Source organism: Blennius ocellaris, assembly GCF_963422515.1.
Source record: "Blennius ocellaris genome assembly, chromosome: 10".
NCBI lineage: Eukaryota > Metazoa > Chordata > Actinopteri > Blenniiformes > Blenniidae > Blennius > Blennius ocellaris.
The window spans coordinates 12,265,299-12,408,556 of record NC_137659.1 but is presented as its reverse complement, the minus strand read 5'-3'; the positions used below and the strand labels follow the sequence as shown (position 1 = coordinate 12,408,556).

Below are 143,258 nucleotides of genomic sequence, written 5' to 3'. Positions count from 1 at the left end.
GGGCCGAGTGAAGCCTCCTGAATTTTCACCTAAATCGCGAGGAACACAAATAATCAACTGATGGTATATAATAAAGAAAAAGTCTTGATGCCGGAAACTGAATTTTCTATGTTTAAGCAGCAATATCAGCTCTAAGCTAAGCTTCAGATTCGTCCCACAATCAGTTACTGGATTTTCTGGATATCTTTTTTGTCGATGTTTGGCTGTTCATACGACTGACATGTCAAGTAAATATGAAGCTGAAAACAGAAAAACAGAAACACATCAGAATTGTTCAAAGTATAATGAAAAAAACGTATGTGAGACCGTAGAAAAGCAGAGAAATAGTTACTGTGATGAGGAAAACAAAAGAGACTATTCTAAAACACAGAACTCGGGGCAGAATTTCACAGATGGTTTTCTAACAGCACATGTGGACTTAGGCTTAGCAACAATAAAATACAACAAATGTTACAGCAGATGGATGTGTTAATGGAGGAAGATATTAAAAAAAATGTCAAGTCATTACAGCACATTAATCAGAATTTGGAAAAAAAAATCTGTATGAGGATCAACACAGAAAATATCTTATAAAATCTGCAATTAAAGGTGTGGTGAGCCATCTGAGGATTGACTCTCACCACATTAGCCACATTAGCAGTAACATGTTTGCTAAAAGCAAACAGTGCAAATGATTTTCGACTTAGTAAATCACATTGTGATCTGAAACACATGCCTGATATTCCATATTCATAAAGGGAACATGCACTAAGTCAATAGTGTGTGTTATTTTGCACGTCTCTCTGCCACAGAGAGCCCTGTTCATAGACTAACTCCCACATGTGTGCACAAGATATCACATTTAGACCTGTTTTTATATATCAGGCCCTCAACCGAATGTAGATTTTAGTGTGTGTGCCTGTGTTGAAGATAAATGAGTGACTAAAAATAATTTCTATTATTTGTCATCTTATCACAGTCTAATCAGTCAAAGCTTGCATATATGCATGCAGCAGTAATATCACTGCAGATGCAATTAGAAAAGACACTATTCTGAATTTAGTAATTATGTTGACATTACTGAGAAGCTGAGCATCCGCTTTTGATAATGTTTCTAAATTGATGATGTGACTCTCTAATTCTTCATCCTCTCCACTCCACTTTTATCCTCCCAACTTGTCGAGGAAAAGCCCTCCTGTGTATGCTGCTTTATAAGGTCCTCACCTTGCTATCGTGCATAGAGATGACCCATTTTGGGATTCAGGCCATGCAAGTGAAACGAAGCTGAACTCAGGAACCTCTGTTTAAAAAGTTATTGTAAAAGTTTCAGTTTGGACCCTTGGTACTTGTTGTTTTTTGTTGATATAATGAGAGTACTGCAGGATACTGCAATGTTATGACTCAACAAAACAATTTAGCTTTCACCCTTGAATGACAGACAACTAAATAATTTCCAAAGCTGTCAGGAGGTTTGGCATTAATGAAGTCAGAAAAAAAATTCCATCTGAGCATGACGACACTGGTGTAACTTGATAATACATATATTTTCTTTTTTTCAGCTTTGAGCTTAATGTAAGGCCCACTAGTTTTGATACAACTTTTCTAAATGAAGAAATACCTTTCAGTCAGCTCAATTCCCCCCACATCAAAGTTGGATGAAGACTATGGATCAGTGGATTGATGAAGAAAATCACAACATAAATTTCACCTAGATTCATTTGAACTTGTGCACCATGTAGAATTTTGATTTCTTGTCTGATCCAGGTCTCTATGCAGCCCAATCCCCGAAACCTAAGCTTTTCTATCGAGACGACAAGAGAGGCACCGGGCCGGACAGCTCCTGCCAATTTCTATCATTATTAAACATTTAAAGGCCGTTTACTCTGAATTACTTTTTTATTTTTTAATCATGCTCTGAATCACACATCTCCTCAACAGCAGTGGCTCATGGAGACCAACCGTCATTCATTTTCTTTACTCAAACTTTCTGAAGAGGTTTACGTAGAACGTTTTTCACATAACATTCATAGCAGGATTTATGAAACTTTTAATTATAAAAACATTGAGAAACAGTTACTTTACGACTGCTGAATATTTCATGACATAAAGTAATTTAAGAAAATGCGAAAATGATCTTAACGATACTGTGTATAGTGTATAATATGTTTGTCATCCACTTAATGAACAATTAATAAAAGCTTAAAAAGAAAATGAATAAAATAGTGTCTTAAAGAATAGTCATATCTTAACTGAAATTATTAATATTTAAAAGTGTTGCGAATGTCATTTTGGGGATAAATGACAACACTGGAGTCAACTTGAATCCGATAATTACCTCATTTGTGAAAATGTTGAATGGCTACTAACTTTATGAAACCCACAACCCAAAGTGGCTGGTGAGAAAAAAAGAAAAAGTTCATGCCGATGCCTGTGTGGAAATGTAAGGAGCCACCAGCTTTCTTAACTGCAGTAGAAAACAGAGGGTTTTCTCATGGTGATTACTAAAAGTTAATGCTTTCACCTTGTTCATCTCATAGCATTAGTGTTTTTTTTTTTTAGGGTTCTGTCAATGATGCTCAAGATATTTTTAAGGTCAGTTGATGGAGGGCCTTGAAAATCGATGTGAGGTGGGTAAATTTCCCCTGGGTGGCGTGGTCCAAGTGCTGCTCATCGGGTAAGTAACAACCACAGGGCCCAAATGAATACCGCAGAATTACTCTGAGAAAATGAGAGCCCCCTTCAGCACGGCCTAGTGCGAACCAGTAATGACTACACAGAGGGAAAGAGTGAAGCGCTCCCACATCTCTGGCCGGTGGGGGATTCAAGCAATGAAGGTGAAAGTGATGCTGCGCGAGTCAAATGAAGGTCGGGGAAAGTAAACTCCAAATATTTCAAATGAGAGCTGAGAGTGTTTTTTCAAGAAAATGGTCATTGTCCACCAACCTCCTGCTTGCTTTATACACCATCAGCCACACACACACACACACACACACACACACACACACACACACACACTTACCTTTTTCTTTGATTGACTCCCTCGCCCCTCTCTTGTTCTCCCTCCCTTCCTTCCTGTCCTGTCCAGTCTGTACTGGATAAATGAAAGCCCATCAAGAAGATATCAAGATAAACATAAAAGTAGTCTGAGGTTGACAAGAAAATAAGAGTCATCCATCAAATGGCCTGGCTACTTACACAACATGTCAGAGGAACCCTTGGGTTCTCCAAGCACTGCCCGGCTCGCTTTAATTCAGGACACTGAACCGGATCAGCACATCACAGAGCCTGGCAACAAGCCTGAGGAAGAAGAAGAAGAAGAAGAAAAAAGTGATGTTTATCGTTTACCCTGCTCTGATGACCAGTTCAACCTTCGGAACGATGAAGCACCTTTTCACAGAGATAGAAAAGGAGAAAGTCCTCATCTTCATATCAGACTTGAGGAATCTGCACCATTCTTCTTTCTCCAGGTTTCCCCTGACACTCCTTGACGTCAGAGGTTCCAGGTTTCCTGTAAAACACCACTGGTGAATAAAAAGTGGCCGGCCGTGTCATTTGTTGTCGATTTGTTTGTCACAGATAAGACGGTGTTTATACAGTTTTGTCCTCTTTGTTCATGTACACCATCGCCCTGATGAATACAACATGAATGAAGCCTCGTCTGCATCTTAATCTCACTTCTTTTCTTTTTTTTTTTACCAGTTATAAATCATTTGTTGTGCTCTGTGAAGCAACCATGGATGTCACATCATTTCAACATTGTTCAGAAGAAACACCTATGGCGACTGCACATGGGGAAAAAAAAAAAAGATACAAAGACAGACAATTACACACACAATTTTCACAAATCAATTCAAGGGCAATGACACAAATCAATTAGGAAATTAATGGTGTCACATATTAGCTCCAGCTACCTGAGAATTCAGCCTGATATGAGAAGGTTATTAACAGTGGGATGACTTTGCCTCGAGCGTTCCAAAGACCCACTTTATGAATCATTTCCTCCAAGTCAATATCTCGTTATAATGAAGTGTTGAAGCTGCATCTGTGGACAACGGAATGCACCGCATGCCTGCAGTAACCAGACAAGCAGTGCAGCTTTCATTGTGCTATTTTGTATGGGAAGAAAAACATTAGTAAAATGTAGATTCATTTCCATTCTGTTAACAGTTGTTGGAAAAATAAATTATATCTTGCTTTGAACTAAAAATATTTCCAAATTAATTACTCAAGTCATACACTTATGTAAATATGAAGTCAGTTATCATGAAGAATTGTTCATATCTTTCCTGCGTGGAATACAATTACAGAAATAGGTGTAAAAGAATGCCACTGCATTTTGTCTCAGTAATTTGTCATCAAATCAACCAGAGATGATCAACTTCATCAACAGAACATGGACGGTCGGTTTTTCTAATTAACACGCTGACGCTGGATGCAACTTGAAGTCTCAGCCTGATGTTTCCTCACAAATAATAGTAATAATAATAATAATAATAACCATCCCAAGACGCTAGAGTTAATTTGCTGGCGTGTGTGTCTCCGAATGCGCCAAGTCAGAAGGAGCTTTATTAAGTATGTGCATGTTTTAACCAGGGGAGTGACTCAGCAGATAGCGAGTGTCCCTGTACAGAAACCTTAGGCTGCTCGAAGATAAGGTCAGATGAAAGATGGAATGCATTGTGGGTTATTTTTGTGGGCACTTAAATCTATTCTTTATGCAGGGGTGGAAGAAATATTCCGCTATTAGTCGGCTACTTGAGGAAAAGTACAAAAAACACTAAATATATTTGAGGTATTCAAAAGTGAAACTATTCTTTATGCAGCTGATTATATCAGTGGTTTCTATGAAACACTGGGGAAGCAACTTCTTCATGCTGTTCCACGAGGGGTAGAGATACATTTAAACACTATATATCGCTGAGTAACTTATTCTGTAACTCTTGATGTTATTTAATTGGTATTATGCATGTGAGATATTGATTTTTCTGGATGCATATGTAGGTTTTGGGAAATAAGAAGAGATTGAATGAGCGTTAGGTATTTAACTGTCACAAGTTTAATAAACCAGCTCTGGATAAGAGTTGTGAACATTTCTCGAAAACCGTCAAGTGAGGTCATGTCTGTTTTTTTTCTTTTTCACAACATGGTTGAATTGTCTAAGTGCAAGACGTCTTCTGCCAGGAGATCAAGTGGAACAAGCAGCAACAACCACTGATTAAAATGGTAGCCGCTTTGCATTTGCATTCAAATACCTTAGTAGTCACACACAACATGTGCACATTTCTGATGATATTGTAATATTTTGAAAGTCGTGACCGATGGAATACATCGTGATTCACTTAAGTAAATGAGGAAAAAATAACCATTTGAGAAATGCAGGGTCATTCGTCAGTGAACTGAGATCACAGAAAATTCCCTTGGAATATAAGAAGTTTTGTATGGTGCAATATCAATGTGTTTATTTTATTTATTTATCTATTTTACGGCATCAAGCCTTTGTTTCTTTCTGAATTCCAGGTTGCTTCTATATTTCATGTGATTTGCATGTTTTCTTTAATATTTTCCATTTGAATGTACTTCAATATACATCATTTTGAACAGCTAACCCACATTGATGCATACGTTCATCTTTACTAACTTTAGGCAGAGTTTCAGAGTTAATTCGCTGCTCCAAAGCAAGTTTGTGACTTTATGTCCATCTTTATTGAACCTCTGACTTAGATGGTCAGACACATTACCGGTCACCGGTCAACACTGTGGTTTATCAAGTTCCAACAGGATCGTCTTGAGTCTGGATTACAACTAATTCCTCTAATGAAACTCTGTGCAAGAGATTTATTTCTTTACCTCTGACACCCGTTCATGGTTTTGTTCTTAGTCCGTTTATAAGAAGTGCAACCAAAGGCCAGTTGTACAGCTTATGGTTGCAAATCCTGTGACAGGCAGGCCGGGATAATAAGGCCAAATAAAAAAAGGAGACAGAGCATGACATCGTGACTTTCTGGCAGTGGACAAAAGGGAGAATCTTGGCAGAGACACACAGCTCCACTTCAACCTCCACTCTGTACAAGCCTCCATCGAAAAGTGCTCATCTTGTCTGTCAAACTCATTTACACTTGAAGTTATATTAAGTAACACCCAGATCATAATGGAGCTGCAATGCCAGCAATCCGTCACATGACGATAACCTGGCTTGTTGCCAAAAAGAAGAAGAAGCAGCTTTACACAGGGTTTCATGGTCGAGCACATGCTTGAGTATAGCTCAGCTCATTTTAGTCGAGCGATCCTTAAACTACACCATGATAATACAGAAACACACAGTAAGGCCCCATAGCACCATTCATCACTGCCAGGTTGTAGGCCACAACCCATTAGTTAGGAGCCGCTCGCCCTTCCACACCAACACCCGCTACTGAGAACAACACAAGCAGTGGGTTATAGTAGTCAAACTGGTGCACAGGAGGGTACACGACCTGCAAATGATGGTCTAAAGGGGCAAAGGTAAAGCACTATGAAGAAGAAAGAAAGAAAAAGTTCATAAATCCCCATCCCAATAGAAACTGGCCTGTTGTACCCTAAAGCATTTGACCATATCTGCCAGGGGGAAACAATTGATTATTACTTGTGCAACGTGTTCACAGTGTAATTAAGTGTCCAACATAATTAGTTAAGAGGCAAGTTAGAATTAATCAGGGCCAATAAATTAACCCTTCCCTCATTTGTGTCTGTTCACTGCAAAAGAGATTTTGGCAAGTAAGCCCATCCAGGCAGCCAAGCAAGTGAAAGCTTGCTTCCAGTAGGCTTCTCTATCTATTTTGCTGTCGAGGTGGGAAAAGGCAGTGCAGAAGGAATGAAGATATATGGCTTTTATTAGTTGTTGTGATTTGAGGTAATACATCAAAAAAGTGTGCCACTTTGAATAAAGAGAGGCCAAAGGTGCTATTGTGCAATTATAGCAATCATTAAATGAGGTGGAAGCCTCTTTCTTTTCTTTTTTTCATCATGTGTGAGCGGTGATCCAAGTGTCACCCTGAAGGGGGGGTTGCGTAAAAAAAGAAACATTCAGCACTCTTCTTTTTCTTTTTAATAAATATCCATTCATGCTTGGGGTTTTTTTTCTCTCTTTTTGCAAAAATTAATTATCTCCAGGAAAATGAGTGGAAAAGCATACCTGCGACTACAACGTTGTGTTGGGGTCGTCTCGTCTGTCTGCAGAAGCAATCTTGAGGTTCGTCAGCTGAAACAGCGCTGATTAAAACAAACCCATCCAATTATAATGAGCAAAAGAAACTGATTTGCAGACAGTCTCCTGCACTCCTGCTCACACTTGCGTTCAACTGCAGTGAAGTGAAGCACACATGAACATTAAGACGATGTAAATGTGAGCTCTCGTACAAACACCACTAATGTAATGACAGTGTTTCCGTACCAGCAGAAATACATGGAGAGCAGGCGATTGTCCATGACACATTGCTTACCAGCTAATAAACCCAAAGATCAATCATCAGTAGAAGAATGTATCCCGGTCATATTACTGCAAATGGCGGGCAGGTGCTCATTGACAACTTAAATTATGTAACTGAAGTAAGAAAAAGCATGTGTGCATCCGTACATTAGTGTGCATGCTGCGTTTATTTTTATGCGTGGCTATAAAACAGCGGCTCGTGTGTAATGCAATTTACGTCACCAGGTTATAATTCAAGACAAATGGTCCTTTTAGGGCTGAAGCTCCTCGCGCGTGCGTGCCAGCCTTCATCATCTACAGTGTCAGTCAGGACCAACAAAATGTCTATATTAATCTCAATCTTGGAGGTGATACTTTGGTAACCTTACTATTTTTGAAGAAACGACTTTTTGGAATGGAAACATGTGGTCTCATTCATGCACCTTCACATTTTCACCTCACCAGACAAGGCGGCCAAGGATATGTCACTTCACATTGCAGCTTTTGCCAGGATGAAGGAAGAGAGCTCCACCTTTGGAAAACAACTAAAAAAAAAAAAAAAAACACTGTATTGTACAGGAGTATGTTTCTTTTTAAGGAAAGGAAGGATTGAAAATTCCAAAACACCCCTGTCAAAACAATTGGCAGGGTTTCTACAGTTTATCTCAAAGAAAATACTGCCTTCAGTGAGACGGGAATGAGGATCAGCGTAAACAGGGTGAATTATTTTCACAGATGTACAATGACATTGTCACGTGGTCCAAGCACCTGTTACACATGGAGCAGAAAAACACATTAGTCAATAATTACTTTGACAGATCTTTGCCTAAACTAGCCTGATAAAAGCTCTGTGTGAATTAAGGGACAGGGCACAGAATGCAACATGTCACTGTGATTGGTTGTAAGTGGCTCCGGACTCAATATGGAATGATTACAACACAAGAAATCTGAGATGCTGACATGCATGCTTTTATCAGCGTGCTGGTTGTTTCTCCATATCAAAATGCTGCTGTAATTCCACCTTCAGAGCTTGATTCTACATGGGTTTGGTTTTACACTTCAGACTGGATTTTGCTTGCTGTTAAGAAAAGGAAAGACTTATTCATAGCATTTTATATGATATAGGATTATTGTTGCTCCCCTTCATGGCAATATGTTCCAATTCTTTTGGTCAATTGCCAAAATCAATACTGTACACTACACATACTTCTTCCTACTATTTATAGAAGAAAATCCAGTCTTTAACCTAATTGGAATTCACACATATACCATTTGTCATTATAATGGCACAGTGATGAAAACAGATGTGTAACACAATTAAAATAAGTGTGCGCTTGTGGTACATCGGGGGAAATTAGATCTATTTCAACAGGCCAAGTACTAGTGTTATTAAAGGTTTTCTTTACAAGCCAATTAAATCAGCAAAACTGTTTTTTTTATACTGTAATATCTGATATTCTATTATGTATGATGTAAAGTCAATATCAGATACACAGAACTGCACATCACATTTGATTTTTTATTTACTTATTTACTTATTTATTTACCATTGTGAGGTTGAATCAAACCATGGAGATGTAAAGTTTAGACTTTATAGTAGAAACCCAACATTTTCCCCTTGAGCTGCACTTTTTGACAGCAGGGAGAAAAAAATAAACTCTTTAAACCTCCAAGTAACTTTCCTGCTGTGACCAGTTGGGAAATGCAGAGGGAGCGGAACAGTTCAGAGAAACAATAAACATGGGCCAGGTGGGGTAGGTGTAAGGGAAGAAACTTTCAGCTCCAGAGTTTGAGATACCTGCAGGGAGCAAAGAGAGGGAGAGAGGAAGAAACTACAGGAGGAAGAAGACTCAAAAGTTAACGACTAGCAATAATGGCATATGAATGCATGGAGAGTGTAGTGGAGGAGAGTGTAGTAGAGACTCAGTGCATCATTTGAGGTCCCCCGGCAGGCTGTAGGCCTGCAGCAGCATCACTGAGGAACAGTTCAGAGTCTACTGAGGCAGTGTTAATGATAAGCTTTATCAAAAAGGAAAGCATTAAGCCTAATCTTAAAAGAAGAGAATGTGTCTCCTGAGCCCAAACTGGGAACTGATCCCACCAGAGAGAGAGGCTGAAATCTGACGGCTTTGGCTCCCGTTGCACTTGTGGAGAGTTGTGGAGACAGAAAGTACAAGTAATCCTGCACTCTGAGAGGAAAGTGTTCAATGGATTATATTGTACTCCAATGTATTTTACAAAAAGCCAATGAGTAAAAAAAAAATAACGCGAGAGAAATGTGATCTCTCCTACTTGTTGTTGTCAATACTCTCTGTGGAGATCAGCTGGAGGCTTTTCAAAGAGTTATTTGGACATTATAAGACCATTGAGAGGAGAAGAACACTGACTAAAAGTGTAGAAACAAATAGCTTCTGGTTCTTTCAGGCAATGTCAGCTTCAGCAGAGGCTTTGTTCTTAAAGACTCCAGTTCCCTAAACTCTTGTTTACAGAAGGATAAGCACCGCTTCAATCCTAAACTAACTGTGACAGGGATAATAAAGACGTCCCACCATCACAGACAATAACAGTTTATCCACTGACACATAGCCCACCTGAAAAGTTTATAAAAGCTGTCTCTGCAGTTTATTGCACTGTTTTGTTGCTGCCTCTTTCTGTTAACATCAGATCATATATTTGTTTTCTTTAAGGACTGATGGCATTTGATTACATAGTATCTTCCCCAAGCAAGATGATTTATGTCCCATCTATTTTGTCACAGTGACACTACAACAACACAACTGTGTGCATTAAGACAACCCTATTTGAGGATGACATTCATTAACAATTGCTCTGACTTTTCTACCTATATTCAAGTAACTCCGCCCATTTGTAAAGAATCAGCTACTCTTTGTTTTAGTAACTTGCCCCAAAATTACTTCACAACATCCTACATTACCACAATCTGGATTATAAATGCATGTAGGTTGCCAATTATTGAGAGCAAGTATGACGCTGATACTCTGATCAGTGGTGGTCCACCTGATTAATAACTTAAGCTCAGTTCACTCAGGAGATTAGTTACATCACATACATAATACCATGATTGCATAAGAAGTTGAACTGTGCAAGGCTTCAACCTATTATTCCTTTGAGGCAACCTTTTTTTTTGCTCATTATCGTCAAATTTATCATCCCTTATAATTGTTTAGAGCTGCTCTACCTCTGACATGTTCCTATCAACAAATAACTTTTGTACAGTTTAAATGTATCGACATGACATAGACAACACACAACTGAGTCAAGCACAAGTAAGATTGTCTTCCATGGCAGCCGTGGACAGGATTAGCTATAATGAAGACCTGTAGGGACATATGAGAGAGGTATGCAGAGGAGCTCGCTCCTCACGGTGATGCCCTTTTTATTTATTCAGCAACCGGGGCGACGAGGCTTAGATGAGCCGTATTTCTCCACGGGAGGGGATATGAAGACGCTGCTTAACACTGTCGTCCTTTCACCGATCTGCAATCCCAACACCTCGCCATGGATTTTCTCTGGTTGCTCTCAATTTGTGTTTTCATATATGTATAAATATATATCACAACACACCGCACAAGAAAATGCAGCTGTCCACATATTGAAGACATCTAATATGGTCCCCGTTTCCCATCTGTTGTTATCGAATGAACACATGAAGCACAAAGACTCAACATCTGTCAGCAGGAGATGATGGGATCCTGAGTAAGTGCAGCAATTGAGCCACTCGACCATTTTTTATGCAACGCGTGTGCCTTGTGAGGCCGTATGGTAGATTTAGAACAGCATCCATCCCAAGTTTACCTTGAGTTCCTGATCCTTTTTTTTTTCATCACCTGACATGAATACAGAAGGAAAAACAGGCTCATGGTTGCTGGGGCAGATGTATGTTATCTTTCCCCTCAATGGCCTTTCAGCTGGTTGGGACATTGATGTTTCCTTCGTGTTATTGAATGGATTATGGAGGTCATATATTGCCGTGAAAAAGAAACCTCTATTCAGCTGTTTTCAGACACCTTCCGTTCAGCTCGCACCCTTGAATGTGATGAAGTGGACACCAGAGAAAGATTTGCAAAAGGAGATAATGGAGGAAGAAAACATCAACACAAAGGACTATCACCACCTTCTATGTCACTGGTTTAACACATGTGGTTCTGTTCCAGAGGATCATGAGCTCAGAAGAAAGTTGATACTTAATTTCGAGGAGCATTCAGCCATTTTTAAGAATACGAACCTCATTTGATTATTTGTATATTGCTTCAACAATCTCACCCGTTTCAGCCTGAATTACTCCTACAGAAAATACATCTTCTTTTTTCAAGTTTTGTTCTTTTTGTTCTGCTATCATTATCTCTGTTTCTGCCTAATAGGCTGAGAGACTTGCGTTTAAAGCACCTCAACATGGTTTGATGGCGCTGACAAGGGAAAGAATTGATGCAACGTGGCAGCAAGTGTCCAACACTAATTTTATACTTGCGATACACAAACCATAAATCCTGTCTAGAGAAGCAAGCGATATGCTGGCTCTGCTTCTCTGTGTATTGTGCAAGCAAGACACAGATTCAGCAAGATTTTTATTTAGCAGGGTTTAGAGAAAAAAAAAAAAAAAGCTTTTAAACCACTCACAGTTTATTGATAAAACGTCCACATGGAGGACCAGAATAGCAGGTCAATCTGTTGTCTGTCTTCTGCAGACGCAACAAATAAAACCTGTGTGCCCTCCACCTTACCGGGGTTTGTTGTTGTTGTTGTTGTTGTTGTTGTTTTCTAATTCACAGATGCTTCATTTGGTCCAGTCATGTGGACGCTGGTCGGCCAAGCAGCCCAGGAGCTCCGGAGAAGAGCTCCGCACTGTGATAAGTGTTCTGCTGTTTTGCCGAGTGTTCCTCGTAATCAAACTGTCTCCATCAAACAGTTGTTGTGCAAGCCTATAATTTTGCATCAAGACTGAATGCTAATCCAGTTTGCTCTAAATAAGAGTGCACAAACATACACACCTCACCACAGATGATAAGGAATGTGTTCATAGCAGAAGCTATCTTAGCAGGAAATATTTAGCCACATTTTGGGCCGTCCACACTGGGAGAGGCACAGCCTCTTAACACCGGGGGCACCGTCCCACAAATTCCCCCCAGCCGGGCAGACCAGCGAATTCCACCACATACGTAGGGGACTAGCTAGGTCCCCAGGATGGAGAAACCCACGGGATGGCACCACCAGTGTAGCGACCCCTAAGAGGAACCACTGGAGATAAAAAAAATGTACAAACCTAATGAATGTAGAAAATTAGATAATGGCTAAAGTAGATAAACAAATAAATAAATAAATAAATAAATATATATATGCCCTCCACTAAATAAATCGATATATAAAATCAATTTATTTATCTACTTTAGCTTCTAACTTATATATATAGTTTTTTACGTTTTTGTTAAAAACCTCCATCTCAACAAAAACCTCAACATTTATGACCTTGATTCAGGCACACCAGACTGTAGATCACCGTCTAATTTAAAACCAAAATGAACCTGTTGTGCCAGCAGGGCTAATGATTCTTGCATTTGAATGCAGTGCATCATCAATACCGAGTACACAACCTTTTGGCTCGCAAAGCTTTGCTCACTGCCAAGTGTTTACTGTATATTAAAGATAGAGCCAATCTCAACACTTTTTTTTTTTATTTATCCAAGAATTAAACTTCTCTGTTACAAACAAGGAGAGAGAAAGAAAGAGGTGAAGAAGCAGTGTAATCAGGTTGACCATCTATGAACACTGTTGAATGTTGGCGACTACATCACAGGTCAAGATGGAGAGGGAAAGGCCCCTTCCCTCTGTTCACCCAGTTGTAAACAAACATGGCAGCCCCGTAGTGGTATGACTCTTGGTCTGTGTTCTCGTTTTATTGTCCATATCAGTAGTTTTATAGTGGAGACTCACCCCATATAGCATCCGGTGCGTCATCAGTCCATGCAGATGTCCGGTGCTCTCCATATTCTTCATGTTTATGGTCTATTGTTCTCTGCACACACATCTGTGTAGTTTCATTACATTCATTGCTGCACCATAAACGCACTCCTTTTTTTAACGGATTAGATGTTGTCATGTGAAACGTTGTCATGTAAACGGGGCCTAACTTGGGAGAAAAAGGCGTGATGCAGCGAAGCTACTCAAAACCATGATGTACAATCAAAATACTCCATCTTCTGACTGAGCGACACACAGATTTGACTTTAATTTATGGTGATCTTTCATTCAAGATTACATTGGACTGCCCCAAATGCCTCAGCTAAAGCAAGCATGTGGAACATTTATGGGTGGCTGTAGCATTTCAATCATCTTGATGATGCTGGAAATCAACCAAGGCGTAAAATGGGTGGAAATATACTGATTGGAACACTAAAGTGTGCATTTCATTGATATTTATGTATGTACCAACATGAAGACTTCAAGGAGAAATCCTCTTCACATCTTTGGACATTTTCCTTTTCCTTTTTCTGAATATTGTTGAATAAAAGTAAAACTAAGAAAAGAAAACACTGCTCAGCTCAACATCTCATGGCTGTGATTTCACATGACTTGCATGAGAGGTGTACTGCCTCTTACATACCTATGTAAGAGCCGCAATACATGTGTTGAGCCTCTTTAAGAAGGATTCATTTATGTTTCTCCCACAGTAAAACCTTGGAGCCCTATTAACTGTATTAAAGCTGTGCATCTGTTTGAAGCCACTTCGTTTGCCAAGCAAACTATGCCAAAATTGCCATTGGCCTCTGAAGGCTAATTGATCTGATCTAATGATACTTCAAGCTGTCTGAGGAGCCGTTTCTTTGTATCAAGCATTAACATTTTAAGTCCAGCCGTAGGCTGCAGCGTTGTGGCATTTTCATCTCCTATTATTGTGCTACTGCTGAGGAGTGTCAGCTCTAGGCTTTAAAAAAAAAAAGAAAAAAAAGAGTTTGAGAGCAGTCTCCAGGAATAAAATGTTGGCATTGGATGTTTCTGCAATACCCGGGTGCATTAAACAGAAACTGTTTACTAGTGACCCATAATAATTACAAGAGGAACAATGCAGACAAACAAACATTATCTTCATTGTTGTTACCGTGATGATAGTATGTCAGTCTACTTAGGAGATGAATCATACATGCTGTTACATGTTTAACGTGTTTGGACCCCTTTGAAAATGGGTACATCCTATTAAACAAGGTCCCGATAGCAGCACACATTGCAATTTAGTTGAGTTTGCTGGTACATACTCTACCATACATCTTTTCTGCAGACTCGGTCGTTAACCAAACCTCTTGGCCCCCACAGTTTATTGGGCCTCACCGGCTATTGAATGGCTATTAAAGCTTTAATACATCCTGTATTGACTCTACTCAGATTACAGCAAAGTATGCGAGGACAGGGTTCAAATGCTCCAACGTTGTAGGGACATCCTGTGCAGAGGGCAGTCCATGTCGGCAATTATTTAAAACGACCTTCTTGTAACACCACACTTAAAGGTTAGCAAAATGCCACATATCTGCACTATAATGCTCCAACCTCCCCTTGAGAAAGAGGACCACACAGAAACATTGCCTGGCACTTGAATTATTACCTCTCTGCTGCATGTAGAAATGCACACACGCATGTTTCCCTCCTGATTTATCTCTAATGCTTGACCATTGGTGCGTTCATTAATTACCAGTTTTGGCAATATTCTGACTTCTGAATGGAAATAAATCCAGCTGAATGTAATTGAAATTCTCCAATGAGAGAGAGTGGGAAATATCAGAGTTGGATGAAGCAAATTGGACATCACTCAATGGAACCATAAATGTTGATAGTTTTCCTTTATGACGTCTTCACTGATGAACCAACGTAATCACAGCTAGCTGGACATTATTAGCCGAGTGTAAAAATTTGAATGGGTGAAGACAATGGTATTTGACAATTATCCTCACACGTCGGACAGTTCTTGCTCTCAGACAAATGCAACCAATTATTAGGGTAACTGTCTGGAGAGCTCAGCTCCGTGAATAAACTCTATTGTCAGATTAGATTGGATTGCTACTGAGACTAACACAATATATTTAACACAATGTTTAGAATAATTCCAAAGGAGTTGAAAAGTACTTCAGGTGAAATGATTAAAATATTTTCTTTTGACTGTTTTACATGAAATGAATTGCCGAAAAAGGTCGATTGCCGAAAAACATGCATTTATAATACCTCGTTAACTGCACTTGATATTAACCCATTAAAGTGCACAGAGAAACATACTGTATGCAATTCAAAGATTTCCGGAAGTGATCATCCTGAGGGCCGCGAGGATTGTTATATCTCTGCTACGAACACCCCATCAAATACTCGTACAAAAAGCTCAAAGAGCAAAGGAGCTGTTAAGACAATTAGGACAACCATGGCCCTGCTCAAACTTGTGAGTAAAATATGTTCTGGTCAGTCAGTGACATTGGCAGCTGCATTTGGCTGCTCCAGTAACTTCCTTAATAGTCATAGTTTGTACATTTCCATGGGCTGCCTGCCTAAAGAAGGCCAGGCTGCCAAACCTCCAGAGTGTATGAGGTGCTTATAGGTGTGATTCATATCCAAACCATCCTCACACGCAACCATCACTGGCCTCATGAGCATCACTGGTCAGACCTGCATTCATTCAGTCTCCTTCTTTTCCTTCCAACAGATTTGCAGATCTGTGTTAAAAGTCCGAAAGCACCAGAAATAAGCATTCCTCCAAAAAAAACGGCTGATATGTCCTGTTTATTAGTGTATTTATATCTCCCAGTTAGGAATTTTTACTACGCAGTCTTGCCTGAGGACAAATATTAAGAAGAATGTCTAAATAGTTCTGTATTCATTGTGGTTTCATTTTGTGGTTTCAGCTCTAATTTCCCTTCTGGATTCGTGGCAGACAGTAATTTGCTTATAGATATGTGTTTGAATGGATCAAAGCGACAAACCGGGAGAGCGCTTCAAAGAGCCATCAGTGGGTCTGACAGCACTACCTTGTGGTGATACTGTGTACTTACACTTTCGTTGTGGAAACGAGACCTTCACACATATCACTGCACTTCATACCATATTAAGATAAATAGGCAGAAACACATGCGAATTCTTTGTTGTTGTTGTTGTTGTGTGACAATCAATGCTACTCTAACTTCCCGGGTTCCTTTGTGGCAGATCTCAACTCATCCAAAGATGTCTTGCCTAAACTATGTGATTGTGGTCTGGCAACAGATTCACTCTGAGCCATTTATTTTGTTGTTGTTTTATTTTAGGGCCAAATGTCATCAACTCTTGAAAATAAAGAATAACCAGATTTCTTTTTGTATTCTGTGCACAGGTGATTCAAAAAAGAAGAGCCATCAATGTGGAAATAGACTGATTTCAGAGGCCCCCTGGAAGCATAGATTAGTCAGGAAAATAAATGAAACCAAACAAAAGAAGCATGTCGGCTCTTGCAGGAAGGCAATTCAAACTCCAGTGCTTTTGAGGTGGTATGTAGTCACAGGGACAATGGGCTGTGATTTCAATATTTCATGTGAACATTTTTTGTTTGTAAATGACAAATATCGGATGTAACAGACTACAGATATCACTTTTGGCTGAGTTATACTCCAGTGTAGGGTCACATGATATTATATAAGCTCGCTGTAATATTATTGCTTCATGTCTATTTTTTTTTTCTTTTTATCACAATAGACTGCCCCCCCCCCCCCCCCTCAAGTGCCAACAATGGCCCCCAGAGAACAGAGGTCATGGACATCCCATCCATGTTTGTGATCACCAATGTACACATCCAGCAGGCTCACAGGAGCGCTGGCATTTGTCAGGCGTTAAAATCTGCAGCCACCTGATGAATGAAAGGCTGAAGAGGGCTGAAGGTCTTTGGTCTGGCTCCAAAAAAAAACACTGCAGTGAAAATGCACCACAATGATCACCTGCTAACTTTTTCACTGCGCTGTCTGCTGCTGTTAGAGTTTTTCTCCAGCTTTCTTTCCCCTGGAAACAGCAACTGACACGGGTCGAACCGGCAAAAGTGATTGAAACGTGGAAAGTACGAGTCTGAAAACCTACAACAGTGAGTTTGTGAGATCATATCTGTGAAGTCATTGAACTTTTATTAAATTAATGAAGTTGATTTTATGTTTTATGTTGATCACACAGTGGTGTAATGGTTAACACACTCACTTGTCTCCAGTGTTTCCCATATTACAAAAAAAACACACATTTCAGGTTAAATTTAGTCGCAATTGTTCCCAAAAACTTCAATATTGATAGTTATTATTATTATGAATAATAATAATTTATGACTTTTGGATGAACATACAGACATGTTTACAAATCATGGAGCCAGACACATGTAACACTCAGCATATTGAGTAACCTCAACCCGAACCCCATTGTCCACAGTGAGAAGCCACATCTGACACAGAGAAACACATTAGGGTTCCTCTACTCCTCAAGGTCAGTGCAGCTATGCCAAAGTCTGATTGAATACATGTGCTCTTTTCATCAGTAAATCAGAGAAAAGGCCGAAGGCAGGAATTATATAAACCCTATCTTTCAACTTTCAACAGAAAATGAGCACAGGAGGGAAACTTTTAGAGGCTGATTGCACCAAAAAAGAAAGAGAAAAAAAGTTCTTTGGGTCTGTAATAATGGCACGATTCTTCTCAAAGATCTTAACAAGACCATGGGGCTTAAGTGATCACAGAAGGATTTTTCATGAGAGTCATTGTAGAATTCTCTGTTAAAAAACAGAGGCAATATGTTCTCTAGACCCTCAGAGGGCATCTGATATCAAATCAGAGATTACCGTCAACGTGCTGCGATCAATCCACAGGTATTTAAATTTTTCATACAGAAACAGTAAATAGGCATGCGGTTCGCACTAAAGCACCTTTTAGGTTCATTTAGAGGGTGCTGAAAACACAATCTCTCCACAAGCCTCAGTGACACTCTAAATGATGTCAGCCTGAAAAAGCGCTGGGCATCAGCGCTCTCATCCATCAAAAGTTCCTCAAAGTCAACCAAAGCGAGCCCCTCACGCCCCAACCACCCCTCCTGCTCGCATCAGTTTTGATGGGAGATTGGTCACTTCATTGCAGCCTCTCTGCCTGTGATGATGGCAGAGGTATGGAGTCAGTGGTGTCCAGGGGTGTAAATGGTCAGTGGAAAGGTGGGGTGGACGACAAGGACAGAGAAACAGTGTGCAGGTGATGGGACCAAGTTTGAGGAGAAATTAAGGGCTGCGCTAAGACGAGTGGGGGTAAAGGTGGGGTGGAGAGGGAGCAGGGCTAATTGACGAGTGGAGGGGAGGAGCGGTGGATGGAGAAACGGGGCTAATGGCTGAGCCCACAGCTGGTTCACTCGGATCACCCATAAATAAATGTGTGACAGCGATAAATATAGTATGACGGGTAATCAGCACAGTTACCCAAGTCCTCCAAGGACGGCGCTGGTGAAAGGGGATGGAGGGCAGCGCGACTGCCCAATGTCTCACACACTCACTGACTGATGAGCTGCTGATTGAAGTCCAGTGAACAAGGAGACATCACAAAGATCCCCGGGGGAGAACATGCTGGGAAGGTGAGCATGGATGAAGATGACCTTCAACCTGCGCCGTGTGAAGCGAACACCGGACAATCGAAGGCAGTCGCAATGGGATCTATCAATCACCTGGACTGGAGATATACTGGGTATATAAGGCTGGAGTTATCGAGGCTATCATGCGTCAACATTTAATATAAAGTGCAATGTTTCAAAGCCGCCTCTTGGGTCCAGAGGACAATAACTTGTCAAGAGTGTCTTTGACAGAATTTCAAATTCCTGCTGAGGCTGGAAAATAATTCATCCTTCTCATAAAGAGTGACATGGCAGGTCACTAAACACTGTTTAACACAAGTGAGAACAAGAATTGAAAAGACAGCGCATCTTTTCGTCTCGTCAGGTTCTTTGGCATAAACGGGGGAAAAAAAGTAATTTTAAAACTTTTTCTCCATCTTCTGATCACACAGTTTATGTTACAACGGTTCATTTCCTGCAGGGAGTAAAATGCAGTGAGCTGAATAAAGAGAGATGATTATGCACAATCAGTTGAAGTGTCTGCAGGAGAGGATGCAGCTGGAGCGAAGTCTCTTTAAGATTAACATTTCAACTTGACTTTCAATGTAAACTTCATGTTTGGTCACAAAGCCACACCCGTCATTCTCTGTCCCACCCAGCCCAACTCTAAAAATCTGGGATAAGAACTCTGAGGAGTAAACTTTATCTGATTTTGCACTTCTGAGTCATGACAGGTGTCAACATGCCAAGTGGATCGTGTGCTGCCAGGAGCCCCCAGAGATTCGGAGGGCCGCTAAGAGATGCCAGACCAGGTGGGATAGGAAGAAGGAAAAAAAAAAATATATCCCTCAATCATATATACCTGCTTTTGTGAAGTTCAGGCTGTGGAGAGTTGGAGCCTGAAAATGAGTGAAGACACTGGGACAGGCTAGCAGCAAACAAAAAACAAAGAGTCGCTCATCTGATAATGACTCATGCACACGAAGAACATGCAAACTACACATAAGAAGGGCTCGGCCATCCTGGAACCGATATGTTCTTATTGAGAGTACAGACTGCAAAACACTACATAAATGCTAAATTCCAGCTTCATGGTGCTTTAACTATGTCATCATAGACCACGACAGAAAATCTGTCTTTATATATTCAAACGCAGAAACTCAAGTGTAGAAGGGTGGAGAATTTTGGTGGTCATCAGCACTTGGGAGCAAAGTTGGATTTCCAGCCTTCATACGTCATAGTTCTGCACACCTGAGCACACAGGTGCTCAGGTGTACACATGTGCGTGTCATTCCAGTGGTTTCAGGGTGAAATGTGCCATGAAGAGAAATCAAATGAATAATTTAGAGTGACTCAGATGCATATACTGGAGAAGCTATGCAAACGAACTGCTGCAAACACTTTGAAAAAAGTGAGAAAAGTGAGAGTTTACAGTGGTCACAGAAATGTTTTGCCATGTAAAGATTAATGAAGGCATTAAACAGCCTTTAATCTCACAAGTCAGACCAATCTCCCTCTCCAGTAGTCACCATGCTAAATTATTATTAATGAAATGATGCAACAGAGAGGCATGTTGCAGGTTTGTAATGAGAGCAAAGGGCTGGATTGTTTCCATGTGCAAAATCCTCAATGCTCCGATAATGAACAGCATAGGGCGGCAAATGAAGGAGCTGAACAGAGAATATATTTAGTTGTCTTGCTGCACATTGTTGGCTTTGTTGCAGATGCTTTATTTCACTATGGCAAAATGGTAATAAAAGAGATCGAGCAGTCATTTTGCATGCACAACAAGCCGCTTGGGGGGGCATAAAAGAAGATCCATTGGTTTCAAGTTTTAAAGATGAACCCAACTGCTGAAAAAGTATATATATACATGTGCTTCCCATTAGATGTAGAGCTTTAAACTTCTTCAAACTATCTCCAATGTTATTGACGCCCCTCCCCCTTATATATAGAAAAAGGTAATCCGCACTCATTCCTCCAGCTCATCAAAATTACCCAACAAACCAAATAGTTTCATCACATCGATTAATAGACCCTGCTCAACCGTGGTCCAAGTGTTTCTGAAGTGCGGCATGGTGATGTCACATTTTTATAAGAAGAGAAACCTCTTAGTGCAGGAGCTTGAAATTTGAAGGATGTGATTACTGTATAGTCACCAATCGAGATCTTCAAAAGACATTCAAGCAATCATCTCCAGTCTGATGGGAGAGCTGCTTAAGACGTTCAATAAACTAAAAAAAATTTATATTTAAATCGGAGTGTCACCGGACAGAGATGTTGGGACAGCTCGACTTAACCATCTTTTCCAAAACAGTTATTCTGCTAAATAATCCATGGATAAATGATTTGAGGTTATAAAAGTCATTGCAAGGAAAACCTTCAACATAGTAAGTAGCCTGTATGTCATTAGGAGGTATAGTGGAACGTATAGAGGTATATGTTCACAAAAGAACTCGCAGTGAAACAATACACCTATTTTCTGAGAATAAAGAAATTGCAGTTAACTCAAACTATGAACAAATAAAGGAAAACGAAATGAAGACCGGTGAAGGTGACAAATGAACTGTGACAAGAGCTGGAGTTTTTAAAAGGGGCATCAACTATTTTGGCATTTAGAATTCATTTATCAGAGCCGTTTGAACAAAGTGTGTACAATAATAAACTCAAAACGCTTGATCTACTTAGATCCAGCAGCAACTGACGACTGATAAAACTGAAAAGCAGTAACATAAAAGCACAAGCTCAGGGTTGGAAGTAACTTTGTCCTTTGTCCCCATCTTGTGGCCAAAAAGAAGCATGTCAATTTCTCTCGGTTCATTTTTGGACATTTCGGTTCATAAAAATGTAATGATTAAACTTCACAATCAGTGTAAAGGTCAAGCAGAAAATGTGGTATAATATTTTATTCACATATTTCATGGAATACAAAGCCCCCAAACCAGTTCCCAACCCACCCCATTCCCCCAAAAAAGTGTGCACATCAGTTCTGGTGAAAACTATTCAAGGTCAACTAAAAGAACAGCTGAGACCAAATTAAAAAGAAAAAAAAAAAAAAAGGATTTTATATTAAGTGTTAGAGTGAATGACTGCAGCTCCTTGTGATGTCTGTAGAAAAAGTATCTCCTCTCATCACGAGGAAGCCTTTAAAAACAAAAGGAAAGTAGCCAAACCTGGCGAGTCGGATGAAGAACGGGCTGCAGCCACGACAGCGGAACAAAAACCAAAGACAAGTTTCCTTGTAGAAAAAAATAAATTTCTTTCTTTCAAATTTTTCCCGCACAACTACAAGGACATAATCAATCATGTGCAACAATAATTTAGCTTTATGCGACTGCGAGTACAGCCACTTCTATTCTTTTACACAATCTCTTGCTAAAGCTGCAAAAAAAGAGGAATGAAATATTCACCCAATTGGATTTGGGGAAGAAACAAAACATTAATATCAACAACAAAAAAAGAGACAAACAGCAGAAGAAATAAAACAAATGCCAGGGCTACAAGTGATTATATCTCAGATGTACTAGCAGCCAATCTAGGTCCAATATTGTAGGATTTTAGTTTTCAAATGGCTTGGGGATTTACCAAGTGCTCTTGACAAAACTAGCCAGAACTTTCCCAGTGAATCTGCACGACTGCAACCAAAACGCAGATTCCCGCCGACAGGGGGGAAATGACTGAAGCACAATTAAGGATTTTCAGAGAATTCCAGCTGGAGGTCTTTTCTTTTTTTTAATCTCATGAACATGAAAAAGACCAACCAGCCTCAAGACACGATGGGATGGTAAAACCACTGACAAGTATAGTGAGTAAAAAATAACAGTAACATCACTACCATTCAATCCACAGATTTCAATGCATGAAAAAAAAAAGTCCCATTTCATTAGTTTGGTGGCGTGATTGCGCATGTTGATGCCTCCGCCACCCAAAAAAAAAAAAAAAAACTGTCACAATATTGAGATGGATTGAGCTTACTGTGAATCTTCCTGCTCGCTACACATCAAATCACACCAGAGAAATGAGTTAAACCCAACACGATACAAACAATCCCAGGTTCACGGTCCAAGAAGGCTTCTCTGAGTGCATTTGGTGAAAGCGTCCGCCCTGATGAACTGTCGGATTGACATCTCACTTAGCGAAAACCAGTTGTGAGGTGGACACTGGAAAATAAATTCATAAAAGAAAACCATGAAAACAAACAAAAAAAAAAAGCGTGTTCAGGATGACGCTTCACCTTGTCAGTTGCTCTTACAGCAAGAACAAACAGGCCGCAGCAGCTTGTCGTCTGTGTCTTTCTCCGTTTCCCTCCATGTTTCTAATCCACCGTCCCAACTTCCCCTTTCCCGGGGTCAGGTCCTCATACCATATAGGAGTTCTGGTTCTTCAGCTTGTCCAGCTCTTTGCTCTGCTGCCTCAGAAACAAGATCCTGCAGACAAGGTACAACATGAACGCATGTCCACTCGTGTGTTTCATGAACACGATCGTGCCGCAAAATGTAGCCATTTGCCTCACCTCTGCTCCCTCAGTGTGGCTTGAATTTCACAAACGCGGACCAGGGAGCGAAGGTTTTTCATCTCTGTGCAGATCTCAGACATGTACAAACTGCCCATGTTGTGGATGTCCTCATGTAACCGAGCAGCCTGGAACGACAGCGCCAGTGTTCAGTGATGTTAGCTCAATCGAACCTCACTCACCTCAGATGTTCATCTTAAAAAAAAAACGGAGGTTTAACTTGTATTGCAAAGTCCCCCTTTTATTGATCGCCCAGAAATCTGTGGTTCTGGTGCTGAACAGCATTCCAAAATATTGCGTACCCTTTCTGGTGCTGTGGTGATGAATTGCACTCACAGGAGTGAGAGCCTCATGAATAATAAGAAGCAGCAGCTCTTCTACGTCTACCGTAGACGCCAAGTATCACTGGTGCTTTCAAACTTGCCGTTTTGAGGTCGACACTGCCGAGTATATGGACGGAGGACGGTGCAGTAACGTAGCTGGGATTCGCAACTATTATAACTGCACAACTGTGAGAAGATCTTCTCGTCCAATGAGCTATGGTACTGTGGCTTGTTTTGGGAACAAATTACACCTCATCAAACGTGAAGGAATATACCAACAACCATTGTCACAGAAACCATCATCAAGTCAGAAGAGCAGCAATGTAGACGATGCACTGTGGGGGAAACGTGGCGCCCTTGTGTTGTCGTGCTCAGCGGTGTGGCATTCACACGAGACCAGCACAAGTAGGTGTGAATGTACAAACTACAGAGTATCAAACTTTTCAACAGTGCAAGATCCCTTCCAACAGCAGCTTTTATACTCCATCGTTTCACACCTGGCTTCCCCTGTGTCTTTGCACATATCCACGACAGTTTCATGCGTTTTTGACCGATGAGCCTTAGTGATATTCAATGCTGAGCATTTTTTAGTGCTCAAAAGAATAAACAAACTTTTATTAGAATTCATACTTTCAGGCAGATCCTGTTAAATAGTCATCTCATAGTGTACTCAAGATTGCTCTGTAATGTGGAGGACCGTACCTGTTTCTCAGTGTTCTCTGAAGGCCATCCTTGGATATGTCTGATGAGGCTTTCATCAAAATGAGCTGCAAGGGTGGGAGTAAAAGAGCCGGGGTCGTCGGCCTGGGTTTGGCTGCTGCTGGAGGCTGGGACGAGGGGCAATGCAGCGCTGCATCTGTTTGATCCCATGCTCAGAAGCTCCTGGCTGCTGGAACAAACACAACTGTGTATTTACTGTGCAAACAAAAACCTGGCGTAGATGCAGACTGTGTGAATCACAGACTGACTACAGATTATGTGTTCGATCAAACAAAAAAAAACAACAATTAAGTTTAGCGCATTTACTGAACAGCAAAAAAGCAAACCAGTTCTTGCTTCATTAATGAACGCCAAACACAATAACACAAACAGCTCATTCTAAGACTATTAAAGAGAAAACCAACTAGGAAAAGTCCAGGATACACGTTACAACATTGTTCTGTGCTTTGTAATAACTTCCACTCTTAAAAGCTACCTCCTCTGTTGCAGAGTTCGGGGATCTTCTGGACGCTTTTCTGTGGTCTGAGACACGGAGGCTGATCCTGGTTTCCCTGAAGACATGCTGCCCTGAAGAGGGGAAGAGTAGAAGCAGAAAAGAAAAGGGGAAAACGTGACATAAGAGACAGGGGAGTGTGGTGGAAAAGCCACAGCAATAAGGCGACGGGAGCCAGGACACAACACAGGAAAGAGGGTGAATCAGGAGAATGAGTCACGAGTGAAGAGGACAACATCTGCTCCTCTTCCAGGTCGTCTTTTGTCACTTTTACTACCGAGGCTTACCCTGCTCTGTGAGGACGTGATGCTGCTGGAGTGCGCCACAACAAGGGATTTCTGGTTGCTCTGTGGCGTGCCGTTCCGCGGTGACACGTACGGCCGGGGCGACGACGCGTCTGACATCAGAGAGACGGGAGACTGACTGGAGTGTTGAGCTAAAAACGGAGAAAGTGAGATGAGATGATTTCATCTCAATGTTAATGACCGTTGCCTCCTATGTTCAGCGAGTTTGTCTAAAGTGACTTTTTTCCCCCTTTTTTTTATTAGAACAATGTGAATAACTTGCTGCACCTGAAGTAGCTAACTTTCAACAATGCATCCCACGATTTCTCGCTACGAGCAGTAACTGGCTCCGGCTAAATCTGGTACGAAGCATCTTTTCTTTAAGATTAATGTTTTTGCACATGGACCCTGAAAAATAAATGAAATAAATAAAGGAGCTTCAGCAGCTTGTGTAAGGAAATGGAACGTCTTTTCTTTGTCTCAGACTTAATAAATGAATTACCACAAGTATGAATTGCTTTGATGAGAAATGTCTGATACAGCATATTTTTTTTACACATTTCTTTTTGACCTCCTGTTGTAGAAATTGATTTCTGGATGAGGACACTGGTTAAACCTTGTGTCAAGGTAGTGTGAATGTGATGGGCATAGGAAAGCTTAAAAAAAAATAAGAAATCAATATTAAAAAAACAACAAAAAAAAACCAAGGTTGTGTTAGCAGATGGCGACAAAGAGCAAAGGACGGCGTACCTTGGTTGGAGTGCTGAGCAGCTGAGAGCAGAGCAGTGACGTTGAAAGCAGGTCCAGCAGTGAGGAGCTTGTGAAGCACAGACCGCAAGGAAGCTTGGGTGACAGCGGCTGCCAAGACTGGAGGAAGGAAAGAGGGAATGAACAAACACAAACATACACGTGAGTGCACACAAGGACACACAACAGGTAAGTGCACAAATAAGTTAAGGCCCCATTAACAAGACAACGGTGCCTGGCGCTACTGAAAACAAAAACGAAAATGCTCCAACTCAGTCCCCGTGAAAATGGGGGGGGCTGCCACAATGCACACCACAAGCATAGTAAATTGTTCTTCTGCACATGTGCAATAACAACAATGTCGACCCCCAGAGTGTCAGTTCATATTGTACTGGGACTTGGTAGATTTATAGTTGGAAATCACCCAGAATAGTAATCCGATTTCATTGTCTGCACATATGAATCTCCATGTATTTCCATTTTTAAGGCTTAGAAGTATTGTTGTCTGGGCATATGTGTTCGTGTGGTTCCAATACAAAAATAAACAACCGCACCCACAAGTGGCCCTACATGAAAACTACATTGTTTTCAGTGTTTGTCGTTTGTGTGTAAATGGACATGGTTTTCAAAATATCCCCATGTAAATGAAACGTTTTTGAAACCAAGACCCAAAAACAAAGCATTTTCACTTGAAACATTGTCATGCAAACTTTCAACAGCAATCCATTTATACATGATTTTTTCTTTCTTTTCACAAACAACTGGTTCAACAACAAGCACAAAATAACATGGAATAAATGAAAAAATGATCAAGCGAGTGTTCAGGTCAGACACTGTTAATAGCTGTTAATAACAGGATCATTACATATTTTGTTGCTCACACTGAATTGTAACAAAAGGTGGCACACTAATTTAAAAGCAAAGCAGCTTGGTATAAAAATGACTCTGCATCCTCACCCTCGTTGAGTTTGGCCATGTCCATGCTGCCGTTGTTCATCTGCAGCGTCGCTTGCAGCGCCGGGAGGAGCTGATGGAGGAGGGCCGGGTCTTGCAGCAGCGCCGGCAGTGGTGATTGGACAGATGGAGGCACCTGGCCCGTGGAGGAAGAGGAGGAGGACGACGACATGTTGGAAGGGGCGGAGCCTAAAGTGGCGGCAGCAGCAGTGGAATTCAGGCTCTGACTGGAAGAGGACGAGGAATGGCCACAGTTGGATGCCGAGGACTGGTCCCCTGATGAGGCCTCTGTGGAGACGAATCAAACAGAATTAGCACTTGATCTCAACGTAATTTAAAGTACTTGGAGTACTTTATAAATCTACTGGACGTTTTCTCTCTGTGCAGCAAACAACATAATAATAACATCAAGTCTTGCTTACTTGCTGAGGCTTTGTCCTGCAAGGCCTCTTGTCTGTAGTCCATGTCCCTGGGGAAGCTGTTTGGCGCCATCTTGACTGAGTCTTTCTGCCTTTGTTCCCTGAAGCAACAGCAAACGGATTTAGAGAAGGAACGCTCACAGCAAATATGAGGTTAGTTTCCCTTGAGCGATATTCAGCTCAGAATACAGTTCAGTGGTCTTTCAGCGTGGACACGGGCCCTACCTCTCCAACAGGTCCTTAGGCTTTTCCCACTGGGAGACCTCAGTTCTACAGTTGTAGTAGTACTTCTTCCCAGAGGAGCTAATGTGTTCTGTCCAGTCATCTGCTGGGTCCTGGAGCGGATCAAACACAGGTGGAATGAAGTATTAGGGCTGCTCAATTAATCGAATTTTAACGGTGATTAAGATTTTGGCTCCAGACGATCTCAAATTCATATAATCGAGGAAAAACAATGATGTTGTAGAGCCGACGAACAGTGTTCCTTGCGTGTTCAGCAAGGAACTCCAAACTTTATTCTCCATTAATCCACACTTCTCAGTAACCCTTTTTCTCTCTCTCTCTCCAACATGAAACTGCAGCGCACACGGCGTTACACCAAAATACTACCGACCGGAAACCCCGCCTCTCTGCAATATAAAGTTCAGTTAAGGTCACAATTCACCCAGTTACTGTGGGGTGGTGGGGAACTTTATTTTGTAGAGAGGCGGGGTTTCCGAACAGAAGTAGTTTTGTTGTTGCATTGTATGTGCACTCTGTTGGAGAGATGAGATGAAAAGAGAAGCATTTGACAAGTGTGTTTCAGTGGAAAATAAAGTTTGGAGCTCCTTGCTGAACACGCCGCCTCAAACTCCGATTCATCGGCTCTACACCACCACAATGTTACTTTGGACCAATTTATTAAAGTATCTCTTATTGCGTTTTATTTATTTCTTGTTTTCAAAAGATTGAGTGCAGTACAAGAGTTTATTTTTTATATATTTCACAGGAGTCTTTTTTTAAAACATGTTCAATAAATGCTGTTCCAAATTCAAATACATAATCCTGTAAATAATCGTGATTTCAATATTGCCCAAAATAATCGTGATTAGGATTTTTTGCACAATCACAAAGTATCTGTTGGCAGATGCGTCTGAGCCCAATACCCAAATATCTCGCAGCGTCACACTCTAAAGCATTTAAAGACACGCTAATTTGCAAAGTGCTGACAATGAAAATAACCGACGTCCAGATATAAAATACAGAGCAGAATTATCATAAATGATCAAAATTTAAATCCTGGACTCTGATGGACACAGCAGCATAAAGCTTTCACAACACCACCTGGTTCAAGCAGTAACCTAACCCTAACCATCACCACCAGACTATTGACATGCAATCCTAGCTTCTATTTGCTCTTTTCTACATATTTGTTGTATTTTTTTCTTATTTTAAACCTTATTGTAACCTATATTTGCAGGTCTCTAATTGAAGAAGAAACTGTTGATATTTTGTACGCGATATTGCCAAACAAAACACTATATTTAGTTTGTCAACATCAAATATAGGGCCACATGGTGTCACAGCGAGAGGGTAGTGGAGGGTTTGAAAACAGACGTGGGAAGCATGTGAAGTCAGCGCATGAGCCCGACCTGCTGCCATTTCCTTCTTGTGAGCTACAAAGACCAACACAGCACATTGTCTGGGTCAAATCCTTGTCAGTTTCAGAAACTCCTGCACCTTTCCCCAGCTCCTAACAGTGTTGACATTCCTCTTAAAGCTGTGAGGAGTCACAGCTTTATCTTGAAGCAACACTGTCAGTTTGTTGGTGCTCACAGTCATTTTTGGTTAGCATGCCTCTAGTTTAAGAGAGGTAGAGGAAGAGAAAAGCAGCTTTCAATAGTTTGATTCAATCAATTCGAAAAAAAACAAAGTGGAATCATTGTGTGCAAAGCCCTTTAGGGTTGTAACACATTGCAGCTGTTTTGTTTAATGTGGCACCTCCCCCTTTCACACAAACAGTTGGTGAACGTGTGTGACGACGGTGACGACACCGTAACAGAGGACCAGCCAGCAAAAATGCAAAAATGTTGGAGGCAGCCGACGACAACAGTGAAGCCATAAAACAGGGACCTGGCCTGTGCGGGTGGTTTTCAGGTTCTTTTTCAAAAGGATTGGACGACGCGCCAGTTTTGCCAAAACTGCCAAGTGATGGAATCTGCCGAAGAGGCAAAAATACCACGATTGCTCACCCACTTTCACCTATTTCCGGTGCAGGTTGGAACGAGTAGGAGCAGTTCTAATTACTGTATCACATTGTCTCGTCTAAAACAGATCTGGACTTCATGTGGCCCTTTATCTCTGCTTCTCCAGCTCTCAGGGTGCCATTGCGAAATCCTGAGTCACATGAAAATTAACATAGATGATGCATGTAATTCTGGAAAGTTATCATTGGTTTTATTTCAAAAATGATCACATTTTCCACTTAATTGGCCATTATTACATATATGGTTGGGTCTAGTACCTTATTGAAGTTGAAAAATGATTTATAAACAGTTTGGGGAAACACTGACAAAACGTGTCACAGAGAAAGACTAGCTCATATGTAAAGCGTCTTGTCAAGGGATAATACTTATTGAGCAAAATACATATCACCTTATGTCTCGGCCATCAATAGTACTGCTAATCTTTCATGGGGCCGTTTGGGAAAATCAGTTACCGACTCCTGGCCTAAAACATCTGAAAATATTCTTGGTGGGGGGAAAAAAAAGTGAATGCCTTCTTGTCTCAACTGGAATACCTCTTAAATTCAGCAATTCTTTTCAATAACAGACCGTAAGAAAATGCAGGGTGGAACTAATGTTTCACAGTCAGACAACAGAGAGAGATAATGACAGAGTGATTTGAAACTTTTTGAAGTGTATCACAGGGATAAAAGAAAACCAGAAGGCGCTTCAGGAAGAGAATAGACAAACTCAGATTTGGGTTAGAAAAAAAACAACACGTTGATTATTTTCTTGCTCAACTAAAGAAGTTTAAGAACCACTATGACACGGTTAGCCAGTGTTGTTGTTCCACAAGTGCTGCCACAGCAGGTCATTTCGATTCCCACTGGGATTCAAACCAGAGTCCTCCACACTCAACGTGATGCATCATCAACCCCCGGTACACTGTGGCTCTTTGAATATCAATGTAATGGGTTAAAAATGTAATCATTGCAACAGTTTTTATTCCACCCCTAATTTGTCGGTCATGAAATAGAAGGGAGATTACCATACGAGTGCAGGCGGCATCTTACCCTGTCTGCAGGCTTGTTCTGAGTAGCATGCGAGTCAGCGCCAGGGTGGGAGCTGTTGTTGTGAGAGTTCTCCTGTGGGGAGCCGCTGGTCCCTGCAACAGAAACATTCATCATGCAAGTGCAAATGCACAATGCTCAGCAGCCGGCTAAGTCATGAGGGACGGACGCAGCTGCAAAACACAGAAACACCACCCTGCACTTTATTATTCCTGGTGAATATTATTTACATTTGTCACCATTAAATCTTTTGTCCCACCTTCACCTTGTGTCCAACAAGCCTTTTCTTCTATAAAAGTAAGTCACTAGGAGTGTATATTTGTATACGAAAGGAGTTTGGGGACCATTGTTGACCGAGCATTTTGCCCGCAGCCTGTTTGAGAAGCCTCTGGTTGTCACCGGAGCCAGGCTCACCGTTTTTTCCTCTAACTGCATGAGAGGTTTTCGGCTTGCCGTGTCCCGTGCCGTCTCCGGGTCTGCTGACGGGACTCTCGTCGGAGCGCCGCAGCATCTTGTACGGGGGCGCGGGGTCCGATGAGCCATCGCGCACCTTGTCGTAGCGGTGAAGGCTGCTGGACTGGCTCTTTGGCTGAGATTTATGGGTCTGGAATAGGACGACATGTGGTAGACCGGGTCATAAAATGCACACTCCAAAAGAAACGCCTTTCCTACAGGAGATAGAATTTTTTTTTTTGCACCCCAACGGTGCTGCCAGACTGGTAATCTCATCCTTAAAACCACCAGCTGAGTAAACAGTTTTCCTGATGACAACATTCATCATTTGTATAACAAGCTGACAATCTTGTCTGTAAATTCAAACGTGAGCAGAACTGTTCATCTTTTATAATCTGATACAGGAACTACTGGCTAATGTAAACAGTGACGAATCATAGAGTTTGTGTCAGCTCACAGTAGCTAATCTCTCTTCAGTACCGGCAAAGCAGAGGAAGTCATTCAGAAATTTAACAATGACGTTACCAGGATCAGACTGCCGAAGGCTTGCGGTCCTCGCTGGTTGGAAAGGTTTCATATTGCAAAGTTTTTGTTTTGAAAAAGCCAGGAGCAGCTGTGGCCACAAACTGCTTCAGTGTCTGCTCTATAACTCAGCTCTTCAGTTTTTGTAAAATACCCACCACAAGAATGATGAGGAATAATTTGAAAGGATTCTAGTTACACATCTCGAAGACTTTTCCAAAATCTGAGTCTGCGACTAGAAATTAAATAGCTTTCGACATGTTCTGATGCCATGAATTAAGACTGTTAAGAGGCCATTCAGAGCCTTTTTGCAGTTCATAAGTGTACATCTAGGATTACATAACATGATTTAAACCGTAAGATCACCTCACAGTGGTCAATACTGAAGTTACGTCGATGCCACATCTGTCGATCCCATCAACAACCAAGACTGTGGCGGCCAACCAAATCCTATAAGTTCCCTAATAAACCTCAAATATCTCTCAAAATAACTATGGTGATTTTTGTTCCATGTCTCGAGTAGCCATGCTTATAGATGTCTGATCTTCTTTTATCTTTGACTATGACTACCATCACGCAAAATCTTGTGAGGAACCATTACAATGTGTATATGAAGAGGAACTACAAACAGGAAACACCTATCTTCGCTGCGTAGCTATAAGAATGAGAAAGATATATTTGGTTAATTCGATGGTTTTCCCGAGGTAACAAATGGTAGGTTGTGAAAACTTGAGTTGGATTTTTATTGATTAATATCTACGTCAGTGGACAATAAACACAAATGGCTGGTACCTGATAGGATTGTGAATCCCTTCTGTCGTTGCACCTGTTGAAACAAACAAAACAAACATTAGAGACGGCCAAGACTGTAATTTACAAGCTGCAATCAATTTACACCTCAAATCTACTTTATGTGGAGCATAATTAGCGAGCTAACATGTTCAGCTAGCTTCGTTAGCTCACTATGCTATCCTATCAGTAACAGCTGTTTTTCGAACAAACTGTTACCGACAGAGGAGCATCTTCCTTGTAAACCTTGAATATTTATAACGAATTTGCATGCAATGTTGACGTTATCCGTGTTAATCAGCTAACGCTGCGTTAGCTCGGAGAAGGATCCGGAACCTGACGCGAACTCCCTGAAAGCAGTTAGCTGGATGCTAACAGCTCCGAGCTAACGCCAAAACCGAAAAAATTAAATATTAAAACAACCCCTCTGGATTAAGTTCTTAAAGTAAAATGCGTGAGCTGGATTTACCCATCGCTGACTCTTGTTGGTTTCCTTGCATACATCACCATCAAGGCCGTGGTGATGTGTGTGTGTGTGCGGGGGAACCGTGGCCTCCTGTCGGTCTGCTCTCGCCGCTGTCGCCGCTCCGCGCTCGGTCTCTCCAACCCAGCAGGTCGCTACAGGTCGCGCTGCGAGCACCAGCACTGCATAGCGGGTGGTCTTTGTTGAAACCCACCCTCAGTGCATCGTCTGACACGGAGTTGGGATGGAGTCGGCCGATGTAGCTGGGCAGGAAGGCAGCGGATGCAGCAGGAAGCGGTGAGACCGACTCCGGTGATGTTTCAGCCGGAAGTCAGGCTCCGGCTCAAGCCTTTCACAATCAAAGAGGGAGGATCGCGGGGTTAAAGCAAGGCACTAAATAAATATGGTAAAATTGATTATTTCATACAAAGTACCTCCTGATCACATGAAAAATCAGGATTCAGCCCCCCCAAGAAATCTCAGAAACATTAATGTGCCGCAGATAATAATCACCTTATATGGTCATCATAACCACAATGTCACAATACTTCTTTTAAAACTATATAAAAAAAAAATAAATAAAAAAAACAAGCCAATGCTGCAGCAATCTATGTGATTTTAATGTAATATGTGACTATAGTAAAATGGCAAATTAACGTCACTTATGCAGCTTTTTCCACTGATTTAACAACCCGCCTACAGAGCACTTTTCACTTAGTCACATTCATCCATTCATGCTCAGATTCACATATCAATGATCCATACCAGATGCTCAGTCTGCTGGGAGCAGTTTGGGATTCAGTGTCTTGCTCAATATTGTTAGATGGGGATCGAACCTTCCAACTGGAGACGATCCACTCTACAACTTGACACAAAGGTGCAAATTATGTGGGTCCTCACCCAAAAGGGATACTGATAGCATCTTCTTATCCATCCATCCATCCATCAAGTCATCCATCAAGCCATCCAGCCGTCACAGCAGGATACACCCTGAACAGGCTATCAGTCCAACACAGACAACCACACACCCACACTCACATTCACACCTCGGGCAATTTAGGGTCATCAATTAACCTCACATGTAAGGGGAGTCGAATATAACAACCAGATTCTTGCTGTGGAATGAGAGAGCAAATCATTGGTCCACCACACAGCCTTCACCATAACAAACATTTTGCAATTCTACTATTGAAATGATTAAAAAAAACATATAATGCTGCTAAAAAGAAATAGAATTTCCATGTTCAATATTCAGTAACTACCAAACAAATGCATTTTCATCCAAACTGGATACTAGTATCTGGAAAATGTGTTATATTCCTTTTTTGTAATTTATTTCTCATAAGGGACAAACTAAAATGTCTTGAGCAGTTTTGCTATTCTAAGTGTGACAATGATGACTTCCAAAATGAATGCTTTTGAGAGCTTCTATTTTTACGGAAAAATAGAAGCTTTATAAATACAGTTTGGGCAATATGTCATCAACTATTTTATACAATATGTGTGAGATGCACTTGTTTATAAATGTCTGCAATTAGGTTAATCATGACTTTCATTCATATTATATAATTATATGTGTTAATTATGAATCCATATTAAAATAATTAAACAAATATCAAAATAAGAATTAAAAATTTATAATAAGACAATTATGGGTTGTAAAGTATTGCTACAGGTTCAACTATCAATGAAACATCTTCATGAAGTTTACAAGTTACAATATTCACCATTATCAGGCAATACATGAAAAAAATACAAGAACTTAGACTAATAGAAAGCAGGAACAGCAGCTTATCAAAACCACACAACACTGATTTGCAATAGCAAATTGAGCAGAATTGAGGAGAGCTTGCTGTTCTTCCTATGTGGCCTATTTATTCCTGATCAAAGCATACAGGGCCTATTATATTTGTATGTACAACCTCTAAGTCATCTATGTGGGAGGTCTGCAAACTACAACGCCCACATTGATTTTCCTGCACAGCTTCCTGAAACACAGCATGACATCAATTAATGGGCACCCAACATTGAACATATAGGTTCTCAGGTAGTCCCAGTCCTCCTATGTGTTAATATCTATGTTCTGATTCCACAACTCAAGTCAAGAAAATTGGAAAATAAATGTTTTCACTGAGACAAAATCAAAAACAAAATTCACTCATAAAGTGTCTGTGTGACAGTTCGTCTGCAGCCATCTGTGGGGAGTGAACTGTCATAGATCATCAGCATCATGCTTCATACTGTGATGATGCTGTATTGATTTCACTCTGGTGTTATTTAGGTCAGAGCTGGCAAACTGGGCCATTGGCTGAACGAGAGTTAGTCTGTTTCACCATCTCGCTAAGAGTGGATGTTCAACTCAAGCTCGAAACCTGAAACTGGACCTGATAGACAGTCTGTGGTGAGTAAATTGGAACCGAGGAATACTGTTTTGTTATTTTTCTCAAAAGACAATATTTGGCTAATATGTGTTTATATATTCAATATTCTTATATAACTGTATTGGTTTTTAAACAATAAATAATAATAAAAAAAAACATGATTGTGACCATCAGAACAGCTTATTTTGACTTAAAAGAAAAAAGTGTGCGCCCAGCAAAAGAACCAAAGAACCAAAAAATTAATGATTAAACTTGCAACATTTGTAACATTTCTTAATCCGGGCAAAATAGATTTTGAATCGTATGTAGCTCAATAGCAATGTAAGATTTGGTTCCCTGAGAACCGTTAACAAAGGAATATCTTATATGAGCAACAGGGGGCAGTAATCTCTCAGAAGAAACATCTTGAGTCAACTCCAGTACAGTATATGAAAAGCATTTTTCTCCATTCCAGGTCTCTCTACTTGCATTTTTACTATGATAAACAAACAGCACTCAAATAATCAAATGAACTATTCAACTTTTTTTTTGTCATTAAGAAGGCTGCTTATCAAAAATTCGCCCATGATAGAAATCAAGGGATTTCATATGTGGTTGTACATGATCAGAAACTGTAACTGAAAATCTGAAGATCCTTTAAACTTTCTGATCAATTATCTGCAAAACAAAACAATGAGCACTGCTACAGGGGAGCTCAAGGGTTTCATCAGCACCTCCGTTTAACCTGTGACCTCTCTATGAGTTCTTGACCTTTCCTACCAAACACTCCACAACAAAGCTCGTAAATCAAGAGCAGATGCAGGTGGCACGTTTGCTGACGTGCGTGGTTCTGTGTATTTGTTCACGCATGTCCCGCCTCTCGCTCGACAGGCGTGCGGAGGCTGTGGTAGTCCGAGATGTCGGGTACAGAGTCTCACACTGACCGCGAGGAGGACTACAGGTTCCTCCACAGCATGCTGATGGAGAAGAAGCTCCACCTGCTCTTTAAGGTGAATCACCCTCAAAAGGTTATATGCAGTATTCACATCTCAACTTTCTGAAGTTGCCATGAAATAAGTATCAATAAGGTTTCTGAATGTTCTTGTTTCAGAAGGGTGATTGCAGAGGGGGTTGATTATAATTACGTATACGGATAATAAACAGCCACCATTAATGCATTGATTCACAAGTGTCACTTGGCCAAATTAATGGAAATTCTGTGTTTTTTTATTTATTTAGGGCAGTTCCATTGAGATACAATCATATTTGATCAAATTACAGTTCAGCTTGTGTACTAATCCATTCACAATGGACTATATAAACACTTTTAAATGTACATTTATAAGTTATTTAAATGGAATTTGGCTGAAACGACTTCACTGCAAGATATTTTTAAAGACATTTTTAAGTGTGAGTTTAGGCATCAGTGCTTGATACAATGTTGGGTATGAAGCATTATTCATCGTGCTACTACTTTTGGCATCATCGATTTGGCAATTAGTTAATCACAATCACATCATTTTCAAATTGATTTGTTACTTTTGTCCTATATGAAAACAGCTGGCGAGGTGCAGAGCTGCCATCTCTCTTTGTTATGCAAACTGTTATGAAACTATTACAATAGCTGTTTAATTAATGGTTATTATTTAACTGACGTCCTGTAAACAACATGAAAGATGTCAAAGTGGGAGTAACTTTAGGATGATTATGAGGAAAAATACTTTGCTTTTTCATTACTCCTGCTTCTTTTTATATTCGTATGCATTATTAACCTTTAGTTTATAAAGCAAATAATTGTAAATGACTGAGGTTACCTCAGTAGAACTTAATGAGGCAGTCTAATTTGACAGACTCACACAATGAAGAAACACAGCTAGTGTGTGAGAGCAAAACCACAACAATATGTCTTTGTTAACATTTTAAGGAATACCTGTGACTTAAATTATAATTTGCTGAGTAAATTTCCAGCAACTACTGAAGTCACTGCATTACTTTTTCAGTCATTTGCGCAACATTGCCAGTAGCAGTGATAGTATGTTCTATTTAATAGCAGCTAAAGTTGTAGTGATTGTCTTTTTCCTCTCTTTTATTATGTCCCTTCCTTAACCTGACAGATCCATGAGCGGCTGAAACATTTTGAGAAGCTCGGCCCCATCCCCGTCCAGGAGCACGCTGCGGGTTTAGTCTCAGATGTGAGTGACTCTGTCCTTAACTACATTTGCAGACGGAGAGTTTGCTTTTTTTTCTTCTCCCTAATATAAGTGGTCTCCTCTTTTCTGCAGAAGACCTTGCTGTCACACAGAAGCACGAGCGGAACGTGCAAGTCTTTCTTCTGTGAAATAATTTGTGAAAAGTCGCCCGAAAAACTCAGTCACCTCTAATAGTAACAATTGAAATGAACTTATTTTTGTAGAGAAGATATTGTTTTGTGTCTTTTTGCCAAGGGTTTGGTAACTCAAGACAGTGCTGAGCAATAGGCTGTTAAAATCATTTCGTGTGTAGTCTAAAGTTTCAGGTCGGAGGAATACAATTAATTTCAGATTTAAGAAGAAGTGACGGACTGCTCCCACTTCCACTTTGAACCAAAACAACACAAGCAGTCTCAATTTCCTCTGGAGGTGCATCATATAATATCATATCCCCCATTATGATGCGTATTAACCCTGTCCCCATAGATATGGGGGAGTATAGCGCCCACCTCTACCTTCCAGCCAGATCAGTAGGCTTATATGCATTACATAGATTAATGTCATGATGGTTGTACCAGAATGTTTCGGTTATATTAACTACAAAAATGTGATGAGAACATCACAGTCATGATTAAAAACTTCAGAGTGAAAAGACAGATTAAAACAAAAATGTAACTTACTCTTTGTCATCACAGCAATCTCACAAACAGAAAATATAATTGCAGTTAATACAATTGCAGTTTAATTATGTTGAGGCACAAAAAAGGTTAAGTCAGGCAGTGTATTCCCACCTTGTTAATGTTATGGTGGGGTTCGCATGTTCTCTATTCTTCTGTTGGGATTCTGTGGACATTTAACCCTTGGGATTGATCTGTAACCTGTAGAGCACAGCCATTTGCGCAATGCTCGCATAAAAAAGCTCCACAACTCTCAATTGGATGAAGCTGCAATAAAGGATTAGTGAATGACTATTAGTTTATTTACTTATATTTCGATCTAAATTCACTGTGTTTTAACTGCCATTCTTGAATGATGCACCCATCCTGCAGGAAAACTTTTCCCCTCCCTCTCCCTTTGTCATTATTGCACCACCATTACTGTTGCTCTCAGTTTCCCTCAGGCCTCACAATCCCATATCTATCAGTTTGATAAAGACTGACAAGTCAGATTTGCATTTAATAGGCTGACATCATTTGAATCTGATGCTTACAAAGCAGCACCTTTCATACCTGTCACCAACCTGTCATTTCTGTATTTTCATTCATCCACCTGTTTCACTTATTCCATTTTGAATCTTGTCCCACCTTAATTTCCTGATTTTTATCCCTCTTGTCCCTGGAGCAAAGTGTAAAATAAGTATATTGTTTCTACGCTTTTTCCTTGGGGGATGTCCATATATTCCATTCTCCAGCCTGCAATTCTGCATCCTTTCTGTTAACGTTATCACTCCCCTTTTCCGGTCCTGCTGTCTCGGTTTTGGTCTCTTTTATATTTTCTCCACAGACCCTATATACAGTAATTCCAGCCATTTTTCTATAGTGTCTCTCCCCCGCATTGTCTCCATCTCCTTTCCTTCAGTCTTTAGGCTTCAGATTCAGTCCGACAGCCTCTCTCTGCCTGGCTTAAATCATCAGGATCTACTGGAAGGGCCAAACTGTGGTTCTGTTTCCCCTCAGAGAGGCTTCTGTATGCTCACAGTGGAAACTAATGACCTTCATGCATTGTGTCTCTGGAGTGTGCCTCGACATCTTGAAGCAGTAGAAGTCATTACTGTAATATGCTTGACAAGACAGGCGACTGCACACAGTCAGCCGCTGCCTCTCGGCTTGCTGCGTACGTTCAAGGCTGCTCTGTTTTCTCTGTCACCACAGCTGTCGTGTAGCCTTGAATGCATGATGTTTGTTTTTTTTTCTTTCTTTTTCCAACAGTGGCTAGAGACACACAATTAAAACAGGAAAATTGACAAAAAGCTAACAAGAAGAAGTGAAAAGGTCAATGAGGTCATATAAAAGTGAGGGTCACAAGAAGAAATTGACAGAAGTGATGATGTATAACTACAAATATGAGCTGAACTTTTTTGGTTTCCCTGCACATTTCTCTGTCTCTGTCTTGGCTGCAGCCTTGATCAAATCGGACTCATTCCATGTTATAAATGTATTCCACTAATTATATAAAACTTGGCCTGCCTCCCCATCTCTTTTTCTTCATTTCCAGTTGGCAGAGGAGCTTGTCTACCAAGGCTGGATGGATGAAGTCAAAGAGCTATTTGCACTCTTTTCAAAAGCCCATTTTAAGGTGAAAACAATTTCCTCCCATGGCGTCTGAAGCCACCCTCACATGTGTCAACCTAAAGCTCTGCCAGCCAAGAGGTCCAGTCATACAACATTATTTCTATTAACTGAAAGCACCATGCTTTACAACATTAGCTCAACAGATTGTTTTCAGACTGACAGTTCAAAGAAATGACCAATGCCAGTCATGGACAAAAAATACACACAAGCACGCTCTACACTGGGAAGGAGTGCAATTTTCTTTTACTGTAGCATAGCCTGTAATTACAATTTTCTTGAGCAGTTCATGAATCCAGGAAGTTGGAAGTCGGAAGTTGCTTCTTTGCTAACTCCCGCTCCAATTTTCCACTGTGAGAGGATCAATACCAATAAAAATGAACCCACTTGTAAAAAGTGTACTTGCATGTTCAGCCGTTTTTGCTCCACCACTGTGATCTGAGAGGGCAATTTCCATACAGTCATGGCTCATCTGAGCCATTCTGAAACCGTTTAGGCGTCTCAACAGACCACATACATACACACTACATATATTGCAAAGCTTACAGCTTTTTGTTTGACATAGTCTGCTGGTATATGATTCACACAAAGTGACAAATCAGTCCAGCTGTGAATTTTATTTAAATTGATTGCACCTCATCATTCTGCCTGAAGGGCGGCGCTGACACCCATTAACCACACGAGCAGTGGAGCTAATCTACTCCGAGGTTATGTTTATTAGTGTGCTGGACATTCATGGAGAGGCCCAGACGACTCAAACATGTTTCCTTATTTCAGATGTGCTGACAGTCAGTTCTTCAACACACACACACACACACACACACACACACACACACACACACACACACACACACACACACACACACACACACACACACACACACACACACACACACACACACACACACACACAGCATATGGTTTTCCAGTGAGCTGCAAAAGTCTCTTTTTTTTTTTCCTTTTCTTAATGAGGAGCCCCAGCCAGACGACAACCAACAGGTTTGTTTAAACAGCTCTAATGACCTGTTTGTTCTTGGCCACAGCTCGGGAGCTCACACATACTTATGAGATAATATTCTGTAAATGAATGTTTGTTTTGTTTGTATTTTTTTTAATCTGTCTCTGAAAGAGGCCAGAGACACATTGCTCACATGTTGGCGGCCTCTGAGCAGAGCAACTGTTGATGGATGCGGGGGACAAGTGGAGTGACTGACAGATGGATTGACTGACCCTTGAATTGTGTTTCCCTTCTCCTCTCATTCTTTCATATTAGAAACATAAATTTATTTTTGCTGTGTGGGAATTCATTCACGATGAGAGACTTCCACTCATCCAGAATATTTGGTTTTTATGTCATCAAAGTTAAAAAAAAAAATGATATAAACAAAAAGTTAAATCGACTGTCTGGGTGGTGAAAGGAACTCAGATCAATCCTCAGACTTGTGCAATGTTTGAGCTGTGCCAATGTGTGTAACTGAAGCAGTGGTTGATGTGGGTGGGTTACTTTCAGGTGGCCCAAAGGCTGGTAGTATAATCCAAGCTAAATATAATGTGGCTTGTTGGTCCTGAAGGCCTCTGATCAGAGTCAAAAGAGTTGCATTTGGACTAAGTTGCTTCACCATGTACAAAAGGATGGGCCAAACTGGTTGGAATTTTTAGAAAGCCACTCTTTAAAGCCACCCTCAGTTAGTCATCCATGGTTGGCCCATTTGTTTGAGCCAGGATTCAGTATTTCTAAAGTCACATTTAATCATCTTTAAATTGACCAGCCTGTCTAAAGATGTTACCTGTCCTGGTAAAACTGGTGACAGTTGTTCCTCTGCATGGCTCAGTTGAAAGATTATACCCTTATTTGAATAGTTTTGAAGTGAGTTTATTGGCTGAGGCTCAAAGTGTGGAATTTGACAGCAGCTGGACAGCCAACATGTCTGTTTGAATTATGTTTGGAGTTTCAGTTGCCCCTCGACACTTTCAGAAATTGACATTTCATACTAGTTTGATGACTCGTCGCCCAGTCCACAGACAGAATACTAGAATTCAAAGTGACATACATGAACGCTGATCAGAATCTGGTCTTTGTTTTCTCCACAGAACCTCCTGTATGTCCATGATGCTGTGGCTCAGAAAGACTTTGAACCTGTTTTGCCACCCATACCTGACGATGTACTGGAGGAAGATGAGGATTCGGTCAAAATAGTCAGCTTGGTCAAAACCAAAGAGCCCCTGGTTAGTATTTACTGTTTAAGATTCAGACTGATACATGTAAACTGGGAAGTTATGTCAATCATTTAATTGCATGATTGGAACCATGTATTTGCAATCTAATTTGAATATGCATATTTGTTGGATGAGCAGATGAGCTTCGTATTTGGGCTTAGATCCTGAGATCTCTCTCAATTTCAAACAATATTTCCAGGTTTTTCATTGACTCTGCTGCTTATCCCACAAATGCATGTTCAGTACAATGTTCAATATAAATATAACCCTAACTGTAACACTAATTAAAGGATAACAAAGAGACTTTCTAACTGTATACAATTTATTAAGAAGAAACACTTACAGCAACTAAATATTATCCAAACATACACCATCGGATCAATATGTTGGTATCAAACAAACTCCTCAATTTGTTTTGACTGAAAAATATTGTTTTGTTTATGATTACCGCTGAGAGACTGCAACAAACCTGTCTGTTATTGACAAGGGATTCTATTCTGTTATTCTACCTACCTGGTCTTAAAGAAACAAAAAACAAAGAAAAACCAGGACAGATCCAATCACTTTTAAGCAGGACAACCATGAAACAGGGAAATAAATGAGTAATTTGTCCAGAAACAAGAACTGACTCAACGTAATGAACATGTCCAAGATACTCCCCTTTTCCCCCACTTGGGAGTAAAGTTATGTCATGGCTTGACCGAGGTATAACAGGCAATAAGTGTTTGATATGAAATGACAGGAGACCTCAGCAGAGGTCTCTGCAGCTCTGTGGGTCACCTCTGCCTCTGGGCTGCAACTCTGGGCTGCTTTCTCCAACCAGAAAAATCACAAAGTCAGTTCTTCCATTGTCACTGCCACATGTCTGCTGTGACCCACATCATTGTTGTTTTGTGTCACCATGTGTTGTGTAAGCATGTGTGTATGTTGCGTATGAGACTTTTCACAGGAGCACACCAAAATTAAAGTGGTCTGGATTTTTGTATCCTAATGCAGATCAATTACTTTTATTGTTTTGATTCTTTTGATCATAACTAATCTATGTATTGCCATGTGGGTTTTTTTTCCCCTGATTCATTAGAAATCATTGTTATTCACTTCTGGACATTTCCTGGATCAGAACACACAAGACAAAAACTCTATGTTTGCTATTTTACTGATGTCTTTTTAAATTATTATCTGCGTGTGGCTTTAGAACTCAATGGAGTATAATGATGAATAACAATGAGGTCGACTATTAGTTTATTGGAAACTAGCGAAAGTACCCTCAAATGCAAAGACAAAAAAATTCCATCGAAAATTCCTGAATCCACATCAAAAACTATTCTTTGGTTGTTTGAGCCTGGGGTAGTGCTTTCCAACTAATTTTAGTGAAATCTGTTGACAGGTTTTTGAGATATCCCCCTTACTAAATGACCACCGGTGCCAAAAATCAAACCCCATGTGGTGATAGCAGGCTAAACCTTTATGTATAAATATGATTTGGGGGGTAAATATAAGGATAATTTATCGAATGCTGGATATCTTTTCAGTGTGTGTGTGTGTGTGTGTGTGTGTGTGTGTGTGTGTGTGTGTGTGTGTGTGTGTGTGTGTGTGTGTGTGTGTGTGTGTGTGTGTGTGTGTGTGTGTGTGTGTGTGTGTGTTGATGCATTAGTGACTGAGATTCCAAAAGGCACTTTGGACAAATAATGGAGAACATACTTTTGTATTGATCCCAAAACTAGATTGGAGGGGGACTGACCTTACTCTGACACGCTCTCTTTGATCGATCCAGCATGTTCCCGTTTTCCAGACAGCAGGGTTACACCCGAGCATGAGCTGATTGTAGTCAGCTACATAAGATGCACTTTCCATTGCGATTTGCTCCACATCAGTAACATCTGTTGAAAATAATGCTGATTTGGGTAACCTTTTCCAGCGCTCTGTGTGTTACATGAAGGCAGCCGGCTAAATGGTCTTGATACAAATAACATTCGGTGGAATGAAGACACTCTAAATAAGAAGCTTGTCTGGGCTGTAATCAAAACAAGATGTTGTTTCTGCTCTGCATCGTTTGACCTCTGCACCTTTCTACATACTGTATGACCATTCTTTCCCTCACCGCTAACGGCCATCCTCCAGGGGGCAACAATAAAGCGGGATAAATCCACTGGGGCAATTGTTGTGGCGCGGATCATGAGAGGAGGGCCTGCTGATAAAAGCGGTAAGCTGATAAACTGTGCTTTGTGCATTAGAGGAATAAAGATGATCCACAAAACTGTTTCCGAGTGCTGTATTTGTGACAGATTTCCATGTGTTTATCATCCAAAACCTTGAAGGCCTCATTCATGAAGGAGATGAGCTGAAAGAGGTGAACGGCGTCTCTGTGGAACATCGAAAACCAAAGGAAATCCTTCCTCTCCTGGTTTGTCTCATTCTTGTTGTTTACTTACACTTTCTCAAGTTGAATCCTTTTTGTTGGGTCAATTTGATTCTACTCTTAACTTAAAAGGCTTTATGTTTTATGTTGTTATGATTGTCATGAAATCACATAAAAAGACTAAAATCACCAAAAACAAATCATCGTATGAGACTTACATTTTAAATTCTTCAACATATCCTTCATGGTTGTAGAATATACCTGATCAGGATTTTTGTTTATTGTTTCTTTTAGGCTATTTCCTGTTGTGGAATAGTCATTAATAAAGCAGGAGATGCAGTAAAGTCCATAAAAAATGATCTCATCCAGTTTTGAGAGTTGTACCATAGAAGAAATTCACAGGTGATCACACATAAAAAGGTGTTATTGTTTGGGGTTTCTTTAGATGTCATCTGCTAAATATCTTGAAAGTTATTATTAGTTTAGGGACTATGACACTGAAAAAAAAAAAAAAAATATATATATATATATATATAGATAGATAGATAGATAGATAGATAGATAGATAGATAGATAGATAGATAGATAGATAGATAGATAGATAGATAGATAGATAGATAGATATATAGATAGATAGATAGATAGATAGATACAGATATATAATCCAATTTTTTTCACTACTGATTCCCTTGTCAAGAAGTCAGTTGTTTCAACAGAATTCGATTCATCAGATGCCTCAGTTACCTTCAACAGATTTGTATCTAACTTTTTCTCATGAAGTGTAATTTTATTACATGTTTTATCTGTATCTTGCTAATAACAAGCTCAATGTGACTACAGAAGGTGTCCAACACAGTTATGTCAGAGAAACAAATGAGCTCATGTGTTTGTCCTTGACTTTATACGTCATCCAATTGAAACTCCTTTGTTCGGTGCAGTTTATTTTCCATCGAAGATTATTTTTTGAGTTAAGTGACACCACACGATAGAAAATGTTCTACGGTAGGAAAAAACAAGAGAGTTAATGGGGATGAAAAGGTGGCAAATGTGTAATGCTTATGGCTGATGAGAGTTTTAATGAACTAATTAAATTGTGTGAAACAAAAGTAGTGAACCCTATGCACAACTCATGGAGACATACCAGAAAACAAAAAAGGTCAAAGAATTTAACTGATTCCACTTCAAAAAAGGGATACACTTTGAAAGCAAACATGACCAAATGGCCATTCTCTGTCATCCCTTGGCTTTTACATTTGCTCTGTGATGAACTGAAATCACCCGAGGAAAGAAGTGCCACATGAAAAGCCCACAATGGCCTCAGAGCCATTAAACTAATAGAAAAAAAAAAATCTTATTTGTTGTTCACTGACGAATTTAGATTATGGTTCATTTGTGGTGTTACAGCATCTTTAATAGAATAGCATATTATATCTTTTCTCGTTATTCCTGTGCAGGCTCGTTCTGAGGGTGAAATAAAATTCAAAATAATCCCTGCATTTTCCAAAGAGGAAGTGTCGTCCCTCGAGAAAAAGGTAAAGTAAATAGTCGCTTTCACAAATATTAACATGCCTTGTCGTTGATACTGTATTAGTGTGCGATGTGGCTGCAAAGAGAAAGTTACCCACCTGGTTTCAGTATAAATGAGATGAAATCACTGGTATCTTGTGTGTTTGGTTATATTTTGTGCTTTTGCCACAGTGCTGTCACAACCGCAGCACGATTCTCATGCAGTCACTTCAGGTCAGACCACCAATGACAAAACACCAACTAATTTAACTACAATTCACACCTTTTATCATTTATCCACTTGATTGCAGTTCAATTTAGCATTAACAATGCATGTGTACACCTTGTATGGAGAATTTCCAGCGGTCTTTTGTTTGGAGGGAGTCTTGGGCCATCACCGCGTACCCCGAGAGGATGTCTGAGCTGGAAATTGTTAGAGCAGGGAGCATTTGCTATGGATTAAGACAAATTGATTTCAGTGATTGTGGTCATTTCTCAAAAATGACACCAACACATGCGAAGCAACACCAGATGAAGATGTGCCAGGATACAGAAGTTCATGAAGTTGCAGTGGAAAAAGAGAAAAAACTGGACAACTAAATATTTTTTTTTTAAAAAGAGATGTGCATTTTTCCAATTGTGACCTGCTTGTCTGTTTTTAAAGCTGCAAAAGAAATTAGACGGATTTCTTTCCTCAGCTGTTTGTGAGGACCCTGTTTGATTATGATCCGGTGGAGGATCCCGCCATTCCATGCAAGGATGTGGCAGTGGCCTTTAAGAGAGGCGACATCCTGGAAATAGTCAGTATGGAGGACGATACATGGTGGCAGGCTCGTCAACTCTGGGACAGGGACAGCCGGGCCGGACTGATCCCCTCCCAGCAGCTGCATGAAAGGTTGTCCAATAACTCTTTCACACCTCAACCACAAAACTCGGGCATTTTAATACAATAATTTCCTCTCTGTGGGTTTTCTACAGAAGAGTTGCACTGCAGCGACCGAAAGCTTTGTTCAAGACCCGAAGAGTGAAACCACCAGCAGGTGAGCAGCCAACATTGACCATAAAACTCACAGCACCTGAAAAGCATAAAACACTTTCCAATAAACACATTAGAGGTCCTTTAGTGTGAAGCTGAGGGGTGAAAGGTCAAGCCTGAATGTCACCACCACGTTCAAGGTGATGGGTGAGCTCGACGGCATCCTCAAGTACTAACATCTTGTATTTTCTCCACATGCGCTGCAGGTGAAATGGGAAATGCTGTCGGTTCGTATTTGGCTTCAAATACTCACTTTCAGTCTATCAGATGTGATTGAATACACATGTATACATTAAGTTTTAGCTTGAGGTTTTTATATTTTAAAAATATAGATACCAAACAATAGTCATATATTCTAACCATGCTTGTTCATCGTGTGTAGAAGCTGAACGAGCTTGTAACAGTGTGCGTGAATTTTTCACATGCAAGTTATGCAAGAGTAAGAAATTTCATTCCGAGATTTAAGAAATAAAATTGTTACAATTTTAAAGCTAAACATACATTTTCTTTGCGAGTATGTAATTTCACAGTAACATGTCATTTCTTTGTGGTTTTCATTCATCTTTTCTCTCTTCTCTTCCTGTTTTTTTTCCCCCCCAGTGACAGAGGATGTAGACTACAGAGCCATAACGGGGATCCACATTGGTGAGATGTTTGACTCTTAAAATACATCCACTATCATATGAGATGATCCGCCACACTAAATTGAACACGACAGCTCACAACAACACACATACTTGAATTTAGTAACAAGAATAGGCATAGTAATCAAGACTGTGCTGTATTTATTGCACAGACCAGTTGAATCAATGCTGCAGTTTCAAGGTTCAGCCTCGGGGGATAAGAACTGTGGTTTAATCCACCCCTTCTTCTTCATCTCACAGACTGGATATGATGGGTTTGTGCTAGTTGCGTGTCTGCATGGTGGGCTGTTCGTAGGGAGGCGTTAGTTTATGGCTGATTTTAAAAAAGAATCCCTTCGCCTGTATATGGTGCGGTAATTACAGATGTTGCGTTAAATCATTTTTGAGAGTCATATGCGTTTAATAATACGTATTTCAACTTATCTCCGTCCAAGCTCCACCTGAGGACGAGGTCTGGGTTTTGTGTTTCCTCTGTTCCTGGCATGTTGGTTCTCCGGCTGCATTTAGAGCAATCAGAGAGTATGAGAATTGAAGAGAAAAGATGCAGAATCTGACAGATTATCATTTTCTTACAATTGCTGTGATTAACTTTGTTCCCCTTAAATCAGTGGTTTGACATTTTGGGACATAATTTAGTCTGCTTGGTGTAAACAGTGAAAGGAGAGAGGAAAGGAATTATAAAAGCTCAGACAAGCTGTTTGCTGATGTTCATTTTTTTCCTTATTTGTTATGCTTTTGTATGGAAGCCACTTATGAGTAAGGTTTGTAGCAATACTTTGTATGTGTTTGTGGTTGCACCATTTTATATCTTCAACCTCTTTCTACAAAATTTTTAAATGACATAAATCTAAAATTAATGTGAATCGAAGATATTACGAAAGCCAATGAATCGCCTTGAAAAGCATCTCATTTTGTCAAATCTCATCTGCATCTGGTTTAAAAATGGTAGTCAGGGCATTTTTTTAGGGTTCGTTTAACTGCATTTAAAAAATAAAAAAACAAATAAACAAACAAACCGTTGCATTTTTTTGGTAGACAAGGACAGCCTAAAGTAGGTGCAATAGTACTTTTAATTTATGAGGGAATTAAGTAAGTCAGCATTAGACTGATATGTCTAATGCATGAGGGGAGGTCTTCAGTGGCCATTGTAGGGAGTTGATTGAAACTGAAAGAAACTGTGAGAACTCTGTGACTCATTGAATCTTGAGGCAATGGCAGGTTTTGATATTGGTCAATGGTTTCCGGCTCGGTTAGAGTTGGATTAAGGGCTTGGGTTAGGCAAGTAGTAGTTACATTTAAGTTTAGAGTGAGTCTGCTGACAATTGATCTAAGTTCACTTAAAGTCGTCTGAACTGTTTGTGTGTGCATGCAGGTGTGTTACTGGCAGCTTCAAGAGCCTTGATCAGTTAAATGCAATGTGGCTTGAGTTAATTTACTATTTAATCTGTACAAATATTTGAATACCTCTTAGTCTTTTCAGTTTAATTGTTCAGGTTTCTCATGTTTAAACATCTTGAAAACAAATGTATATTTTAGAACAATAAGCTCCTAAATCCTATAAAGGTATTTTAGTATCTCACTCTGGTAGTGACTGCAAAATTAAACTTTAAATATGTGGTTTTGTATTTGGATATCTGTAAAACTTTCCAGAGAGAAGCAATAATTTGTCTCATTCAGTACAATCAAATTTGAAGGCTTTAAAACAAAAAAATCCCTCACGAGATGTGTTTTTTTGTAAAGTCACGAGACTGAAGTGGTATCAATCATCTTGTACAACTTTCATACTGGGAGCTCAAGACTACTAGCTCATCTATATGTCTGTTCTTTCATCCCCACTTGCTTCCCAGTCAAAAAGAAATATCTTGAAGTGGTTCCAAAACGGTATGGCCGAGAGCATTTTCCATCACGAACGCAAACTCTGCTGCCAGAATGACTTAAGATTGACAATTACAAGATGTTTTCCTGCAGACCTCGGTTGAGTCTGAGAAAATAAGGCCTCTCCTTCGCTGTACAACATTGGTTTTCTTCAGTGAGTGTGACCCGTTCACGTGTCTGAGTGAACCCATCGGTTTAAATCTCATGTAAACAAACGTTTGAGAGCTGTACTCCGTTGCAGCACGAGTCTCAGAGTGAAGCCTGGAGAGGAAATGGAGAGATGTGCTTACAAAGTGAAATTACGGCTGACGTCAAAGAGAGCCCGGGCCCGGTGCTTAGTAGGAGTTAACGTTATAAAAGAGAAGGAGCCTGCCAAGCCGGGCCAGACCACAGCCGCATGGCAGAATCGAGATGTCAGAGAGGATACCGGCGATGTGTGACAGACTGAGTCCATGTTGTGGTGGTATGAGAGTGTTAATGAAGATGGTGGTGATGTGCTGTTGTATTTTTGCTCCAGAAAACACGAATTCCCTCATTTCATCTAATCATATCCAAGTAGCGTATCAATAAAATCAAGTCGATGACTGAATCGTGGAGGTGAGTAAATCTTGAATGAATCGTGCGTTACAAACCTCATGGACTTTATTAAGATGTGAACATAAGCAACATCTCCATTAGTGTGTTCAATATAGAAAATAAATAAATAAAATTAGGCCAACTTGAATAAATATTTGTTAGGTTTATGATGCTTGCATGAAGAGATCCTTCCCTTTTCTGTCCAGTCTGTTTAAATTTAAAATACACTGTGCAATTTTTGCTGTGACCCATGGTGGTCCAATGTGTGTAACAGACCCCGGAGATGGAGTCTGTTTAACAATTAATTAGTCCTGTAGAAATCAGGCAAAGGAGTATGAGCCGGACAACAGGTTGGGTTTAATTCCATCACTTCTGCCAGTCTGCTTTATTTCTTTTACATATCAATGTATTTCTGTTAAACATATGCAACACATATTTGTTATCTCTTCTTTCAACCAATTTCAACGGCTTGCCTCAGGTCAAACTCAACAAGATTCACACATCTTTCTTCATATCCAAAATAAATATCCATAAAAACGCTGGCAATTCTGGTAAAGTTAAACAATGAACACTGAAAACACAATAATTACTCAATAACATGAACAAATGACAAATTGTGAACTGTACATATATCTAGGGATGTCAAGGAATCCTACAAAGTTAACAAAGTAAATGGAGCACAGAAATAAGGGACAGCAGTCATATTCTGCTTAAAAGTGGCCTGCTAAGCTGATGCTTATTACCACGGACATTCCAGTCAACAGAACACACATTCTCGCACCAGACCTTCTCTAATTTCAACATTTACCTTGACACAACGAAGTGTAAAGGTTGGATGGACATCATTTGCGCTTTATGATGTGGAAATCAGGAAAAAGAGTGTGAGACGGACGACAAGTTACGTTTCCTTCCCTCACTTCTGCCAGTCTGAGAAGGGTCGTTAAACACAATATGCTGTTCCCAGGAGCCCCCGACTGGCATAATTTGGGAGTACATCCAAAACAAAACTTTACAGACACACTCAAATTAAAAATTTTCCCATTTACAGGTTTTTACATTTTCCAAGACGAAATGAACAATATCAATAACAGAAATGCGATCAGACATTTCTGTGTGTCACGTGCATGAAACACATGAACACACACAATGTATTTACTACCATCTGGATCACAGTCAGTTGTGGGTGTTTAAAAGAACAATAGTTTATGATTCTAGAAGAAAGCGTCTTGCAAAAAGAATCAACCACTGAGAAAACATATTTATGAGGTTCTGTGTGAGTTATCAGGAAGAGAGATAAAATTGATAGGAGAAACAGACCAGTGTTTCCCAGCATGCCTTTTTCCACTGCAAGTCTCAAAAAGAAAATCAGGATTTTGTTTGATTTTTCAGATTGTGTGTGTAAGCGCTATCACTGATAGTAACATAGCGAGACTGTTAAATGTTAAGCAACAATAGACACTATATGTTGATTGTCGTTATACATATATCTCATAACAACAACCACACACATACACTTGGCACTGAGAGTTAAACAAGTGAGTCTCACACTCAGTGGTGAGATCTGTGAACCTTTCCTAATGGCAGTGCTTCAGTTAGATCTGCAAACCCCATTAGGCTGTCTAAACTTTGGTTTTGGTACTTTTCACACAGCAAAGTTGTTTTTTTTGTTGCTTTTATTTGGCCACTTTGTCTTTTTTTTCTCTGATATGATTTGCATGAAGAAAACATGAACTGACTGGAAGTTTATGAAGACTCTTGTCTGAGAGGCTTTATCAATTCTGACTCACTCAGATTAACAAAAATGAATCATCAACTCTCAACCGGCCATTTAAAACTGATGGAGCATTTCAGGGGAGAGATGAGACGTCTGCATAAACCTCTGGATGACAGAGAATCTCCTCAGACCATGTCCACTTTATGAGACCTTCATCACATCTCTGTAGCAGGTAAAGGATAACGCATTGATGAATGGAGGGAACACAATGTTTCATGCACACTGTTGTGAATCTCTCTTATACATTATGAATTCCACTGATTCCTCCATGGTAGCCTTAAATGTGAATCCACTTGAATGCAGACACTTTATTATTATTCTGTATTTGTTTGGACAGAGTTTGCACACATCCATCTTAACAGTCTGCAACACTATGTTGCAGCACCTGTTTCCATACAAACCTTCAATTCTGATGTGTATCCAATGATGGAAAGGTTTCTGTGTCTCTTTCCCAGCTGGTTTGAGAAGGAGTTTCCGACTTGGCAAAATGAGCAGCTGGGCTAAAGAAGCCGCTCAGTTAAGGAGGTGGAGCGCCGGGGTACATGGATCGATCTGTCCGCTGACCTACATAGAAGTGATCCCTCATCACCGAGACCCAAAGGACAGACGTCGCCTGGTCATCTTGGTTGGTATGTACGTGCTAGAAATCGTCTGAAGAACAAGTACAAAGCTTTATCGCCACATGTAAAAATATTTCGGCACACAAAGTGCATGCGGTGGTAGGTATTGTTGTAATATCTACTACCTCATGTGTTCTGCTTTATATTATCTCACTGCTATTACTTTAAACATAAATTTATACTCCTATGATCCCATTCAGTTAAAAAAAAAAGTTCAGTATTGAAGCTGTTGTTGATCAAAAGACTAAGTAATCTATTGATGAAGATTTATATGGTTACTCTTGAGTGCAAGAACAATCTTTTCCCATAAGAACCATGTAAACACTGTCAGAAAGCTCCCGGTCAAAATATATCATGTTCTCTAAGTTACCCACAGTGGCCCACCCCTGATTCACTTTTCTGCCAACCCTGCAGGTCTGCTCTGTGTATTTCTGAGCTGTATCTCTCCCCTGAGGAATTATACACTGAGCCCAGCTGAAGGTCGATTTAATGTCGTAGTACGATTTGACTGCAGGTCATCTGTGACCGAGGGAAACATGGGAGAGGCAAAAGGTGGAGTGATGAATAAGAGCGGGAGCAAAGTCAGTGGGCGACGGGAAGGTGAAATATGCAACTGACAAGGTGCAAAAGAAAATGACGAGACAAGATGGATGGAGAGAAAGACATGAGTTGATTGTGAATAGAGTCCCTCCTTAATGTCAGCCAAGTGCTCCATCATCAAACTGGAACAGTTAAGACAGCTTGGATTTAGATTTAGAACCCTTTAATTGAGTTGGAGCTTACCCTGACTCTGGATTACGTTTTACTGTCTGCTGTGAAGGCTCTTCATTGACCGGAGGTCATCATTAAGAATATATAGCTCATTGGCAATGAAAGTTATAGGCAGGAAAACCTGAATCTGGATCACTAAACCATGAGCAGCTGGATAATGCTTGACCAGGTTGGAAATATTTTGCTTTTGCGTTCTATACACACTTTAAATGTAACAATAGACCATTATGCCCCAGGAAAGTTGGTGAAAGTGACTGCCAGCCACTGTAAGCCCTACAGATCGAGTAACTCTTAAAAAAAAAAAAAAAGAAAATTAGTATTCACTGTGCCTGATGATGCTCCTCTGTAGTCCTGTGGAGCAGCTGTGAAACACATTTGCAGTGTAAGAGTGGAGAGTCCATAAACCCGATATTTTGTAATGTATCAAGCTCATGCAAAACCAGTGATGGAAAAGGCAGGTATGTCAGGAATCCCACTTTGAGACATCTCTCCATTAGAGTCTGATGCAATCTGGAGCTGCACAAACCTGCAATAGAAGAAAATCCCAGATGTTTTAGTGTATGTGTGTGTGTGTGTGTGTGTGTGTGTGTGTGTGTGTGTGTGTGTGTGTGTGTGTGTGTGTGTGTGTGTGTGTGTGTGTGTGTGTGTGTGTGTGTGTGTGTGTGTGTGTGTGTGTGTGTGTGTGTGTGTGTGTGAGAGCTGACACTGGCACTGCGTAGCCGAGCAGGAGTCACATTTAAACGTGAAGCTATGGGTTTTCCAGAGGGTACAGTGGCATTAAACGTCCGATAAAGAGACGCAGACATGGGCTGGTTTGAGAATCACTTTCAGGGTGAAATCAGAATGAAATCAGATCTCTGTCCGTCTGACTTTCCCTCGCTCTCCTTCTGTGATGATATAGACAGATGTGTCATTTGATGTTGGGCTTGTCTTGAGGAAAACATTAGTACACATTGATATTGGGAATGAATACCCACATACAGAACACAGTGTTTTGATCTTCGTCTCCAGGGCCCAGCGGCGTTGGCGTTAGTGAGCTGAAGAGGAGGTTGCTGATCTCTGACCCTGATCGCTATGGCGTCACCGTGCCGTGTAAGACAGACATCCTCAGCTTGTGGAACTATTTACGCACAATTAAGCATCATCTCAGCCTCCCACCTGCTGTCCTTTCAGACACAACACGTGAGAAGAAGAGGCAAGAAAACGAAGGGGTGGATTATCATTTTGTGTCAATTCACACATTTGAGGAGCACATTCTGAATCAAAGGTAATGACAAAACAGGTGTCCCCATGGGATTAAAAATTGCTTTGCTTACTCCTCTCGATTTCATGAGTGGGATCCACTATTTCTGCTGCCTGAACATTTTAATACTGTCTTCTGTATTTCCTGTCTGCTTCTGTCCCTGTTGATTTCTGCCTCCAGGTTTATAGAATATGGGATTTATAGAGGTCATTACTATGGAACAAGTCTAGACTCTGTGCACAGAGTGATGGCTGAGGACAAGGTGTGCCTCCTGGATGTGCACCCGAGTGTAAGAAGCACGCCAGCACAGCAAATCATCACATTTATGTTTACATGGGTTGCACATAAGATAATTCGCATGTCCTTGTTGGATCAATTAGACTGCCGCTTCCCCCGATACACAAAAATATGAATTCTGCAGTTGTCTCCTCAGTTTCCATCATACAGCGTTGATTTTTAAGCAACAAAATGTGATTAACGAGGACCCATGTGTTACCACTCGCTGTAAAAATCATCTCAAGCAAGAGTTGAGGTTCCCACTTGGCCAGAGACTCCACAGCTGACATAGTCTGCATGCTATTTGTATGCAAACCACATTGTATGCCTGCAAAGAGCTCGAGTACCATGGACCTCCAAACACATTTGCACTACAAATTAAGATTTTTGCAAACAAACAGGGATTTATGATTTTGAGTGCGTTAGCGGAAACATACACAAACCTCTTGACCTTATCCACAGGGGTACCTGCGGTCACTGCACATTTCTGAAAAGTTGTATAACATGCAATATGAATCAAGAATCAAGAGAAATTTCCACTGAAGTCAGCTGATTTGTTTCACATAATTTTCAACGAATTGCAAAAAAATTATACCTGGTTTGAATTAAACCTTTTTTGTATATTCAGTGTTGCATTGCCATTGCCACCTGCCCTATACTATCATGCTCCCTGAAGTACCTTAACTAGGTCAAGCATCATGTGCAATTTCTTTTTTTTTTCTTTCTACATCACACTTTAATGGACAATAAAAATAGTATCTGTTTTTTTGTCAGGCTCGAATTCCTGATAGTAATGACCCCCAAAATAAAATGTGGGACAATTTATGGAGAGCTTTACTGACAGCAATACAGGAAACATAAAATTACGAATGCACGCATGTGGTCACTAAAATACAGATCCTGCAGTTGACAGTGCGGCATCACACAGCATGCTGGCTCACACCACTGACAGCTTGCTGTGGGGCATGCACATGACCACACCCTGTGTGTTTGAACCAAGGACTCAGACCTTTGTGATTGTGAATTGTAAGCTTCTAATAAAGCAGAATTTTTTAAAGCGTGAAGGCCAATTTCAATAAATCAGATGGATTAACATGAAAAATTTTATATCATGCTCGGTTTTCAATTTTCCAAGTTACCTCTGTTAAATTCACACCACACACGAGAATAATAAAAAAAAATTGTGAAATCTGCATTTTTATATATTTCATCTCGCCTTCTTTGTTTTTTTTTGCTCTGTCTCGACAGAACATAAAACACGTGTACTCATCTGAATTTAAACCGTACGTGGTGTTCGTGAAGCCGCCGCGCATCGAGGAGCTACGCCTCACCAGACGAAGAGCTAAATTTGTCTGCAATGATGAGGACTCCAACCCAGTCAGGATATTTTCAGTAAGAAAGATGGGGGTGCTTTGCACAAAGCACAATCTCACCAGGTGCATGTGTGAAAACAGGTGCTTGTTCCATGTCTTGTAACATGCAGGACTTGCCCTCAATGTGGAACCCCCCCCACCCCCCAATTCCCTTGCCCAAGCACACACCTTGCTTTACACATGGCTGACCTTGTGACTTGCATTTAAGAGACATTTAAGAGATGGGGGAGTTACAAGACACTGTGGGTGGCTTCTTGCTCCATCACAATAGATAAGGACATTTTGTCCAACAGCCTAAGAACTTTACCTTGTGAGTGTATTTGAAGGTTTGGGCTGAATGACAGAGTGCTTGACTTGTTATATTCCCCTTTATGTGTGTTCACTTGAAAACAAGAACACCCATGAGATCAGTGATGTGACATGTTTTCAGAAAGTCTTTAGAAAGACGCTAACCCACTTTCATGATGTACATCTGGCTTTGCTGTTGACCCCAGCTACTCAGGTTGCCCTTATTAAACCCACGAGGTCAGGCAGCTGTGTTGCAGCACAGCTTTGGGAACCTGCCTGGTGCCATGCTGCACAGCGCCAACAGAGCACAAACTTGTACCACAACTGGAGTGAAAAGGCCTTTTAATCTTTTACTCCCTGCATATTGGTCATGGCTTCATATCCTATTATCCTACAGTATTTGTAGAACACTGTTAAACACACCTTCGCCAAGGTGTTGTAGGAATCATATGACCAGACCTGAACACTTTTGTAACCATCAAATCAGTAATCAACTCAAAAACCGAGGATTCGAGACAAATGATACATTGAAGCGCTAATCCCGGTTCTCAAGACCAACGACATATGTCATGATATTGCATCATTACTGCTGTCTTTGTGCTTCACAGGAGGAGGATTTTGAGGAAATGATGGATGCAGCTGAAACAATGGAGAGCCAGTTCGGTCAACTGTTTGAGAAAGTGATCATTAACGGAGATATCGCCACAGCGTTCAGAGAGTTGAAGGCGGCGCTTGAGAGGATCAAGGACACCGAAGTGCACTGGTTTCCCGTGGAGTGGACGTGTCATTCACCAACGACAGCGCGAAGAAGTTGTGGTCATTTGATTGACTGGATTTGAACCGACCTCTAGATTATTGCTGGTCAGTTGTGACTCAGGTGATGGGAGTGGACGCTCTTCTAATCCTAATGTTGAAGGTTCAATCTCCAATCTCACTTTGTCTGTCTGTCAATTTTGGAAAAGACACTGAATCCCAAATTGCTCTCAATCAATGTGTGAACACCTTGGGAGTGTGTGGGTGTGTGAGCAAACTGGTGAGATCAGTAACAATGTGGAATGTAAGTCAAATCCATTCTTGAGACTAATTTAAGCCATTTGACAAAAAGAAATAGAAGCCAAAGATGAAGATTTTTAACATATGTATTTATAGGTAAAAAGCTAAAATTAGACACCCTGAAGTTGAATTTGTATAATATTTTAAATACATTTCCATGTGTAAACAAGGGACCCACTAAAGTTTTCCATAGTGCTCAGTGTGTATCCAATTAGGCAGAATCCTCTCCCTCTCTCTGTGTCAGTCTGTCTGAGAGCCAGGATTTCTGTTGGCATTTGGCTGAAATAGCTGCAACTCGCAGAATGATGAAGAAAAAAAAAAAAAAAAAGGAAACTCTCCAGGGCTTGTGGCTAAGTGTAATCCTTCCCTGCCAAGTCGCAAACATCAGCATGTAATTATTCTGACAGCTGCTGCACTTCAATTAGCTGTAATGTACACCAGAGAAATATTATTAGTAGCAGTCTGGGAGACATTTTGCCAAAAGCATGGTGTATGAAGTCGGGACATAAACACGATAACAATCACACAGCATCGATGTGGCTAATGGAAAACGTAACTTCTGACAATACATTTTAGAGTAGTGTAAAGGACCGTAGATAATAGATGCAGGTCACTTTGTAGGGCTTGCAAACATTATTGCTAAATGTAATTGCAAAACCATGTTTGTTTTTTTTTGTTTCCAAAACCACACAGAGGCATTCGAAAATAATTGTCAGAAAAGTCTCCATTAGCAACACTCCATTAGCAAGTGATCAGATTTGAGTGCGGCAGCTGCTCGTCGGGTGCAGATTCCTCCTGATTTGATCACACACGCGACATTCCTCCACATTCGCAGGGTTTCCTGTCTCCTTTTTGGACGCTGTGCTCAATTGGGTGTGGAGGCGGGTTAATGTGTCTATCATGTCATGTTTGGGCGGAAGAAGTCGCAGCATGATGTGGGGAGACGGTAATAGCTTTCGAGGGACGCGGGCCCCTGCAGGTTTACAGACAGAAGCTATGATCACGCGTAAAAGCTTTCTGTGGGACCACAGTGGGTTTGAATTGCAGAGGTAAAGATTATAATACTGCAAAGCTTGCTGTCGGTGAACACAAGCAGATGCACCAAGAAGGTTAAAGCAGCATGAACTGGTGTGTCCGCATGTTATTTGGTCGCCGCAGCGTACAAACACAGACACAGCAGAAACATTACTGCCAGGTCTGAAGCCCAAGCTCAGTCAAAGCATGGCAGTATAATTTCATCACACCGGTGAGAGTCTGCAGGCGCCCTCTGAGATCATAACGACGCCATTAAAGACACCGGAGTGATCCAATGAAAACCCGCCGTTTTATGTTCGCTGCAGCTCCCACTTCAAACATTACACAGAAGGCATGATGTGAATTGGTCTCGGATAATTTGGCTCAATCGTGTAACTGTCTGTTTGAAGTATGTTAAAATAAATACAACTGTTAAACAATGTCTCTGTTTTTGCCCGAGATACTTAGAACTTGTTAAACAATCAGCGCCGTGAAGCACATGGTGAACACATATGAGTTATACAAATTCACAGCAGGAAGCAAAAGAAGCTTTCGAGTTCATTATAGCAGGCTTGAAATTTAAAGAGGCATTTATTGATTTGCTTTTAAGAAAATCAACACAATAAACCTTTACAATACAACATATGACAGTATAAATACGGAAATTATGCTCAGGAAGTGAGACATTCAACAGAAAAGTACGAGTGTACCATAAATACTCACAACTGTGATATTTATGGTTACAAGGGATGTGGATTTTTCACCGCTGCAGTTGTTTTAGTCCAGCCACCACCCACCCCCCATTGTTACAAATACTCATGGAGTGCTTAATCTGTACTCAAAAACCATTCTTAGTCAAACTGTATAAGTTGCATTGGTAATTGCACTGCCAATAACAGTCATTCGATTATCATTAATAAAGTCAAAATAAAAATGTCACAGTGGAAAGCAATTGTAGATATAAAGCCGGAAAAATTTATTTCAGTAACGTGTGTATATGTAATTTGTTTCTGCTACTCAGCGTATGACTGCATTTCACCATTTGGAATGAATACATTTTAAATCATCCAAAAGAAGATATTAAAAAAAAAAAAAAAGTATTCTTCTAGTGAAACCTTACTAGATGTGCAGTATTTTCAATAGGCCTAAAGTTTGTGAACTTGCAAGACACATACGCCCAGACACAAGTGTGAAACTATACAAACAAAAGGAGATATATGTCCTTCAACTGTGTTTTTTTTTACAAGTCTCCTAGCTGCTGAATGTAGGCGTGCTCCCAGTTAACATCAACAGTCGAGCCGCCGAACATATCACAGAGGGACAGGAGTAAATGGTGTGTGATAGCATGTAGCATTCTCCAACCACTGCTGAGGAATGTGAGCGAGGAATTTACTGCACCTAACGGGGATGCTTCTGGTCCATGTGTTTTTTAGCTTGGAAAGCATTGAAACTCAACCTCCTCACTGATGCGCCTGAATTATGAGCATCGAGTGGAGCGTTGGGGTCACTTAATACGTACAACAAGTGCCGCTTGGATTCAAACCCTATTTTCCAAAGTTTACACTTAAGCCAGCACGACCAAAAACACATTTTATCACAAATGTTTGCCTAAAGATTATTAAGTTATGATTGTGCATGGCAAAGTCATTACTGTATATCCAAACAGTCTTATATAAGAGTGTTTGGATGTGGAGAGGAAAAGCATACGTTGGATGACAACTGAAGCTGAACTATTTGAGTCTTCAAATCCTGGGCTCATCGCCTGCATGGTGTCATCCAGTTGTACTAATAACAATGTTAAACTTCTGTCAGTCTTCATTTTGATAAATGTTCACAGTCCCCAACTTCTCCAGAATGAGGACAAACATTTACCAATAGGTATATATAATATTATTGGATTATCCCCCTCACACTGCAGATTGTGTAGAAGGCACTCTGAATTATATGTCACTCAAATTCAGAATCAGATCTGCAGGGACGACTGCCATTTTCCCCTTGTTTGTGTTCTTTTTGTGATTGGCAAATTTGCCCTGATATCCATTTTAAGACAACATGGTTCACTTCCAAACACTAGGCACAGCTTGGTGGTTTCGCTGGTTATTAGCGACCATGTAATTACGCCCATAAATTTCCAGAATCTCCTGGTAAAACATGTATTATTATTTGCTGACACGATTTTTGGTAAAACCACAAGATCAGCGAGAAACGTGTGCCTCATGCAGAAACTATGAGAGCATGTTTAAGTGCTTAACAGACTGCAGTCGGACAACATCTCAGTTGTAAATCTAATGACCACCTTTGCTAATAGTCATGTGCAATAGTTTTCATATCAAGGAGTCCTGCTGCTGCTGCTGCTGCTGCTCCTCTGCAAGCTTTTCCTCACAGAGTCCTCCAAGGGAGGCGATTGGGTAGAGGAAGAGCCAATAGGCAGCACAGCAGCAGGTTATTTGAACTCTCCTCAGCTGACACTAAACCAGACAACATCTTCTGACTTTACAAACATTATTCTCTCCTTTGACTCCGTCATCTTCTGCTCTGGTGGACACTGAACAAGGAAAAAGGAACTTTTCAGCCATTTTTTTTTTTACCCACCTACTTTTTTACATTGAATCTCTCCAGAATGGGAATCTATTGCTTGTCTTTACACCGAGGGGTCTGCTGATGCACCTGTTGATCGAGGACCACTCTGCCAGTTTGAGAATGAACGAAACTGCTGTGATGAGGTCCGATACTCTGCTTCATCTGGACGACAGCGGGAGAGTGGAGGAGAGGGGCAGACTGAACTGTGTCGACTCGCCTCAGACGAGTTTAACAGAAGGACAGAGCGCAGATCTACTCCACTGCCAGGAGACAAATGAAAACAACTCCACCATAAAGTACAGGAGATATGGGTAGGACTTTTTTTTCATCTGTGTAGGATAAATGTATTTGTGGGGGTTTTTTTTGTTAAAGCATAATTGAAAATAAAGCTGATTCAAAGTCACAGTTACTCAGAATTCTAAAGATAACAGTGTAACTTCACATTAAGACTTGCATTACTCTTTTTAATACATTTTACAAATAAAATTTATCGCAAAAAAATATTTACAGAAAGGAGTGTCACAGAGTCTGATGGTACTCTGGGGTATAATTTTGGAAAGGTGTGAAACTGAGGTGGAAATCATTCTGGGTGGGCAGAATGAGGAGCATAGTAAAACTCCCAGTTGATTTCCGACTCCTCCAGGTCTCGTCTGAGTGGGGTCAAAGTTCGCCACAAGAGGCAGGTGCTGCAGGACATGGCCCGGCCACTTAAACACTGGCTGTACAAACACCGGGACAACCCTTACCCCACCAAGACGGAGAAGGTCCTCTTGGCTCTGGGCTCACATATGACTCTCGTGCAGGTAAAAAGAGGAAGGGAAAAAAAAACAAACAACCTTTGAAGATGAGCTCTTACTGAATTTTGGGAAGATTTGTTAACAGAAATAATGCCCTGTGCAGGTTTCAAATTGGTTTGCAAATGCCCGACGGAGACTGAAGAACACAGTGAGGCAGCCGGACCTGAGCTGGGCCCTGAGGATCAAACTGTACAATAAATACATCCAGGGAAACGCAGAGAGGCTCAGTGTGTGCAGTGATGACTCCAACTCAGATGGTAAGGCCTTTGACTTCAGGAATCGTCATTCTTTCATTTGTAATCATTGAAAATGTCAAATTTTTCTCATGAAGTATGCTTTGTTTGTTTGTTTTGTTTCATTTGCTGCAGATGAAGAGTGTCCCCTGCAGGCCCCCATCAGCCAGCCAAGCTTTGGCAGGTCGTCCTCGCACAAGAGTGTGCTGGAGAAGCCGAGCAGCGTCCTCGCTATGGCCGGTGACGACATCGCCTCCCCTCCGTCCAAGTACAAGAGCAGCTTACTGAACCGCTATCTGAATGACACCTTGCGACACATGATGGCGGTGAAGGCAGCCGACGGCGTCGCCCACGTCCGCAACAGGCGGAGCCACTCCGAGTCGTTCAGTTCCAACGACTGCGATCGAGATGCCGTGTCGTCTCCTGCGTCATCCTACGAAACAGAGGCCAACTTCGTCTACCACATGGGTGAGAGAAGTTTGACTTTTGTCTCACGCAAAAGCATTAAGTCTCAACTCAAGAAAATACTCTTTATTTCGGGACATTTCGTGATTATCTTATAAACCTGACGTGTGAAAGAACGGTTTTACTGTCTTGTTTCTCTCCTATAAATGGTCCCAAATATTTGATGAGTCATCCTGCACTCGAAGGCCTTCACTCATCCTGCATCCAATTGAAATGCACACAGCTTTGTGGGATGTTCTCTTTGCAAGAACAGCCGCTTTGAATTTTCCCGCAACCTGGCCACAACTGACTATATCAATCAAATCTGAAACAAAGACATTAATAATACAATTTAATTTTAGGCTGACTTGAAACAAAACGTGACAAAGTTAGTTAAAGAAAAAACAGCACCTCCTATTTATGGAAATGACCATAACTTTTGTCTCTTGTTAATTGCTGGTTTATGCTGAAGTTGAAGCAAATTGACAGTTTAACTGGTCTACTTCCCCTCACTTCTTTTTTTTTCAACATGCCACAGTGTACAGTAAAATGAGAGCAGAATGAACCGAAACTTCCACCTGGCTCCTCGGAGCTCCCTGACATTAATAAATCTCTGACATTGCAGTGAAAGGCGGAAGCTCTGCAAGATTCAATTATAAAACTACAGAAAAACTGGGAGGGAGTCTGACACCTGGGTGCCCTTTTCAGACCCATCGGGAGCACAGCGCACTGACAAGCCTCAAATCCGCCAAGGCACGGCAGCCAAAGCCTCTACAAACATTACTAATAAAGACTCATGCAGACGCTGAAATCCCTCATTTTAAAATTGGATGAAGCTCGCGCTGGCTGCCACTACACACCGCAAATATCATTTCCATATACGAGAATGTGCCATTTGTTCCGCTTCAGCTTCTTGCCATGGTGGAAATGTCCAGTCCAGTCTGAAGGACAATTACAGAACGTCTGAGACTTTATTCTTCCCAGGGTGAGAAGTAGAACTTCCAGCCAAATACAGAACTGGAGCAGTCTGTCAGTGAAACGAGCCGCCACTCATCTGTGAGACAACGCAGAGCAACATCTCTAATGTTCTTTTGGCTTTTCCCATGAGAGTTTGTGGGTAAAGGTTTGCTCCCTTGGCTTGTGTGAGTTTTGGCAGCCAGCTTTACCCCAGTGTTACTTTCCCCACTCAAAATCAGTTTAAAGGTGCATTCATTTGTAGAAAATGTTAAACCAATTCTACTCCTAAACACCAAAACCTCACTCTGAAACAGGGACATGACATACATTGTGTTCAGATTTCCTCACTTTATCATTTTTATAAGCTGTGCTTTCTGTGTATCCAGGCAATTATTTGAGGTATAGTCCTGCATATCTAGATAAAATGCAACAAATTGTGTATGCTTTACAAATATACACACTATTTAAGTGGTGTTTAATATAATTCATCTGAAATATTTCAAAGTTCTTATTGAACCAATGAACCACCATTGGTGTTTGTGCAGATGACTGAATGTGACGGATCAGGTAAAATGGCCTTTTCCATGTTCTGCACCACAAAGATCCTGGGATTAAACTACAACACCTCGCACCACTGATCCACAGCTGCCTCGGACCTCACGTACTTACGGAAATCATTGTGGTGTTGATACTCTTATCTCACTGAATTTCCCAAAGCAGTAAACCAATCCTATAAACATCTCATATACCCTCATAATTAAGTCATACTTTTTTTAATGATGTCATCGCATACTATGTGGGCACTGCTGTTGAAAATGTTTGTGCAAACTTTTAATATGTCCCTATGGTTGTATTAATGGTGTTTGCAACCCAGTAGGGCTCTTATGTGGAGGTGAAGTGGAAAGTCAAGCTGCCAGATTCATGACAGGCACTAACGCCATTAACACATTTATATTCCACCCGGGAGACGATTTAAACAGTCACTGAAGCTAAAGTGATTTACTAAAAAGCAATGCCACAACATAATGTCTTACAAGGGCACTTTAAAGATATCAGTGTAATTCCCATGGACTGTAAAAATCGAATGAATGAGTGATGTTGCTATATAATGTATAGAAATGCTTTATATAACATGGTACACACATCAAGTGGAGAATTTCCCTCCAAAAAGCTGGAGAGCCGTAAATGTGACCAGAATTATGTTTTATGGGTCGCAGAGTGGCAAAAAACATATCTGGACAAACGCCTCACTGCATTTTCCAGCCATTCTGTTTGAAACGAAAACATGCATGCAGAGAGGGGAGTCTCAATTTGTTCTTAAATACATATCTGCCTCAAGGAAAATTGTGTTAGAGTATTCCAGCATGGCACCGACACACCTATGAAACAAGCTGAAAGTTGTTGACTTGAGATCTTGAGAGATTTATACCAATGGGTTCAGATCTGCTCATGGAGACATTATCTCATAGTGGGACAGCGACTTGAGGCACAACCAACAGCAGTAGCAGAGAGTAGGCGCCTCAAGTTCCTAAACAAAAGTCAGCAAACGCTTAAAGATGTTGGAGACTACAATTATTTCAGTGCCATGTTGAGAGTATTTGAAGAGTAATGGGAAACTGATATGAGTTTAAATACCAAGCATAGCCTGAGGTACCTAACTCAGAAAGCTTGGTTCTTTTCTAGGTTGAATGAATAAACTTACAAATGCTTCTAAACCATGACATCCTATTTGTTTAATGTGAGGAAAAACACAGGTTGACATTTTTGTGGGCTTTACGGTGACAAAGGATATTCTGACTTTTCTCACGTCTGGAGGGGTTTTATCCATTCAAAAAATTGTCAAGTCATTGTTTTTTCACTAACGATAAAGCACATATTTAAATGATTCGGTGCTGTGCACAGAGTACTGTGACATTTTGTTGCATGACGTAATCCCCATGAGGTTGGCTTGGAGGCCGTGCTGCTAAACTCACAGAGGGAGCAGACGTCTGAACAGCATTGCTTCTATTCTGCACACAAAGTGACAAAATGCTCTTTTCAGAGAAGGTGAAGAAAAACAAAACATTAGTTTGAATTAGTTTGTACAAGATATTTGATGTTGATCATTTGCTATGTATGTGAATATCCTATCCATATAGAAGAGGCATACTTCAGATACTTCAGCAAAGATATATAGCATCTTAAAGTGAGCTTCAAGTATTATTAAAGTGCCCTTTTTTAATCAAATTATGATTACTCAAACTTTAATACTTTGACCATTGCAGTACAATATTTTTTACATGCATTTTTATTCGATTTCAAAACTGGAAAAATTTTAAAAATTTAAAACAACATACTGTGTAGATTTATTAGTTTTAACCATGACTTAAGTTTTCCTGAGAGAGAAATGGGTTGATTTTCCACATAAAATGCTTAAGAACATATACAGAAAATGAAAATAAGCTGTTACTCATTTGGAACTAATTCAATTTGAGTTCCAAAATAAGTAATATGTACATGTATACTCAATGCAAGAAAGTGAGTGGCTTCCTAGTACAGCTTGTAAAATCAGCCGTAACTGATCCCCACTGCAAATTTGAGACTCAAACTTGAGGTCGCCATATTTTTAAATACAACAGTTTAGTTAAACTACTTTTTTTGGGGCCATATGTGGAATTGCTTGAAAGAGAAATGCATGCTTAGGGATGTTAGAGGCTAAAAAACCATAAAACAATGAAATGATTTACTATTAACAAGTAGTTGCTTTTGGCTCCAGCATGCATGAAGAAATCAGAGCTGAGGATGTTTCGGACTGTTAGCATTGAAAGCCTGTGTTTCACAGTGGGCCTCTAATTTCCCCGTCTATTACTCTCTGAAGAAAAATCACTTTTGACCGGCTTCTATCTGCTCCATGAAAGGAAATAGTCCGGTGCTGAAATGGAAAATATGTTCTCCGTATAATACACACTTATGCACGAGACCGCAAACAGAAATTGTGCAAGAGGTAGAACGTTACCGCAAAAGTCTTTTTTTCGCTTCTTCTCCTGAAGATTTCTTCTCCAGATAGATTTTATTTGTGAGAATGGCTGACCTCTCCTTCTTCCTCTGTTTTTACAGAGGATACTCAAACACTCACTTCCTGCCTCTATTGTTAAATGTATTGCCCAGGACAGAAAAACTGTACAGGTGCAAGCAGAGTTTGCAAAAGCTATAGGGGGGGGGGGGTGTATCTTAACAGCACATTGCATTATGGGATAGACCCTCCTACGCACACTTTTTATTTAAATCTCAAGAGAAATGCTGCCCTTGCTTTGCCATCTGAGTCACATAATAATGTCATAAACAATGCACAAATATTCAGAGATGCCATTATCCAAACACACGCTAAACCCATGTATATATTCTCACACACATGCTGCAAATTAGAAACATGTTTACATGAAAACTATTTATCACTAACATATGATACGAACACAGTCTGGTCCAACCGCTGATTGTGCTCTCAATATAGTCTGTTTGCAATTTCACTTCTATCCAGTGATTCATGTATTTGTGCATTTTAGTGAGTGCTATTCTTTTCTTTTGCAGACACAGTGGACTATACTTCAACTCAATGTGACAGGTACGTGTTATGTTTCATTGTTGGATCCATGAAGCCCGACTTTTTGTGTGCACTTTTCAACTCGAAAAGTGTGATCCCCTTTTATTTTGTCTTTGGGGCGTTTCTGGCTTGTCTTGGACAGCAGCTAACTGACATCAGATCCATTCATAGGGGTCATCCGGGTGTTTTTAGGTGTAAAATATGAAGGCAAAAAAATGGTTTCTTTAACAAGGGAAATCAAAAGTTGAACACACAAGTACTTGCTTTACTAAACCAAAGTATAAGTCAAGATAGTTGTGTTAAGAGAGGTTTTGCTATAAGTGAAAATACAATTTCAACTCATTTACTTAAGGAAGGATTTAGAGTACAAGTTCTCAAAAGCACTAAAAAATAATAGACAACTCTCTGAAGGAATCTTGGTTATTTATTTGGTGGTGATGATTCATGTGCACATACATAAATACACATGAAGGTTCAGACACAGTAACTCGTTATCACTGTTTTCACAATGAATAGACCAACTTGGGTCTCAGCAATGTCACAGATCATGATCAAAACTTGCATCACAGTTTTGAAACATATTAAATTATTATCTGAAAAAGATACACTGTATTTCATTCACAATATTTAATGTAACGTTTGTAATGTAGCATCTTATGCAGCTTCAGTTTCAATAACTGTAACAATCAGCTGATTTGATCCTCTGCGTCAAAGTTTGAATATATATATATAAGGAGTATAAGGAGAAAATACTGATGCAAAGCGTTTTACAAATAGAAAGCAAATGTTAAAAAAAGGGCAAAGTGAAGAATTGAAATGCAAAAACAAGCAAACCATAAAACTACATATGAAAAATCTTGACACAGAATGCTTGATGATTTGCAGGTGAAGGGATTGAAATCGCAGGAAGTGAAGGAATAAAACAACATCGATATGGTGTTTGAAAATTAATATTAAACAAAGTCCTAAACAGATGACTGGCACAACATTTGTACTCCAATCAAGGGAGTATTTGTGTACGGTAGTATCTATTAGTTTGTGTAGGTGCGACCCTTCTGGGATGTTTCTAAAAACCTCCAAAATCGATCTTTTAATTATTAAGGCGCATCTGGACAGTTTCTTTAAAACTGCCTGTTGAAAATTGACCAACTCTTCCATCAGTTTTCCAGGGTTGGACATCTATGTGTACATATGTTCCCCCTCTGTGAGATAAACTCTTTAGTGACAGCTCATGCGGTTTCTTGTCCTTTCAGCCTCCAGTCATGTCGTGAAAAATGGAGCTCGGCAGACCTGTTAAAGCATGCTTTACAGCTTTAAGCGGCTTTGGTTTTAGGTATTGTGGCCAAAATGCTTGGGAGCACGAAGCAGGCTGTTCAGCTCTGTTGTGCAGACTATTTTGGTCGATGTTGGAGGAGAGCAACATTACACCCCATTTAGTTTGGTTTGAGAAGCCTTTTGAGATTCAACATGCACGTCTGTGCAATGCAGCCACGTTTCACTTTGCATGAGCCATTCGTCCACTCTGTGAAGCTTTAAACCGCTCAACAGGAGGCAAACCAGCTGGTTTTCACTTTGGAGTGAGCGGACTCTGGAACACGGTCGAGTTTTTAGCTCGGTCTTGTTGACCATCTCCTTCTTGAAATGATAATTATGTTTCGGTAGTGAAATAAAGATATCCTCGTGGTTTCCTCTGTTTACAAGAGGTAACTCAGATTCAACTGAATTCTGGCTTTATGTTCATAGACATTTCAGTTCCAGCTCAACTTTTCACCTCTTACATAGCATCTTGTGCGCTATATATTGACAGGAACCAGCAGAAGCGGCAGCAGGCGGTGGAGGATGTTCCCCAGAAACAGGATGACCAGAGTTGGAGGGAGATCCATGCAGCTGTGGCTCTGACCAGCTTGGCCCAGGGGCAAACTGCTCCCGGCGCTGCCACGGGGCAGTCCTGCGCGCGGGGGGGGCCCTTCTCCGTAATGAGGACCACTATCACAGACAGGATGCGTGTCACAGCACAGAGCTGCTCCACAGGGCCCGCCCTCACGAGCCGGATCATCCAGAAATCCTCTCATATTGCCGAGGTTCAGACCGTCAAAGTTGCCCTGGCCAACAGCGTGTAGACATTAAACGTCAGCGTCTGGCCTCAGCACGTTGTTTCATATAGAAATACCAGATGCCTAAGTGCCTTGCAGTATAGCCTTTGTACAGCCTCTGAGACCGTTGTTTTGTAATGCTGATTAAACTTAACATTTTCAATCGTTTTTTTTTTTTTTTTTTTAATATTGTAAATGGAAACACTAACCTAACGCAGTTGAACATTGTCTGTTTTTGCTATGTTCCTCGTGTCTTTCTGTTGAAGTAAGTTATATTAACTTTCAGGAGACTGGATCATCATCCAACGCTTAAGTTTGACAGCAGCTATTTGAATAAAACCAATGTGAAATCTTCTGACCGCTCGTCTGCTTTAAATCATGGCTTTTCAGTGGCCGAGACTGCGTGGCTGTGTTTTCCTGGGCTGTGTTTAGTGGTAGTTTTCATGTGTGCAGATGTAGCTTGTACAGGTTTTTTTTTCATTATATGCTTTGAAATTGCATATTTACATGTTGTAATGTGGGATGTAATGAGGGATGTGATGAGGGTGGCATACTGGACCAAACTGGGAGACGGTTTTTCAGATAGCGGAGGTTAAAGTGAAGATTATCCAGCTGAGAGATCCCCTGATGGTTTGAACGAGGAAAGACTATTTTGTGATGAATCCAAAGTGACCTGCGTTACATTTAGTGGCTGAAGTGACCAGAAAACCTGGGAAACGTTTGCATGCATGTTTTTACACACAGTTCAACAAATAACAAGTGTGAAAGTATTTGTAGTGATAATCTATTACATCTAAAAATGAAATCTTATTTTTCATATCCAATACATTATGTTGCTGTCGTGTGGCTGTCTAGTGCACTGCCTAGTACACCGTACAAATCGCAAAAAGTTAATGTTATGGTTCAAATGAAACACTCCTGTTTATGCACAAATAACTTTTACCTTGCATATTTCAAGGTTCAAGGTTCAAGGTGTTTTATTTGTCATATCACCAGTAAAACCCAGGTTTCACAGTGAATGGAATTCTTATTTTGCCGTCCACCCTGAAGCCGACCTATATAAATAAGTATATACACAAGAGAATAAAATATAAAAAATAAAATAAAGTAACAGAGCAGTGCAAAAATATTAGTGCGAAAGTGAGATGTGCAATGTAAACATCTCATATTTGTGCTCCTACACGTGTGTGAACCATGAACCGAACACTGCATGACCCCATTAACCACCAAAATAATAGTTGGCTCCGTTTGGTCAGAGCTTCACCTTGTTGTCGTGCTGCCTCACAGTGACAAAGTCTCCGGTTCATCTCTGATTGAGTTTTTTTTGTTTGTTTGTGCAGTTTGCATGTTCTGGGTGTGTGTGCGTGTGTGTTTTCTCCAAGCTTGCATTTCAAACTTATAGCGTGACTGTAATTGTAGGTGTGAGTGTGTGCCATGTTTGGTTTCTGGTGATAGAGTGTTGACCTGTTGCGGTGTGTCACCTCCTGACCTCACTCACAGTGAGCCGGGATCGCATGCCGTCGGGACTTTAACAAAGCGTTTTAAGAGATGGGTGGAAAGCTTGATAGATTGGATCTTGAAAATTTGAATTTGCATCTTGTATTGTGACGTGGAAATGATGGTACTTTTTCAGGGTTTTTTTTTTTCTTCAACAACAGTTAAACCTAATTCTGTGAAATAACCATGAGAGCTGCATTCAGCCACCTCCTCACTTTCTGACTGATGTCTGAGTGCTCACAGTGAACCGACTGCACGATGGTTTATTACACAGCGTGAACGCCATCAAAATACTAAAATGCATGTCACTAAGCAGGTATGGAACATGATTTTTGACACAACAGCTTAGCAGGTTCAGCAATGAGGTTTCTGAAGGGGCTCGTTTGGTTTAGAAGAAAACGTGCAAAAAAAGGTGTGATATTGAAGTGTATTTTCTTATATCTTCTCATATATGTTTTATTCCTTGTTTTAAGGAATAAAACAAGGAATATCCAATATCCAAACATCGAACAAGTCAAAATTGTCAAATTAAATCGAACACATGTTGCCAAAATGTAACTGACTATTAAACATTTCACTGTCAACCAGCTAATACTTGTAATACTGGTAATACTGCGTCACATTGTTACCACTGCTTTCTGCTGGTGTAAGAAAATCTGTTCAGTTTAGTAGATATGTCTAAGGTCATGTGTTTTAATCATGCAATCCTTTCATTGGTGCAGCACTACAAGCTAGATTAAATAAATAAACAAGTGGGACAATGATGATAAAAGAGATTAAATTAACAATAATGATACACACTAAGTTGGGTATACTCTTCCCTGCATGTTTTACATGTCGGACTGTAATTCTAAATAAAAAAATAAATGAACAATTTCAATGGGATGTGTTGAAGAACAACGGAGTCTAATATATATATAAATATCATGGTGGTCAAATCTGAAGGCAAGGCTTAAAGAAAACCGTTGCCCATCATCACTGTAACACATGCATCTTAAAATTCAAATGCCATTTCTTATCCTCAGAATCCAATAGAGTGCTTATTAAAAATCTAAGACTCTTGAAATACAAAAATCCACTTTTGTGAAAATGTCTGTTGCTCTGCATGTGTGGACAGTCCTACATCTGAGGACATCCCGACACTAAACTTCAGCTTGTAATCTCATACTGGAACTTTTTTTTTTTTTTTTTCAACCAAAACATGATTAACAAGGTTTTTCCACAAGTGTCCCAGTTTTGGTCTTCTTGACATTATCTTGGAGGAATGTTTTGGGTCCTGTATCTACAAGATGCTAGTCATCAACAAAGTATCATGGAAAGAGCGCCTCATGACAGTTTTCCTCTCTGAAGCTGCTTCTCATTAGGCGAGCTCCAAAACCACACACACAAACCCAGCGGCACATCTCAGACGGTAATTAAACAACAGATAAACTTGAGTGACGGCATGTTGAGGTTGTCATTTATTTCCGTTTGAAACAATTCAAACAGTAATTGACCATAACTCTTCCAGCAAATGTCTTTCAATGTTAAGGCAGATATCAATTTAACGCATCACTGAATATGAATGGCAAAGACGCAGCCAAAGCGACAAGAAAGAAGAAAAAAAAAACAACAGGAGGGAAAGAGCAACATGATTTTACATCAGGAAACAAACAGCAAACTAATATATTGTGAAGGTAGAAATGAACACTCTTAGGAACGCTCTTGTATCACAAGCGAAAGGTGACTTCAATATGCCAGCACAACATAAAAAGGGCTACAGAGAAAAGCAGCTGAAAAAATAAAAAAAACCGCTGGGGAAAGCTGATGGTTCCTTATTTTCTATTGAGTGACATGGACTGTGAGCTGACGTGAGTAAAAGGGCGTGGGTTGTTTTATTGCAACAAGTCTTGATACTGTAAACTTTATTTGCTCTGGAAGTTATGGTCCAGATCACACATGCAAAGAGAAAAACAAACTGAAAAAAAAAAAAAAATCAAGTTACAGATCGATCAAGACAGAGAGGATTAATTTGTCTTGTATATTTAAATGCTAGGAGAATTAAACACAATTGAAAGTTTCTATCGCTTCTGAAGGAAATAATTAGATGGAACTTGACAAGAAATTAAGTAAATTTAGCTTTCGGTTAAAGATAAATCGCTTTTCGTGACATTGTGGAATATTTCCTCTTTGGGAGCTCTCACAGTGTTCTGGCGCATGCTGCAGTGAAAGCCTGAAGGAACCTCAGCGTTCAAAGAAGTCTACAAAATGATTCTCTGCCACCAAAACTCAGTCCTCGTTGGTTTTAATGAAGCTTCCAATGATCCATATGCATCAGAACATTTTGTACTTTGACATTCGCGGAACAATGAAGCATACATATTGAACAAGCTTTTTGGAGAAGGATCTGGGTGACTAACAATACTGATTACAATTAATTATTTTGAATTCAGTTTGACAGGCGAGATCCTGTAACCTACAAATTGGTTTTGGTTACGGGCACAATGCTAGTAACCTGATGTCTTAATGTACAGCTGGATCACTGTTGCCAATAAGATAAATCTGAACCAGACGTGAACTCACGACGTGGATTTAAAACTCTCCACTTTCTCTTGACGAGAGGCTTTTTTTTTTTTTTTTTTTTTCCCTGAACGATTCCTTCGATCAGGTTTTAAACGGGAAAGTGACAGTTGGTGGTTGGGATGGAAGTGTGCAAACAGCAATGTCCACTCGAACGACAGAATCGCTCGGAATCATTAACTTTTCTCCTAATAGTACATATCCACCTCCCCCCCCTCTTTATCTCTTAAGTTTCTGGTCCGTCGTCCTTCCTCTCAGGTCGGTGCTTTATGGGTTGGTCCACTTTCAGGGTATGGAGCAGTATCCCCCGCACGCCCCGGCCCTGCCCTGGTCCTGATCCCCCAGACGAACTTTCTGCCCCTGGTTGTCGCTCTCCCAAAGCCCCGGAGTCTGGAGGATCTTCTCCACGAGCTCCTCAAAGGCACACTGGACGCCATCTTTGGTCTTTGCACTGGCCTCTGCACGCAGGAAGGATTTACGGGGTGAGTCTTGGTTGAGCATTTTCCAAGATGTCACAAACAACAAATAAAAAAAAAAAAAATAAAGTGGAAAAAAACTCCACTTCATTTAGGTTGAACATCTGTGGGGTTTTTTTTTTTTTTTTACAACGCTGTGACACAAGTGACGAAGCACTTTAAACTATCTGTTTGTTGACAAACGCGACACATGATGTATGAAATGACTTCATTGAGGCGGCCGGCGAAATCCAGCGGAATGAAGACATCCGCGCTGCGGAGTCCCTCCAACGACATCTTCTGGCCCCGCCCTGCACCCAACCCCTTAATCTGGCCTTTCTAAAATGGAAACTGCAACAGAAACGTTAACCTAATTTCCCGGAGAGGGACAGATCGAAGATGAGAATCAAGAACACGTGTGGACTCGATAAATGAAAGCTCGTTTAGATTGTAATCATAATGCAGCTCTTCTGGAGCGGCCACATCTTGCAGCACCGTCTCGACAACGGCAGAGCAGCATAAACAAAACAACTAATGTGAACTAAATGCACAGCTCACTCAAGAGATGTGTCCACTTGTTCCAACTGTGCAATTACAGGTCTGACTTTTAAGTGCAGTACAGCAAGTTTGAATGGCTTTAAGTTACATTTTATGGCTCTATTACTCTAAGTGACCATGACTGACCGCGTCTGAACTTACACCAAACAAACAGACTCACCGATAAAAAGCATAGAGTGTTTCCTTGCGAATTTCAGACCTTCGTTTCTGTCCACTTCATGATCGTCCTGAAAGCCAAAGAAAGATCAGATGCAATTATCTTTATGTGGGACCCACATGGTAAAGGATTAAATGTTTGAGCATCACAAGCGTACAACACGAGTGCAGCTGGAAAAAGCAAAACCGCAGCTCACAGTCACGCGCACACAACTTTTCAAAGACGTTCTTAAAGCAGGGAAAGCAAAGCTCACGATGACAACAGTATTGACGTGTCAATGGTGCAATGTTTACCAGTGTAAAAAAAAAACAAAAAAACAACAAAATAGAGAGGAGCACACCTTATCAATTTTGTTCCCCACCAGCATTTTCACAATGTCGTTGCGTGTTGTGTAGGTTTCCAATTCGTTCAGCCAGTTTTCAAGCTTTGTGAATGTGTCACGCTTTGTGACGTCATATACTGGAAAAAAAAATAGGAGTTGGAAAAACAAAATCAATGAACCGTTGACAGAAAAACATCCTCTGCACACTGACTGAAACATGACACCTGGGGGTGGGGAGGGGGAGAGAGAGAGACTGATTTTAATCTTAGAACCTATGACTATCAAACTATTTACCAAGTATGACTCCCTGTGCACCGCGATAGTAGCTGGGTGTGAGAGTGCGGAACCGTTCCTGTCCAGCCGTGTCCTGTAAAAGCAGAGAAATTATCTGTAATGACTCCCAGCTTTGTTTTGGATCATGCTGAAAATCAATTATATCTAAAACACATAACTGTTGGTACTAAATGCAGTGTGACTTTTAAATTTGCCACAGCTCAGAAAACATGTGACTTCATCAAGTACAGATCCATCCTCATATATATCCATGAGAAATATGTTGTTTTTGTGTCGTCAACTGCACTCTGCAATTGTGATTGGGCAATGGTGCCATCTTGTGGATAATCGTGGAAATTCAAGATGTTTTTTGTTTTGTTTGTTTTTCTTTCCTTTCTTCCTTTCTCTTTCTTAAACAGATAACAGACAAATATGAGTCTTATTCAAAAGAATAAATATGAACAGTCTACAATAACGGCTGCAGGGTATTGTTGTGGTTAGGTACGGTGGCCATTATGCAGTTTTCACATTTCTCCTGTTCATATGTGCTATTTTTCTAACTCACAAGTCCAAAAACCTTCTTAAGAGGTTAATTGGTGACTATAAAATGACTGACATTCTCTCTGTAATCGCGCCATTGTCAGATGGAGCAGTGTTGAAGGTGGATAGATAGTCTCACGTTTACACCCGATGTCTTACCAAATATCTGCTCGGTGAACACATTGAGTACAACTTCAATTCCTTTTAAATGGCATAAACAAAAGTGAGCCACAAATTGAGGTAAAAAAGTGCAAAGTTGAGAAAGCTTACCAGTTAATTCTCGGGAGTCTTTGAAGGATTTAGGGAGTTTTAGACAGCATTATTATATCCTGCATAATTAGGATTTGTGGGAAATCAAGACACTTCAGTGATATCTGGATTTAAGGTACCGGTACTTAAAAAGGTTCTGTGAGGCAGTTTTTTGATATTACAAGTTATAGAAGGAATTACTTATGGCCGTCACTCCTGTGTCCTACGCAATTAAGTTATAATTTGTAAATTAAAACATTTGGAGCTCAGATCTTCTTCAGCTCTCAATTACTCATTTGGATCCCTCTTTTTTGGTTTTTATTCATGTTGTTTGTTTATTTTTTTATATATTTTTGCACAGTTTGCAAATAAATAAATAAACTGTGATCACTATTAGTATCAAGCAGAAGACATAGCTTCGCCATGAATCCTCATGTTTCTACCATTAAAAGAATCTTTTAAATGCACCTCGTCATCCAATATTCTACTGCTATTGGAATATGAATAAGATCTTTGTTGTTCTATTTAAGCTTTTCTTCTTCCTCTTCGTTTTCAGACATGATTGTTGAGTGGATATGTCGACATGATGGCTGACATTTTGTCATAGGAGCTTTTCAGAGCCGTGGAGGTCACCAGACACCAGATAACAACAAACTGGATGATATGGATTCTTTCTTCCTGCTTTTGTTCTTACCCATATGGCGAGCTTCGCTTTGTTTCCATCTATTGCCAGAGTCTTAACTTTGAAGTCCACACCTTATCAGTCACGAGAAACATAACAAACAAAAAAAAAAAAATCATCCATTAGAAACTCGTGTTTAAAGTGTGCCCTGTGGACACAACGTGTATTATTGTATATGTATATGCTTCAGTGTGTGAAACCTATTGTCGCCGACTGCTCAGGATCGAAAGTGTCCTCTGTGAACCTCAGGAGGAGACTGTGAGGAAAAAAACAAGGAGAACATGGGAATAAACAGGACGTATGGTCTGCTTTGAGTCCTTTTTGTAACCGGTTTTCTATCTGGGGGGGGAATCACACAGGTACAACAGTGCATTTTGAATGTTTACCGTCAAAGTACAGTCTTGTATAATAACTCAATGCTAACATGAACACAACGCAAAGTTCAACGCTGTGTCTGACATTACTCAATCATCCCATTATTCGCATGGAAGGGACTAGGAGTCGATATTTACTTGCGTTAGCAGCTAGCTGTAGCCGCAGCTAGCGACCAGGCGAGGGATAAACTTACATAAGAAAGAATGTCAACATTAACAACAAGCTAGCCGCAAACTGGCACGGACCTGGACTTTCCCACTCCGCTCTCCCCGATGATCAGCAGCTTCAGGGTCGTTAACACGTCGTCGTCCATGTTTTCTTCACAACCGGTTTGACTTCCACTCCTAAGGCTTCAAAAACAATATAGTTTTTACTTGTTTTCGAGAGGAAGGCAGCTATCGGCTCGGGTGACAGCCTGCTACTGCCAGCGTAACTTCCGCCCCACCTGCGCGTCGTCATGACGTCATGGAAGATAGAGTTCCCGTCCACGTCGCGATAAACAAATTCGTCACGTCATATTTTTTTTAGGCCGATTTAAGGACTTCTTTTGTTAGTGGATCAAATGTTACCGTTTTTTTTTTTTTTTTTTTTTTTTTTAACGATAGCAATACGATCAAGATCTCCAAACGTCCTTTCTGTATCTTTAATTTCTTCAAAATCGTTTGCTTATTTAATCAGGAAACAAAATACTTAGATTTTATGATTTCTGGAATCCTAATATTGCAAAGTTAAACAGCATAATACAAGAAATAAGCTAACATAATAGAATTAATTCTTAACAACATTAATCAATAACCAAATCAATGTTGTAACATCGGACAATATTGCAAGAAGTATAGATCTACTATTATACACATTTTCAATAATTTCACATCGGTCTCGTATTCAAAGTTTATGGTCCAAATCCAGTTTTTTCCTTGATTTTCCTCCATTTGAATATCTGATCATATGAGCTGCTTTTCAGAATCTGCTGCGTCTGTGTGAGCTGGACAGGCTCTGCCCATACATGCCCACCTTGGGAAGAGGAGGAAGTATTTCCTCTTGCGCTGTAGTAGATCCACCTTGCAGAGCTGCCTAATTGTGGGTGATTCAAATGAGTTTTCAATTAATTTAGCACAATATGACTCCATTAATGGATTTCTGCGACAACAAGATTCAGAGAAACTTGTTCATGCATTTCAGTAGACTGGATTTTAGTAACATGTGTAAGTTAAAAATCCGACAGCCACCCGCAAAGCATTCCTGACTACCTGCTGACACACTCACTTCTTTTAAATCAGGCCTTAAAACACCATTATTTGCTCTGACTTTCATTAAAAAAAATGGGCTTTACATATTTTATTGCCTTTGTCGTGAAAAAGTAGTATAGTAAGTCGTATGTTTATTATTTTCTTAATGGGCTGGTTTTAATGTATTTCTCTTCTTTCATTGTAAATCAGTATACATTGCCTTATGTCTGAATGGTGCTAAATAACTAAACGTGGCTTGCTTTGCCTTTTAATTTAATTTAGGTGCCCCTAAATTTCTTAACCACTAAAAGGTTTGATGGTACAGTTCCAGTTATTCCAATAAGTGATTTCTTTTAAGATATTGTTTTTTCAATCATTTGTTTGTATATTGTTATACAAGATTCTGACAATTGGCTGACATTTTGCTAACTATTGCATGGGATTTTGAATTTTATTTCTATTATTTCTATTAATAAACTGTCCACATTTGCACCATGTAAAGTTAATAGTGTGCAATTGGGTGACAAATATAGTGATTAGCAACGATTAATTGTATTATAATATCTGCAAATAAAGTGACTGTCATTTCCCAAATACGAGTGGGAAAAATAATTCAAATCTCAAATGCTGAACATCTACAAACGTGTAAATGATACAGGGTAGTTTTTACATCAAAAATTTAAGAAATCATTTCTATTGTCTTTCAATGTTGTGAAAATTAGATTTGTATTTTTTTGGTTTGTTTGTTAAATGAAATTAGAATCTAATCCAACCAGAAAAAGTCTGCCAACAGGATGCATTTGAATAAAGAGCCACATCATGGAGCACAACACCTCTTTGTTTTGTGCCTGTGCTGTTGTGCATCAATCCTCAAAGGCTCCTTTTTTCAAACTCTTATCTTACCTCAACCACGAAAGGGAATCACCTGGGGGCTGAGCAACAGGAAACCAGAGTTTTACCATGAAAGGAGCCAATGAACCATACTGCAGCTACTATTCCTTAATAGGCTCATTGATTCAGCCTTTCCTCCAATCACATCGGTCACCGCTCATTTCAAAGAGGAGCAGGCCTGTGATTATGTAAATTCCAGCTCATGGTGTAGCTGAAAGGAGTCCATAGCAGAATAAATATACCTGCTTGTGGATTTTCTCAGCTCTCTCTAGACATAGGTTGAGTGTGGCAAGAAGAAAAGGTTTTACTTCATTGTATTTTTTGCTTTTGTCTGCATACCGGGACACCAGGCTTTCCAGCTATGGCCAGATTCCACACAGATTGCATCGAGAGACCTTTACGAATCTGCTTCAGGATCATGGGTCATTTTGTCGGATCACATCCTTGGTGGTTTGTCATCACCCCTCTTCTCTTCTCAATAAGTCTAGGAAGTGGATTTTATCTCCTCAAAGTCAGAATGTCAAATGACATCGAGGAGCAGTTCACACCTTTGGGTGGACCAGCCAAGATGGAGAGGGAATACATTGAGGAAACGTTTCCAGGAAATGGCTCCATGTTTTCCAGCTTTAGGCTGAGTAGAGGTGGAAACTATGCTACTGTCATAGCTTCCAACAGCAGGAATATCCTGACGGCTGATTCACTTCAGGAAATTCTGGATTTGGACTTGAAAATTAGGGACATGGTGATGCAATTTGACAATCAGTCATTTAAATACATGGATGTTTGTGCTAAAGCGCTGGGATCCTGTGTCTCAAACGACTTCCTCGATGTCATTGAATACAACGCCACTGGAATTGACTCCATCGATTTGACGTACCCATGGTTTGACTCTGACGTCAGAAGCTTCCCCTTGTATTTAAGTCTGGGAAGTGTGAAAATGAATCATGAGAGCTTGATTGTTAGAAGTGCTGAAGCCGTGCAGCTCTATTACTATTTAGAGGACGACAACACAAAAACAGACATTTGGCTGCAAGGCTTCATCGATCTGGTCTCAAATGAATCATTGAATTTTGCTCAGGTAAGTAACATCAACCCTCATTAATGCTTTAAATTACCATACTGTTTATTAAGAAGAATCTGGGTATATTTCTAGGTGTCATACTCCACCTCAATGTCAATGCAGTGGGAATTTGAGAAAACTCCATCATCTGTTATCCATTTATTCTCCATTACCTATGCCATCGCCATCGTATTCTCAATTCTAACCAGTTGGAGGTCAGTCGGATAGCACACACCCATTTTCAAATGAGTTTTAAACTCTTTTTCTAATGTCTCTGTTTCTATTTTCTAGGTTGGACAATGTAAGGACGAAGGTGTGGGTGGCGTTCTGTGGAGTTCTTTCCACCGGACTTGCAGTCCTGAGTGGTTTTGGTGTGCTGTTGCTGCTGGATCAACCATTTGTCATGACAGCGGCCTCCTGTCCTTTCTTGATATTAGGTAAGTGTAAATTCAGTTGTAGACGCCTGTGAGTCCTAAACACAGCTTTGCTTTTTGGTTCCTCCATAATCCAGTCAACTTTTCATTCCAAACAAAACTCACTTTACATGACAATGTGGGAATAAAAAAAACAAACTTTGATGAAACCTACCTTGCCAATGTGATAAATTAGTTTTTAAATACAGTTCACAGTATCTACTAAACTACAATTCTTAATGTTTTCCTACAAACTATCTACAAACCTAAACCTCACAAAGGACCAGGGAGTTTTCTGCACAAACTCGCTAATCCAAATAATCTATTTCCTTTCTTTTTACTTCTAAAGGTATTGGACTCGATGACATGTTCATCATGATCTCCTGTTGGCAGAGGACTCGCGTTCTGGACGACGTTCCTGACCGCCTTGCTGACACCTACAGGGATGCTGCTGTTTCGATCTCCATCACGACGCTGACCGACGCTCTGGCTCTCTTCATGGGCTGCAGCTCACCCTTTGGCTCGGTGCAATCCTTCTGCCTCTATGCGGGTGTTTCTGTGTGCTTCTGCTATTTGTACAGTGTCACTTTCCTGGGAGCGTGTATGGCTTTCAATGGACAGAGGGAAGCAGGGAATAAGCACTGGTTCACCTGCATGAAAATCCCAGAAGACCTCCCACCCAGTAGTTCGAAAGCTTTCAACATGTGCTGTGTCGGGGGTCGCTACAATCAAATTACTGAATTGGAGGAACCTGAGCCTGTCAGTTATATCTTTGAGCATTTCTATGGGCCATGTCTGACCCATAAACTTATGAAAGCTTGTATAATCATCATTTATATAGCCTATCTGGCTGTTAGTATCTATGGTGTGTTCATGTTAAAGGAAGGACTCGACATTAAGAATCTGGCTTTGGATGATTCCTACATCATTACATATTACAACCATCAAAGGGAGCACTTCTCTGAATACAGCTGCAACGTGATGGTGGCAGTGAAGCAATCATTCTCCTACTGGGAAGGAGATGAACAGAGGCAGCTGCAATCATGCATTTCAAACTTTGAAAGTTTGAACTTTGTCAACAGCACATTGGCTTGGTTCACGTCCTACCGAAAATATGCACAAGCATTGAATCTGAACATAAGCTCCCGGGGGTCTTTCCACACCCATCTCGCCAAATTTTTGCAACTCACCCCCATGTTTGGAGAAGACATCAACCTGACTGCAGGCGGTGACATCCAGGCATCTCGCTTTTTCCTTCAAACGCTCAACAAAACGACCATGAAAGACCTGATGACTGGACTGAGGAAAACAGCGGAGGAGTGTCCAGTGGAGCTTCTGGTGTACCACCCTGCGTTCGTCTACTTTGATCAGTACACGGTCATCATGGGTAACACCCTTCAGACCGTCCTCATTGCTGTGATTGTGATGCTCTCTGTGTCTCTTGTACTGATACCCAATCCTCTTTGCTCGGTATGGGTAACGTTTGCAATTTGTTCAGTCATGCTTGGCGTGACAGGGTTCATGTCACTGTGGGGTGTAAATCTAGACTCCATTTCCATGATCAACTTGGTCATGTGCATCGGTTTTTCTGTTGATTTCTCGGCACATATTTCCTACGCTTTTGTTTCCAGCACTAAGTGTGACGTTAATGAGAAAGCTACAGACGCCTTGGCTCATTTGGGGTTTCCAATACTGCAGGGAGGATTGTCCACTATTCTCGGAGTGGTCGTGCTTTCCATATCTGGATCTTACATCTTCAGGACTTTCTTCAGGATCGTATTTCTTGTGATTGCTTTTGGGTTGCTCCATAGTTTGGTGTTTATTCCAGTGTTCCTGACATTCCTGGGCACTTGTAGGAAGTGGCATTAAATCAAACTCATCTAAAACACTGTATATTTCCTGATGAGTTATTTCTCTGGTTTACATACATTAGTTGAACAATTGGAATTGGACACTTCTGGGTTTAGGGCGGATCACTTGATTCCCCACCTACATAATTTGTTGCCATAACATTTAGAGAGATTGCTGCCACTTCTGGACAGGTCATTCAGTGTTTCTTTTTTTATTATGTTGATTTAAATCAGTTTCTAACAACTGTATGTTTTTGTTTTCCAATTTTGAAAACCTTTGTTAAAAGTAGATTTAGCATAGATATCTGAAACTTAGAAACAATTATTTTGTTGTTATACTCACTAATTCTTGCAGCTGTTACTTTGTGACGTCTTTGCTTTTTTCGCTAAATTCACACTATCAATGTATATTTCAGCACAATTCATTCAAACCACCATCTGTGGATGTATGAAAAAACTGCACATGGAGCTGTTTCTGGTCATTTTCAGGCCAAACACAAGTTCTCAAAAGTTCTGAGCCATACAGGTTCAATAGTAAAACATGTCAAACATTGAAAATCCAGAGATTATTTGAGAATATTTTCCATTTTATATCTGGCTAAAAAAAACCAAAGTGATCAATCCTCTATTTGTCGCTTATTGAAATCATGGATAAATGTTAATAAAAACATGAAACTGTCCAAGTTAAGAATTTCAGATTCAAAATGTGTGGTGCAGCGTCATGAGTTTCATTCATGCATGTGATTTATCTTTGGCACAGATTCCCCATCACCTTGTGACCCACATTCACTGCACGGTTGTCGTTATGACTCCTTCCCTTTATTCAGCAGCATACATTTTCATTTGCCATTGTCATCACACTGTGAAGAGAGCTACAGCAGTGAGCCCATCGTAAAGCCCTACTATACATGTATATACAGTGTTTTCTACAATACGTACTAGAATATATACAGTAAACATAACTGAAGGGGCAATGTGGGAGAATTGAAACAAAAGAAAACACAATCAAGAACAACATCCAGGTGATTATCTCTGGAGAAACAGAAATCACTCACTACATTCAATAAAAGATGTACTAGGATGTCAAAAGGAAATTCCTGCCGACTGTGTATTTATTTATTGTCATGTCACAATTGTCACCTCACAATAAATCGCATTAATGTCATATGTCTCACATCTTTCAAAACCGCCAACACTGCTAATAAACCTCACTGCATGTTGCCAACATGCTGACACAGCATGTTGTGTTTATGAAACAGTAAGTTATGCAGGTGAAACAGTTGTTTACACTTGAGCTGAGAGGAAGAGACAGAAATGGACAATGACTTGCAGAAATTGCTTTTTGGTTTGTCTGAGTAGTTTGAGTTTTTTATTACATGCACTGACAGTGACAAGGGAAAAAAAAAGGATATACAGCTGAGAAAGCTTTCAGAAGTTAGACCTCTGAATATCTAGTTGCTTTAAAATAAATTAGGCCAACAACTTTACAATTTTAAAACCCGAAAGTTTCCACCCCTCTGTCTATGTACATACAGCTGATGGTGGCAGCAAAGCTTTGTAGGGCTCAGCAGCATTTTTTTCTTCATATGTACATACAGCATAAATTGATGACATCGGGTGCACAAGAACAATTTTATATTTGTACACAGATGCAAAGTGCTGAGAGATTGTGACCTTTCCACTTCAAAAAGATTTACACTTCCGATACATTCCACAAAAGGCCGCCTTTAAAAGGAGAGAACACGACATGTGAAGAGCAGCAAAGCAGGAGCGTCAGGTGTATACATATGAGCTTTCCTATCACCCTGAACACATTCTGGTTTTATTCAACTGCTTCCAACAACCTAAAAAAAAAAAAAAAAAAAGATTGTATCCAGATGCTGATTTTATAATTGAGGTACATATTTACATTCATGTGATATTTTTTCCCCAACTGCCAATAAAGTGACCTGAGGAACATCTTTCACATTTACACTTTAAGTCTTCATCACAAATAATCTACAACAAACTGCTAATCACATTTGAAGGCAGCAAACTTGTCTGTGATTTTCTGAAGACTGGATGATTTATCTGGGGATAATAATGAGATTGCGCAAAGATGACGGCATGAAAATGTGACATATAATAATCCAACATGAGCACTTGTCCGCAGACGAGATACACCCGTCTCCCAGTCCGTCCTTCCCTGTGTAACCCCGAACCTGCTGATTTCATCTGGTCTCCAGGTTTTTTCCCTCCAGGACCAGCTGGATCTCTTTGGCATCCAGAGTTTCATACATGAGCAGAGCATCGGCCAGGTTCTTGTGCTCCTTAGTGTGAGACTTCAGCAGGGCTTTGGCTCGGTCGTAAGACTCCTGAAGAGCGCAAGAGGAAGTATTTTAGGAGAAACGCCTGCAGGAGGGTAGATCGGATGAGACAAGAAATCCCACAAACCTTCAGCAATGCCCTGATTTCATGCTCCACTGCAGCCTGTGTCTCTGGACTTTGTGCTGTCATATCGGTGTACGTCATCACTCCCAGCTTCAAAAACAACGAGCAAAGTCGTTACATAAAATGCAAAATCTGAATGGCAAACTTTTGTTTCCAATTTGCTTCTGAAGCGTCTAACCTTTTCACACATTCCAAATCTGGTCACCATCAACTTCGCAATCTTGGTGGCACCATCGAAGTCACTAGATGCTCCTAAAGAAGAAGCGAGAAGTCCACTATGAATTCCCACCTGTCAGCCATCTTTTCATTGGTAAAATATTAGCAGTGTTCCATGGTTGAGTCCTACCTGTTGTGATGTACTCATGGCCAAATATGATCTCCTCTGCCACTCGACCGCCCATGCTAACATCCATCTGGGCCAGAAGTTGGGAGCGCGTCTCGCTCCATCGGTCGTTCTCTGGAAGCATGGACACCTGGGAAACAGGGCGTTTAAAAATCGCAGTTCTGATGTTAGAGTTCTATATGCCAAGAAGGATGGAAGCATCCTTACATGACCCAGACTGGGGCCTCTGGGCATGATGGTTGCCTTGTTGATGGGCATGGCATCTTTGGTGTAGTAAGCTACGATTGCATGTCCGGACTCGTGGTACGCCGTGATGAGCTTGTTCTTTTTGTCTATCTCTGCACTCCTCCTCTCGGGGCCTTTGGGGGAAGAAAACAGAGCAGTCAGTTGTAATGATAGCTTCTTTAAACTATTGCTATGACTTTGATGACACTGATGCCATGAGGATTAATATAAGAATCATCTAAACTTTCTTTAAGAGCTGGGATTACGTCTGTGTTTCAACTCCAGCAACAATTAACGCACCCATGAGGATTTTGTCTTTCGCAAACTCCAGCTCCTTCAAGGTGACCATGTCTTTGCCGTCGACCGCTGCCTTCAAGGCCGCCTGATTGACCAGATTTTCCAAGTCAGCGCCAGAGAAGCCCACGGTGCCACGGGCAATAATCTTGGCCTCAATAGCTGCAAATGTGAGAGAAAACATCTATGTTTGAACATGTTCAATGGTTACATTTATTTAAAAACATCTAAATGCTGTAAAAAAAAATTGTTGAATGAGTTCAATTGAAATATCATGAAACAATCTTAATATTTTAGATCAAACAAATCAAAACAAACATTCATTAATATTTGGGATTGGGAGAAGATGACATACCTGGGTCCACCTTAATTTTCTTTAAGTACCAGTTGAGAATCTCAGTGCGTCCTTTCACGTCTGGTTTGGGAACAGTCACCTGCATGTCAAAGCGTCCTGGACGGATCAGGGCGCTAAAAACAAAGTCGATCGTTTAGTCTAAATACACAACACTGGAACACAGTGGCGACTGAAGTCCATTCTATATACTGACTCCAACAGCTGTCGCTGAAGCCGTAAACCTTGACATTTTTACATGTGCTCTGCAAACTCTGACATTTTCATTGCATTAAAAAAAAGATGACAGAGGTGAAACATACTTATCTAAAGCCTCTGGAAAGTTGGTTGCACCAATGATGATCACACCTTCATTTGGTTTGAATCTAGAAAATATAAAAACCCAGGCACGTCAGTCTGCAGCAATGTTCTCCCATCCATTAAGTTTAATATGTTACTGCATTGTGCTTGACGTGGTTATTGAAATTTTCATTTCCCAAAAATGTTTAGGATCACCTTGATGACTCCCAGTGATATGTCTTAATAGCATTCACGACGAGTTCAAATAAATCAACACCTAACATGTTAGTGTGTAACATATATCATTAAAATACCCATCCATCTCAGCAAGCAGCTGGTTGATGGTCTGTCTGGAGTAAGGGTGCATGGGAGACTCTATCCTTTTCCCACCCACACTGTCCAGTTCATCAATGAAGATCACACAGGGTGCATTGGATTTAGCCTCTCCTATAAAAGTACAAAAAAATAAATCGACATTCAATATTCAGCACAATTATCTTTATTGCATTCCAATTTATATGCACAACTGGCGGCTAAGGCAGGAACAACTAGTATTATCCTTTTAGATGGAATTCTTTTTGACAAAAAAGAACTTACTGAACAGATTCCTGATGCGGCTGGCTCCCACTCCAACAAACATCTCATCGAACTCAGACCCAGAGGCATAGTAGAATGGCACATCCGCCTCTCCCGCCACTGCTCGGGCAAGGAGGGTCTTTCCGGTTCCCGGCGGGCCCACGAGTAGAACACCTACAGTAACGGAAGGCTAAAGATGAGACCGTCGCAGGTGAAGCCGAGACGACGACACGGCAGAACTCTTGAATGTGAAAGACACGCCACCTTTCGGCAGTTTTCCTCCCAAAGCTGTGAACTTCTGCGGGTTTTTGAGGAACTCCACCACTTCCTGCAGTTCATTTTTGGCTTCCTCCACACCTTTAACGTGCTCAAAAGTCACATTCTTCACCTGCACCGGGTCCACGGCTGAGTCGAGGCCTGATGTGGTTCGGAACCGCACTGTCCAAAATGGTTAGATTAAAGTTCGAAATCACAGCACACCACAGGGTTAATCAACTCGCATGCAGACAATCACAAACACCGCTTTAACAGCCACATGGTCAACATACTTCGGTGCATGTTAGAAGTCATTGCAGATGGTTCGCCACAACAAACTTAGTATGTACGCTCCCCTGCTAATATTTACATATTAGTCATTTTGGTAGGCCAAACAACTTTTGAAAAACAAAACGAAGAAGGTAAAAGGAGCCTTTACCCGATACGAAGGGAGTCTTGGAAAGTCCGTAGAGCCCAACAAGCAGCAGCACCAGCAGGATGAGACGAGTCCTCCTCAGAGAGTCTACGCAGGACAACCACACATCAGTAGCAAGTCATGTGTAAATGGCGGTGTGTTCGTTACGCGAGTCACTCAATGTGCTCGTGGCAAAACTTGCCTTGAGTGCGTTGGGTCAGAGCCTGAGCCTTCAAGAAACCCTCAGCAAAGCCTCTCTTGAAAGCATCCTGCTGCAAAGCCGGTATGTTCTTGTCCTTCAAAATGCTGTCGAGACTTTCGACTTCAACGCCCTTGTCACGTGTGAGAAAGCCCTGCAGTTTAAGACGAGACTATTTAGCGAGATAGTCACACTGACACGACAAGAAAACAGAGTTTATTCAAGATATAAATTAAAACAAAATGGTTGGTGAAAAACACTAGACAGAAAATCATTCAGCTGACATTTTTTAACTCTTCATTTTTGCACCCAAAAGACTTTGACTTAACAGCAGTGATGGTGAGTCATTTCATCGTGATGCTTCTCACCAATTGAGAATGAAATGGAATGAACATGTTATACAAGACAATAAAAATAAGGACTGGTAAAGTCTTTGAATATATATATATATATATACCTTCATAAAAGAAGGCGTGAAGCCTTCAGATTCCACAGGGCGCTGGAAAGCCGACTGCACTCGTCTGGTTTTGTTCCTTAAAGTCTTAAATCCTCTTCTCTGAACTAACACTTGTAATAAGAAGAATGAAAACGGGTCATGTCTCCACACACCAAATTCACTCAAACATTGTGCAGGTACTGGATTTTCCAGTTATAGCCTATTCACTGTTCACACGGGCGACAACATACATCTGACTGAAGTTGTTTCTGTTGTTTCATTCAATATTTGGCTTCTATTAACAAATGATATGTTACCTGGCCAGTGTTGCAGCTCCGAGCACACAGACTGAAGGAGTGAAGGCTGCTGCCGCATAAATATTAATGTTGACGTTGGCATGGGACTCCATAAGATGCCTGGGAAAAATAACATAGCAAGGCACCTTTAGATGTACACAGGACCAACTTTCTTGTCAGCAAGATGCTCATTATGATGCATTCATCCAGGTACAGATACTGAAGGTTAATTATGTTTGTTTTTATTGATCAATAATAAATTCCGAAGTCAGTAAAGTCAGAAATCTTAATTACATTATTATAAAATATTGCATCTCTGAATGCTATGCTCACATTTGCAGGTTTGGTTTGATTCAAACTAATGTGGCTATTCTGTTCTTGAAAGCTGTGGTTGGACTGAAGCATGTATACAACTGATTATTTCCGAAGATCATCGCCACCAAGGAATTCCTAAAGCTGGTTAGGCTCTGCTATACATTTCCATAGTAACCGAGTCCTCAGCTGATTCAATTTAAAAAAAGAAAAGAAAAAAACAATAATCCCATGAGTGCATATAGCTTAACAAATCATTATTGTGAAAATTTGATCATAATTAAGCTCAAGTCGTGTTTCATATTTTATTAGCCACATAGAATCATATCGGTGTGAACAGTGTTTTCACTTTCCAGCTTTATTTAAAGGGAAAAGTTCTTTATTTAAAGGTTTCTGCAAAGGTTTCTCCTTGTTGAGGGAGTTTTTCCTTTCCACAGTCGCAAACACACCTGCTTGCTCATGTGGATATGTTGGGCTTTTCTATTTTCTCTATAACAGCAAATTGGAATGACTGTAAAGTATTTAAAAATAATAAAAAAAAAAAAAAAAAAAAAAGGGAAAAGTTCTAAATCATACAACGGCACAAAACTGCACTTCCTTACCATGTTTATTGTGAAGAAAAGAGTTTGCAGAGATGTGTGATGTCCTCCAGGCTGTCTGGCCACCCAGTGGAAGTGGCGCCTCCTGTGGGCTCAAGCGTGGCAACACACGGTTCACAAGCTCAGTCAGCTGCTGTGTTCCCAGTTCTGATAAACCGAGCTCCGGGAGGCTCAACAGGGGCTAAAGACAGATGGAAATTCCATTACAATTATCATTAGAAAGTTAATCAGCAAAATAGCTCACTTTGGAGATGTAACTACACTTTTGTGTTTTACTGATGTACTAGTAATGAATAAAACACATATGTTTGGATGTATGCTTCCCTTTTAGTGTTTAAAATCAAGCTGACCCAGTTCCTCAGGAGCAGCCCCAAAACTGTTTCTAACAGTCTTTCCCAGTCAATTACCATTAATCTTGTTTGCTCTTTTTTATAGATCTGTGGGTTATTTGGAATATGTAACTAATGAATGTATGTTTCATTGGTTGAACAGGATATAAAGGGTGCATACCTCAGTACTGTGAGGGTTTGAGTCTGATGGATGGTCTTTGTGCTTTCTTGATTTGCATCTGGCGCTGCTGCTGCTTCCCACTGAGCTCTTCAGAGAGTGGAGGGCGTTGATGAGGTGACTCAGGGGTACAGTCACCTGCAATCACATGAAATCAAAACGTGAGTGAAGACTATGCTTTGCATAATAAAAAAATGTAGCTTATAAACCACTATTTGAAATCCAAAGACTTCAAGACTCCAACAAATAATATACAAACAACAGAGACGGATCTTGTATGATCTTGTACAATCACTTACTGCGTGTCTCTTGAGCTTGTACATTTGATAAAATATGCAAGCAAAACTATCACACTATGTTGTCCGCTATGTTGCAACTGGAATTGTCAGACACAAACAAGACCACCTATTACTATATAATTTGACTTCTACAATACACTTCTGTGTCCATGGTGTACAAGCAACTTTATCAACAAAACCTATTCAGTTTACCAACGTTTGCCCAGTGTCACCTAATAATAGCATAGAATAAAAATAATATGCTACGATATTATTAACAGGAAGGTTGTTAAAATTGCTGCTACAATATATGTATTTATCAACAACAATTACTTAATTTCATAAAAACTTGCATTACACATCAGTCTGACAGTGTTTCAAACACCATTGTTATTGGAATCTCATATTTGAGAAGAAAATCCACCTACTCTCACAATTACTATTATGATCAGTTTCACGTGATTATTGTGACTGACTTATTTACTCTTTGCATCAAGAACATCCCAACCATCTTCATATTGTTTGTTCGTCAAGGTGAGCTCGACTCATCAGGATCCCTGAAGATTTCAGACCATACCCTGGATATTGATGGAAGTAATTTATAGAGATCGAAATTTGTGGCTCGCTTATTTGCATATATGAATTGATGAAGATAAATCATATTGTGTCTCTCATTCATGGTTCTGACAGTGCTGTGGGTTATAAACACCTGGACAGGAAAGAACAGCAGCGGGGTCAAATCCACCTCAACCAGATTAAACGGGGTTGTCTGTGTTTGGGTAAGAAAAGTCAAATAAGCAAAAGACAAGCTGGATATGTTGAACGAGTTTTCTCGAACAGGCCTCGAGTGGAAACGGCTGGAGTCGAACTGACGCAGTTTGCTTGATATCAGAGGACACACGAGCTGTCACTTTCACCAGCCAGCCCACATTTCTAGAACGGACCACAGCCCTCATGTTACTTTAAAATAATTAAACAAATCCACTTTATGGTAGTAACGTTGAGGTGAACCGTTTCTGCTAATGAGCTGAGCTTAACTGAAAGGTGGATTGAGGCAAAACAACAACAATGCTAACTACGTTAGCTCGGCTTCTGGCGTCCTCACCTGCGGCTGGACTGAAGTTGACAAGGAAAACATTGCTCAGGGCACCGGTGAACCGCCGCTGTTACGCCACAAGGGTTGAATGTGTGTCCCTGAAAGTTTAAAGATCTGCGTTTACTTCACTTTGTCGATGTACAGCGGGCATGTCAAGTCCGACTACGAACTTCTGCGGTGCAGTGCACCCAACAACCCGGATGTGACTGCACACGTGTTGTGACAATTTCTGTAACCGTGTGGAAATATGTTCTTCTTTACAGATTAAACTTCCGGTTCCCACAGGCCCGTCACTGGTCACGTGACGGACCAAACAGTCTTGATAGAAAACGAAACCACTTGTCTTGAGTGCCCTTTCATTTAATTTAAATGCGATTATGTATTTGTAGAAAATGTCGTAGGGCCATGTACATTCTGTATTAGAGTTCGACATACATTTCCATTTTCATAATGTGTAGCTGTTAACCTACTAATGCACTAATATAACTGCATTGATGTGCCTTGTCACCTCAGTTAGAATTATACTGTATATTATACTCGTATTTATCCATAGCTTTTTTCAATAATGTCACCCATTTGCTTGCAGGTTAGGTGAAACATGTTCCCATGGAGCTGGGATATAATTTAAGATCGAGGCTGCAGTACTCTGAGGTGAACATCTTCTGCTCCTACAGGAGATGAACAATGCAAATGGAACTGTTCTCTTTGCCAAAATGTGAATCCATGCCAATTAGTAAGATCAAGTTTTTCACTGACTATGGGGGCGTTTTCATTGATTTAATATTGGCTAGTTTTGCCAATTAATAACAGAATCTCTAAATGACTTCACACTTCACCACCTTACAATCTCAAATTATGTGAAAAAAAACAACTGCAAAAATACAATGAAAATATCAGAATTATGATAGTATTTCCACATTACATTAAGAGATGAAAAATCAGATTTTTTTTTCAAATTGTTCTTGTTTGTGTATCGATAAACAATAAAACAATTTTACAAGTGAATTCCATCAAGTTGTAAATTGACGTGACACAATTTTCCTTGCACAATTCCATTTCTAAGAAGTGATCATAGTTTATTATGATGAGGTTCATAAATACTATATATTTATAGGCTCAATAAGGTCAATATTGGAGCACTGGTGAGAAAGAATACACATATACAATGCGCAAAATATATGTTTGTCCCAAGAATATGTTTATTGCATTTTTATATGTGAATTAGATATTCATATTTTACAATAGTAAGCTTAAGTAAGTTTAAACTAAGGAATTATATGTATTTCACTGTAAACCGACAAAAAACGAGTAATTCCATATGCTGTAGCTATGGATTGTCTGTACTCTGTATTTGCACTTTTGGTAAAAGTGCAAACTTTTTTTACCATTGCACTCAAAACTATAAGATAATTAATTATACACTTTAACACACAACTATCAATAGTATTCATTCTCAATGTCCTTTTGATTTTTTAAATAAATACCCCAGAAACTCATGTCCTTAGTTATCAAGAAATCAAATGGGGTGGCAATATTAACAATACTAACACTATTATTATTATTATCAATAATAATAACAATAATAATAATAACAATAATAATAATAATTTAAAAAAACAAACAAGAAATGAAATAATATAAAATAAATAGACTAACAAGCCATGTCAGATTGGAGAACTCTTTCTGTGTATCTAGCACAGCTAATATATTCTAATGATTTATGGGTTTATGTAATACTAAGACTTCTGTGAAATCTGTAATGAGTTTCTGGTGATTGCAGAGTTGTACATAGGATCACCACCTCATGCTACACTACAAGTAAATTGTGCCAGCACATACGATGCAGAAATTGCCTCTTTGTTAAACACATGTAGGATGAAGTAAAGTTGCTACATTATATAGCTGAGTGTTCTTAAAAACACCTTTCTGGCCCTCTCTTTATTTAATCCTGTTCCGTTCTACTGCCGGCTCAATAAACCCTGTCTGCTGGACAAAACCACAAAGCAACAGCAGTGCATCAGTTTCATCCAGAGTTCATGTTCTTTGACTCATGCTGATGGCTGTTAGGTACTTCATGGGATTTTCCTGTATGGGGAAGAGAGACAAGTTTTGTTAGTCTGTTATGTAGGTCTAAAAGATAAAAGTTCTTTTAACAAGCTTTTATTTTTTTTTTTACCTTCTCTTTCGTTGTAGGTAAAGTTGAATGAGCAAATGGGCAATCAGGGGCCAGAGTGCAGTCATCATGACTGTGAATGGAGAGAAGTCAAAAGGCCACCACGATGGTCTTAGGAACTATAAAACCAGAGTAATTTGTTATTAAGTGCACTTTATAACAATGACAAGATTAAAAATCATGACAAAATTACATCTAACAAAATGTGAAAGTTAGAATGAAGGGCACCTTTTGTGTGATATTTGCAGCATACTCCTGATAGGGTGAGGAGGATCTCGACTAAAAGATTAAATGAATGAAAGGAGCACATTGATAAAAAGTGTTATTCTGGAACCTGCGCACAACAGTTGGGGATTTTGTACAGCCGTGTTTAACATGAATTTATAAATATGACACAAATATGTGACATTGTTCCAGATAATGCGGGGAGCACCCCGGGCCTGTCACCTGTGACCTGGTCAGCACCTCCAGAGTCTGGAGCCTGTGCAGCACATTGTCCATGTCGTACTGCAGCCTCAAAAGAGCCGTGGCTATTTGCTCGTTGATGTGTCCGCTCGTAGCACCAACAGAATATCTGCTATGAGATACACAATGGCAGGCGGTATCCACACTGGCACGCCACACTGAGCTGCAGGCTGTCCTTGGTGCATCTGAACCTGGAGCATGAGTAAAAACATGAGAAGTTGTTCATACCATATGCTACCTTTGTGGAAAACGGCTTTGTCACGGTATTGAAGGCCTTCGACTGCTCAGGAGGTGCAGTGAGTACATACCTGAGTGAGGAGGGTGAACTTAGGATACAGTAAGTGTCAGTATAAATTACTGTTGCCTAACCTCTTACTCTTCTTGACAAGGAGCTGTTGCGTTGGCTTGAACTAATCCCTTCTTTAAGGCAGGAATCTCTGATGAGTACTTGAGCCTCTCCCCCAGTCGGTGTGGTGTTGCTCTCAAACCAGAGATCCCTTTGCCTGACTGAGGAACCTCGTGATCCAGGTGACAGTCCTTTTGAAGTAGACCGCTGTTTAACGGGGAAAGAGAAGATTCAACCAGAGTATTAACGGACACAAATCAAACAGAATGCTTGAAACCAAAACACAGCACAGCACTCTGACATGGCATGGGGGATGTGTCACCTCTTCCATGGCGAGATGCTCCATGGAGTCACAGAATTCCTCATTATCCGAGTCTGTGGACCGGCAGTTCTTCTCAGGAACTACATCACTGTGATCTGAAATGTGCAAAACACACCAAAAACATGGCTTATAAGAAAAGCTTGGTCAATACAACATGTTTCTAACTTGCAGATATGTGGCTTACGTTATATGTTCAGGGATGCATTGCTACACAGTAATGAAGTAAAGCTGTTTCAATATTCTAATCCCCCTCAATAAATCAAGAATATTTCGAATAATTTTTACATACAGGGTTCGATATGCAGTATAGAGTTCAATATGTGCAATCTTACCACCTGTGCATCCATTAAAAGGCATGTATGGATTAAACAATGCACTGGGTTCAATGGAACAGGCCAGCTCCTCCTCCTCCACCTCACTGTTGAGCGAACTGTGAGTCCCGTTGGTGAAGGAGGACATGCTGGGCTCCACACTGCTGCTGGAGCCCTTGGTGTCAGACCTCCACCTCTTGTCCTCCACCATTAGTAGCCTCGGATCAGGGCTCCAGTCTAGGACGACACAAAAGCAGGAGACAGTAGTAAAAACAAAGGGTTATCAAAAAAGAACACTTGTTCCAGGTAGAGCCATAAATGCTAAATGTAGATGTATTTTGAAGTTTTGTAGGTGAACTTTATTAACTACTTACCCTCTGTAAAAACCGGGAAAAGACAGTCTCCCAAGTTTGACAATGTAACCACAAACTGCGTAGTAACGCGTTGAAAACCGATTGTTTCAGCAAACAAGACCAAATAGTTTACGTATATGTAAACTGTCTTTGTAAAACCAACAAATGTCACAGCATACAACAGTTAACTAAAACTACATAGTACCTCTTTCCTCCTCCTCGTCTCCATCGTGCGTATTGTCTTCTTCATCACCATTCTCCTCTTCCTCACTTCTCCACAAATCACTACTTTCCACCTTTATCTCGACTTCGCTATTTTCTCTGCTTCCCACTGCTTCCTCGCTACTGCCACTGAGGCTGCCATGAACAATGCTGTCCTCGTCTCTCTCTTGGGGATTTTGTATATCATCCCACAGATCCCCATAGCCTGAACAGTGAGGAAAACACTATCGGTTACGTTGTGAAGCGCAAACTTCGTGCCGTAAAAAACTGACACGAAAGAAAAAAAAGACAAGCGTACGCTTACGTAGCATGTAGCGTCACAGTTTCAGCGCACTAAATCTATATCACATACTGCAGCTAATGGTGCAAGCCAAAAAAAACAACACACTACACTGCATCACACACACCACACACACACACACAAAATAATCTACATCGTAAGCCAGACAAAGCACACTTATTGGTCCTTCGGTCAAACTACACAGCAATGAGGGCAACTCACTTACATGAAGTTATCAACAGAGCTATGAACACTAAAGACTTGCCTTCCAGTGTTGGTTTTTTAAAGGGTTTAACCAGGTGATCTAGTGATTAAAAAAAAAACAACACACGTAAGACTGCAGAAAATGCTGTTTGTGTGACAAAAAAGGCTAAAAAACAAAACAAAACGGCAAGTATTCCTCACTCCTGATCATCACTGAATATCGTTTTGAATTCCGTCGTTGGCAGAAATCCTGAATCACAATTGCAACTGTGTACGATACCCGAATGAAGTGCAAAAGGCCTGGTGAATTGTCTCTTCTCTGCCTCTCCAGACTCTTCGTCTTCTTGGTCTACCTCTGTGTAGAAGTTGCCCAGCTTCTGGACCAGGTCCGACACTTCCTCGGAGATTGGGATGGTTTCCAAAATCTGACACAAAAACAAAACACCAAACACGTAAACCTGCCTCAAAATAAATTGTTCAAATGATTTAAAAAAAATCGAGACAACAAAGTTTGGTTTTGTCAAATCATTAATCCCCAGCTCACATTTTGGCAGCGTGTCGAGGAAAAATCAGAGTCGACTGCTCTTCCTGAGTAAACGGAAGCATTTTGGTGAGAAAGACCAGCTGTTGAGATCTTTCTATGAATCTGTGGTGTTGAGTACCATCCTTTATGCTGCTTGTGCACTGGAGAGGCAGTTCTGCAGCCAAGAATATCAAAAGACTTAACAAGATCATTAGAAAAGGCCAGCTTTGTCCTGAGGATGAAACTGGGCACGGTGGGGACGGCAGGAGCAAGACGGATGTTGGCGAAGGTGCCTGCAATTACCCTGCTAACTCTCTCCATATAAGAGCCACAGCAACGACCACATCCTCCAGCCTCAGTGCAGGAAAAACACTTTCACAGGTCATCAGACTGTCCAGCTCGAGACTCATTCAGGCAGCACCGACTGTACTATCATCTTCATTCTTTCAGTGTTGCTCTATTTTTCCTGATCTTTTTCACAAATGTTGCAATTACTGAAATAAAACAGTACTAAAGTGGCTTTCGGGACACATCCAATGCTGCATAACTGCAAGTCAACAGGGTGTTGAAAGCAAGTCATTATATATGGATGAAAAATAACATTTGACATATTCGACTGTGCAGTAATGTTGTCATTAGCACTCTCACTTTATACGGCGCCTAGGCTTGGCAGAAATTCTGAGGAGTTTACATGTTCCCCCTGTGCATGCATGGGCTTTCTCAAGGAATTCTCATTTTCTATCACGGTTAAAATAAATAAATTAAAAAGCATTTTAAACCAATTGGCCATAAGAGGGAATGTGATTGTCTGTCTCTCTGTGTTTACCCTGTAATAGACTGGTTGACCTGTCCAAGGTGCAGCCTCCCTGTACCCATATTCTGCTGTGATCGACTCCACCAAACTGATTTTCATGAAGGAATATAGGAGATGGATAATTTTGTTTTCCATTCTTTATCTAATTTGGTTTTATGTTTTTTTTCTAATAAGTATTATCAATACTGTATCTCATAACAATGCACCTGCTGATAGAGAGCAGGTACATGTTATAGTCCGAGCAAAGCCATTTAACGTACTAGTACTTTAGAGCAAACACAAACTAAGGCTCGGGTTGATGGGAAATTAAACATGAATGTCAAGAGTAAAACATTTGCCATTTATACTGCTTCTATTTTTCTTTAGTTCTTCATTGAAAGGGCTTACCAGCTGGATGTCCTCAATATAATTCTTCATGGCTTCCTCTTTTGTCATGTCTCCCAAAGAGCTCCATGCGTCCCTGGCAACACAAAGTCACAGTTCAAAATGATAACTGGGGCAAATAAATGAATGAATGACTGTGTTGCTGAATGCAGAAATCTCAGTGAAGTTAATTTGGCACCACAGCTTGACAATCCATCATAGCATTATGCATTTTGCATTGGGTTACTCATAAAGTTTGACAAGCAGGCCCAGGACTTGACAATGCCTTTTTTTCTCAGAATAAACACGAGAAGGGCTTTAGAATGGCCTCTACAAAATCTTGTCAAGTGTGGCTAAAAGCTCTGCTGTGTCTCCCAGTGTAGGCATTAGTTGTAACATAATGGGAGCATCTTCTAACTGCATACCATTTAGCTTTGCCACGGGTATCCCAGAAGCCGGTGGGTCTGGGGATATCGCAGGGGCCAAGTGTGGCTTGTTTGTAGTAACTGTAGAACATCAGCATCATGTCATCCGATGGTTGAAAAGGACCTGAGAAAGAAAAATAAAAGACACATGGTTAAAGCATACTTTTTCACACAGGATGATTGATTCACAGGTAATATTGATGAAAAAATACACACACAAAAAACAACCCCAAACAGATTGCACCAGATGGTAAGGAATGCCTTGAAAATGTTATTAACTCCAAGAAATGACTGCTTCAATTAAACAACTCTCACGCTTTGAGCAGTTTTATGAATGGATGGTCACCCAAGGGTGACGGTTCTTAAATGCTCTGCATGTAGGTCAATCAATCACCTGCAGTGTTGACACACTATCTATGCACAGACATAAGCACAGACTCCACTGTCCACAGCAAGACAACTGAACACATCCCCCTCCCTCCGTATGGATTGGAGCAGATGGATGAAAGTCGTCACCTTCTTCAGGCAAACTCCGGATGACTTTAACTGCGGCAGCAAACTGCGCCTCCAGGCAGCGTGTGTCCTCCTCCTCCTCCTCCGCCATGCTGAGTCCAGACCAGGATGACATGAAGGAAGTCCTCACATCTTCAACAAAACATACAAGTCAATTACTGGACAGAAATAAAAGGAAGTTCACAAAGTGGGACAAGATGTGGTCGCCACAATAGCTTATAGCCACCAGGTAGACTGCTTTCTCGTTAAACGCAGATTTTACAATGAAATTAGTCCTTTAAATTACTCGTGGCGGGTTTTCAGGAGCACAGACTATAAGCCTCAATGTGAACGCCACCTCTGATCTGTAAGAAACTCACCGTTAAGTTCATATTCGCCGGTGTGATAATTATTTTATTAGCCTGATGCCTGCAATATGCAATCGAGAGCCCAATCTCCACTCCGGTCAAGGATGAGGCAGAGTCAACGTTTCAGAGGTGAACTTGTCTGGGAAATGTAGTTTTTTTTAGGCAGCAATACCAGCGCGCGCATTGCTTAAGACCTATCGCGTGTTACTTTAATTCCCACAAAGCATTTCGAGGAGAGGATTTAAACCGCAAAGTTGCCTGGGAAACGTAGGCCAATCTCTTGAGGGTGATACCCTTCAGCGCTTCAAAATTATTTTCTTTCTTTTTAAAATGTGGTGTGCAGAAATAGCAAATTGACAACATATTGCAGTAAACGTTTTGTACAATGTTTTGTACAAATCTAATAAATCTCATATTCTTTGTGATTCTATACATTTGTAATTGACCCCACTTCTTGGTGCGCACAGTGAAAGTAATATAAAAGAATAGCCTATCCAACACAGGTTTCAGGGAATGTTTATTCATTTTATCGTCTGTATTGTAAAGTCTTTTTTTTTAACCTGTGCACACTGTAATAGCATGTTTTGTATGTGGCAAGTGACGAGAGGGAGATGTAAAACTTTCATTTGCCTCAGTCCAGCTACAACACACAGAATATGTACTTTGCTAAGACTGCAAATCAAGGTGGTGATGAGAGCACACTACGTCTGCTTAAATGTATGCACTGGCTGTCCATAATGTCAAAAGCTTGGCTTCAAAATCTGACTTCTTGTGCATAAAGCTTTGAATGATCTTGGGCCTAAATACATCTCAGATTTGGAATATATTTAGAATATGGTGGTTTACTGAGTCTTCACAGTCAGAAACATCAAGGTGAAGCAGCTTTAAGTTTTTTGAGTACTGCTGACAGCCATTAAAACACATCAAATGGTAGATTTTATTTATTGTTTTACATGTATCTTTATATAGCTTTTTTAAATGTATTCTTATTTCTATATCTTTATTAATATATGTATTTTTGCATTTCATAATCTTAACTGTTTAAGATTTCTGATCCTATGTTTAGCAGTAAAGTATCTATCTGCTTATCTTTGCATTCAGGTGATGTAAGCATTTCATTGCATACTTTCTACTTTCTCCTTTCCTATTTAAAACATCGCACAAAAATACAGAGTCGTTGTGTTTCCTATCAATATGTAAAGTCATAATAATGTGTTACAAAGCGCTATTACATTTTATTACGCACGCACACGAAGTGAGTGATCTGATTGGCCAGCCGGTCCTCTCCCTTCGCCTCTCAGCCAATCAGCGCTCGCCGTTTTGAGCGTAGCTGCGCTGCGGAGCGGGCCGTGGTGAATCGGAGCCCAGCGGCCCCACAAAGCCAGGCGGGGGAGCCCCTTTCTCAGCGAGCGCAGCGCAGCGCAGCAGCATCACCGCCTCGGACCGGGAGAGAAATGCAAAGGGATGTAAGATGGCAGAGCTACAAATGCTATTAGAGGAGGAAATCCCCGCCGGTAAACGAGCGCTGGTGGAGAGCTACCAGAACCTGTCCCGGGTGGCGGAATACTGTGAAAACAATTATGTTCAGGTAAGAGAGGCGCCATGGCGGTTTTTATTTCGGTGTATTTCGCCGGTGATCTCCGTCGTGTCTGCGGTGCTGTAGTAGAAGTGAGTGAAACCACAGGGACAGGAAACACTGGTGGGAGAAAGCCACCCTCAAACCGCTAGCTCACACTCGGTGGCCTTTTTTTTGTGTGTGTGTCTTTTGATGTTTGGCGTGTCGATCGCGGGTGTATTTTGTGTTTTTGTCCGTTTCGGTGGTCACATTTTTCACCCTTTTCTGCCCGTTGTCCGGGGGGCTGCTGGGGGGCTTTTAGAGGGTGTGTCGTTGTTATGACTAAGAGGTTTGTCACTGCCTGCATTCTCTGCCAGGAACACAATCCACACACCATTTATATTTCATTTGACACGTTTCTGATGTCCACATTTTCCTCCATTCGCGATCATCACACGCAATAGGCCACACGACGGAGAATTAATCTGGAATTAAAACAATACAGTCCCCCGTTAAATGTCAAAGCTCTCAAGCAGACTGACTTATACACGTTTTTCGGAACACAGTCACGAAATGCTTACTCACTTTTAACAGGATTTTCCATTTGTCACAAAATGCTGATGGTTTTGATCTATCCTCTGATCTGTTTTTTTTTTAAATTAGAAACTAATCCATAAATGCAGAAGTAATATAAGGCTACTAACGTGTAGTAGAGATGATCACGTGTCTGCACAACACATATGTGGCTCATTTGCTTATAAATGCAGGTTAATGGTGTGCCCACTTCCTATTTGCTCATCCTGACAGATCTGCTGTTAAATCAAATCATGCATCAAGCTCTGAGGCCGAACTAAGGGCAGCACGGTTCCAGTTTCACTTCTCTAACCAGAATATTCATGTGTTTACAATGTAAAGAGACCTCATTGGTGCCAAGGGCATATCTATACAGCTGCTACCCTTTCTCATGACCTAAAGTGTACAAAAATATTTTCAGAATCCTGGAGAGGGTCACTGCCAGAAGAGGCATCGGAAATAATAATAATAATAATGATAAAAATAAGCTCATCGACCTGTTATTTACCTAAAGTGAGTGCTTTCAGTCAATGTGGATGATAGCTGACATCGTAGATCAGCAGTGGATTGAATGGTTTGGTGAGAACAGCATTGTCTGGTGGCAGACCGCCTCAAACCAGAAGCTGTGCCCCACTGTCAGAAAGCACACTCTTATTCAATAATACAACATCGGATCACTTTGCCCTCCCACTATGATCATAAATACAACGTCGGTTAGATTGCTTGGTGCATGTTTAATATCTGTTGGCAATAATGTCTAACTTCATGATGCCAAAAGCCGACCGATTGTTTTACAATATTTCAACATTTACCTATATGACATCTTTATTTTTAAGGAAATCAGCTCAAGAGAAAATGTGATTCTTGGAGTATTTATTAATTTTTTTTATGAGTGACAACATGCTTCACTCGAGGTTTTTTATAAATGAAGAATTCTCTCGTTGATGGAATTTGGTCATGTGAAATAGATAGATATAAAAGTGTGGACGACAAAACCAAGCCGTGTCGTTGTCCCACACAAACATAAGTTATTGGTCTCTCTTGAAAAAATGCAAATTCAATAATTGCTTGCAATGTTGATGCAGTTTGAAGTAAAGGGCTAACTATAGCAGCAAGATATTGTATATAGAGAATAAAAATCTAGGATAATATCTTTAGTGACAGCCATGAACGATGTGTGATTTTGGAAGGCGAGCTCTGGAACTTGAATTAGAAAACTAGGTTGATTTATTACAGCTGATTGTCATGCTGTGAATATGAGTTGCATTTCTGTGGCTTAACCCGAATACTTATTTCTTTAGGGACACCAACAACATTAGCAAGGATACTGCATGCATGTAAAACAACATTATTTACACGCACTGAGAGTGGCACCAGTGTGTCTTGTACTCATATTGTGCTCTATATCAATTGGATTTATACACGTTTGTATATTTTATCTGATGCATGTTACCTGATTATTGTTGTGCCACTGTGCACATTTCTGTGCGGACACTATTTCAAATGCCTTTACACACGAGCAAATTGAAAGACATCAAAATGATATGTAAAACACTGCGATGCCCCAGAAAAAAATAAATAAATCTGTTTTATTCTTAGATCTATCGAATCTAATAAAAGGACAACCCGTCAAGCACAGAAATAAAGTGGCTTTAGAGCTGAACTTTTTTCTCTCGAAACCTTCTGAAGCCTGTCATAAACTAAAATAGCATCACTTTGCTTATCGGGAAAGAAAACGCAAAATTATATTTTGATGCCATTGTTGCTGAAGCTGAACTTTACATGTAAGTTGATAATAAATCTTATAATTTACAGAATAAGTTTGATTTACCTTTACGATTGTACTTCATATTCCCCTTTCAAATTCCCCGGATCATAACCGACTGACTCATCAGTGTTTAATTCATTACTGCTGGGGATCTTTTCATATCCACTATATCACAGTGTTCAGCATGATATGGGGCTCAGAAATTGCTTTATTTAAGTGCTTTGTTAAGATCAAGCCGGGCGCTTAACAATAAAGGAAGTAAAACCTCTCCAAAAAGTCTTTTGCAAGCTTAATATGAAACATGATATCTCACAGGAATGGAAAGTGAACAGCGTATCTTGAAAAGATACAGGCTATTATTAACAGGGGCTTTTCTTTGGAGAATATATTCAGATATATGGGTTATTGTGAGCACTGCTTAATACTGCTGCGTGAAGGGAGGATGTCAATCCACGGGGTTCCTCCAGTAGCCTAAACATGTGTTGCGAATACACGAGTCAGCATTTTCCAGGTGTGAGGACCTGTTCCATTCACTCTGATAATGTGATAATGTGATAATGCTGACTGAGCCGGCAGTGTTTCCTCTTTCTGACGGGGTGGTAGTTTTTGCTCTCCAGGGGACGGGTCAACCTGCCGGTATAGTCCCAGACATCTGCAACAGATAATGTTGCTGCAGGTGGTTTCGCCGGGTCGTGAGTGGTTTTTGTTTTTGAAGCGCTGTCACCGGTGCAAACACTGTTAGCCTCCTGCGAGTACACCTCAAATTGTTGTTTTAGAGCAGCCTGTTGTCTTGGTAGCACTCAGACTGCATTTATGGGATTTTGCCGTTTCTAAAGTCAGCACAGACTCATCAGAGTGACTGAGCAGACGAAGATATGGCACGAGATCAAGTCTAGTCGTAATCTTACAGTAATAGCACTATTAGCTAGGAAATGCAAGTTATTGCAGAATTAGCTGAATATTTGAATAGAAAAAGGCCACAATCACAAATAAGACTGCAGTCCATGAATAGTTTAAAAACTATGATATATAGTGTCAATAATAAAATGAAAAAGTTGACTATTTCCCCAAAATGTAGCTTTAAGTATATTGTTTTTGCCAAACTAACATTCCACAATCAGAAGAAATCTGATTTTCTCTCAGAGCAATAATTACAGTAATATCATCATTTATGAAGAGGAAAAATGTATTGAAACCATTGTTTAAATCGATAAACTTACCTGTCATATCAAACCTTTTTGATGTAGGTCAAATCTTTCTCTTTAATTCATTTTTTTTTTTCCAACTGAAATTAAACTCTATTAGATATTCCACATTGTCAGTAATGTTAATTATAGAAAAAACAGATTCTGCTGTTGGACTGCCACTGTACGGTTGCATTGTTTCCTGTTTTGTTTCCAATCTATAAATATGTTGCTATTTAAAGCCTTCCAGAAACAGATGGTTTGCACAGGCTGGTCCAGATTTTGAATTCTGCAAAATGTCCTGGCATTCCTGTGCCTTGGCTCAACTCACACCAAGCACCTGTCCTGTGTTGTCATCTGAGTTATTCGGAAGTTATTGTTGTCAGATTCCGGGCTGTGTTGTATTTCACAAAGTCGAGCCTTCAGAGAATCATAAACCTGTCATCGCTTGTTTTCAGATCTTGAAGATGGCTCTGCAGTTTAAGAAGAGTCAAGAGTAAATATTCCTATGAGATGTTATTCTCTGTAGAAAACTGCCCTCTGACACTCGGATCACACGGCTGATGGCAGAGAAACAATGAGAGTGCGGGGTTTCCTCTTGGCTTTTATTTCAGAGCCTCAACCTCACTTCTTCCTGCCAACTTCACTGTTTCTTGCGCCCACACGGCCTTCCACTGATTTCTCGCTCTTTTCTCTTCCTGTTCCCGCTAGGCTCAAGACAAGAAGAAGGCCCTGGAGGAGACCAAAGCCTACACAACCCAGTCTCTGGCCAGTGTGGCCTACCAGATCAATGCCTTAGCAAACAATGTGCTGCAGCTGCTGGACATCCAGGCCTCGCAACTGCGACGCATGGAGTCCTCCATCAACCACATATCCCAGGTACAACCCCCTGCAAGCAGAGGCTACTTTTTACTTTCTTTTTTGTTGATTATTTAAATTGAGAGGGTTGTAAATAAATGAACTTTTGGCTAAGCCACGCCCCCCCTAAGTTTACTATTGCTAACCCGGACAAGACGTCACGTCTGACTGAATCTTTATGATAGCAGCTGTCAAAATCACACCACGACTGGCGCGAGACAACGTTTGGAGCCGGCATGAATTTATGTCACAGAGGAGCCTTCCGCAAGGTCGGCATGATGCAATGGAGGGCTATGTGCAAAATTTTAAACTGGATGTGGATTAAAAAAAAAAAGCTGAAGTTTAATGACACAGATCTTCAGATCCCAAACTGAAGACTTTTGTTTAAAGTTGTCACATGGGGTTTGTGTGGTCTGCCGCACAGCTTCAGCCACACATTCGTCCATGTTTTGTTTGGAGAATGGGATAAAGTTGTTTGAGCATTTTTACAACTTAAATGACTTAAATAGCCCAGGAAACTACAGAAGTGTCACCACCTCACGTGGTTCTCTACGGAGTTTTATGCTGAGAATGTCCCAAGGTGGCTTCTCTGAGCAGTTTGTAGTTAAACGCTATTGGTTTGTTTGTGCTTGGGGGCGGGATTGAGCCAAAGGTCCATAACACTGATATGTGAGTTCAACTTACATTTAATTTTCAATCACATGTTTTGAATTGTATAGTAGTTGTCAGAACATGAAGAGAAAAACTAATATTGTGAAGATGTTAACGTCATCCTGGGATGATAAAATATTTTTTTTGGGGGGGGGGGGGGCTTTAAAAACACAGCCACAGCCTCGCCTGAAGTCCAGCCGTTCTCTTGTTCGGCTTGCTTGTGCTTCAGCTAATCTAGAGACTCGACGAGAGGTGAAGTTTTAAAAGCTGAATTTTTCAGGTGGACAAAACACTATAATTTGTATTTTCACCAAACCCAGCGCTCTCCTGCTTAACCTAGTGAAAATCCTACAGCGTGCACTCGTTAGATTGCAGAGGTACAGCAGCTTTTTACACTTATGCACCGGTAGTGCAATGTCCTGTGGCCGTCATGTAAACACCTCTGCCTGATTAGATTGAACCTATTGGGAGGAGGAGGTATAACCATGTTTATGACCCGGTCTGAGTCCACGGAAGCAGCACAACAGATTACTTCCCAATGTTGGAGCTTTGCGCACATCTTTATTACATAACGTTACCATGTGACGCTTCACAAGCGGCGTTTTGAGAAAAATGACTGGTAAAGCACAAACGGTCAATGCAGCAGGAAGTGCTGCCACATGACACTGAAGAGACCTCTGTGCTCGGTCTCTTTTCTTCCTGATCACATTCTGAACAAGGAAAACGTTTCCAAGAAAGCAAAAATACAACAAGCTTCATTAGCCCACATAGTAAAGCCACCTTCAATACTGACAGGTTTCTGGATAAAGATGGATGTGCGATTATGTATCACCAACAACACGGAACAAACTATTACTGGATTGATGAAATGCAAATTGCATATAAACCCGCATGTCAATCTGATCACTTCACTCAGAGTTCAACGTACACGGAGCTGCCTGATCTTTTAATTTGCAAGAAATTCAGTCAGACTGAAAACAAATGATAATATAAATGCAGGTAATTATTAATAAACATTGTTAGCACACATGTTTTTTTTTTTTTGTTTTGTTTTTTTCCCAGTATGGCATTCAAGTTGACCTGAAGAGAACTTTTAATTTTCACAACTTACGTTGCCACCATACTGTAGCCCAGGATGCTCCATACACAAAAACCCTCATCTGTAAAAGATGGTAAACAGCCTTATGATTTTACATCATTGTTAAAAAAAAAAAAATCAGCCAGTAACAGGAACTATACAGTAAAACCAGCCTCTGCATTGCAGATATAGTGTATGTATTAAAGTTGGCTACAAGGGTTTCTTCCTCAATGGAGATGATTGAAAATGGCATCATCTTGGATCGTGTCAGACAAATCACTGCACGGTTTTACCTTGATGACTGAAAAGTTAGTCTCCACCACTGTAGTCCAGTGAATCAAAGAGCTGTTAGAAGTGAGGAAGAATTTTTTGGGGGGCGATAATATCTACAAATCTTTATAGGTATTTTGTTGAGTCATGGCATGGTTTTGAGTATTTATCCCTTTGCAGGCTCAATAAATGCCAGTACAGTAAAATGTGACCCGTGTCATATTATTCAGTGTCATGACACCAAACTACACAATGACACATTCCCACACCGCAAAGACTGACAGATATGGCGGGGGCACGGAGCGTGCTGGAGCTGCCAAAACCTCCACAGCCCCTCTTCAGCCCCGCTTGCTTCATCAGCAGTCCTCTCTCTGTCTCTCTCCCTCTCTATTCCTCTCTGTGGGCTTCATGCACCCACCCTGCCTGTCAGCCTGAATGTCCCGTCCCCTCCCTGCGTGCTTCATTAAGCCTGTCAGGGATGAAGTGAAAGCCTGACGCCAGCACTCTCGCCTGGTTAGTGTTTCCACTCGTGCCTCTCTTTGCAGACTCCGGGATGGAGCGGGGCTGGGCGCGACGAATGACGAACAGCGAAACTCTCTTATTGATCCGTTAAAGGTGGTCAGCCGTGCTTTACGTGACCTGCTTGATAGTTCGGTGTCAGAGCCAACAGGACCCCAGAGTAACCACACTGATGTGGAGATTGTTAGCGGCGGCTCACTTGTGAAACCGTCGAGTCAGTATATTCACTTAACTGTCAGCGGGAGGGAGAACATTTGTCGCGAAGTGTCCGATGGCCGAAGTATTCCTTTTTCAGAGTGGCCATTATGAATCGAAGTGGAATGAGACAGGTTTCACCGGGGGCATTAACAGTGACTCAGCTGTCCATCCGCAAAAAGTACGCTAAGATTCTAATTTACAAAAACGAAACATTTCCATCCAATTATCTTCTATGCTGCTTCATTCCTCTCAGGGTCATGGGGCCACTTGCAACTAATGACTGCAGAAGCAGGATAGAGGCTTAAAGGCGTTGCTACTATATCAATTTTGTGTGAGCTTTTAATTTGGTTTAACTTTACAATATATTTACTCGAATAATATATCTATTAAAAATGTGATCGAGCACAAGCGTTGGCTGTGGAGATGAAGGATCAGTTTGCTTAATGAAATTGTGAACATGCAATCAACGGCACGAGCAGCAGGATAAATGTTGCTGCAGTGGAAAGACACTGAGGATGAACTTTACAGTAAAGTATGTCCGGTGGGTAAACTCTACCACTGAATGCGTATTTGCATATTCACATATTCTGGCATTCCTAAATGAGGAAGGAAGAAGGAATGAATGTTATTGGAAGATAAGCTACTATTTTTTTTTTTTTCTTTCTGGAAAACTATCAGGCACAAATTCAGAGTTGAGTGTTTTCTTTTTTTTCATACATCTTAAAACTGTCTGGAGGGAATGTATAATTTGATTTTCATATTCAAGTCATATCTGTGTCTTCCTCTGGGTTTAAATCATTATTCTCAGAGATATATGTCGGAGAAATTACTTTTTAACTGGCTTGGCTGTCTAGACTTGAAAGAGTTAAAGGAGGATTAGAAAGAGAAGGTAGCCAGACATTGCTGCCAAAACCAAGTCTTATTTAAAAGCCCACAGCATAGAGGGTTGTGACAAAATTATACAAGCGAGGCTGCTACCTAAATGCAAAACAGGAGCGTGTTTCACCAAAGCAGTGGTCTGGATCGGAGGGTAAAAATTGAAGCAGTTTTGCCTGAAAATATGCATTCAGTGCAGCAGTAGGGGAAAAAGGAGACTGAATTTTGTTTGCTGTTGTGATGCAAAACATTAGTAATCTTCCTATTAGCCTTTCTCCCGCCCTTTTTTTTTTTTTAAATTCTCTCCCTGACTGCCAGATTACGCTCTCTGGCTCCATATTTTGCTCACTGAAATTGTCATCCATCAGCTCAACAACCCACTTGTGCCTCTTCTTGCACAATTTTTCGATAGTCAAATGCTCTCGAGTGCAGTCAGCATTAGATCGCAGCCTGAATTCAAAGGGCGATGCAGGATCGTCACCATACTACGTCCTCGGATGAGCTCACTGGTGTTCCAGAGGATGTTTGTTTAGCATGCCTTGCAACGGTTGCACAGATAATGTCGCGTTTCCTCTCACTCAGCAGAGATGAATCGTTTGCTACGACAAAGGTGACTAAAACTAGAGTGCAGATCCAACAGTGCGCGGTACCCCCGCGACCATCTGTTCTCAGAAGCACACTGGGGCAATACAGCAGACAGCCAGATGTTTATTAAAGAGATTACAGAAGAAAAATGGGATTGAGACAGCGCAGGAAGGGCAGGCCGCGCTCTGTCGTCAGTGATTAGGTAACGGTTATTATGTGTACCTCCATTGTTACCTTTTGAAATGTACATTAAGAGGAAATGCTGAGCTGAAGCTGACAGAGTCAAATCACCCACATCTGCTCCATGTTTGATTGCAAAGTTTCACCTTTTTATCAAGATTGATTTGCTCTGTGTGAAATGTCACAGAATGTAATGTGTACGTGTCTGGCTTTAGATATAGATTCCCATTTTCTTTCCTCCTCTTTTCTATTTAATGTATCGAACATAGGATCAGACTCTCGTTTTACACATATCCTGTCTCCGTGTTGTCTCTTTCTTGCAGTCCTTCGGTTTTTCTCCCTCTCTCTGCACTGCACCTCTCCTTGCCCATTACTGACAGGAAATAGGCGGTTCTTTTTTTTTTCTTTTTTCTTTTTCTCACTTCCCAGATGAAGCTGGGTGTGTCACTTCAGTTTCCTCTTTGAAGAAAAGCCCAATCATGCTCACCACATATCTATTTCTATATTTTCCTCAAACATACAGACTTCTCGTCAGATATAGAGACAGGGGGGGGGGGGGCAGTTGCAGGTCAGTTTGACAGCGTCTATCACACTTTCAGTCATTCTGTCATATTTTTCATCCCCGGCGATCAGAGGGAAGGGAGGTGGTCGCAGCAGTGGCGCCTGTCAAATCGACAAGATGAGATCTCTGAGCGGTGACCTTGCTGCGGCTCGGGTCTCGCTCACACATGCCAGCACGTCTGAACTTACTGAGCCGCCTCTCATTCACACTGAGAGTGAGGGGATTCATCGTCTCTCAGTTGGCCTCTGGCTGGAATCATTGAAACAGAAATCTTCAATACACTCACTTGTTTCAATTTCACACCAGAAATAATACAGTGAAGTCGTCACCCCCCCCCCATACACACACACACACACACACACTTCACACAGATTCCCCTTCGTGTCACTGCTTCAACTTTCATCCATCATTCATAAAGTGGAGACTAGCCTATGCATTCGTCCGCTGTGAGTGATGATGACAGTAATCGCAGTAGAGATGGAGGTCACAGGTATATTTTCAGTTGGCGGAGAAACTTTGTCAAATAGGCTCTGGGGTAAAGGGCAATAGCAAAATAGAAGAATGAACTGTGAGAAATGTCTTTTCTTCATAAATACAGATGATCATTTTGCAGCTTGTCAATCATGTATTGATTTAAAAATCTATTCATTTGTGCACATTCCACCCTTAAAAAATGTTCCCGTGAACATTGTTTCTGGGAATTCAAAAGGATGAAGTATGGATACTGAAACACTAGTGTGTGATACATGAAAACTGAAAATGTCCAGTCTTCACAACATTTCGTATCCCGGTAAACTGTAATCAGTTTTCAGATTAGTGTAAATGTGCCACACCTTAAAAGATGTTAGTATCCACTTAGATTTGCTGCATTTACAAGATGAGTTTGTAATCAAGAAGCTGAGGTGTAGATTAACCGTGTGATCAAGATTTAGGCTTTATTGAAATGTACGTACAATCCAATCCAACTTTAAGTATAGAGCACATTTAAGACACCACCGTGGACTAAAGTGCTGTGCAAAGAATAAAATGAGATGTCAACATGCGCAATTCACATGTTTAAAAAAAAAAAATAGATAAAAGATACAGACAATGCAATAAAACAAATAGCTAAAACAATTTAAAAGGGATAAAAACATGGGTAATGTAAAAGACATTCAGAAGAACAGTGAAGATCGTGTCGAAGGCTTAAGAGGGAATGTGGTTTTTGAGGGTTTACATCCAGAGGAAATAGAAGAAGCTGACAAGGTCAAATCACCTGCATATAAGAGTGATTCAAAGGCTAAAGTTTGATAGTGACATTTTTACAGAATCTTAACAGCAAACGGCAGAAAACAGAAGTCCCTAAAAGACCAGAGTAACTTATCGACATTTTTGCAACACTTGTTTCAGCAACTTGTGCAAGAAGTGATGTGGAAACAGTTCAGCGCTGATTAAAGAACACTTATCATGAGTTTGCAGGTTGACAGAATCTATCCCAGACGCCCTCACACTCACAGGGTGTCATGCCATCTAATAAAAAAACAACTTCAGGAGAAATGAACAGTGACATATAATACATTTTTAATAGAATTGTGCATTTATGTACGTTTATTTAGTAAAGTCAAACTCGATTACAAAATTGAATCTTGAAAGCTTTTTTTTTGGTATTTATTACAAATTAGCTTTCATGGCCTGGCTGCAATACTGCCGCAGACCACAAGGGGGTCACACAAGTAGGCATTGCTAATTCTTGACATCAGCAGCAGGATTGGTGTAAAATAGTTTTTCTTTTTCCTAAAAGTTATCAATATCTAAATGACAGCTTGTTAAGGTTTTATAAATGCCACAATGTTACACCTCGCTTTATACTGGATGTCAGATCAGTGTACAGGAGGACTAAGAAACAATAAGTGACATAGTTACATGATATAGACTTTATATGTTTTTCTTCTTTCTGAGGTGTTTGTATTTAGTGTTTACTTTTCATGGCAAAATTGAACATTCAGTTTGTTCTTGGAATGAATTCTATGTATTTGAAACACATCCGCCGGCATGCTTGTAGCCGTAACTGGAAACACTTTTATCTGTGTGTTGGATTTACACATTGATGAAATTCCTCACTTTTTGAGATTAGGAAAAACGTCTCCCGGGAATGTGAGGGAAACATGTCTGGCTTCCTGAGCTTGAGACTTTGAGCATGATGAGGGAGTTCCACTCTTCCTTTCAAAATGTGAAAACCCCTTGTGGCTCGACCATAAAATGAAAATATCTTCGGTCCTGTTGCTTCATCCTGGATCGTTCTCCTACAGACGGTGGACATTCACAAGGAGAAGGTGGCACGTCGGGAAATTGGCATCCTCACCACCAATAAGAACACTTCTCGCACCCACAAGATCATCGCCCCGGGCAACATGGAGCGGCCAGTGCGCTACATTCGAAAGCCCATCGACTACACACTGCTGGATGATGTGGGACACGGTGTCAAGGTGAGAAAATGTCATTGACATTGTGTTCAAATAAGTAATAAATAAAAAAAATTTTTGGGGCTGGCGGTGGGGAATCATTTGTTGATTTGAAGACACTCTTTCGCGTCTGGCTATGTAGAAAGTGTTTCACCACAACCGCACGATCACATCTACAGTCTGATGTCATTACTTTGATATATTGCCATGTCTTGCAGTTGTGATCAATTTTTATAGACAAGAACACACATACTGAGTCTCAATCACACCTGGCACTTTCATGTGAACAAGCTGACTGCCTGCTTTCATAATTCATTCACACACATCCACTCAAGCTGCAAGCCAATCAATACCCTGGCCTTTAGCTGCCTGTGGCTAGAAAGCTTCATGTGTGAGAGATTTTTTTTTATGCCCGGTAACAACTTCCTAAGGTGGAAATTATTAGTGTTTGTGTGTGTGAGCAAAAGGGAGACATCTTGGCCAAGCGTTGCTCACACCATCAGATCCCCTACCCCTACTGAATGGTGGGAAAGCAAATATTTCCCCCCCATTTTTTCAAGTTTTTTTGTATTTTGTATTTTTTTCTCCCTCCACATGATCCATCCGGTTGTCTCCCTTCTTCTTCTGTCTCAGAGACGGAGATTCTGTGCTTCTGTGTGAGTGTGTGTGTGCGTGCACTGCTGTGAGCTGATTGTTTGCGTCATAAATTTCCTTAGTGTGTTTGGGCCTTTCTCTCGCTCTCTCTGTCTCTCTGTCTCTCTCTCTCTCTCTCTCTTTCCCCCACCCAGTCTCTCTCTCTGTGGAGATACTGCCTGTCCGCTGATTTTCAAACATCCGCTGATTCAAATGCAAAAGCCAGTGTTTCCTCCTTTGAGAGCTGGCTCACATTGACAGATTTGGCTTGGCCCACTATGCAAATTGGGCATCATTTGCGGGCGCTGGAGATGATGGCTCTCTGCAGAAATCAGTGCTGATCAGAGCACCTGCAGAGAGAGAGAGAAAAAAAAAGAACAGTTTCGGCCAGCTGGTTCACAAAGGAAAAAAAAAATAGATTTGACCAGCTGCAAAATTACAAATGTGTGTTAAGATTTTAGGTGCATGATTAATTTAATGTAATTATTTTAGCAAGGTTCCTTTGTGGATGTGGATTGGATTTTACATTGACAACTCCCGAGGTACTTGTTCTTTTCTAATTCTCTGTCATATCTCTGGCTCTGTGTGTGTGTGTATGTGTGTGTGTGTGTGTGTGTGTGCATATGTCTTCTTGGATGTGCTTTTGTCTGGCTCCATGCAGACAGAAATGCATATCACATTCCACATTTTCCCCTGTACACTTTCTCTCTCAATCTCTCACACACACACACACACACACACACACACACACACACACACACACACACACACACACACACACACACACACACACACACACACACACACACACACACACACACACACACACACACACACACACACGCACGCACACACGCCTGTGAATAATTCAGAGGGATTGATACGACTGCAGCAGCCAATATATGGAAACATGCAGGTATCTGAGTACTCTATTAAATCGTGACCTGTGTGTTTATTTATTGTATTTTTTTCCCACCGCATTTAGAACTCTATCACTTGTTTATGCTGCATGGGAATAAATTATTAGCAGCTTATTAGAACTCCATCCTCACAGCCCGTTTCCCGTCGTACTACTGCTGATTCCCTCCAAGCGTGATCTTCGCCTTCTATCTGAAACTCACCCATAGACTGCAAGTCAGACGAGAGCAGAGAGACCCATTCCAACACGTATGGATGACTGTGCTCACCCCTCCACAATATTAGCCTTTATTGGCATTTCGAGCAGTCACCACGGTGAACATGGTTTCACCCACATTAATGTCTCTTTGTGCAGTTATTTATGGCCTCACTGTGTTTACGACCCCCGCATTTCTTTCCCCCCAACTCAATGCAAACGTCAGCAGAGCAGCATGTCACCCAGCATGTTGCTCACAATTTCTGGAGCGTGTAATGACTGCGGTGATATTTCATCTGATTATAACACATGTCTAGACGCTGATATTCACAGAAACCTGTGTAGTTTCTCAGGTACATTTGAGACACAGCACTGTGATTTCACTGGAGTGCCTTCTGGTCAGTGATTTGATATTTTATCTCTTGTTGCTATGTACGTAAACCGTCAATCTGGGTGTTTAGATGTGACTGATGGTATTGTACACCGTTTCTCATGATAATCATGAAAACAATCAGATGGCAAAGAAAGAGATCATTCAGAAAAAAATTGCATTAAACCACTCAAGATTGATAATTATAGTGATAATTTGCTGCTTTTTTAAAATTTGTTGTGCATTTTAGCCTTCTTATTCTTTACATCACAATTACACATTTATTTGATCAGGAACTTTGTCTGTTGTGAATATTTATTTACAATTTATTTAATTTCAATGTATTTAATTAAAAACCCCAGACGGCTTTCAATTTGGGGAAAGAAAAAAGAACTGTACCTTTGTGGTAGTTGATGTTGTTTTATAGCTGTCTCCCTCATGGACTTTTCTAGTTGGCATGTCCGACACTGCTTTACCCTGCAGCGTTCCCATGAATACACCCGAACCGAACGCCTCATTAATACTGAGAAAATCATTACTTTAAAAGCTGTAAAAATGTAGTTTTCTTTATTGTCGTTGAACTAAAATTAATCTGTATTGTCCAACAGACCAGAAACAACGTTACAGGTTTAATGATGGGTCAGCAGTAAAATCTGTAGAGCTTTTACATCAGTATCCAAACTTATTCCTTTCATGCCTATTTTCTTTAGAACCTCTTTCAACTTCAGATTTCAAGCTGTAACTATGTTTGTATGTGTGATTCATGAATGTGTGAAGTTACTGTTGAAATTGCTCACACAAAGGCTAACTTTTGTAACCATTAACCACTGAGCATTGTCTTTAATTTATGTCTTCTCTTTTCACCTGCTTGCACTCAGTGGCTTAAGGCCAAGGTAAGAAATGGATGTCTGTCTCTCTGTCTCTCTCTCTCGCTCTCTCTCTCTCTCTCTCTCTCTCTCTCTCTCTCTCTCTCTCTCTCTCTCTCTCTCTCTCTCTCTCTCTCTCTCTCTCTCTCGCTCTGTATCCATGAAAGCAGTAAAACTCTCATTTATTAAGCATTCACAAGAACTTTAAATTTTGATGACAAGGACTAAAGTTTTAATGGAAAAAATTTGATGATATGCAATGTGGATTTACTGCAGCCTATTAAAGCTGGATTGTTCCACCTGCTGTTTATCTTTCTCCATTTTAATAACCAGAAAGTCAGAAGCTACCCCATCAGTGACTGTCAACCTTCTTATCTGCTTGTTCTCGTCTTTCTTCTTCATATTATTTTGTGCTTCTACTCTGTGTGTTTTCATTGTGCAATTACAGACGATTCTCTACAACAGTACAGCTTGAGATCAGACTAAATCCAATCCAACTAGTCCGATGTGTTGTTTTCATCATGTTAAATGAGTTCATTGGCGGGTGAGACACTAGCATCAAACAATTGTTTAACTTGCTTTTACTTCACCAGCAACATGGAAACAATGCAGCAGGACGAGGAGGAGGAACAATTTCCAGGACCAACCCGCCTACACAGAAACCTCCGAGCCCCCCCATGGCGGGACGCGGCACTTTGGGGTAGGAGCACAAACCGACTTGACCTACGAATCTAAAGATAATTATATGGATACAGAAGCACTGGTTAGAGATTTAATAGTCCTATGTGGTTCATTGGAGGTATGTGAATCCGTCATTTAGAATTTTGTTGCATTACCAAGCCAGGAAGCTTGTTTGCATGACCATAAACATCCAGGAACTACCAATAATTATATAAATATGTATAATATATAATGTAATGGTCAGATTTGATCTCCTCGGGTGCACTGAAGAAATACAATCACTGACAATGGTGTAGTATCTGGCCTTGTTTTGTTGAACGTGTCAATGCCTGCTATTTCTACATTATCTGGGTTTAAGGTCTTTATTTCACCCAAGAAGTGGTTTGGCAGCTCTTTTCTGCATTTTCTCCCAAATAACTTCTCATAAACATGCACAGGTCTAAAAGAAGAAATTGAATCGGATGAGTGGGTATCAATGAACAAAGATGCGCCCGTTTCAATAATCTGATCACTTTGGAAATCTGGTGAGGACGTCTCCATGTATTGAAAAGAAATGTTCGTCTATCTCCTGCTTCCAGGCGTAATACTCCCTACAAGACACTGGAGCCCGTGAAGCCCCCGGTCGTGCCCAACGACTACATGACCAGCCCGGCTCGACTTGGCAACCAGCAGAGCCCTGCACGCACAGCCTCGCTCAACCAGAGGCCCAGGACACACAGGTAGCTCGCAGTCAGCCTCTGCCCTCCTGACATTACCATATAAAGTATGTTTGGCTTGCCGTGGAACGCGATAGATCTGGAATGCAAACAAGGTCAGATGTGACTGTACTGCAGATTCACTGATTAATTAAAGCGTGGTGGGAAAATGTATTAATTTGATCATATTTTATGTTTAATAAGAGAATTAAATGTGCGCCAACATATTGGGACATAGAAAGTGCAGGGACTACTCGACAACAGTCATGTTAGTCGCAAACCTCTTTTAGTTCCGGGGTCACGTGCGGGCCAGTGTGATATCAAATGTGCCGCACCAGTTAAAAGGATTTAACTCTGCAAAGATGTATATTATTTCATTTTCGATTCCCAAAAACAGCTCTCCAATCCAATTACCTATGAAGATAATGTATTTATATAATTTTATGGATGCAACTGCCATACCCAGCTCTGCTGCTCATCCAACAAGTGCATGTTTCTTATAAATGTAGCACCCAAAAAAAAAAAGAGAATCAGGCTTTCCAGTTATATGAGCTTTATTGCCAATAACCATTATTGCAAAAAAAAACAAAAAAAACCAGTTTCTGTGCTGAGTGTATAAAGTAAATCCTGTGTGGATATCACATGGATCATTTATTATTCATGTTTCATACAATCGATTAACTAACTGGAAAAACAACCTGAATTCTAGTCAGTTCAACATGCGGCATACCTGCACTAAAGTGTTAAGCTGTAAAGTGTTTTACCCCCAGATCCGTTGACACTTTGCAGCATTGCTTTGCACACTGTGAATTTGCAGAGCTGTGAACGTGTTGCCACAGTGACAGGAGTACCGTTATGGCTGATTGACATCCGAGAACTTAATGACAGGATGTCAAACGGTTCTGTGATTACGTTTGTCTCCCCTCGCAGCGGCAGCAGTGGTGGAAGCGGTGGCCGGGAGAACAGCGGAGGCAGCGGAGTCGGTGTCCCTCTCGCAGTACCCACCCCCTCTCCACCCAGCATGGGGCAAGGTGAGTCCCAGCAGCCCCTTGAGGAAGACCTTGAGTCCAACTTTGCTCATGTGATCAGAAGCTGTGACCCTTCCCGAAAGCCCGATTTGTTCACGTGAAAAAGCTGAGAATTAATTCTTTGTTGAAGATTCCTATGGATTCCTATTATAATAATTTTCATTTACCTTCCCCGAACCTTTATTTCTTATTATGGAAAAGAGCTGCAGGCACACAGTAATGCTGTGAAGGTGTGTTCCAGCAGCAGGGTTTTTGGGCTTCTCAAGCATTAAACATGCATTAAATACCGTATACTTTGAAGAAACTGCTGTGCAGGATAATTGTCGACCCTGTTAGAAAGGAGAGGAAAAATAATTAGAGCAGCGAAACAGAGAGAGTAAAATATTACTTTACAACAAGACTTCTCACTTTCTATGCGGTGATGTTGTTTTATCGCAGTTATCCAGCAGTGTTATATTAAGTGGATTGAAATGATGTACTGTTTATGCACCTCAGAGGATTGTTATGTTTACTTACATGCAGCATGGAAATAGTTATATTAAATATTCATTTTAGAATTAGTGCCTGAGGCTGTGGCAGCATCATAAACCATCAAGCAGCACTGAAGCTTGCAACAACATATCGAGGTTCATGCTATTGATGTTGAAGTTTAGCAGCTTGTCTCATTTTAGTGACAGAAACATGTCCGCCTGTTGGGATTATACAGCTCTGCCTCTAAAACTGGTTGTATTGTAAAGGCAGGAGGATTCGATTAGTTAGTTTTTGCATTTTTTTCCCCCACTGAGATATGATTGAATTTACAATTGTTTTGTCTTTGGCAACCTCAGCAGGACAGGCATTATTTTGTCGCATTTCACATACCACTACTGTACTATAACGTAATGTTTCATAAGGATATTATATTGAATATGTTCTTTTGTGAAAATACAATTATTTTGTTATGAAAAAGAACTGCTAACAGTCTGAAGAGAAAAAAATGTGTACCTTATGTTTCTATAGCTATTAGACTGAAACATTCCGGCCATCTTTTAACCCATTCTAGACTTTATTTAGAAATTTTTAATAACAATGTGCTCATACATTGTGTGAAGAAGTGTGCAATTTTTTCACCTTTCACCCCCATTGTTTGTGTGTGTGTGTGTGTGTGTGTGTGTGTGTGTGTGTGTGTGTGTGTGTGTGTGTGTGTGTGTGTGTGTGTGTGCGTGCGTGCGCGCGTGTGTCATTCCCTCTCCTGCAGTACCATCGTCAGCCTCCGTGCCTCAGGGCCCCGGCCTGGGTCCCATCCCCATGTCCCAGTTTGGCACCATCTCCCGCCAGATCTCCCGTCACAACTCCTCCTCCACCTCCTCGGCCTCCATGGTGTCGGCCACCGGCACCTACCGCCGCGCGCCCTCTGTCTCTTCTCAGCAGCCCCACCTCAACGGGGGTCCGGCGTACCCGCAGAACGCAGGTAAGACAGTTGTGATACGCTTATTTGGGCGGGAGATACAGAGTGGTAAATGAGCCAAGTGAGAAGTAACTGTTCATGACTGCAAGGTGACTTGGCCTTATATGTCATTTCGGGATTTCAGATTTCCTGACGAGAAGATGATGTAATGAAAATCGCAAATAGAATTTGGCTGCTCCTCTTCCTGGTTCCCAGCTACTAAACACCGCCTCTATCTCTCAAAGATACCATCCTTTCCCGAGCCTCATGGAATTGAATGATGAGCGATAATGGCTGAAATTAGGGTAGATGAAACCTCCCCACCTCAGCACTGTCGTGCAGAGTGTTTCATTACCATTTCCAATTGAGTTATGACATTATCATTTCAATCAGCTGATTCAGGAGAGACCGGCTGGTAGCAAGCAGTTCAGGCTCCAAAAGACAAGGGGAAACCCAGGACACACGCACACTTTCTGTCACAAGAGTGGAATTTATTTTGGCAGGCATCACTCAGAACCATCTTACAGACATCTTTCTGGGCATAGAACACAGGAGGAGGAGGCGGTCTGTCTCGTCTCAGCGAGGAGAGACAGTGATGCTTAAGCTGTATCACATAATCTGTACGTCTGCTTTAACGCAGCTGTATTTTTTTATTAAACTAAAACATACATTGGGTAATAAAATCCCAGAGCGTGAGAAGCCGGATCCAGCACACGGAGGGAACGCGTTGCTCTCGGCGGGTGTCGCTTGTCGACGCATGTGACTCTCTGGTGAGAGGAAGGGGAGGGGATAATGAGACAATACTGCCTGGTGAGATTGCAGACGCCCTTCCATGAGATGTGATTTATGAGTCAGACATGGCGTGTCGCTGTGCGTGACATCATGTCTTTGAGAGAGGACAGCTGTTTTCTGGGGCTCCTGTCCACTATTTAGACAGTCAATCTTAGAAACTCCCATAACAAGAATAATGCAGATTTTTGAGAACAAATGCCTATGCTGCCGAACTGCCAACTTGCGACCGACGTGTGTGGTGCTTTGCAGTCTTTTCCATGTGTCAGAAGCTTGTTGCAAGCTGCAGGGATTCGCCTTTGATTTCAAGCGGATGCTGACGAGGTGGATCCTGAGACGAATGCGCAGCTTGAGAACCACAGAACAAAAGAAAGCTGATTGGAAATGTGTAAACGAGTCACATAGCCATGCTTCCTGCACTATTTCGCTCACTCACCAGCTTTTTGTTGTCCTTTTTCCTTTTTTTTTAATCTCTCCCTCCATGCCCAATCTGGACCGACTCTTCTCTGTCATGGCGGCCTGTTCTTTTCTTCTTACCTGTCTGCCGCCACTCTGTCTTCCCGCCGCTCTTTCTGCCTGTCCCGGTGTTGTGGCTCCAGTGTCTGTGGCTCCTCCGCCTCCTCCTCCCATGGTGCAGCTGACCCCACAGATCCCTCTGACCGGTTTTGTGGCCAGAATGCAGGAGAGCAGTAAGTAAAAATTAATCAGACGGCGCATGCATGTTCAGTTAGCTAAAGATGGAAACTCTTTCATGCATGTAAATATAAGTTTTGTGTTTTGTTCTGCCAAAAATACACAGTGAAAAAGATCGGCCAAGATGGAAGGGGGCACTGTTCAAAAATGTCCACACATTCGTCCACTCATGTTTTCAGTCATGTCCATGATCAGATAGTGCACTATATCTAACTCAAACCTCTTAGCACTGCTATGAAATCGTCCCGGGATTCACACACAGCCTCACTCTCTTCCCTGTGGCTTGCTTCACTCCACTACACTCAGGATACCTTTTCTTTCACCCACCCTCACGTCTGTCTGTTGCCATGGTGACGGATCACTGAGAGTGTGTGTCCTGTTGCTCAACGTCCAGCGAGGAGGAAAGATGTGACCTGATGCTTGTGTCCTAATTTACCAGCAGCCTGTCTGCAGGGATGCAGCTACTGTACGTGACTGCCTGTAGTGGTGGCCCGGGCTCGCAACGCACCGAGAGACACAAACACACACTGCAATACAGAACAGACTTAGAGTGTGTCGCATTCTAAACTGAATCCAAACTAGTAATCGTCGTGTTTTATTTGAAGAATTATGTAGATGTCGCTTATTACATAGAAACACTAGTACAGCAGCCAGTGTTTTCTTATTTTGCATGGGAAGCAACCTTGTTTACATCCCGGCAGCATAAATAGAAGAACCGCTTAGTGAGTATGAGCAACGTTAATCACTGCAACTGAACAGAGAAGCATGAGCTCAAAAAAAACCTCTTTAACAATGCACAACAAATATATTTGATTTATTTTAAATAGAAATAATAGTCTTGGTTTTTTTCTTCCTCCCCCTAAACCGTAGCACATTTGCCATCTTTGGATTCGATTAAAGACAACGCGGCCTTTGTTAATATTGAGGGGAGTAAACAGGAACTACAAAAGCAGACGTGGATGTTATTATATAGTGAAACCTTTTTATGCTAAAACAGCTCCGTAGTAAATTGTCACATGAGCAAAGAAGATTTGTAAGCAGATTTGATTTGATTCATTTCTGTCCCCCGTTACATTAAAGCCTCTTCTTTAATTTCAGGAACTAAGTGAATAAGGTGACACATTTTTTTGTACGGTTTTTAGGGTTGCTTTAAAAAGAGACCTGCGGTAGAGGAAGACATTGAGTGAGCAGTCTGAGGAGTATAAGGGCGGAAACAAGCCCGTGAAATCACACTGATCCACCCATTTTACCGCCTCATATTCATGTGCCGACAATGTTTTCTCAGGGGGAAAGAGCTAAAAATATAAATCATTCAACTTTGTGATGGTTCGAGGAGCTGGTAAACGTTACAGTAAATTGATGTTTCTTTGAGCTACAACAGCTAAAAATAATCACATCCTGTCTTTTCACTTAAAAAGCGGTTACAAATTTGGTTTGTGTGTCACACAAAATACATGGTATTAGTGGGAACACACAGCTTCCTCTGAGGACTTGTGAGGTCACCTTGGTGTTGTTTCTCTTAGGTTTTAGAAATCTTGCGCAGGATTATAGATTATGAACGTATACAGTGGAGGGATTAATTAAATAGACAATATGAAGATACTTTTGAGGTTTAACCAACTTGTCATCTCAATAAATTCTGACATTTTATTTAATCACAATATATTCACACCAGCGTGACAATATCTAACAATGCCTGGTGAATGTGTGTATAATAATCGGTAAAAAATGTGATTGCTGAGCTTGGACGTGTTGACGTGAGTGTGGCGTGTCGGAGCAGGGAGACAGGTGAAGCGTGCAGGACCAGAGACCCCTGCCATAGGATGACTCAGTAAACAGTGAGGAGGCTCTCTGCTGCCCTCTAGTGAACAGATTCATCACCCACTGAACAGATAATCCTCACATGTTTGTGCTGAAGAGTTTACTGAACGTGTACTAAAATGTTTTGAAGCGATCGGATTCTCACTCCTGCCTTTTCTCACCTCACATTAGTAACAGACAGCCCCGCCCCGCCTCCTCCACCTCCCCCAGAGGACATTGGGGTGTTTGAAGAGCCCGCTCCGCCTCCTCCTCCTCCTCCGCCTGTTGACTATGAAGAAGGAGAGGAGGCCGCCGTGGTTCACTACAGTGATCCCTATGCTGACGGTGACCCCCACTGGGCCCCGAAGGTTTATTTGGAGAAAGGTTAGTACAGGGCATTTCCAGAATGGAAGGGCGCTTTACTGTGTCGGCTTTGTTTAGGAGTTGCAGTGACGAAGGTTTCGTTTTGATCCGTAGTGGTGGCCATCTACGACTACAGCAAGGACAAGGAGGACGAGCTGTCCTTCATGGAAGGAGCCATCATCTACATAATAAAGAAGAACGATGACGGCTGGTTCGAAGGCGTCTGCAACGGCGTCACTGGACTCTTCCCTGGAAACTACGTGGAGTCGATCATGCACTATGCTGACTAAAAAAAAAAAAGAGAGAGAGTGAATATAAAGTAATGGCACTGTTTTTTTGAGCAGGCCTAAACCGTGAGGATGTGCAGCGTTAACAGATCTTACAGCTCTGCCCTTTGGAAAGAAGTGCCATGCTGAATTTACAAACTTTTTTTTTTTTTTTTCTGGACGTGAGGGTTTGTGCTTGCACGGTTTTCGTCTGCTTAAAAAAAAAAAAAAAAAAAGTGTCGCACAATGAAGAAGGGTTTGTTAGTTTACACTGAAGACAAAGGGGAGGAGACGCAGGCCTTTTTTTTTTCTCGCACACTGTCACATCTTGAAACCATCGTATTTTGCCTCTCGAGAAATTACATACAATCAGAATTGTTTCATAGGCCACAGAGTAATTATGAGTGTTAATTTGTGTATACTTGGAAACCAAAACTTAAAGGATGCAGTAGGTCGAGACAGTGAAATGTCACATTTCCATTGAAACAGATAAGGCGGTGTAGCAATTCTTATCTCAAAATGCTGCACAGGAACTCCTGCCCATTTATTTGCACTGTAGACCATCAGACAAACTCTTCCCTCCTCTCAAAACAACAAACATCCATTTTACCTTTTTAAAAAAAGACCCGAAGAGGAAAAACAAACATCAACAAGTGCATTAGGACGCGGCTGAATGTCCCATGTCCGTCGATGTCCGAATCACCAGATGTTTCAGAGGGGAAAAAAGGCAACATGGAGTTGTGTATTCACGACGCTCTGCGAGGCTGAAGTGAGTGTATAAAATGCATCACACACACACACACACACACACACACAAAGAAAACAGTTTCTAGTGGACTTTCTTTCTGCTCTCTAGCTTGTATATAAATTGTAATGTGAGAAGCTGCCAGTACCGTACATCTGTCAGTGTGTTTCCCCAGTGTTTCCATCAACGTCAATGGGAATGCTGACAAGATTGGATGTTTTTCCTTCTTCTTTTTTGTTTCTTTTTACTTGAATATTCATTTTATTCATAACTCACAGTGCCATTTTAACATTACCTAGGCAAAGTGGTTGTGTGTAAACATTTATTTTTCTATGCTAAAGGTCCCATGTGATGCAAAATTCACATTCTAATGGTTTTCTAACAGTAATATGTGTCCATATAGCCTGTGTACGAGCCCTCAGAAGTGGAGAAAGTCTCATCTCCCTCACTTTCTTGCTCCAACTTTTAGCAAACGTGTGAATCTGAGATTTTTCACACAGGTGGATGAACTCTGCTCGTTAAGGCCCCGTTGACACGACAAAGGAAACAAGTGATAACGCAAAGCTTTCGCCACAGTTTAGATGACAACGGAGCCACTAAAGCCATCACTTTTTGAAATCACCTGCCAACATGGAACTTTTCTGACTGCCATGCGCACCACCGCCATGATAACTAGTTCTTCTGCATCTGTGCGAGTTCCAAATATGGCAGACTCCGGCGTGGCGTTACTCCCAGTCCCTATTCTACTTTTATAGACTATATCGGTTCTTTTATAGTTAAGATTCACCCCTAATAGCATCTAATTTATCATCTATCCATATGAATGTCAAATGTACTCTTGATTGTGTTAACGTTTATAGCTTATTGTTCCCGGCATGCATGTATGTGTGGTTTCATTACAAAAACAAACAACAGCCTCGTGGCGTGACATGCGAACTACATTGTTCTCAGTGCTGGTTTTCAATGCAAATTTTATTTTTTTAATTATTAAGGAAAAGGTAAAAATTATGCGTTCTCACTTGATACGTTGACATGTAAACGGGGCCTAAAATTACAAGGTGGCAGCATTTTTCTCCTCACAAATACTACCAGAAGACAAGACACAGCTCATTAGTATTTAAAGGCACAGACTCAATAACCTGTTCTCAGTTGAGCTCACTAGAGGGACTGGCTGAAGTTCAGAACCAAGGCTCAATTTGAGGAAATACACTTCAAATGCAATGTTGATGGACCCCTGACAACCTTGTTAAATTGTTGAAAAGCTGCGTAATATGGGACCTTTAAGTCACGACTCATTGTCACTATATGTAGTGATGCTGTCCAGCTACTGTAGCAGAGCTCCGAGCTGTGTGCCGCTTCCAAATGTGAAGCACAGGAAGGACTAACTGGTGTGTTTTTCATGTGGTTGTCCATTGTGTTATGGCTGCACTGATTTAGGTATCAGCGACTGTGAGGATTTTGATTTCTGCCGCAGCAACAGCAGAGTTGCTATCGAAGAGCTAACCTTTCTAACGTGTCTGTTCCTTCAATGGTTGCTGGTTTGGTGCTTCACATTGGTGCTCAATAACCATAATCACCAACCCAAACAACCTCAAATACAAGATGGCTCTCCAATAGAGATGTAACAAATGTTTCTTTAAAAAAAAAAAAGAAAAAAAAAGAAAGAAATACTGCAGACAGATGAATTGTTTTGATTGTAATCTTCAGTCACTTCAGCGTTGTAGTGAATGTAGACGACTCAGCCGTAATGTAATCCAGCTAGAATCAGTTTGCTGTTTGTTTGTTTATTCGGAGTTTGACTTTACATGACTGAAACCTGTTAACTCCTGCGGTCTGAGAAGCACCTCTGATTGGGAAATGTCTGTTCTGATTACAAGATAAGATGCCTGCTCCTATTGTTGGAACATCATTTTGAATCTAACGCCTCACTCAGAATAAACGTTTGTAACCAGTCATAATAAAAAAAAAGAAAAGAAAAGGAAATACTCATCTCTACAGAAAGTGATCCAGAGGAAGCATTTGTGTCTCTGGACTGACTGGAAAAGGACTCATTTGTACGAACAGTATTTATCCAGCCTCTGTGCATGAAGGTTGACGTCATAACAGTGAATGATTCGCCATTACATCCCATCTTCGATTGTATTTTTTTCCATCATGAGGTCTTTTTTTTTGTGAGGAAACAACCTTTTCTACCTAACATATTTCTAGCTTTGCATTCAACTTCTTTTTATTGTCCAAGACTGCTGTGGAAGGTTTGCTAGCAGTCTGTAATGTAAAGGATTTATTTATACTTTTTCATAGAGAAACCATGAGACAACCACTGACGTGCAGAACTTTGTAATGTTTACCACTTACCGTCTAGCATTTCAGGGCATCACAGGTCAAGACGCCTTTCTTTGATGTGTGTTTTCTTATGATCAAATGTGGAATTTAAAAGAAAAAAACAACAAAAAATAATAACATCTGTAACTTAAATGTTCATGGGAACAAAATCGGATATTTGTCTTTTCCTCTGTTTGTACATAGGATGTGATCATTGAAATTTATGTACAGTCTTTTTGTAATAAACAACTCATTGAAAGAAATGACTTGAGTATTGTTTGGTTGCCAATAACACATTTTTCTCAAGTGGGCTACATTTGCAACATAATCGGCTGAACTGATCGAAGCCAATTCAAGTTGACTGTTTATCTCAAACATCAGAGGATCCATGAGGAGGAGGAGGAGGGATGAAGTCTGGCGGGTCCTCATTCGGGTAGTCTTCAACATTTGTGATGGTGGGAGGTGACGGCTCCACCTGCCGCATGCCTGTAAAGATTCATCATCCCGTCATTCTATTGACATTTCATGCTTTCCTTCGACATGGCTGTGTGCAATCTGAAACTGCACACACCAGGTCACAATATGTAACTTCATCAGTCACACAACATTAAGGTTTTGGTACGGTCATGTTTTCAAAGTGTTTTTGAAGAATACAGATAATGAGGAAAAAATGTTATTTTTAATTTCTGGTTCAGAGGTATATCAGTGTCAACTAGAGTATGAATACTTCATCTTAGCTTGTAAAGGATTTTGTGGCATTATCATACATTCTGATTTTTGATTTCTGGCTTTTCTGGTTGGTTTATCAAACTTTTACAGAGGATTAGGATTCAACACCTTCTTTGTTGGAAGATGAACCATTACCTGCAGAAATGTGAGAAGTCTGCTGAGAGGATGCTCTCTTCAGTGCAGCCTGGTAGCTCTTATAGAGGACAGCCCCATACTGCACACATACACACACACACACACACACACACACACACACACAAGACACAACTTCAGTGTTTGCCTATCCACTGTCACTGACTGTTAGTGAGCTGAGTTACGGACCGCTCAGTCTGACCTTAGCTATTCTTATGGAGTTGACCCAAAGCAACAGCGAGTGCTTTTCATCGCAGCACAGGAACTTGGTGTAGTGAGACTCTTTCTGAATGCAGGGATGCTGGAAATATTGAGAAGACAGGAAAAAGAATACATCTGAAGCAGGTGGCAAACATTAGGCTTGCAGGCCAAAACTGGCCCACAAGGTCCTTTTGAGACCAGGCATCATGTAAATATAACAACGGACAGGATAAAGTTACTGAGACCCAGAAGAACAGTGATAGTGAAGTAGTCTTTCATCTAGTTTAACATATAAAGGTCGAGATGCAATAACATTTAAATGGAAAATAAGAGCCACAAATGGAGGATTCTCAATGGATGATGTTGATATTGCGATAATCCTACTTCAGATTTGATTGAAAAAAGCCTTTCAGGAAAATCAAGTTGTTCTCCTGCAGTAACACAAAGGTAGCACATTCAGAGTTTATTTGTCCAGCAGAATGCAGCATTGCACTTCCTCTAATATACCTGAATCATTCTATTTCACAACCATCTGTGTCATCTTGTATCCATCTGATTTTTTTTTTTCTTGTATTCAGTATGTGTGGCCTCATAAAAAGGTGAAGCGACAACCATGGAGTGTTATATTTACAGATCTTATAGGCCACACAGATGATATTATCCATATTATGTGTGTGGCAGAATGGATTGTAAAATGATTAAATAAAACAAATGCTGAATGTTGTTGTATTTAAATGTATGCAGTGTTTACTCAAAGCAGCAGAGGGCAGAATATACGTACAAAGCTGCAACTGCACTGTAGACCCCAGGTGTGTATTTGTAATTCCATCTGCAGTCGTGAAGCTGAAAGGGATTTGTTTCTACCCACAGATATTGCTCCAAATGGCTCCTAATGCAAACTTCCTGATATCTTGATATCAGTTTTTTGCTGTGAAAAAGATTACTATTTCTACAGCAAGGAAATGCCAGGTGTTGTGCCAGTGCAGGAGTATATCATACGCAACATAAGGTAATAAGTGCACAATATGGAGTAATATGTACTAATTTCAAGATGTAAATACCCAATGAAGGTAGTATCTAATAGAAGATTTGTTTACAATACAGGAACTATGTGGCTGCTGCAACCCAGAAATAAATGACCCTCATATTCTTTATGTGCATTCATGTCCTTTGAATTGCGGCGACACGCAGGGCCTGCAGTGAAATGTGTCAAACCACATCAGCTTTTAAAAAATACTCGGCCTCTTTTTTTTTTTCCCCCCACCACCTTTCTTTTTACTTTCTTGTAAGCCTTGTGAAATACCAGAAGCACACAGTATTCACGTTACATGTCAATGCATGTATACTGTTTAAGTGATGATTTGTGGACATAAAGTAATCTGCCAGTATTTCTTCTAAATGTCTGCAATGTCTCACTCTTAAAACTAGAATTTCCTAAGCTACCTGTGTGCACAGTGTTGTAGCCATGTTTCTAAACTGGTCGTATCAATGATGTTGCCTCCTATGTAACTTTGTCAGAAATTCACTGATGTTGTAAAAGTAGATAAATGGATGCAGTGGAAACGTCTGGCACATCAAGAAAAGAAAAACCTTCAGGCGTATGTGAAGATGTCTGTGAGTTTACTTTTTTTTTACTTGATGAGTTAGGAGTGAGAGAATAACCTTTTCACCTGTCTCTCAGTAAAATGCAAGGTCACAGTATTCCCACCATTTTGCTAGCATTTTTTCTGCTGTGGTTGTCTAATGTGACGATTTCTATCGCCACCTCCTGAAAGTGATGCTGAACTGACCTTCAGCATGAAGCAGAAGTTGGTGGGAGCTCTGTATTTCTGTTTGTACTTGTGGGCGACGTAGACGCTGACATTTTCAAATCGGATGAAGCAGGCGAGATCAATGCAAGACTGGAAGAGAGAGAAACGGGGTAATGTCACGCTGGAAGGCAGAAATGTGGAACACATGCACCGAAGAGGACTTGGGAATTACATCAGTGTTTCAAGGTAGTAATGCCACACATGAAAAAAAGTCAATATAAAGTAATAAAGTAATGTGTTTGTGACAGGGATACTGTTGTATGTATTTTAAATCAAAAGTAGAAATCATTGTTGAAGCAACAAGAAACATGCCTATTTAAACAGAAACTGCAGTATTATAGTAAAAGGGATGACAAGCATCATGTATTGCAATTGGCCTACCTGCTCCCTGTGGCCTCTTATCTACAGGGGATAAAAGCCAACAACTGCAATTCAGCTTCTACTTTTCTTCTGTTTCATTATTTAAACTGAGAACATGTGACGGAAACTAATTCGAAGCCATTTGTATTTACTCAGTCATCAAAGACATTGTTTAAAAAGAAGCTTGATTTGTGAGAAGAGGTTGAGTTTTTCCTCTTTAAAGCATTCCTTTCATACTTGATTTAAAGCAGAAACACATCGTGTTCACACATTAAACCGCACCGACTGAGTTGTTGATGTTCAGCGGATGCAACAAAGTCAACCTTCCTGGAAAAAAACAGTTGTTTCTTCTTCTCCTCCACCCCCCCGTCTTTTTTTCCAACTCTTTGAGGTTTCTTATTCAATTCATTCTCAATCTTCCTCCATTCAGTCTCAACTTTTCAACAATTCAACTCCCTTGTTGACATTATTGTGTCTCATGACCGTCGCGTTTGTGTCTTTGTTAGTCTGGTTGTAACAAAATGTCCTCTGCAACCCCGGCTTCACCCATGTGTCCTTGGCGATCCTGCAGCTCTCGCATGTTTGCCATTTGCACATCTGCCTCGCACAGTTTCGCCTGCATCTATTTCTTCCTGTTTGAGGATTTTTTTTTGGGGGGGGGGGGTGTCAGTGTGCAGGCATGGCGTTATTTTTCTTCTTTTATTTCATTTCATTTTTTTGCCATGTCGTGGCAAGAGAATGACATGCCTCTCTTTAACAGCAGCGAAGCTTCAATTCACTCTTTTATCTTTATTTCTGCAGCTCTTCCTGCTCCACTTTTTGCCTCTGAAGCACTCAAATGCAACACAGAGAAAAAGTCCCAACCTGATATTCTCGCGTCAGCATATATGCAGCATCTTTGTGTTTTAGCTGCTCCCGGAGATGGAACTAGTATCAGATGCTTAATATACATTTAGATACGCTATATTGCCAAAAGTATTTGCTCACCTGCCTTCACATGCATATGACATCACATTTGTAAAACATAGGATTCAATTAGGATGTTGGTCCACTGATAAAAAATATTCTACTATATCTACTGAAAAGATAAGGCACGTTTCCGCATAATTTATCTATGTTGATCAAACAAGATTATTCTTTTCTTTTTTTTTTCTTTTTACATGAAAAATGAAACCCAAGTAAAATGAGCTTTATGTTTTTCCTGTCTCAGGATCATTAGATCTATCTGTATAAACTGGAGTGTTTGTTTGATAGATTGTTAGTAATCTATCTTCCTCTATTACAGCAATAGTCTCTGCCTCGTTGTTTATCTTCGTTCTATCCGTCTGTGGTGCCTGGGAATGCTGATAACTTATGGGTGTTGTAGTATTGGATGCTCTGAAATGAAGCACAGTAAAGATAACCAAATTGTTATCAGATGTCAGAGTCCAGTGGCGGCATGCTTTTACACCACTGCATCCAGCGCTTGGTGATGTAATGCTTGGATTGGGTCACAAGGATATTTCATGGCTGGACTCATTGCACAGATGACATCCTGTCTATCCCATGCTGGAATTCACTGAGCTCCTGAGTTGAGGCGCTTGATTTTATACACCTGTGGCCATGGAAGTGGTTGGAACACCTGAGTGCAACGATTTGGATAGCTGAGCAAATACTTTTGGCATTGTAGAGTCGTTTATGGTCTCGGTTTCGAGCCTCTCTGTGGGGTCACCAGACAAAACTGAGGAGATGCAAGATGATTAATGGAAGATGAAATAAGAGAAACTGAGCCCCAAAACACAGACCTGTTTTTAGTTAGGTCTTTTTCTTAAATGTTTGATTTTTGCTGAGATCTTTAATCATTTGAAGATTCATTGAAATGAAACCATGTGAGGATTAAGAGACATTCTTTGAAGAGAGTTGCAAGAGAGGGTTTCCTCCTGGGGAAACCTCCCGTGAATTCTATTCGCTCATGTTCGACCAACTATTTTGTTTCTGTGAGAGATGTTTGGAGCTGCTCGTCACCCAACAACAGAAAGCAAATACATAAAAATCAAATCATCTGCAAGGCAACCAAAATTGTCAAATCAATGGAGGAATGTAGAATATTTGAAGTGAAGTACAGTTACTTTGCATCACTGACCAAATGTGGCCATCAATCACTACAGTGTATCTTTTCAAAAACGAAACTATCTGTTGCCAACAGTTACCAATTTGCCTCACCTTTGTTTTTCCTTTGGGTACGTAGTAGATACCCGAGGCCCTGAGCACAAAGTGGCGAGGTTTCCAAACCTTCTTGCCATCTTCCTTCAGATACAACATCCCGTCAAGGTCAGGAACAATCACAGTGCAGCCTTCAAAATTCTCCTGCAGCATTAAAAAAAGAAGGATGACATGGAAAAAATGAAGCAAACCACAAAGTGTTGACGAGCCATGAAGTGTAGCTGACCTTTCTGAGGAGCTCCTTGGCCTGTTCATTAACTCCACTCAAAGACGATTCCTTCTTTTTCCACATGTAAAAAAGCTTGATTGCAAACACAACATGGTTTGATTCACTATTTGACTGTGTCATTAAAATGTTGGCTTGATTAAAAATAAAGAAGAAGACATCTTCTCTTGCTCACCTGAGGGTCTGTGAACATCACGTACTTCTGAGGTCTCAACCTGAAAAAGATTTTATTCTCACTGTATCGGCTCCAGACAGACAGCGGCTCTACTAAATATTCATGATCCTCAAAGCTTCTTTCTGAAATGTGGCGATACGAGGAAAATCAAAGCCAGAAGCACTTTGACAATGTTTGACGTTGTGCACACATACTGATGGCTTTAGTGGGTGTTTGTGTCTTTAGCTCTCGCACCAATCTGCAGCTCGGGGTTGGTCTCACACAGGCTCCAGTCAATGCTGCCGTCGCAGTGCGTCTTCTCAAACAGCTTGTCCATCACGTCTCGCACCGTCTGTCGCTCATCCACCATCAGAATCTTTGAGCTTCCATCAGCCATCAGCACTCTAACGATCATCTGTGAGGGGCAGCATGCTCAGTTAAGTCTGTCTGCGTTCCCGGCATATTAAAATAAACAGCTCATTTATTTTACCTTTCTGACTTTGGCTTCTTTCAGCTTTTCCAGAGCCAGCTTAATTTTATCTGCCTTTGTTTGGGGTTCACACTAGAAACATCAAAAATCCAAATCTTTAATTTACTTGTCATTTCCCTTTCCCTCATGATTGTTTCAATTTTCTCGTTACCTTTTCTATTCCGGCGGGTGATGCCGGGGTGGTAGGTGGTGGAGGAAGGACAGTTGGGGGCACTGATTTCTCATTTTTGGCGGCCGATGCAGCTTGCTTAGGACCACGATTCTGATCACAAGAGGAAAGTTCTTGCAGGGATGCCTTTGATCCCAGATCAGCCACAAGAGCATCCAGGTCGTAATCCTCCAGTTCATTCAGGGACTCTGCTTGGAGAAATAGAAGAAGGCGTGCAAAATGAGAGAGGCACAAATATAAACATTCTACTGCCTGAATAAATCTCTGAGGTCAACATGAGATGGTATTCACCACAGCCCTCTCAATGTGTATTAAATTAAATGAAGTTATTTTTAGCTCACACTTTTTTCATCATTTTTTTGGAAGCTGCAGGTGAACATATTTACTTTTTACAATCCCATTTTTTTGAAGTTGTGTTTTTTCAGAAATATCAATTCCTCTAAACGATTTGAAAGGCATATTTATGTCACTGTATGCAACTCTGTAGACTGTTTATTGGCAACGCCATCTGTGAATCATTCACTGCACACTGTTGATCCATTCTTACCTTCTTAAGGTTGCAATGACATTTGTGGACGACAACAACCGGCCTCCCCCCATTTTCAAACAGAAACTTTATCTCCTGTGAGACTGCCTCCCACTTCTTATACGGTACTTGGATTGCCTCTAAGTTTTAGGGCAGTGTGACTTGTGGTTATTGGGTCTTGCTGGTTTGAATTTATCTGCTTGGGATGAAGGAATAATCCGGATGAGCACTCACCATTGAGATCTGTAAAACCAATGGAGAAGGCGCTCCCCTTCTGTGGATCCTCTTTTGGTGTCTCATCTGCTGGCGTTATACTCTGAAGGGAAGTAAAGCAATGGCAACACATCATCAGAACCTTCAGCAACCTCTAACTGTTGTGAACATTTAAAATATATTTGACTCAGAGGTATTTTGGGTTATTTCTTTTTTCCCTACACTTGACCATGCTTTTTATTACCCTATGTAGAAAGAGGAAACAAATTAACCTGCACATATCCATTCAGGAAATCACCAATCAGTCCATTAAAAAAGAGATACTTATCACAATGTAATGTCAACTTTGGAGACGTGAAAGCAAAATGCTGAAGTTGTGTCAGCCTATGTGTCATCTGGAGAATAGGTAAACTTCTGCATGTTAATTAGTAACAGGCTCAATCATTCCTTATAAACAAGTTGTGCACATTGAAAGCGATGCCTGCAGTTTAGCCTTTGGAAGTTGTTGTTAAAGCAGCTGCTCCAGCATGACCACATGTCTTCTCGGACATGTTCATAAACCGTTTTTAAACCAGGATGAAAATACTACTTTTTACCCTTTGCTCCGAGGCACTAACGCAGGGAAATTGGACCCAATCAAAGCAATGAGCGGAACCATTTAAATCCTTTTTGTTTATGAGATCCTGATAGGATCGGTGTTGTAATCAGATTGCTTTTCTAGCAAACTCTGGTCTGTGGACTGGTCTCTGTCATTGTGATGTTTTCCAAAGAAGATGCAAGCCAAAGTGACAAATCTGTCTCTCTGGTATGCATGACGTACAGCTGCACATATATTGATACCATGTCTTAGGGCTGTGCTCATTTACAGCTTACATGCATAGAGTTGAAGTGTACAACGACCAAGTGCCCCTGAGGGTCAGTTTGAATTGTGTGTAATGTTTCTCTTGGCAAATCGCAGTGATATGATGAGCAGCTTATGTGCGCTTAAGAGAATCTGCAGCGAATGCCCTCACTCCAATCCAGATGCGATGACTTCACAACATCTAAGCGTCACCTTACATTTTTCCGAGAGGCTCGGTTTCGAAACACATTTTGCCCGCTGTAATGTAGATAATATCCAGATTAGAAAGAGAGAAAAAAAGTTCTTGTAACATGTTTCTGCTTCAAAAGCACTGATGGGAACATTCAGCATGGGGAGCTCTTGACCCGCAGCTCATATGGTCGTGTTTTGAGAAAGAATGCAGCCTACCTTTTGGACAGTAAAGGAAAGCTTGCCTCGTGTATTTTTAGCAATGTTGGTTCAGTATCAGATCTTCTCTGAAGCAACCTTCAATTCTGCTTTTCTTTATGACGATATTGCAGTAAATGTAGATAGTCCTATCAGAGAATATATATTTTGCGTTTATTTCGCTTGCTTGACTGCAAGATTAATAACAAACCTGGACCAGCAATATGGAATGCTGCTGAAATGAAATCATTGAGTCTTGAAAGTAGTTCACATTGTTTAGTGCCTTTCTATATGTGAATTTTGTTGAAGCCTGAACTAATTCCTTTATTCTGCAAAGGCACTTCATTGCATTCACTGCACTGCACTGTATGTTCACCTGCTCCTGAAAAGGTTCAGGTACCACAGTCACCACCCTGTGAATGCTTTCACAATAGAAGGGCTACTTTATCCCATCAAGACATCTCATGATATCTTTCCTGCCCGCGTAACTGCAGGCCCTGTCAAAGAACTATTGTCTGAAGTTGTCTGACTCTTCTATTTCCGGGGCCTTGGGTTGAACCAAAACCTCAGCCTGACACCAGAGCTCCCAGTGATGGGCCATCTGCTTGCAGTTTGGAGGTCTTACAGCTTCCAGCCATCCGTGTGGATTTTATTGCAACACAACAAGGTGGTACTACTGTTAGTAAATCTCTGTCCTCTGTCTGTCCTCAGCTCTGGCCGAGCTGAAAAGAAGAAAATGGCTCATTATTTTGATGATGGTGCGTTGATGCTAGTCATTTCTATTGGTGAACAATAGAATATGTTTTATCAAGTCGTAGTGCCGATAGTTTATTGTCCTCATGTATTGTCCTCAGCTCATGACCATCTGTGGTCACAACACATGGGAATTTTTAATTGAGGTTTTAAGCATTTCATTTGACCTGGACACAAATCTGACGTTGTTCCTCATTGTTGCACCTGCCAAGTATGTCAAGTACCTGGAAAGCTAAACCCAGTGACCCCCCCCACCCCCCAACCAGCAACACAAATCACTTCGTCCAGACTCCTCGTCAGAGCCGAACCTCCCATATAAACATTTTGCGTCATCATTTTCGGGAACCCCCGACAAATCTCAGAGAGGATGATTGAAGACAGTCAGACGATGATCCTCAGAACTTCTACGAAAGAGGATCAGACGACGTGGTTGTTGAGGCTGCTGCTTTGTAGTTTAGTCACAATTGTTCGAGTGAGGGTGTCACGTGCCAGGCATGTTTTTATTTTCACTCTCTCTCCTTTGTGCCAGGTTTGGGTGTGTGGCGACGGTTAAATACTGTCCAGCTGTTAGATCCAAACAAGCAATCCCCGTTGGCTGTTGCAGATTGGAGTCAGCCAATCAGCTTTCAGCCGACAAAGAAAAGCTCTCAGTGGGAGTCCCTGGGGCCACTCTTTTGTCTTAACTTCTTGATGACGCCTTGAAGATTTGTCAGAAAAGGTTGCATTTATATTCTATTGTTCATATATATATATATATTCACCTGAGACAGATGATCTATCTCGCCGATGAGATCATTGAACATGTCCACTACGTCGTCCATCTGCACAAATAAGACAAGGACGTTACATTTTAGAAGCAGTGGAGGAAAGGAAGAAAGAAAAAAGTTAAGGCACATTGAATGAGCAACGCAGCAAGCTGCATCAGGAAATGGACATGATGAACAATTTCTGTTCAGTTTGAACTATGTTTAGTCGTGGAAAGCTGTAAAATGCATTTTATATAACAACTGGCATTTTTGTGGTGTGGGGATACAAACATTGTGTGCAGATGCAAATACTTACAATACAGTTCAGATGTGACAGTGCCTGCATGAAAATTCAAAATTAACAAAATCAATATTTGGTAAACTTTTGCTTTATCGATGGCTATAAGATTGCAATATCAATATCATTCAAGGACATCAGCAATGATCTGCAGTGTTATCACAGTGATTTTGCAAATGGACAAAGCAGCAATCAGTCGGGATCAAATTGTTTCCATTCTGCCTGTGATGAAACGTAAGTTGTTTTTAATCATCATCCAGCAGACGTCTTCAGGAAATTATGGAAACAGAAAGTGCAGACTGGTACTCTCTCCACATAATTGAATACCTCCAGTGAGTGTTTGTCAGTGATATAAATGCTTTCACTTAATCAGCAGCAAACCGAGCGACACAAAATAATGTTGTCTGGTTTGCTGATTCTCCCTGAGAGGAGATTGCATGTGCTGCAATGCGTCCCACCATACAAAACAAAAATAGTTGATGAGTAATTTCAAGAGTCTTCATTGAGATCAAAGGCAAAATTTGCGGAAATTGGCCGTCTCATTATTTTCTCATATGGAGACGGCAGCCCGCCAGCTTTACAATCAAACCTCTGGTTTCATTGCATGTCGACTGGCTATAAAAAGACCAACTGAAGTATGAAGTCTTCATTTCTTGCCAGTTTCTGAAAACATTCAAGTGAGTTTATTATCAATAACAACAAAATGTCCGAACTTACATACTAAATACAAAGGGTTTCACATAAACTAAAAAAACAAGAAATATTGAGCAGGTATATAGTTTATAACCTGTGTTTTTGAGTACTAGTCATTTCTTGCATGTTCTATTATTCACGGGACATAATTTGACATACACAGCTGATCACAGTTTTCTCTGTTGAGATATACTGTATAGCATTTACCTCCAGTTCTGCTTAGTGAACCTAAGCTCAACTAACTTTGTCATCGTCTCAGTTATACTATATTTACATACTACTATATAATCCTATCCTCACCTACATTAACCTTTTTCTTTTCACTCATTCGGAGCAGAAATTTTTTTTTTTCTTATTTGCAAACATATGCTAAATTGCACATTTAGCTGACATGAACGTTTTGGAGAAAAGTGTGTTTATTTAGCAGCAAAATGCTGCAATGTGTTTGGCACATAGTTTCAAACTACGGTGAATGTGAGTCAGATGGTTTTCTTGAAGCTGCTACAGGTAAAACAATCCTAAGAGTGAACCGGTGAGGTGGACGGGAAAACTACACAACAGCTGATTAAAAGTCTAAAGGAGGTAAGGTTTTTACTTGTGGACAGAGATGGCAAAATAACTCAGGTTCCTAAATAGAAACAGATATCTGTGTTAGTTAAAAAAAAAAAAAAAAAAAAAAGGCCAAGGGCAACATCACTTTAATACGATATTTTATTGGAAAACTTTACTGCCAGCTGCTTTCATCCTTTTACTTTAACTCTTAAAAGTTGTAAAAAAAATAAAAAGTAATCAACCAATTATAAGAGTGCAAGAAAAAACAAAACAGATAGTTGTGTTCATAAGTGGGGAGTAAAAGTAAAAAGTCTTCAGAAAAATAAATTCTCAAATGAAGTACAGATACTTGGAAAAAAAAACACCCAATTTTTTTAAGGTTAATGCAAGACTTCTGGAAATGTTTTCATTAGAGTTGTGTTTGTAGCCACTTGATGAGTGTTAACGTCAGTATTTACTCGCGTTCACCTTGACCTTTTTGTTCTCTCCTGTATTCAGAGGGAAATATCTGTCATTTTAGCTGTGATCTGCTCCACTCCAAGAAATAACTTAAAGTATCTCTGAACATTTGTAACCTATCTGTACTTTCCATATGAGACAAATGGGTTTAATTCCTGTTTCGAAGAGCATCCAAACTGCAAGTTTCAATGACTGGCTGTTGTGTCCGCTATGGGAGCAGCTGGATAGATCCCTAGTGGGTGAATCTATGTTTATCTTTGTGCTAATGCGTAAGGAACATATGTATTCTGTATCCTGCTCACAGGGACTATTCTGTGTTGTTTGAAGTGTTCATACATTTACAGCTTGTCTGTCTTTATTGTTCTTTGTATCACTCATTCGTCTTACTGCACACATCGAAACACACTTGGGAATTAATGTGCATATAAGCAACTGCAGGCAGGACTGTTCACTCTCATTCTGTGTTTACCCCAGACAGTAAACAGACCATCCATTTAAGTGCGAGGAGCTAAAAGGGGAACAGTAGAGAAGATGGTAGTTTGGAAAGTATTGTTTCCATATGAAAGTGAAAATTTTTTTTGGGATCGCTCAAGTGAACTTCACCTTTGTGGTCTCTCAGGACTTCTGCCTCACACATGTGAAAGTAAGTCGTTACGTTTGTCTCATGTAACACTTCCACTCAATAAAGTTATGCCCATTTACAATATTAATCACCGTATTTACTCTCCCAGGGTAAAGACTTGCATCACACAACTGCATTAGTTCATCATTTCCATGCTATCATCAGACATGTCAACAAGTTGCTGCCGTCTCCGTCTGTGGTCTCACAGACTCACACATCAACAAAATGGGGAGCTGCCAAACAGCGGACGTGTGGGCAAGCAGGCCAGGCAGCCAAAGCCTGACTCCAAAAAGTCATTTATTGAGTCTCATATGCACAAAAGTAATCACAATGCATAGCTAGCTGGCAGAGAATTGACAAGTTTTGTTTTTCTTTCTTGTGGTGGTAAGCTTCTTACTGTTTTCTAATTAGTTGCACAACCATCCATTGGCTGCAGGGAGAGGACATGTGTTTGTCTTAAACAAAGCTGATGTGGCCTTTCAAGTATTTAACTCTTGAAGGGCCAGCAAGCACGCACAGACGAATGTACACCATGTTATATGTCCTGCACTGCGCAACAGTTTGCGGTGAAGCAACGATTTCATGCATTGATCTTACTATTGTTTTGATTTAACCTGCAAACATTTAAAGCAGCCAAAAGTCATAAAGAGCAATCTTGAGTAAAAAAAAACAACATTATGAAGATATTCTTAAGTGCCAAAAAAAACAACCCCAAAATGATGCAAGAACTGTGTCAGGCTCACAGTTATTGATCTGATTTAAGATTTTTTTTTTCTTATCAAGGAACAAAAAATACTTTTGAAAGCCAATGATGTTTCTATAAAAAGCCCACATTTTTAGTAGTTTACCAGTAGCACATTTGCTTATTGATGATTTAACACGCATTGTCAACCAACTTTGATGTCATTGTTATTTACATTTTTCATGCTCCTACCTTGTCTGTGTCTTGAGAGCATCAGGCAGCGTGTGTGAACACGAACAAGCTCAAAGGTCAGCCGACAAGCAACCACACTGCATTGACTGAAACGAGGAAGCAAATCAGACATTTCTTGTAAAGCAGTGGGGCATTTTATTTTTGCATGTCTAATTATGTAACGTGCATGAAAAGCATGCAGTGTTCAGACAGTGATGCACTTGCATGTTTATATTTCACGACGGTCCGCCACACTGGTGTTTTCACTTTGTCTAATTAGAGCTGTCCTCGGGGCTGTGAGCCTGTGCAGATCATAACTGTTTGACATGTCTTAAACGATTTATCTTTTTACATCTGTTTTACTGAGATATCTTGCACTGTTACTGATTTTAGATAAATGAGGGTCTCACCTTACTCCTTCACTGTTTCCAGCAGGCACTGTTAATAATTGACCAGACAGCTGCAGCTGATTCAGATCTCTGCTAAGATGTCTTTAAACTGTTCATTTAAACACATTTCTGGCCTTCTCCGAGCACTCCAGGCATCTCAGATAAACTGGGACAAGTCCAGCCTTTTTATTTTTTTATTTTTTAAAAATCTTTTATTAAGAATATCTGTTGGGTAATTTAAATCACCTGCATGTGAGAAGTTTTGCTTTTGGAGCTGCTCTAATGTAAAGCTAATGTGGTACAAAAAAGTCTGCATTGTCTAAACACAGAAGATTGAATGAACAAAATGGATGATATGAAGTTTTAAAAAAAAAATCTACAAAATAATGGCCCAGAACAGACAGTTGGATGTTCCTCCTGTCGCATCTGGGACTTGAACCCGGGTCCCCAGACACCTCAAGTCAAAACTGAACCAGATGCAACACCAAGGGAGAAAACTCTTCCATTCATCTCGTATACCAGCTTCCTGCAAGAATCCAAGAACAAAACGCCCACATTAAATGTAGATGGGAAAACTGCATAAATGAACAAATAAGCAAGTGTTGACGTTGGAACATATGCACATGTTTTGACTTTTCTTTGGTCAAAGTGGTTTACCCATTGACTAAAATGGATAACTGTCATCAAATGTTTGATAGTTTAATACCCTAGGTTTTTCCTCTTTATTCTACCCAGCCATATGTTTATGTTTACTTGGAGAACAAAACAACAAAAAGGATATATTGAGGTATTTATAGCAGTGGAGCAAGCAATTTTTATCCTTCAACAAAATGAGTCTGGATTACATGAAACGTGACCACAGGCAATACAGGGACAAATAAAAGCAACATCAACAACAAAGAGGTGCTGTAATGGGTAGTGGATATGCAGAAAATGTCCATTTATCCATTGTTTTCACCACTTTACCCCACTGGGAATAGTGGGATTCTGAAGCCGAACCTACCGGTATATGAAGCCATGGAAAGGTCACCAGTCTATCAATGGGTAAACACAGAGAAACTACAACATCAAGTCATAAAATGAGAAACATTCTATGCATAATTTAAAGTCACCATTTAACCAGAAATTAACATTTGTGGACTCTGAGAGGAAACCGGAGAAAACTCACACATGCACAGGAATATTCCTGCTGAGGTAAGGGTGCTTGTTAGAGAAATAAACAACATATTGCTGTGGGCAAAATTAGAAAAATAATCACGTTCTTTAGGAGTTTGCCTACAAACTCACTTCCAAGCTGTATTTCTATATCATATCTCCTCAATAGAACTACTCTAGTACTTTTGAAGTCATGTGTGGTCTCCAACTGAGTGTAAAGTATTTTCAAGAGCACAACTGACTTCATCTCCTGTGTGTGTGTGTGTGTGTGTGTGTGTGTGTGTGTGTGTGTGTGTGTGTGTGTGTGTGTGTGTGTGTGTGTGTGTGTGTGTGTGTGTGTGTGTATCCCACTCATTAATCACGTGGGTGTTTTTAAACACTTCTGTATGAGTTATAACAAACTGAAGCTGGCTGGTGGCCACTATGCTCTCCACCTTGTATGATTACGTGTTTGAATGAAATAACTAGTGTCATTTTGGTGTGAAAATGAGAGAACAGGAGAACTTTATGTGTTGCTAATGTGGGTTGAAGCTTTAATTAAAACTATGAGAGGTCAGGGAGCGGAAATGAGAGTGTTAGCAAAGTTTACATTTTACAGGAGGAGCAATTTTGGTTTCAACTTCAGTTTAAAGCAGAGAAGTGTTTTTGAAAAAAATCCACCGCAGCGCCATAATCCAGTACTACCGAGGAGATCAAGGCTTTGATCCCATCTAAAGCAGAGTTTTGTATTTTTTACGAGACTTGTTAAAGGCCCACAAAGTTAATCATGTCAACAACATAAATCACAAGAGGAAAGGCAAACAGAAATTACCCTCCTCTATAAACAAAATCTGGCTTTTCTCTGACTGGTCACTTAAACGCAAAGTGCTCATGAACGACCTGTGAGAATAATGATACCATTAAAATCGTGGAAATATTTCAAACATGCACGCTTCAATAGGAATTGTGTGAGTGTGCCGAGTGGTATGTCCGGGAAAGCTACGGGTTAATTTAAGACTGGGAGCAAAACCTGTTGTCAATTAGGAGCAGTGAGCGCCACATATGGGATAGACGCGGCTATCTCCAGAAGGGGCAAAGGGGGCAGAAACCGCAGTGCGCGCAATGGAGACAAGCTGAATAACTGCACACAGTTACTACTCCAAGTTCCGCTGGCTACAACAGGTATTTACGGACGCTAATGTGATGGGTGTTTTCTCAACGAGATGATCAAATAAGATCAAGAGAGAGAGAGACGGATTGACGCGCACGAGGATCATCACACGTGGCCTGTTTGCTTCTTTTTTTAACGTTGTGGATTGCAACATGGCTCATGTCTCTGCAATAGTTTTACTCTTTGCCATAAGTATATTTGGCAGTAATAGCGCATCAGAGGTCTGCCGGGGTCCCCGCTGCTATTCTGGACAGGATTGGAGCAGACCGTGCGTCGGAGCGCACTGCGCACAGGGGCGCACGGACACATCAGCGACCCGGCGGCAGTTTCATCACTCTGCACAATCCAGGCAAGGACAGGTCTATCCAGGTTACCAACAGGATGGTCATTACAATCAACACCAAGCTCAGAGCGCGCCTTTAGCACCGTACACCATCATCCAGCCTCAGCCCGGTGGTTTTACGCATTCAGTGAGCGCAGATGGCGGCAGGAGGTCGAACCCGAGGACCATCACGGCGGAGGTGTTTCATCCCGGCTGTGCTGGCGGTACCTGTCCCACGACAGTCTCTCACCGCACCGGTGATGACGGTGCAACGCGGGATTGCAAAGGTATTGGATGTAAACTGCCTTCTCGGATGCGCCACAAACACACATCTTGCGTGGGAGATGCTTGCGGTGTGCACGCTGGGGAAGACGGGAGACTGGGCTCTTCCCCTGTTCATGTGACAGACAGAGCTGCACAGTTTCTGGATGAACTCCCAGACTTCGGATCGGAAAGTGGAGCGTTTATACAGCTGACATGTGATATGAAACCAGGTCAGTTTTTGGTGAACTTCAGCCACCTCAGAGACAGCATTGTAACCAATTCAAAGCTAATGTTATATCTGCTTTCATAGGGAATAATGAGGTTCCCTCGGAGGATGCTCTTGTTCTGCAGCTCCAGCTGTCTAAGAGCCAGGAGAGGCTGGTTGAGGCTCTCAGGAGCCAACAGAATGAAGTGAAAGAGCTGCAGAGGCTCCTCAGTGACCAGCAGGGGACGTTGGTCAACCAGCAGAGAGAGATCCTGGAACAGCAGAGGAGAATGTTTGAACAGATGGAGCAAGTAAGTCTGTCCATTTATTTTGTTTTCTCAATTTCTTAAAATACTATATGTACCTCAGGGGGGAAAAAACAAATCTCCAGGAGCTTCACTTTTATGACTGCTGACCCACCTGTGTGTGATCAAATCCATA

The 143,258-nt window shown here is 40.7% G+C and overlaps 9 protein-coding genes across 14 annotated transcripts; 4 read left to right on the top strand and 5 right to left on the bottom strand.

Annotated features, from left to right (window-relative positions):
- Positions 1–21,976: 21,976 nt before the first annotated feature.
- LOC308135464 (WW domain-containing adapter protein with coiled-coil-like) lies at positions 21,977–33,240 on the bottom strand. Of its 2 annotated transcripts, none has more exons than XM_080503472.1 (13): positions 32,964–33,240; positions 32,498–32,531; positions 31,145–31,334; positions 30,734–30,825; positions 27,682–27,791; positions 27,460–27,557; positions 27,041–27,325; positions 26,087–26,203; positions 25,340–25,488; positions 25,035–25,126; positions 24,542–24,728; positions 23,517–23,644; positions 21,977–23,430 (listed from the first exon to the last, which is right to left on the bottom strand). In XM_080503472.1, exons 1-13 carry the CDS (start codon positions 33,002–33,004, stop codon positions 23,361–23,363), a joined length of 1,593 nt encoding a protein of 530 aa, XP_080359598.1. In that variant the 5' UTR covers positions 33,005–33,240; the 3' UTR covers positions 21,977–23,360. The 2 variants fall into 2 exon arrangements, with proteins under 2 accessions (XP_080359598.1, XP_080359599.1); XM_080503473.1 differs by having other exon boundaries at positions 24,542–24,725.
- Positions 33,241–36,234: 2,994 nt separating this feature from the next.
- On the top strand, positions 36,235–57,191 carry LOC308135509 (MAGUK p55 subfamily member 7-like; the record flags this gene model as incomplete). Its single annotated transcript, XM_080503537.1, has 16 exons — positions 36,235–36,327; positions 37,432–37,509; positions 39,721–39,801; positions 41,886–42,020; positions 44,133–44,214; positions 44,330–44,415; positions 45,825–45,902; positions 46,575–46,771; positions 46,855–46,916; positions 47,513–47,557; positions 52,237–52,410; positions 54,184–54,264; positions 54,346–54,439; positions 54,596–54,704; positions 55,940–56,083; positions 56,961–57,191. The coding sequence occupies 16 exons, from the start codon at positions 36,235–36,237 to the stop codon at positions 57,189–57,191; spliced, it is 1,770 nt and encodes a 589-aa protein (XP_080359663.1).
- A 3,778-nt stretch (positions 57,192–60,969) lies between these two features.
- Positions 60,970–69,398, top strand: LOC308135689 (homeobox protein Mohawk-like). Its single transcript, XM_080503776.1, has 6 exons — positions 60,970–61,310; positions 61,643–61,802; positions 61,900–62,053; positions 62,165–62,497; positions 66,998–67,031; positions 68,818–69,398. Exons 1-6 carry the CDS (start codon positions 61,081–61,083, stop codon positions 69,128–69,130), a joined length of 1,224 nt encoding a protein of 407 aa, XP_080359902.1. The 5' UTR covers positions 60,970–61,080; the 3' UTR covers positions 69,131–69,398.
- Positions 69,399–72,037: 2,639 nt separating this feature from the next.
- On the bottom strand, positions 72,038–77,202 carry LOC308135614 (ras-related protein Rab-18-B). Its single transcript, XM_080503690.1, has 7 exons — positions 77,016–77,202; positions 76,596–76,651; positions 76,408–76,469; positions 74,946–75,018; positions 74,670–74,788; positions 74,333–74,399; positions 72,038–73,617 (listed from the first exon to the last, which is right to left on the bottom strand). The coding sequence occupies exons 1-7, from the start codon at positions 77,081–77,083 to the stop codon at positions 73,445–73,447; spliced, it is 618 nt and encodes a 205-aa protein (XP_080359816.1). The 5' UTR covers positions 77,084–77,202; the 3' UTR covers positions 72,038–73,444.
- A 2,049-nt stretch (positions 77,203–79,251) lies between these two features.
- On the top strand, positions 79,252–82,232 carry ptchd3b (patched domain containing 3b; the record flags this gene model as incomplete). Its single annotated transcript, XM_080503035.1, has 4 exons — positions 79,252–79,968; positions 80,044–80,165; positions 80,242–80,387; positions 80,713–82,232. The coding sequence occupies 4 exons, from the start codon at positions 79,252–79,254 to the stop codon at positions 82,230–82,232; spliced, it is 2,505 nt and encodes an 834-aa protein (XP_080359161.1).
- Positions 82,233–83,010: 778 nt separating this feature from the next.
- On the bottom strand, positions 83,011–91,299 carry LOC308135839 (ATP-dependent zinc metalloprotease YME1L1-like). Of its 3 annotated transcripts, none has more exons than XM_080503966.1 (19): positions 91,115–91,299; positions 90,719–90,778; positions 89,735–89,869; positions 89,228–89,405; positions 88,335–88,433; positions 88,039–88,148; positions 87,585–87,735; positions 87,407–87,490; positions 86,977–87,150; positions 86,734–86,886; positions 86,451–86,583; positions 86,160–86,222; positions 85,861–85,973; positions 85,512–85,667; positions 85,194–85,345; positions 84,990–85,116; positions 84,822–84,895; positions 84,647–84,733; positions 83,011–84,567 (listed from the first exon to the last, which is right to left on the bottom strand). In XM_080503966.1, exons 1-19 carry the CDS (start codon positions 91,145–91,147, stop codon positions 84,424–84,426), a joined length of 2,226 nt encoding a protein of 741 aa, XP_080360092.1. In that variant the 5' UTR covers positions 91,148–91,299; the 3' UTR covers positions 83,011–84,423. The 3 variants fall into 3 exon arrangements, with proteins under 3 accessions (XP_080360092.1, XP_080360093.1, XP_080360094.1); XM_080503967.1 differs by having other exon boundaries at positions 86,977–87,129; XM_080503968.1 differs by lacking the exon at positions 90,719–90,778.
- A 1,274-nt stretch (positions 91,300–92,573) lies between these two features.
- Positions 92,574–98,859, bottom strand: LOC308135632 (acyl-CoA-binding domain-containing protein 5A-like). The gene is made up of 14 exons (XM_080503710.1): positions 98,779–98,859; positions 98,423–98,551; positions 97,907–98,030; positions 97,506–97,578; positions 96,062–96,206; positions 95,843–95,881; positions 95,281–95,502; positions 94,744–94,959; positions 94,412–94,506; positions 94,113–94,296; positions 93,726–93,934; positions 93,507–93,557; positions 93,282–93,397; positions 92,574–93,190 (listed from the first exon to the last, which is right to left on the bottom strand). Exons 2-14 carry the CDS (start codon positions 98,532–98,534, stop codon positions 93,178–93,180), a joined length of 1,599 nt encoding a protein of 532 aa, XP_080359836.1. The 5' UTR covers positions 98,535–98,551; positions 98,779–98,859; the 3' UTR covers positions 92,574–93,177.
- A 1,364-nt stretch (positions 98,860–100,223) lies between these two features.
- LOC308135594 (abl interactor 1-like) lies at positions 100,224–126,060 on the top strand. 3 transcript variants are annotated; one of them, XM_080503663.1, is made up of 10 exons: positions 100,224–100,354; positions 104,558–104,725; positions 111,912–112,088; positions 115,641–115,747; positions 116,307–116,447; positions 117,354–117,454; positions 118,689–118,901; positions 120,266–120,355; positions 122,352–122,543; positions 122,637–126,060. In XM_080503663.1, exons 1-10 carry the CDS (start codon positions 100,238–100,240, stop codon positions 122,810–122,812), a joined length of 1,482 nt encoding a protein of 493 aa, XP_080359789.1. In that variant the 5' UTR covers positions 100,224–100,237; the 3' UTR covers positions 122,813–126,060. The 3 variants fall into 3 exon arrangements, with proteins under 3 accessions (XP_080359789.1, XP_080359791.1, XP_080359790.1); XM_080503665.1 differs by lacking the exon at positions 111,912–112,088; XM_080503664.1 differs by lacking the exon at positions 120,266–120,355.
- A 165-nt stretch (positions 126,061–126,225) lies between these two features.
- On the bottom strand, positions 126,226–135,870 carry LOC308135159 (amyloid beta A4 precursor protein-binding family B member 1-interacting protein-like; the record flags this gene model as incomplete). Its single annotated transcript, XM_080503034.1, has 12 exons — positions 126,226–126,341; positions 126,720–126,798; positions 126,919–127,017; positions 128,708–128,818; positions 131,291–131,434; positions 131,517–131,591; positions 131,692–131,813; positions 131,926–132,085; positions 132,161–132,232; positions 132,312–132,517; positions 133,090–133,171; positions 135,811–135,870. 12 exons carry the CDS (start codon positions 135,868–135,870, stop codon positions 126,226–126,228), a joined length of 1,326 nt encoding a protein of 441 aa, XP_080359160.1.
- Positions 135,871–143,258: the final 7,388 nt, after the last annotated feature.

Coding starts and splice junctions, on each gene's coding strand:
- LOC308135614 (XM_080503690.1), bottom strand. CDS start 77,083: ATGGACGACGACGTGTTAACGACCCTGAAGCTGCTGATCATCGGGGAG. Junction 76,652..77,015: donor AGCGGAGTGGGAAAGTCCAG/GTCCGTGCCAGT, acceptor TTTTCCTCACAG/TCTCCTCCTGAGGTTCACAG. Junction 74,789..74,945: donor TGCACAGGGAGTCATACTTG/GTAAATAGTTTG, acceptor TTTTTTTTCCAG/TATATGACGTCACAAAGCGT.
- LOC308135594 (XM_080503663.1), top strand. CDS start 100,238: ATGGCAGAGCTACAAATGCTATTAGAGGAGGAAATCCCCGCCGGTAAA. Junction 115,748..116,306: donor GCGGGACGCGGCACTTTGGG/GTAGGAGCACAA, acceptor TCCTGCTTCCAG/GCGTAATACTCCCTACAAGA. Junction 117,455..118,688: donor TCCACCCAGCATGGGGCAAG/GTGAGTCCCAGC, acceptor CCTCTCCTGCAG/TACCATCGTCAGCCTCCGTG.
- LOC308135464 (XM_080503472.1), bottom strand. CDS start 33,004: ATGGTGATGTATGCAAGGAAACCAACAAGAGTCAGCGATGG. Junction 32,532..32,963: donor CCAACAAGAGTCAGCGATGG/GTAAATCCAGCT, acceptor TTGTTTCAACAG/GTGCAACGACAGAAGGGATT. Junction 24,729..25,034: donor CGAACTCTGCAACAGAGGAG/GTAGCTTTTAAG, acceptor TGTTTGTTCCAG/CAGCCAGGAGCTTCTGAGCA.
- LOC308135632 (XM_080503710.1), bottom strand. CDS start 98,534: ATGTCATCCTGGTCTGGACTCAGCATGGCGGAGGAGGAGGAGGAGGAC. Junction 94,960..95,280: donor AGACGAGGAGGAGGAAAGAG/GTACTATGTAGT, acceptor GTGTCGTCCTAG/ACTGGAGCCCTGATCCGAGG. Junction 94,507..94,743: donor TTTTAATGGATGCACAGGTG/GTAAGATTGCAC, acceptor TGCACATTTCAG/ATCACAGTGATGTAGTTCCT.
- LOC308135689 (XM_080503776.1), top strand. CDS start 61,081: ATGCACCTGTTGATCGAGGACCACTCTGCCAGTTTGAGAATGAACGAA. Junction 62,054..62,164: donor TGATGACTCCAACTCAGATG/GTAAGGCCTTTG, acceptor CATTTGCTGCAG/ATGAAGAGTGTCCCCTGCAG. Junction 62,498..66,997: donor CAACTTCGTCTACCACATGG/GTGAGAGAAGTT, acceptor TTTCTTTTGCAG/ACACAGTGGACTATACTTCA.
- LOC308135839 (XM_080503966.1), bottom strand. CDS start 91,147: ATGTTTTCCTTGTCAACTTCAGTCCAGCCGCAG. Junction 88,434..89,227: donor TTTTCTTCACAATAAACATG/GTAAGGAAGTGC, acceptor TATTTTTCCCAG/GCATCTTATGGAGTCCCATG. Junction 86,223..86,450: donor CTGCTTGCTGAGATGGATGG/GTATTTTAATGA, acceptor TATATTTTCTAG/ATTCAAACCAAATGAAGGTG.